The sequence below is a fragment of the Adiantum capillus-veneris genome, chromosome 21 (assembly GCF_014529385.1).
Source record: "Adiantum capillus-veneris isolate H3 chromosome 21, ASM1452938v2, whole genome shotgun sequence".
NCBI lineage: Eukaryota > Viridiplantae > Streptophyta > Polypodiopsida > Polypodiales > Pteridaceae > Adiantum > Adiantum capillus-veneris.
In genome coordinates, this window is record NC_140951.1 from 136,050,091 (window position 1) to 136,194,269 (window position 144,179).

Below are 144,179 nucleotides of genomic sequence, written 5' to 3' on the forward strand. Positions count from 1 at the left end.
TTTTTCTTTCAAGAAAACTTGATCAGAGCAGTTTCCCACTGATGCTCAATGTCATTGATCACTTTTCACCAAAAATGGTCTCTAGGGTACATGAATCGCGATCCATGTTTCTCCACATAATCTTGCAAGACTTTCCAGATTGCTTCTAAAAAGTCTGCTAATGCCCTTGATCCACAAATTTTTGAATTTGGATCACTTTTGAGGTCTCTACCATCAAATTCTCAAAATTTTAGAGTTATCATCATTTGGGCCAAAATATGGTATTTCACCCTTTTTTCCCTTAATCTTTTAGCCCAAATTTGATGGTGCTAGTTTCTACTTACCCTTCTCCTAAGTACTGAAATGATACATGAAACAAAAACAAACAAAATAGTACAAAATAAAGTCGAAACGGAAAACGGTACAACACTCTGAAAGCATAGAGAAAATCGGAGAATGAAATGCTTTTGGCTATCTCACTCACAACACTTTACTTCTCAAGAATAGATCTAGCAAGTCCTCGACTTCTAGACTCTACCAATGTAAGGTTTCCAGTTTCTGAAGCCTTAGAAATTGTACAAAACCAATCAAATTAACTTGGTTGTTGAGAAAACACTGTAGAATGATCCAATTATGGCAAATATTGGTATTTTTGGAACCGTAACCAGCGCTTTACTTGGGTTAGAATTTTTCAGACCCGAATTTCGATAAAATCGGAAAAGTTACGGGCTCTGAAAGGTTACACTATGAATTTAATTAATTAAGTAAAATTGAATGGTTTCAGTATTAGTGCTAAAGACTTTTTATCCTAAGGTTCTAGAAATTGCAGATATTTCCAAGTTTAATCATTAAAAGTCTACTAATCATTAAAAGTTTAATCATTAAAAGTCTAAAATTATCTCCTAATTCAAAATTTCTACTGATTAATGAGATTAACCTTATGGACATTAAGCTAATTAATTATTATATTATATTAGGGTTGAAATTACTCATTTTAACATAAATTAATGATAATTATACTAATTAAATTTATTTTAAGATGAGATAATTATCAGAGCTGTGTGAGACTGTCATTATGCTAGGAAAATTTCCTTCTAATTATTTGAGTAATTTTTATAATAAATTAAGAAAAATTACACTGTTTTTAAGAGAAAAGTAAAGGGGAAAATGATCAAATTAATCCAAAATTCTTTGAGATAATTTTCAAAGATAAATCACATCTTATGAAACCCATATAATTATCTTAACCTCAGATAATTAGTTTAACTAATTATCTCATCTGAATTACACTATATTTAGGAGAAAATGAAAGGGGGAATGTAGCAAACTAATCCAAAATGTTTTGAGATAATTATCAAACAAAAACTCATCCTATGGAACTTGTGATGATTATCTTCATCTCAAATAATTAACTTAACTAATTTTCTCATCAAAGAAACACTATTTTTAAGGGAAAATATAAGGGGAAAAATAGCAAACTAATCTAAAAATCTTTGAAGTAATTAGCAGAGTAGAAAAACATCTTTTGAAACCCATGATAATTATCTTAACCTCAAATAGTTAGTTTAACTAATTATCTCAATAAAATTACACTGATTTTAAGAAAAAATAAAACGGGAAAAATAGAAAACTAATCCAAAAATCTTTGAGGTAATTATTAGAGGAAAAATACATCTTATGAAAATGGTGATAATTATCTTAACCTCAAATAATTAGCTTAGCTAATTATCTCAGTAGAAAAACACTATTTTTAAGGAACAGTTAAAGGGGGAAAATAGCAGATTAACCTAAAAGGCTTTGAGATAATTATTAGAGATAAAATACATCTTAAGAAACCCAAAATAATTATCTTAACCATAGATAATTAGTTTACGTAATTATCTCAAGAGGAAAACACTATTTTAATCAATAATAAAATGAGAAAAATAGAAAACTAAACTAAAAAGCTTTCAGATAATTTTCACAAGAAAAATACATCTTAGGAAACCCGTGATAATTATCTTAACCAGAGATAATTAGTTTGGCTAATTATCTTAGTAGAAAAACACTGTTTTTAGGATAAATTAAAGGAGAAAATTAGTAAATCATGTGATATGATTACATGCTATTTATCAGAGGGATTAAAGGATAAAGAGGCCGTGATAATTATGTCAAGGTTGGAAAGGTAGTATAGATATTTATCCAAGTCAAATTATACTAATTCTAGGTGAGATCTAAAGGGGGAAATTAGTAACATGTGATATGATTACATGCTATTTATCAGAGTTAGATTACATGATAAGAAGGTCGTGATAATTATGTCAAGGTTGGAAAAATAGTATAGATATTTTATCCAAGTCAAATTATAATAGTTCTAGCTGAGATCTAAAGGGGGAAATTAGTAAAACATGTGATATGATTACACGCTATTTATTAGTGTTAGATTACATGATAATAAGGCCGTGATAATTATGTCAAGGTTAGAAAAGTGGTATAGATATTTATCCAAGTCATATTATACTAATTCTAGCTGAAAAATAAAGGGGGAAATTAGTAAATCATGTGATATGATTATGTGCTATTTATATGAGCTATATTACATGATAAAAAGGCCTTGATAATTATTTCAAGGTTAGAAAAGTAGTATAGATATTTATCTAAGTCAAATTATACTAATTTTAGCTAAAAATTAAAGATGGAAATTGGATAATTGAGTTAGAAAATTAGGAGATAATTACCAGAGGTCAAAAATATCCTTATCTACTTTTGATAATTATAGCATAGTTAATTTGTGATTTTAAGAAATTATTATTGACCAAAAGTCCTATTTTTAGTAAAAGATTAATTAAAATAAATAGACTTTGCGGTCAAAAGTTTTTTTAAAAATTAGAGTAAGTATAAACTTATGTTATAAAGTTGAAAAAATTAAATATTTAAGATAAAATAAATAGAATAAATATTAAGCTCAAAATAAGCAAATTCGAAGCTTAAAATTCAATGGGATATAGAAAATTAAAGGAAAATTAGGAGAGCTTAGAAAATCCTTAGGGAAGCTGTGGAAAAATTTATCATACCTATATAGGCAAATAAGAAATTACTAGGTCAAGAATTTACCAATTAAAACTATGAATTTAACCTAGATTATGGTAAAATCAAATACAAAGGTTAAGTCTAGTTTTCGGATAATTTACCTAATGATTAGACGTTCTTTTAATAAGGAATAAGAAGTTATGGCACTTAAAAGGACCCGAGCCAATCCTACATTTGATGATGAGGACAGAGCTCAAAAATTACTAGAGCGTCGTACGACGATGAAGTTGGGCCTAGTAGTACGCCTATGGAGGAGAGTCTTCAGCTGTCGCCAACGCAGTAGCAGATGGCCGATCATACCCATGTGGGTTTTCCATTATTCAATTAAGTCTTTAAATAGTTTAAGTTATTTTATAAGTTAGCATTGCATACGTACGGAGTGAGAGAACCAGGAAAGGAATAATTGACCAAAACCAGAAGGTAAATTCCAATATGCATTTGTTTATAATGTAGGAAAGAATTGTTTGGGTTAAAATTGGTTGAATTAGGAAAGATATGATTGATCATCCTTAAGACAACTTGTCTCAAGACGTCTCAAGACACCGCCGACTCCTTGGTATATTTTGATGATAATGATGGCTTTCCAGCCACCACGGATAAGTCGGTTATCCCCGTGAATGTTGAGTTTCTACTCCGTGTTAGGTCTTGATGTTTCTACATAAATTAGGATACCATTTTTTTAATCCTAGGGGAGCCGCCCAATTGTATGGGCAACTGGTGTTTGGTGTGTGGGCACCCGGAACCTTGGGTGGGAATTTATCCACTCCGGATTATGAATAAGGAATGGGTGCCGTTTTTTCACCCTTAGGTGGTCTTGAGACAAGAAGAGTACTAGTCATGGTTATTATGGACAATATTTTGATTGATAGTACCTTGTCTTAAGTTTAAAGATGTTTGTTTGTAAAAAGAATGTTTTCAATACTGTTTTCAAGAGTTGTTTTAATGAAATCTGGTTATGAAGGATAAAAGATAAGAACGTGGTAGTAATTAAATAATAAATTAATCATGTATGAGTGCAGATCAGTCCAGAAGTGTCTCCCTATGGTCTAAGAACACTCTCCTATGGTCAAAACGACTATACACAGCGATTTAGGCACTCAAATCTGCAATGAAGGCTCACAGACACGTAGTCCTGAACCACAACAAAACTGACAATGCTTACACTAAAATGAAAGAGCAAAGAAAGAGGAACACAATGTAAGTTTTGGAATTGAAAACTAATTACCCATTCATTAACTGCGATGATTACAAGTTGGAGCAGCTCGTAGCTTGAGCGTACGTATTTTGAAACCTAATGTCAATACTCAGGAAGTGAACCTTAACAAGCACACAACAACTCTACAAGCAAACCAACACTCACCGATCAAGGAAATCTGCCTATGTCCTTTCTCACAACTCTAGTCATCACGCCATTTTGGCACTCGAACGGACTCAAAATGCAATGAAACTTTAGGAGGAGGTCTAGGATACCTATGGGCACAATCCTACCAAGTTTTCTTGCAATCCGACAAGGTATCAAAATCACGATCCATCATGAAAAAGGTCGTGAAAACTGCAACAGATCAGTCTAGAAGTGTCGCCCTATGGTCTAAGAACACTCTCATATGGTCAAAATGACTATACACAGTGATTTAAGCACTCAAATCTGCAATGAAGGCTCACAGACACGTAGTCGTGAACCACAACAAAACTGACAATGCTTACACTAAAATGAAAGAGCAAAGAAAGAGGAACACAATGTAAGTTTTGGAATTGAAAATTAATTACCCATTCATTAACTGCGATGATTACAAGTTGGAGCAGCTTGTAGCTTGAGCGTACGTATTTTGAGCTCCCTTCTTCTCTAAAAGATAAGCCTCCTTTCACATTAAGGTTATTGACATTTATACCTAGGGCATTCTAAACGGCTAGTGGCCGACTCACATGTACCTTTACAATTGTCATTGACAGAATTACAACTCAAGGAATTGATTGCTACTTTGGAATCAGGATTACAGAGAGTATTACTACACTAGCTTGAAAAACTAGTAGAGTACAAATGTGGTGTCCGGCTACGTGTCCGGCCAGGTGGACGCCCGTTTGATCTGTCCTGAAACAAAGATTTATAAGTGTGATATATCTTGTGCAACCGAATATCAAAACCACAAACATAGACATAATAAATATCAACCATACATAGTTCTTGTAGAACTCTCATCACTTTTATCTTGCTCAAGATTTGTGACACTTTACATAGTGAAATGCTTAAGCGTCCACAATTGTCATACCACCCGTCTGTGTACAAATACACCCAATGATGCCACCAACACCATGCCCCATTTTCTTGACAAATGTACTCCTCTTTAATTTTTAAATAAATAAGCATCTTCATATGTATTGGGAGAATAGCCAATACATCATGACCCATGTTAACCTACAGTAGAAATTAGCAAAGTTCACTCTCTCTCTCTCTCTCTCTCTCTCTCTCTCTCTCTCTCTTTTCACACACACACACACGTGTGTGTGTGTGTGTGTGTGTGTAGTAGATAAAAACACACTTCAATAAACCAACAGGGATACCAAATAGTTGCAAGAAAAGCATATGGTTCTTAGAATGCAAAGACAATGTGTCCATTTTTTTGATCGTCTAGAGAAGTTTAGCCTACGACACACTCTACTTTGGACTCTTAAGATCCAAGATCCAACACATCACTCCGACCAAGGAGTCGAAGTGTGTCACCCAAAGAATAGATTTTAAAAATCCAAAAATTTCCATATGGACCATATCTAAGTTGCAATTTAAAGGCTGTTGCATGCATAACTCTTATACAGACCCACACATCATCTATATCAAGCTCTATGTGATAATAAACCTACGATACTTCTAAAATATCGTGCTTCATATAATACCATAGTAGAATGACTAAAGTAGTACTGAAGCCTGCAATGAATATAACAATTTACTAAGTGTCATGTGGATTCAAGTTTAAGCTATACGCACCAAAGGACCTCAAAATCCTCGATAACATAAAGTTCAAACTATATCCTCAGCACGTGTGGGACCCCTCCACAATGGAGGATCTAGAAGAAATGTTACACGTGTAAATACAAAGAATAAAGACCTAGACTTCTCATTGAGTTTAAAGTAAATGATTTTTCATACCTCTAATATAAGAAGGTGCATCATTGAGAGGTCTTCAAAGCTCCCAACCGTCATCCAAGGCACAAGGGGTGGTGTCCCTCGTGCAATAAGTGCTCCAAAGCACTAAGGGTCATCCCTATAAGGTCATTCTTCCACTGAGCTGCAACAAATCCAATTTAAGCAATGTTTTTTGAAGCCAAATCTTTGAGCAGGATCATTGAATTTCAAGCAGAGGCTTTTCAAAGCACTTCACATTGAGCATTTAAAAAAAAGCTCCAAGGGTATTCAAAGTTGAACTTCAAGGCTTCATCAAGCAATAAAGAGGCATTCAAGAAATTTCAAAGCTTTGAGAGTGCTTCCAAAACTTAAAAACACTTCACATCGAGCATTTTAAAAGAAGTTTTCTCTCACTAAATTATTGTAATTCAAAGTTTAAATATCTGCAATCGAGCACAAAGTTTAAATTTTTGCAACCGAGCAATGTATGCATCCACATCCATCATCAAGGATATCATCATGTGCATTTGTATGGAGTTTAGACACTGGCATTGGGATAACTCCCGATTGCAACAATCGCTTTAAAGCACTATGAGAACAAGGAGAAAGCCAACTTCAAGGGGAGGAGCATGATCACCACCCATCAAATTACACTGCATTTAGATTTCCATTTCTAAGTATTGTACTTAGTTTTTCATCCAATAAAACTGTTAAGAACTGTTACGAGCTCGGACATTTCAAGGATTGCTAGAGGTTTAAAGCACATTGCAGCAACATTGTAGAAGAAATGGATATGAAGCCAGTGGCCTGTGACTTGGGAGTGACAGTGGCAACCTACTTCTAGTCTGTGTGAATAGAATATATGTGAGTACCCCATTATGTGTGACTATCCTAGTCTGTGTGACTACCAAGTTTTTGTGACTACTAGCCTATGTGGCATTGAGTCGGTTACTTGTCTAGCCCAAAGTCCAAGGGGAGGTTTGTTGGGTTTATGGACTTTGGCCTAACACCGACAACTGGTGTGAGAACCATCTCATGTACAATAAGGAGTTCAGTAAGCAAACAAGCATGTGAGGGCACATGGCTTAGCACTTGTGGAAAATGAGTTGCACGAGAGTCCAAATGACCATACTTGATTGTGTCTTGAATCACTATATCTGGCTACAAAATATGGCATCCAACCAGTTACACTCAAACTAAATTTGAGTTGTTGCCTTATGGGAGTTTTACCTTATGATTTACATAATAATTACTGCTATCTTTTGGTATGGAGAACACTATGGCTAAGACAAGCTATCTACTATGCTGTTTTGGTAGCATGGTACCTCTAAAAACCTAACCCTATGGGAATAGACCCTTGTGGAAATAACCCTACTCTATATGGTTTCTGTATGGCGTCTCCCAGCTTAAACCACTGGGATGAATCCTATGCAGTATCTGTCGCCACCGATCCTCTTCCCCTTCTAATGCTGATTGGCGACCCAATGAAGCTTGTAGCTCTGCTTTTTCATAAAATATCCTCCTCTTTAGGACCCACTCACGATCTCGATGAAGATTGCACGCTACGAAGGGCTTTCAGGGTGTGGCCTTACTTGGATTTTTGTGACAACTACCGTCATAATTCTCTGACCCCTATAATAAGGTGAGGGGCTCTTCCCTTCACTTAGACTTTGTCTCCCTTGGCTTGTTGGAGAAAATTTAGGGATTACTCCTGCTCACAACTTAATAATTTTGAAACTCAAAAGCTCAAATGCTTAATTCCTTGCTCTGTTGGGTGATTACAACAAGTTTTTTAACCTTACGATAACCTTGTTACCGATATTTGCACATCAATAGAGGCTTTTTGCTTCTTGGCTGGTACTGATTACATACATACACACTCTAGTTTTTTCTGCTTTACTAAAAACTAGTTACAATTATAACACATGTATGGTCATTGATCGGGTTGTTCTATTACATTAATGTGTTATATTATGGTAATATGGGGAAACTGTTCTGACTGTGCTGATCACTGGTTGTTATTTTGGGACGTTATGTGATGGTTCATATTCTTTCAGTAAGTATTCTGATGGGTTATGTGGTGGTTCATTACATGCTACACACACACACACACACACACACACACACACACACACACACACACACACACACACACACACACACACACACACACACACACACACACACACACACACACACACACACACTTTGTTACTTGCCTTTATGTTTTTAGCATACTAGAAAAGCTATACTAGCCCCGAAATGTTGTCATTTTGGCTATATATCCACTATAGCCCTACACTTTTCCTAGTTACACTGAGTCGATATCCACCGTGGGGTAGAACCCTTAAAGGGTCATAATGGTTGCAAGACCCTAGCTGGAAACGAAATAATGTGGTTAAAATTTTTTCTTGGGACTCACCTACCCTGCCGTGAGGCACAGTGATGGCTCTGCTCTACTGTGCTGGACCGCATCAAAGGCGGCTACTCGTTTTCGATTCCCCACGAGGAGCATGCTCTACTTAATTCTCTATGCGTGCTACGCTCCAGGAGTGATGGTGGTCTTTCCTCTTCTATTTAAACAGGTGAGGGTGCATTCTGCCTTTCACTTAGCCTTGTGTGTGTTCTACTTGCATAAAGAGTTAGGACTGTGTGTTTGTTTATTCTCTACTACACCAAACATGGAGCTTGCAACTGGACCGACACAGGTTGCCCACTAAGCTTGTTATTAAGGTTTTCTTTTCTTTTTTTCTTTTCTTAGGATAATGTAAACAATCGGCTATGGTAATCACTGTCGCTAAAATCTTGGTAAGGCTCAATGTATGGGTTGGCTATCTGCCTAACAATACATTAAATGGTTTTAATACACATGTGGAAAACTAATGATCCCACTACTGGGTTTCGCTTCTGAGTAACCCTGCGTAATACAACTCAATGGTTTAGGATACTCCTTAAATAATTAGGATGTGGCTTAAGGATTGTTGAGCGCTTGACTTAGAAAAACTCTAATTTTTGGCTACTCTACGTTAATGTAAGGTCCCCAACCCTATCGACACCAAAAACGGGATGGTACCATTGAAAGGTCTGTAGGCCTACTAAGTTAGAGTCCTTCAACGAGAAAAATTCCAGGGAATTGACAATGGTTTAGGTTTATAGCCCTAGAAAGAGACCTAGTCTTGTCTCGCAGTGGAAACGGGACCATTAAAAAATTCCGGCCCTATAACTTCATCATTTTGATTTTGGCTTCCTTAGCCAACGCTTTTTCCCCCCTAACATATGTGAGGGCACAGCCGTTGGTGGATTCCTCTTCTAAGTGAAGAAGTTTCTAGACGTTTTAGTGCGTGGGAATGGATAGTTACCTGACTAATCAGGTCCACCCGTCCATGATTGACAACCTTAATCAATCCCCACTTACCACCCCGCACTCACACATGATTTCTGTGTTGTTTAATTACTACCACATTCTTTTCACAATTAAAACAATGATTCTCTTTAACTTTCACAATGCATTTCATTAAGACAGTCTTTGAAAACAGTATTGAAGACATTCTTTCAGCAAACAAACATCTTTAGACTTAAGACAAGGTACTGTCATTATGAAGTATCTCTGACCAGTACTGACTTGTCTCAAGACCACCTATACAGAGGTGAAAAACGGCACCCATTCCTTATTTATAAAAAATGGGGTGGAAAAAGCCATCACCCAAAATTCGAGCGCCCATACGCCAGAACCAGTTGTCCATACAACCGGGTGGTTCCTCTAGGATATACTTGAAAGTACTATCCATAAACACAAACCAGCACCGGGTAAAGACTCCACACGTGCCGAGAAAACCGACTCTTCCATGATGGTATCTCCATCATTACTCATTACCTAGAGTAAAATATTTCCAAGGAATCAGAGGTGTTTTGAGACAAGCTGTCTTAAGGATGGTCAAAAATTTCTTTCCTAAGTCAATCAGTCATAACCCAATCATTTCTTTCCTAATTACAATAATTGCTCGTTGGGTTCGTGGAAGTTACCTTCCATTTACAGCCAGTTTATCCTTCCTAACCTTACGTATGCAATGCTTAACTTAAAATGAACTTTAAAAGCTCTTAGTGAACAAAATAGAAATCCACCTGGGACTGCTCGCCCATGTATTGTGGGGCGGGTGCCCGTAGACTCTCCTCGGTTGGCATATGGCTAGGCCCAGCTTCATGGTCATTGGTGGCATTGTTTCGCTTGTTGCTAACATCCTCTTCCTCAGTAAGAGGATTTCCCTTGGTTCTCTTGGGAGTCATGTCGGAAACCTTATAAAAATACTTAATCCATTAGAATCTTAATTGAATAATCTTATTTTTCCTTGTTTACCCAAAAATAAGGATTTTTGGAGTAAGTAGGTATCTTTAATAGTCAATTTGATGAGATATTTTTCCTATAACTTATTTATGCTATAATTAATTTTTCCCACCCTTCAATAAGGATTTTGGACCTCGGGTATTTATTTGGTAATTAGATAATTCATTTAGTAATTTCCCTTGTCTATTTTATACAAAAAATTGGTTATTTTTATTGAAGATACATACCTAAACTATTTATCTAAGGTTGGGATATTTATCATGGATTACTCAAGGTGTGTTCTACCTTGGATATTTATATCAAGGGTTTTTAGGTTAATTTACTATATTCCTCTTTTATTTTTCCCTAAAAATAATGTAATTTTATTAGGATATTTAGGTAAAATAATTATCTGATGGTAACATAATTATCATGGGTTTCCCAAGGTATAATTAAAATCTAATAAATAACTCATATCCATTTGAGCTCATTTGCTAATTTCCCTTATTTAATTTGTCCAAAAAACATGGTATTTCTACTAAAGTAATTAAAGAAATTAATTATCTGAGCTTGACCTAATTATCACGGGTTTTCTAATATTTAGTTAACCTATGATAAATAACTCAATTCAATTTGAATTTATTTGCTAATTTCTCTATTTAATTTGTCCTAAAAATAGAGTATTTTTGCTAAAGTAATTAGGTAGATTAATCATTTGAGCTTGTTTTAATTATCATGAGTTTTTTAACATATAATTAATCTTTTATAAGTAGCTTAACTCAATTTGAATCTATTTGCTAATTTCCCTTATTTAATTTGTTCTAAAAACAGAGTATTTTTGCTAAAGTAATTAGGTAGATTAATTGTTTGAGCTTGTACTAATTATCACGAGTTTCCTACCATATAATTAACCTCTGATAAATAGCTCAATTTGATTTGAATCTATTTGCTAATTTCACCTATTTAATTTGTCCTAAAAATAAAGTATTTTTGCTAAAGTAATTTGGTAGATTAATAATTTGAGCTTGTCCTAATTATCACAGGTTATCTAACATCTAATTAACCTTTGATAAATAGATCAATTCAATTTGAATCTATTTTCTAATTTCCCCTATTTAATTTATCCTAAAAACAGAGTATTTTTGCTAAAGTAATTAGGTAGATTAAACATTTGAGTTTGTCCTAATTATCACTGGTTTCCTAACATCTAGTTAACCTCTAATAAATAGTTGAATTCAATTTGAATTTATTCGCTAATTTCTCTTATTTCATTTGTCCTAAAAACAAAGTATAAAATAATAATATGAGCTTGTTGTAATTATCATGGGTTTCTAACATCTAATTAACCTCTCATAAATATCTCAAAGCATTTAAGATCAATTTACTAATTTCCACTATTTAATTTGTCTTAAAAACAAAGTATTTCTTCTAAAGTAATTAGATAAACTAATAATTCGAGCTTGTCATAATTATCACGGGTTACCTAACATCTAATTAACCACTGATAAATAACTCAAGACATTTGGAACCAATTTGATTAGTTTTCCCTTTAATTTTCTCTTTAAAAAAATTCTAATTCAGCCTAATTAATTATAAAATTACTCAAAAAATTATGAGATAATTTTCCTAGCTTAATGACTGTCCAATGTAGCTCTGATAATTACCTCAACTTAATCCAAGCTTAATTACTAAATTTCTCATTAATTTGTGGTTAATTTGACGAATTTCAATCCTAATATGATAGGATAATTAATTAGCTTAATATTTCGAAGATTAATTACAAAAATCAGCAGAGAATATTTAGTTAAGAGAGGATTTATGAGTATACATAGGCCTAATATTTAATTTATTAACAAAATAGATTAGTCTAGCCTTGCTAATTAAGAAGGATTAGGCTAATTACCGTTTAGGTTAATCAACTAGAGATTAATCTCTAGTGATTTCTGCGTAGCATTCTCTCTAGATGAGAGAGAGAGTGTCAAGGCTCCGAGTCTAAAAAATTAAGAAGAGAAGGGGATCCTTTTATAGCTTTTATGGGCACCGGCCAGCTTTTGGCAGGTTTCTACACTCCAAGCAATCCCCCAGCTTGCAAATGGCGCCACCTATTGCTATATCTGTCCCTGGCAGGTTCCCCCCAGCTCCACACAGCCCCCATACCTTCCAGAATTTACTTTGGTTGATTTTTGCTGATTCTAATGATGAAAATTGGATTACCAGTTAATTCTAGAACCTTAGGGTAAAAAGTCCTTGTTAATAATTATTACTGAAAACCATCCAATTTTTATTAATTACTTGAATTCCTATTGTAATCTTCCAGGGTCTGTAACTTTTCCAGTTTTTATCGGATTCAGATTCTTAAAATTACTCAACATAGTGAAGCTCTGCTTATGATTCCAAAAATACCAATATTAGCCGTGTTTGAATCCTTCAACATTGGTTTTCCATTTAATTTTACAAGCTTTGTACAATTTTTAAGGTTTTGGAAACTGGAAACCTTACAGTTAACTATTCATTTGGTTTAAAAATATTGGGGTATGTTTTAAATAACTGTTGCCACTTGGCTTGGTAATGTAGGGCTCTGTTGTTGATGGCATGACTTACTGATGGTGCATAGAAATATGTGGGATGGGGGGGTATATCCCGCGTGTTTACTGGTTTTGTGACTTGTTACTGATAGAGATTGCAAGTCGTGCAAAATTACTAGCCAAATTGAGTAGTGGGGTTTTGACCGGCTACGTATTGTTATTGGATTTTTTATATTTGGGTTTTTTTTGGAGATTGCCCCGGCTGCATATTAATGCTAAACTTGTTCAAAATAAATCTTTTGGGATGGGGGTATACCCCAAGTGTTTACTGGTTTTAGACTTGTTACTGGTAGTGGTTACAAATCGCGTAAAATACTGGCTAATTGTATATTGGGGGTTTGGCCCGACAGCATACGAATGTTGGATTGTTTATAGTTGGTTACTTGTTACTAGTAGTGGTTACAAATCGCGTAAAATACTGGCTAATTGTATATTGGGGGTTTGGCCCGACAGCATACGAATGTTGGATTGTTTATAGTTGGTTGGGTTTTTTTGGCGGTATGCCCGGGTTGCATACTAATACTGGACTTGTTTGTTCTATTGGTTGTTTTGATAAGATGTTACAATACTTTTGCATTCACATGGTCAGGTATAGTTGGAAAATAAACCCATAAAAGCATATATTCCTTTTACTTCATGGTCTGACATTCCGTCTAGCTGGATACCGCAAGGGTTCTCTGCCACTTGGTTTACTAAGAGTTGTATAATTAAAAGTAAGTGACATAAAAAGTGGGGAAGGGATTGGTTTCCATGAACCCTAATGGGCATAAAATTGTATCTATCCTAAATAAACAAAAACAAGCTTGATATTCTTGAATTATAAATGGATTTTTTAAGGCTTCTTTTATGGCTTCATGTGGTGGAGCTTCACTAATTTGGAGAAGTAAAAACTTAAAGAAACTGATAAAGATGTTGATGGGGGAGTAAGACACTTGCATTAGAAGGAGTTTTGGCCTTCTAATCAGAATAATATTTATGTTAAAATATAAAGTTTGGGCTTTAAAAAAAAAACATTTTTTGGAACACATAAATACTTTGGACTAATCTTGTAAGTTTAAAAAAAGTTGTAAGATGGACATGGATAACAACTGGTATAGTCCATTGATACCTGTAAAACACATCCAAGGCTAATGTATCTGTTGTCATGTTTGGATGGATGCAGGTAAGGAATCTATCTTATCTTGGAAAGTAAGGACTCTTGGAAGAGTTAAGATTATCACTAGCTTACTCAAGCCTTGTATTGATGAAGATGACTCCCCTTCATTGAAAAGACCCAATCCTCTTGCTGCTCCCAACTCTTTTACTTCTTTTCTGACACCTAGCTCTTCCTCTAATCGAGGGAAGTCTTGTAGCTACACTAGGGGAAGAGGAAAAAACACCCCAATCGGGAATTTTCTTGATTTATAATCATTGATGAGCATGCACGTTGCTGTGAGCCCATGTGGACAGAGGTTTCTCAACATAAAATCTCCAAGCCGCCAGGACTTTATTTACGTACACTGTCTCTTTTAGAATGAGCTTCTCGATTGGATACACCCTAAAACACTTTATTTTGAGTGCTTTGACCTACTTTTTGGGAACCACAAATTACTTGACAATGTACGTAATGGCTGGAAGTATCAACAACCTATTTTAAATTTGGCATAGAGTAATGCTTTCTTTGACATAACTCAATTTCGGAATGTATCTGCAATTAGTTTATCACATTTTGCAAAGACTTTCATACATATAGTATGCATGTTTGTACTTGTGATCTTAGAATCATTGAAAATATCAAAGTCCAAAAAATATTGGCTAATGGGCTTAATCACATACCTAACTTTCCCAAAAGCCCATATCTCGCTTTATCAGATTTTATTTAGCTGCAAAACTGACCTTTTCAGTGCTCTCCGATTGGAGAAGACAGACCTACTGGACTTAACCAAAGTGGTGGAAGAATGCTTTTCCCAAAAAATCTCACAAGTACCTAGAAAATGGTTATCTACAGATAACTCTTGGATAAAACCACAACTTGCTCATGAATTTCAAAGATTATCAAAAAATTGATTTATAGTCGGTCTGGATAAAATCTCTAATTGTCCCACTCTTATTTGCAAAAACTTATCTTGGAAAGAAGCACATTATTGGGTATCTGGGAAGGAATTCACAAAAATTAACACATCCCTACAAGAAGTTACCAATAACATATCGAGACACTTAGAAAATCTAGGTTATTCTCTTCAGGACACAAAACTACGAGTACTTTTTCACACCTATAAGATTCATTAACATAAATTTAGATGGGTATCTGATGCCTTGAATGGCATCTTTTCGGATGTCACCAAAGATATCACTCTTTGCCTTGACCTTATATTACCAGAGTTTGAACTAGTTTGTGCCTCTAAACAAAAAAATATGCCATAACTTTCTACAAGTAAAATACAAACAAAAAACTCTACAAAGGTTTATCTTAACCTCCCTAAATAGATTTTTCATCTCTTTACAACAGATATTACTCAGTGTTATGAGAATATTTCCATAGAAGGAGATCTTGGGCTTAAAGATGTACTATCACAGGTTATCAAACTAGCTTTTTTTAATGCTAGGAAGAAAGGTTTCTTCTACATATCTCTTTCCAAAAAACCTAGATGGATAAAAAAGATGCACTCATCCCACCCCTTACACTTCAATGAAGAGAAGCTATGTCTATACATATCATGGCTACTTGATAACTACACTATTCTCTCTAGAGGCACTGTTTTAACCAAAGCCTAGGCATCCCCATGGGCTTCTCCCGCTCCCCGCTTATGTGTAATATATACCTTGCCTACTTTGAGTACAAATGGTTTCTCAGAGCCATGGGAGATAAAAGTGATAAACTTTCATTGTTTAGACACACTTACAGGTATATGGATGACAACATCAACAATAGGTCTTTTTCAGAAGAGATCAGTCATATATATCCTAATTGTTTAAAAATTGAACCAACTTCTGTCCAAGGGTTCATACACCCAATGGATTTTTCTGCACTTCAGTACAATTCCTTAACTTTTCTATTTCTCTTCATATACCTTGTGTTGGAGAGTATGACATAAAATTTGTATGGAAAAGAGATCTCCTAAACCTTCCACCTTTTGATTTCATAAAAAGGAATAGTAATAGACCCTGCAAAGTGGCTCTTAGAACTTGTATCAGTCTACTTTACTTAATTATCTACTCCTCCTCCAACTACCTCCTTGCTGGGGAAGACATTAAGTTACTTATAAAAAAGTATTGCCTTAATGGCTTCAATAGATGTGACATAATTGATAAAATTCTACTATGACTTACTCAACATGATTGGCCCGTGTTACACTTAAACCATGATATTCTCATCTCTCTTTATAAGGTAGTAGGTCAGGCCCATTCACAATGGGCCTACTATCGACCCATTGTGTTTGGTGCCTGGGACAAGGTGGGTACACACACACACACACACACACACACACACACACACACACACACACACACACACACACACACACACACACACACACACACACACATTGTTATTTTCCTTTATGTTTTCAGCATGTAAGAAAAGCTATACTAACCCTAAATGTTGTCATTTTGGCTATATATATCCACTATAGCCTTACACTTTTCCTAGTTACATTGAGTCGGTATCCATCGTGGGATAGAACCCTTAAAGGGGGCATAATGGTTGGAAGACCCTAGCTGGCAGCTAAACTATGTGGTTAATTTCTTTTTTGGACCTCACCTACCCTGCGGTGAGGTGCAATGATGGCTCTGTTCTATTGTGCCGGACCGCATCAAAGGCTGCTACTCGTTTTTGGTTCCCCAGGAGGAGCGTGCTCTACTCAGTGCTCTCTGCGCACTACACGCCATGAGTGATGGTCGTCTTCCTTCTTCTATTTAAAGAGCTGAGGGTGTATTATGACCCTCACTTAGCCTTGTGTGTGTTCTACTTGCATAAAGAGATACGAATGTGTGTTTGTTTATTCTCTGTTGCACCAAACATGGAGCTTGCAACTCAACCAACACAGGTTGGCTAGTAAGCTTGCTATCAAGGTTTTCTTTTCTTTTTTGCTTGTCTTAGGATAATGTAAATAACCGGCCACAATAATCACTCTCGCTCAAAGCCTGGTAAGGCCCAATGTATGGGTTGGCTATACCTAATAGTACATTGGATGGTCCAATAAACATGTGGCAAACTAATGATCCCGCTAGTGGGTTTTGGTTCTGAGTAACCCGCGTAATACAGTTCAGTGGTTTAAGATACTCCTTAAATAACCGAGATATGGCTTCAGGATTGTTGACCGCTTGACTTGGCAAAAATCTGATTTCCAGCTACTCTGTGTTAACTGTTCATTTGGTTTAAAAATATTGGAGTATGTTGTAAATAACTACTACTGCTTGGCTTGGCAATGTAGGGCTCTGTTGTTGATGGCATACGTACTGACGATGCATAAAAATCTGTGGGATGGGGGGTATACCCCGCATGTTTACTAATTTTTTGACTGGTGACTGATAGAGGTTGCAGGTAGCGCAAAATTACTAGCCAACTTGAGTAGTGGGGTTTTGGCCCGGCTACGTACTGTTATTGGATTTTTTATACACAATGGTGGGGGTATATCCCGCGTGTTTATTGATTTTTTTGGTTATTGACAGAGGTTGCAGGTCACACAAAATTACAAAAGCCAACTTGAGTAGTGGGGTTTTGGGCTGCATACTGTTCTTGGATGTTTTATACACAATGGTGTATCTGTCCTAAATAAACAAAAACAAGCTTGATATTCTTGAACAATAAATGGAATTTTTTAGGCTTCTTTTATGGCTTCATGTGGTGGAGCTTCACTATTCTGGAGAAGTAAAAACTCAAAAAAATTGATAAAGGTGTTGATGGGGGAACAAGACACTGCATTAGAAGTGGTTATGTTCTTATAATCAGAATAATATTTATGCTAAAATATAAACTTTGGGTTTTTTTTTTGTGGAACACATAAATACTTTGGACTAAGCTTGTAAGTTTAAAAAAATTTGTAAGATGGACATGGATAACAACTGGTATAGTCCATTGATACCTGTAAAAAACATCCAAGGCTAACGTATCTGTTGTCTTGTTTGGATGGATGCAGGTAAGGACTCTATCTTATCTTGGAAGGTTTTTTTTGGCTTAAAGCAGTTGTCCACACATGATTACACATACACCTACTACAGGGAAGTAATTATGATGTATGTATAGTGGAATGAGGCTCTATTCTTATAAAAATTGTACAAAGATAATTCTAAAACTGAGTTGTTTTTTTACTTATCATTTCCCTTTATTTGGAGCTAGGTGTCTTTTGAATGTAAAAGTTCAATTATGAATTATTATTTATGTTAAAGCAGCTACACACACACACACAAGCTTTGTCCTTGCTGCAAAAGACCAAAGAATGGGCTAAAATCTTTGAGGAATTAATCAATATGAAGTTCAATTGTGGATTGTGATGCTTGCGAGCTCGACAAAGAGAGCTCAGAGAGCATCTTTTCTACACTTGATCAATTTGATGATTTTGAAGCTTATGTAGAGAATAATTAGGGGAACAAAACACGGAGTCAACACTAAATGCAAGTAATCCTAATTAGTGATTCTCAATCAAAGATGTTATTAGAGGAAATTAGAGATGGAAGCACACTAAGTGAATACAATCATACATTAATCATGCCAGAATTTGATGGATTAGGCAAATATCAGAGTACAAGTTAGAGATGTGTAATTAGGAGAAAACGGTTATGATAGAAATAGTAGAGTTAAGGTGTATTTATATATATATATATATATATATAGATAGATAGATAGATAGATAGATAGAGAGAGAGAGAGAGAGAGAGAGAGAGAGAGAGAGAGAGAGAGTAGACTCAAAATGATAACTTGATTAGAAATGCAGTAACTTATTAGTGTGTACAAATGAGCTACTTAAGTAGGAGCAAAACATGGCTAGGTGCACCTCTCAAGGGTCACAAAGCACTTCTCCCAAGGGTCGAGGGAAAACTCTCCAAAGGTCAAGAGTGGCTCCATAGAATGAGGAAAATCTATGTTAATTGGGATGGGATTTGGAATCTTGTGCAACTCACTTGCCATGTGTGCTAGGCCATGTTCCCTCACATGCTCACAAGGTGACTAAACTGCTCACTATACAAGAGGTCATGCCCATAGAATTAGAGAGCTATAGGCCAAAGGCCATAAACACAACACTCAAGGGCTCCCAATGTTTGATTGAGGTGTGTTCGTCAAGGAAAAATTATGTTTTGTGTGTTTGTGTGTGTGTGTGTGTGTGTGTGTGTGTGAGAGAGAGAGAGAGAGAGAGAGAGAAGAGAGAGAATAATAACACTTTGAATCTATCTTAATATCTCAGATTTTGATCATTTAATGAGATATTGGTTTGAAGTTTGACTGTGAGAATGGGATCCTCATGGCATGTCCGAGCCTTTTCATCAAGAGGTCATGTAAATGCATTTTCTCACATAGGCTCAAAAAAGAAAAAAATAGTTCACTTCTTGAAAGCATCACTGCAACGTTTCACATTGTCAACATATATTTTAAACTAGTTTTGTTGTCTTCCGACTTGTTTTTTCCAAGCTCCTTCTTAGGTAGAATTGCAAATGTATATCCTTATGTCACTAAGGGTACTACTCTCTCAACATTGTTTTCTTCTTCTTCTATCTCATTGCTAAGCAAAGATTAGCAAGAATTTTCAAACAATCAACTTTTGCTTAATGTAGACATCAATGCCATTCCACTAGCTTTGCTAGCTCCACCATCTCCTTCGACTATCGATGCATCCACCATGTCGACTGGCTGTTGGTGCAACATTTGACTACCCTCATTTTTCGATATGTGTAGGCTATTGTTGTAGCATTGAACTCTGCTAGGTACACTAGCTCTACCACATGGGGCTTCAGATATGTTGGTGTGCCTTCTGCTCTTCTCGTACAGTCTCTACACTTGTTGTTGCAATTTTTCTCCGACTAACTATAGCAGGCCTGCCTCACCAAAACATCTACATGGGTCCTCGAAAGGAAAACAAGTGACCCTTTTAGGAGAGGGGTCATTGGCATGCCTTTGTTTGAGAGGTAATTTCATACATACATTCTTTTATTTCTAGTCTTCATTGTCCTTAAAAAAATTACCATTTTGTACAATTTTGTTGAGAATATTAAGTATAGAGGATAAGGATGAGAGCTTGTTATCTAAAAGAAGGACAATGTGCCCTTTTTGGGCAGCAGATGGGAATCCTTAGATATATATGTGTAAAGGACTATGTGAGCCGGTCACTAGCCATTTAGAAAGCCCTAGGTACAAGAGTCAATAAGTTTAATGTGAAAGAAGGGCTTATCCTCGTCACTATATGGCACGGCTCTAGCTCAGAGGGGATCTAGGGCCCAAATTTGGGGGTGCAAGGCGGCTTTAATCTCAACCACCATCGGATCACGCAGTGAACTAGGGGTGAACTAAGGGTGAACTAGGGGCGGGTAAACTAAGGGTGGATGAACTGGGGGTGGGGGTGAACTAAGGGTGAACTAGGGGCACCTAAACTAGGGTATGATCATGGGCCATGCCAAAATGGACATCGATGCGTGCTAGCGTGGTGGTAGGGCATTTGTGTGGCAATCGAGACGTCCCGATGCGTGCTAGCATGGTGGTAGGGCATTTGTGTGGCAATTCAAAAAACTCTCTCTCTCTCTCTCTCTCACACTCTCTCTATGAAAATTTTCCTTACAATGCTTGTTATTAAAAGTCAACTCTCTCTCTCTCTCTCTCTCTCTCTCTCTCTCTCTCTCTCTCTCTCAAGGCGTGACCCCACACTCACACACACCCCCCCCTCTCCTTCTTTTACTAATGTTGCTGTGCTGAGAGAACGTGGACTGTGTGTGTGTGTGCACCCCTACTACTGCACATGCACGAGGGCCCACCTCTTTTATTTCTCTCTCTCACTCTCTTTATCTCCCTCTTGAGCGCCGATAGGCCCATAATGTCATCTCTCTCTCTCTCTCTCTCTCTCTTATTTCTCTCTCTCTCTACCCTTTTGCGAGAGTTCTCTCTCTCTCTCTCTCTCTCTCTCTCTCAAAAAACGCAGCCGTTTTTTTGACCTAGTAGACAGCAGTCCACTCTTTTGATCATAACTTCTTCATCCGAACTCCGATTTGGGTGATCTATAGCCTCAATCGAAGAGCACGAAGTCCTCTACGCATTTATGTAAAGATAGAAATTTTCAGAGTTATGGAAGGCGTTTCTGTAGCAGCATTTCCGAAGTGAACAGGTTCAACAAAATTGATTCTCATCTCCTATTTTACATACAATGTCTTCCGGCACTCGCAAGGGCTCTTCTTCTTCAACAAGGTCCACAACCATTGTGGAAAATGATCCAAAATCTCCTAAGTGTGGAGATAGCAACACAACCACCCAACCAACGACATCGCAAACCATGATCATGGCGTACTTGGTATCATTGCAAGAGACCGTAAACAAACAAGGCGAAGACTTACGAGCACTTGCAATGGAGAATGGCACACTAAGGGTACTTGTGGTTGAGAATGAGAATCTCAAGAGGACACTTGAGATGCAAACAACACGTTTGATGCAACTTGAAGAGGAAGTCAAGGAATGTAAACGCTCTCTTGTGGACTTGAATGCTTTGAAGGAGCGGATGAGCAAAGTAGAGCATGACCATGTATTGAAAGAGGAGAAATTTGACACTATGAGCCGGGATGTATGCGACATGAAAAATGTATGCACAAACAAGTCTTGGGCTGATGTATGTGGTAGTAATGTGGTTTCTAATTCCTCACTTATGCAAGCTATGGTTCAAACAAAGAATGTTGAAAATGTGGATGTGGAGGAGTTGAAGGAACGGGAGCGACGTTCCAAGAACATTGTTATTCGTGGAATTCCCGAAGAGAAGTTAGAGACACCTCCTTCTCTTGCCATTGTTATTGAAGATTTCTTCAAAACCCACTTTGGCATGTCCGGAGTTATGGTCTATGGAGCACATAGAGTGGGGAAGCAAGGAGCTCCTCGCTCGGGAGAACGGCCAATTATATGCACCATGCCGGATGAGACCAAGCGAAAGATTATCCTTGATAATAGTTGGATCTATTTGAGGGATACAAAATGTTTTGTATGTGAAGATCGCACTATTAAGCAACAAAATATGCGTCGCAAGGCATATGAGGAAAGGAATAATAAAAACAAGGAGATCTCTCATGAAGAAAATGTGCCCAAGGAGGAGGCAAGTCTCTCAAGCAAATAGGGATGCGTGACCTATGAGACCGAGTTACAATTGAAAATACGCTTTTGGAATTGTAATGGATACCCATGGAATGTGGGGGTTGGCATTGATGAACTAACAAGCAAAGCCGATGTTGTACTTCTTGTTGAAACTTGGGAGCATGATACACAAAGGATTAACGGCTTGGAGGATTACAATGTACATTCATTGATGTGGTCAAAGAATCTCAAGCAACGAAGAGGACAAGGAGGGTTAGCATGTATGGTTAAGAAAGGATTGGAAGATTTTGTATCAATTATGAAAGATGACAAGTACAAACGTTATGTATGGCTGAAAATTATGACACCAAAAAGAGCACCCATTTTTGTAGCCAGTTGCTACATTCCTCATCATGATTCTCCCTTTTATGCTTGCATGGATAGAGATCAACCATTTTCTGATTTGGAAGAGGACATTGCTTATTTCAAAGGTGAAGGTGATGTTATTGTATTTGGGGATATGAATGCTCGCAAAAAAACATTGCAACATGATACTCAACAATTTGATATGCCATACATTTCAAGGGAGTTGGAGGAAGTTCACTTGTATGATCGTACTTCAATGGATGACAAAGAGCCGGATCACTATGGAAAGTTACTTTTACACATGTGTAATAGCACGGGTATGCTCATTGCCAATGGTGTATCTTTGTGGAGTGGAACCAATGGATTTACATGTAGGAGACATAATGGGGATAGTGTGATTGACTATATGCTACTCTCTGAAGCCATCATGTATCGCATAAAGAGTTTTATGTTTGGTCAATGGACCCCAGAATCCGACCATCGCACCTTATGCATTGACCTTTCATGTGGAGAAGCAACTAAGCATGATAATCTTAGCCAAAGGAAAGAGAAGTTATCACTATGTATGGATTTCAAACGGGCACCAATGTACATTGAAATGGTTGAGCAAAAATTATGGATGACAAAGCTTCAATGTGATGCACCATTGGAAACTAAATGGGAAGCTTTCAAGAAAGCTATTTGTTCTTGTGCGGAAGAATGCTTTGCCATAAAGCATCTCCATGGTATCAACAAAGATAGATCACGCAAAAGGTGGTTTGATAAAGAATGTCAAGATGCTCGAAAGTCCTTGATAAAGCTTGATGCAACTATGGAAAAAGACAACTATCAAAGTCATTTGCATACATACAAGGCATTGATTCAAAAGAAGAGAAGAAGATGGGAAGTAAAGCAACAAGAATTTCAAGTCCAAGAAAAGGCACATGCATGTGGAAGATTTTGGAGAAACTTGAGAGGCAAGCGGGTTGAGAATTTTGGTAACTTGATTCTAGTGGATATGTACACACATTGTAGGCAATTATATGAGCAAGAAAATACTGAAAAAATGCCATTTTATGGTTCACTCCCATGTATGCCGTCTTTTTTTACTATTGAGGATGTATGCGGTGGGCTTGAAAAGTTGGCCACTCGCAAAGCGGGAGATCTTCAAGGTATCAAGCCGGAGATGATCAAATGGACAGGAGATTTTACCCATGAGTGGATGTGTGATATGTTCAACCTTGCACTTCAACATGGTATGCCTTATGATTGGAGTACTAATTGGGTTAAGCCTTTGCATAAAGGAGGGGATGTAAAGAATGTAAGCAACTACCGGACTATAATGATTGGGTCTCTTATGGCAAAGTTGTTTGGGTGCATAATGGAGATGAAATTGAGTGATTGGGTTGAAGAGAATGACAAGCGTGCAAAGGGACAAGCGGGTTTTCGTCGATGCCATAGCACCATTGATCATCTTGTCACTCTTCGTGTTCTCATGGAGGAAAGTCGGTTGAAAGGCAAGCGATTGTATTGTTGTTTTGTGGACTTTAAGAAAGCCTTTGATATGATTCCACGTAACAATTTGTGGAGAAGGATGGAAGAACTCCAAGTGCCAAGTGAGTTAATGCTTGCGGTTTCTCGAATCTATGAGAAGGTGCTTTGTCAATTGCGCATGGGAAGAGAAATTTCAGAAATTTTTGTAAGCACTATTGGGGTTAAACAAGGATGTCCATTGTCACCAACTCTCTTTGTTCTATGCATTGATCAGTTGGAACAAATGGTACTTGACTTTATGTAAGAAGAAGGCATTGAAGAGGTCACTATTTGCAATGCGGTAATCATGTTTTTGCTGTATGCGGATGATGTAGTGCTTCTAGCACACACTTTAGAAGATGCACAAAAGATTATGGTTGTCCTTGAGAACTTTTGCTTGCATAGTGGACTGATTGTAAATGAATCCAAAACAAAGGTTATGCTTGTGAAAACCAACCATAATGAGAAGCCATGCATTGTGTACAACAACGAGACACTTGAAGTTGTTGAGAGCTTTAAGTACCTTGGCCTTGAGGTTCCATCCAATCACAAGTGGCATAAATGTGCTATGGGTCGTTTGAAAGCGGGAAAGAGAGCATATTATGCATTTGAGAACATGTGTAATGCGGGAAACATCAAGTGTTGGGTTCTCAAGAAGTATCTTTTTGATGCATTGGTGACACCGGTTCTTCTTTATGGAGTGGAAGTGTGGGGCGGGAGAATCTCAAAGTCTACTTGGAAAGAGTTTGAGAATGTCCAAAAGAGTTTTCTTACAAACTTTCTCCAAGTTAAGACACAAACACCATATATGCTCCTACTTCTTGAGTCGGGATCTCTTCCAATTGAGGTTATGGGCATGGAAAGGGTTATGGAGTACATGATAAAGATGTGTCAAAACCCCTCACATCGACTTCCTACAATTGCATGGGAAGCAAGCAAAAAAGTTCAAAAGACGCATAAAAGCAAGATCTTGAGCACGGGATGGATGCAAGACATAAAGAAGTGGTTTGGGAGATGGGATGCATTACACTTGCTACATGATGCTTCAATTGACTCTCAAGTGAATGAAGCTTTTCTACAACGCCAATGTATTACGGCTTGGGAGAAATCCGGTGGGTCACGCTTCATACATTACACCACCTATATTGCCCCCAACTACAAAACCATGTTCTTCGCTGAGAGAGGAAACCGTACTCACACTTACATGCTTGAGCCTATTCCCTTGTCCGCGATACGCACTATCGCAGCAATTCGGCTTAGCTCCCATTTCCTTCGATGCGAGATAGGGCATTGGGGCAATGGAGAAGAGTCAAATCGATTGTGCACATTATGCTCACTGCAAGTTCGAGAGTCTGGGTACCACACACTACTAGAGTGCTCAGCTTTTGATCACATCCGAACTTGCTTCTCTCACATTTTCAGCCATAACTTAGACCTACACACTTTCCTCTCCCAGCCAAAGTGTGGGCTCTCCATTGCGACTCTCATCACTACAATTTTGGAGCATCGAGAGTCACTCATCAGCCATACACATAGTACATCACATGTAACTTTGGTCCCATAGGTCATATTTGACCTCTGAGGACGATAATAAAATCTCTCTCTCTCTCTCTCTCTCTCTCTCTCTCTCTCTCTCTCTCTCTCCTTTGTAAGAGTTAGGCCAAAGGCCTCGCCATCATTCTCTCTCTCTCTCTCTCTCTCTCTCTCTCTCTCTCTCTCTCTCTCTCCCCTTGTCACTTCCCCTTTGTGCACCATCTGCTTTGTCGCCAGCCAGTTGTAGCCACCATCGCCAATAAAGGTAAGCAAGTAAGGATTTTTTGTTTGTTGATTTAAGTATCTTTATTTTTATTATATTTTGTGTTTATTTAGTTTTTTTAAAACAAGACAATAAAAAGGATTAAAAAACCATAATGTACCCAATATTTTTCAATAAAAGGACTTTATTTACTTTGCAAATGTTCAAGGTTCGTATTTTGTTAAGTGTATTTTGCTAAGTTATAAAGGTTCCAATGGAATGATCGGATCAAAAATCGGACTTTGGAACTTTTATTTACGGCCTTTATTCAACTATAGGTTGATATGGAAAACTTAAGCCTCAAGTCTATTTCTAAAGAGAAGAGTTGACCCTCAAGAAAGAAGAAGTATTTTTAGGAAAGAGAGAGGAAAGGTAAGAAGTGCACCACAAGATTGGCATCATCCGATCTGCAGTGAAGGTGAGCTGAGGTGCTGCTTCGACTACCTTCACTACCAACCCAACTCTATCCCTTGTTTGCTTCGTTGTCGTCACTCTCCAACCCTACTGTGTCCCTCCCTGCCCACAAACGTGAGAACTTTGTTGTTCAAAGCTCTCTGCTGAGAGCGACTTTAGCAGAATCTTTCTTGCGAAGAAAGTATTCTCTTTGCTGGAATTGCGATTATCATCCGATAATAATCGCTTTTTCTTTCTCATTTTGGTCTTCACTACACCAGACTTAATAATCGCGATTATCATCCGATAATAATCGTTTTTGCTTTCTCGTTTTGGTCTTCACTACACTAGACTTAAGCGATGTTTTCTCCTACCCTCTAGATACCTTACCTTGAAAATTAACCCTTTTTGGAACTTTTGCCTTAGCATTCCTAAACGATTATTAACTTTTTGTGTAAAAAAAAGAGGAGGTCACTACTTGGTTGATAGAGCCTTTGGCCTTCAAGATCCTTAACTTAACCAAGTGGTGTGAATCCGCGACACTTGCTAATGGAACTCGACATTCTGGCCGCAAGTGAGGACATTGTCAAATTTTCTCAGATGTTAGTGGCGGGGAAAAGGTCCAAAATGGAGCTAGCTATGCCAATGGATGTAGGCGGTGGCTCGGTCTTGAGACCAATGCATGACACGGAAATGTCAGGCCCCAGCTCGCCAAAGGTTTCAACCATGAAAGAGGTCAAAATTTTCCCGACTGAAAAAGTTCCCTCTGAGGAGACATGAGAGGAAATGGGCTCAGCGCAAGGGTTCAAATTCGAGGTAATAACCATCAAAGAAGGGGTTCCTCAAGGTCCCATCTATGCGAATGTAAATAAAGCGTAAAGTGCATTGGCTACTTGCATGCCAGGTATATTGTTTGCTAGCATACTCAAGGGGCCTAACTCTAGGGATTATGGAAAAGGCTCAGCAGAAGGGATGTCAAGTGAAGAAGATATAAAAAACCTGCAGAATGCAAAAGCTAGACTGCAACAAGAGCTCTTGGAAGTCAACAAAATGATTGAGGCTGACCCTCAAAACAACAAAAGAACTTGCTCCCATTCAGAATTCAGTGGGCTGGTAGAAGACGGGTTGGCAGATTGAGCCTTCGCTGCTTTAAAAAAGTCTTTGCCATAGCAGGTGGAGGTTGTCGAGGCTATTACTATAGCGATTCCACTAGCACTTATAAAAAAATATCTAGCCAGACAAGCTAAGTTGACGCTTGTATTTGGGTTCAGTGGAAGAATCCCGATTAGGTTTGAGATGATCCAATGCCTTCGGGGCCCTCAAATTCTTGGTCATGGAGGAGCAGTTGAAAGTACTTCCTACCTAGCTAAGGGTTTTTGCTCAGTGAGATTCAAAGAGGCCTCCGATGTGGAAAATATCCTTGACAAAGGGCCCCTAGTATTTAATAGGACTACGGTTTGTGTGGTGCCTTGGGAGCCAGTGTTCGACTCAGCTAAATCTTTGCAAGAGTTTCATCCGGTCTAGGTTGAGTTTGTGGGACTGCCTAGCTGGCTGTGGGATAATCTCAGGATGCTTGCTATCCAACTGGGCACTCCTTTATTTATACCTAGCAAGAGAGGGTTTGGCAAAACCTCAAACAGGGTTTGTATAGGTTGGGATGCGTCTAAAACGCCACCTAAAAGCATGGTTATCAATGTCGGAGCTGGGCTTGTTACCATTCCGTTAAACTTTGGAACATACTTTGGGGCATGTTTTAAATGCAACAACTTTGGTCACTTCGTGAAGGATTGCCCCTTGAATTCTAATGGTACTGCAGCTCCGACAACACTGGCCCCCAATAAAATGGAATCCCCGATGGGAGGGCTGGAGAAGCAGGGAGACAATAACGAAGGGACAAATACAGGGAAGGACGAAGGAGAGATGGTATGTGAGAAAATGGATACGAAGATGTAGGAAAAGATTGTGGAGGAATTGATTCCCATACAACGAGCTTTTGAAGGTACAAGCAATAATAATAGGATCATTACTCTCACTGCTACCCCCAAATTTATGATAGTGACAACGATGACGGTTGTCCAAGTCCCTGGTCTGAAAAGAGCCAAAAGAGTGAAGGTAGTGGCAAGAGACTTCAAAGAGCTGCAAGTCATCAGAACACTGGAGGTGAAAAGATCTAATTCATCCTCCACCCCTTTGAAAGGAGGGGGGTTCATTGTCCCTCTGCACAATCCATTTGCAGCACTGCAAGAAAAGAAATCCTCTAACTTGGAACCCCGGATTCTCCTGAGACCAAGAAAAAGGGGGGGGAGGGGAATGATTTGGATGCTGAAGAATTTGTTCCTCTATCCCAATGAACCCTGTATTAAGGATGGAGTCCCTCACTATCCAATCTTGGAACGTAAAGGGGTTGAAAACCCGTAAGAAGAGTACCCTATTCTAGGAGGAAATAAAAAAGGAGAGGAAAGTCAACTTTTGGGCCATCCAGGAACACCACCTGGATGCCCATAGAAAGAGAAAGCATGTGTCGGGAAAGAAATTGGTATTCTATGGAGAAGGAAATAACGGCTTCAGTGGCATCCTTAGCATTGTGGACAGAGAATTGGAGCCGAAGTTGGTTCTTAACCACCCATCCAAGAGAATCTTGGGGATTAGAATCAGAAGGGAAGGGCATCCCATCACCATTGTGAATGTGTATGGCCCTTCCGATGCAAAACATAGAGCTAAATTATGGATGCATCTCAGAGATACCCCTATTGAAGGGGAGTGGTTGTTGGTTGGCAATTTTAATATGGTAGAAAAGAGCAGGGATAGAATAGGATCCTCCAGTGTGTTGGCTGGCTCAGAAAGGTCTAAATGGCAAAGTTTGTGCGAAAATTGGGCAATGATCGACTTATGGGAAGTTGGCCCATGGAACAGCATGCTTGGGTTCACCTACACAAGCCTCCAGTACGTCTGCACTGCCTCCAAACTGGACAGATGCTATTGCTTGCACCAAGCTGACTGGATACCGACGTTGATGGAAATGAACGTAGTCCCAAAAGCAATCCTCTCGGATCACATTCCTCTTCACATACATTTTAAGAAGAATAAAGAGGAGGAGAAGGCCCCAAGAGGTGATAAAAAGCTGTTGGTAATAGGGGTGCACCTATTCAAAGACCCTCTTTTGAGGAATCTAACCAAGAAAGCACTGGGTAAGCTAAGAAAAGATTTCTACCTCAACAAACACTATGCATGGGACCTCTTTGCTTGGAGCATCCAGAAAGCAATCAAAACCTCGGATCCCTGAATCAAGAAATCTAGGGAGGATCACCTTTTGCATCTTACAACGGAGGTACAATTGCTTACCTCTATAAAAGACAATGGGCATGCTACTAATATCGAACACAAACGATGGCTTGAAGCCAAATTGAACCTTGCTAATGAGCAGCTAGAAGATATCAAAAAGGCCAGACTTCTCTCTAGGGAAACTTTTCTGCAACCGAAAGCCTCCAATCAAGCTTAGTTTTTAGGGCTTTAAAAATCAAGAAGAGCCGGGGCCACGTCCGCTCGCTCGATGATGAGAAAGGGACAGCAATTCATAACCAAGATCATTGGACCGCCGGAGACCCATTCCCAGGAGGTGGAAGAAGCCAGAGGGACCTTACTTCAGAGTGTCAAGAATGAAATTCCCCACTTAGAAGCTAATAACTTGGAATGGGCATTTTTCGAAGACGAATGTTCACTAGGATTGCAAGCCCTTGGCAAGGAAAAGTCTCCTGGTTGGGATGGGATGATGGTGGAATTCTATAGAGAATTTTAATATGATCTCAAGGCCCCAATCATAAGTTTGGCCAATAAAGCCATGGTCGAAGGGTCGTTGGAGACAAGTGTGAAGAGAGGGCTTATCAAGCCCATCCCAAAACAAATTTTCTATTCTAAACTGAAACATTGGCGCCCTATAATGATGATGTCGGTGGCCTACAAAATTGTAGCTAAAGCAGTGGCCCTCAGACTAGCCCCCTTACTAACCAAGATCATCTCCCCCCATCAACATGGTTTCATAATAGGAAGGTCCATTTACGATAAGATCTTGGTAGCAATGGTGGGCATAGAATACACAACTGTCACAAAGCAGGAGTGCATTTTGTTGAGATTGGACCTAGACAAGGCCTATGACAGAATAACATGGACATATATAGAAGTTGTCATAGAATCTCTAGGCTTTGGGCTGCACCTCTGTCGGTTGGTTCGTGTAATGGGGGATGGAAGACAGTCAGAGCTCCTATTCAACGATAGAATTGTGGGCTCTTTTGAGGTCAAAAGATCTATTAAGCAGGGATGCCCTCTGGCCCCCCTACTTTTTGCCATAGGATCACATCCTCTAATCATGACGCTCGAAGCTAGTGCTGAACGAGGGGAGGTGCAAGGCCTTGTTTTACCAGGAAATAGCCAACTCCTGGAAAAACTTCTTGAAGGCGTGCCCCCAGGTCATTAGAAAATCTCTGGATATTGTACAAATGTTCTCAGTAGCTTCGGGGTCCCAGTGTAATATAGAGAAGTCAAGGATGATTTCCCTATCGGGTGAAAGCATGTTAACCTCTCGCGCTTTTTGTGCTAGTTAGCAGTTTCAAGTTAGCACATCTTCAAAAAGTTGGGCGTCCGGTAAAATTTTTACAAATAATATCAAAATTTGTCAGAGGTTGTGCATTTGGATTCCTTGTTTCAAGTGCTTTCTATTGATATATCATATGTCATAGATCTTGGAGATGTAGCTCAAGTTATTGTACTAGTTAGCATATGTCAAAATTGTGCTAGTTAGCATTGTCCGGGACATAAAAAAGCATGACAGGTTAACATGCTTTCACCCTATCGAAAAATGACTCATTTGACCCTTCTGTCTGGGTCAGGGGAGATTGTCACAAAAGGGAATATCTTTAGACATCTGGGAGCCCCTTTGGGGGTGGATGCAATTCACAAGCAAAGATTTGAGTGGGTGTTGGAAAAAATCAAAACAAAAATGAGTAGGTGGGAGTATTCTCTTCTCCCATTCCCAAGTCGGATAAAGGTGATGAATGCCTTTATGATTCCTTATATTGCCTTCACTTTCCCGCTTCTCAAGATGGCTAAGTGTCACTGGAAAGAGTTCTTAAAACCAATAAAAATAATTTTATGGAAAAATAACACGAAACTCTCCAGACCATGGCAATGGGCCAGTTGGGAATCAGTTGCTCGGCTGGGGAATCAAGGAGGCCTCGGAATTTTCAACCCTATGGCCCATCAGAAGCTTGTTGCACCAAATTTGTTGTTTCCTTGGCTAAACGGGATCATGTTTGGGCTGTCATTATCAGAGATATGATAGAAGCAGCTAACCTTGGCTCGAAGAGTGGAAAGTGGAGAGAGGTGGAGGTTCATGACAAACTGTTAGCCTCGGCGTGGTCTACCTTAAGACTGGGGGGCAGCTCAGGAGAATTGGTAAGAAAATGCAATAGAGCAGCAGGAGTCTTAAAGTGGGGGGGAAGAAGCCAGATACTTCAAGAACTCCATCCTGCATTGGTGCCCCTGGCTCTCCAAAGTTGTAGATCCACCACAAACTCCCTATTGGATTGAGACAGCCAGAAAGCTGAATAATAAGGGTCTGAACCGACTTGAGCTCTTCTGGGACAGTGTCAACAAGAGTTGGAAAACCATTGACCTTATGGTTGCCCAGTACCAACTTAATAGCTTGGAGGTCTTGCTTGTCCACAAAGTGATGAAAGAGCTTGACAATCTAATGAGGCCAATCTGTGATTCGGAGTTGGACTGGAATGCCTGGAAATGGCCCGGAAGTAGTCTCTTGTGGAAACCCCATACTAAAATCATTTATCAGACAATGATGCAAAATAAGAATTGGTCTATCCCCCTTAACAAGCTATGGAAAAAGAAATGGCCGGAGGAAAGGTGGGAGCATGTAATGGAGAACATATGGAAGCCAAAGGTTCCACAATACATGAAGGTTTTCTTATGGAAGGTTATTTGGGGTCCTCTATCGACGGGGGTGAAGATTTAGGAGAGAGGAATTGGGTCAGATCGATGCTTGGGGTGCAGGTTAGCTAGTGAAGATCTGGCCCACCTATTCATAGACTGTCCAGCTATAAAAGGCCTCGCAGGGAAAGTATGCAAGTGGGTCCAGAGAACATGGAAAATTAGTTTTTTCAAGACTGACCTATGCCTTGGAGGTAAAAATTCAGGTAGTCCTGCACTCCTCGTCATCACTCAAATCATCAGGTACTTCTTCTTTCATAATGTATGGCATACAAGGAACCACCGTGTTTTTGAAGGAGGATTTGAGGTGGCAAGCTTCGTAGAAATTATTCAAGAAAGCAAAGTGCTAATATGGGTACTCGGGTGCAAGCATCACTCGGAGGATTGGTCTAGGACTACTTGTGCCTTGTTGGCAGCAAATGGAATGCCTAGGATGGGGGAAAATCTTGGCCATCGGTAAATAAAAGATCTGAGAATGACAAGAGTATGGACCTTGTGTATCAAGGATGTGGAGGCGGGGTGGTAGGGATGGCTGCCCTGATAGCCATTGTAAGTATGATCCCTGGATGTTGTCATGGCTTAACATGAGCATGACAAAACCTTGTAATTTTTTGGGCTGCTCAATATAACCCACTCACAATTGTGAGTTTTTCTTTTTTTTTAAAAAGAGAGAGAGGAAAGGAAGAGTATTTTTAGAAGATAAAGAGTAGAAGGACTCTTTTTAGGAAAGGAGGAGTATTTTTAGAAAAGAAAGAAGAAGGAGACTCCTTCTTCTTTCTTTTCTAAAAATACTCCTCCTTTCCTAAAAAGAGTCCTTCTACTCTTTATCTTCTAAAAATACTCTTCCTTTCCTCTTTTTTTCCTAAAAATACTCCTTCTTTCTTGAGGGTCAACTCTTATCCTTAGAAATAGACTTGAGGTTTAAGTTATTGGGTACATTACAAAAAATAAAAAAATAATTTAAAATTTCTAAAAAAAGAGAGAGTAATTCAAAAACTCAATTTAAAAAAAAACATTAAAAAATAAAAAACGAGAAGAAAATCATAGAAAAAAAATCAAGTAGAAATTCTTTAAAAATGAAAATTACACAAAAATCCAAAAAACTAAAAAAAGAAAAAAATTCATTAAAATCATAAAAAAAAACAATAACAGGCTAAAACATTCATAAAAATCAAAATAAAGGCTTTGAAATTGAAAAAAAATTCAATTAGGATAGATTTCATGAGCGAAATTTGCGAATCGGGATTGAGATTAGCAAGTTTTGGTGAAAATTGGTCAAATTTTGTGTTGTAAATCTTACCAAAAGCCTAGAATTTGACCTGGAAATTCAAAAAACCTTCCAATTGGGTTTTCAACCCTTTGGATAGGAAACCTCCTGATTCTAATACAGTTCTAGAAAGAGCACCACAATTCAATCAAAGAACGCAGAAGCCATTGTGCAAGCCATAAATTGGCAAGTGCAAGCAATTGCATTACAAATTGGGCCTATGATCGGACACTCGGGGACACAAATCACATTGCATTGCAAATTAGGCTATTATGAGCACAAATTTTCATCATTTCAAAAGCTACAGCCAAGCCTAATGCATTCAAGCTAGAGTATACCCAGCTCTTGTGAGATTGAAGAGCAGAAATTCTGATGAGCAACAATAGAATCTGCTAAAGGGTAACTTTATAGACCAAGCTAGAATGGACTCAAGTCTAGCCGATAACTCAATTGAACCAAAGCTAGTGTCAGTAGCAGTAGCAACACATGCACAAATGCAGCAGAGAAAATCTTATAGCTCTACGGCTACAATAGAGATAAAGTCTTATATGTAGATTTGGAAGGCCATCCATTATGAGCAACAAAAGCAGCACAGGATCCTAGATCCGATTGTAAAGTGTGGGTTTTGTCCTAAATTCTAAGTGAAGGAGGGAAGAGGGGGAATTATCCGACATAAAATGGAGTCAAGCTGTAGAGCTACTTAAAGCTCACTTCATGAATAAACAACAAAGTTCAAGTTTGCACTACATGCTTGTCTATGGTGAGCCTGTGCTAAGCTAAGTTAATACTCAAGATTGTGTTTATGAGTCCAAGCTAATCTATACTCGCAGACTTCACCAAGGCGGTAAGCTGGATTGAAGGACGAATTTGCATCCGTGAACAGACTCTAGCCACCAACTAGCCACCTGCATGAGTGAAACGCCGTCCGACGGCCCCTGTGAGCGCTACCCCCTGCCTGGAGCCCCTACCCCCACCTGGCTCGTGGCATTGCTTGCGCTACCTGACTTAACTAATGCCAGTGTCCCGCGGCCATTGGCCCGACCCTTGATCTTTTAAATCTCCAAGGCCCCTAAGGGCATGCTCCCACTCAGAAGCACTCAAAGGCATTCAAAGAAGCTTCAAGTAGAGAGATCATATTCAAAGATATAAGGATCCAAAAAGAGAGAAAAATAAGCATTCAGAAAGGGATCATCAGCTTATCCAAAGCTTTGGACTCCATGTTGGCTTGGCTAAACATCAAAGAAAAGTAGAGGAGCATTACTTATTTGTGAAGAGGGGCTTCACCCTGGTGAAGAGGAGCTTCACAAAGGAATAAATTTCTCTCTCTCTCTCTCTCTCTCTCTCTCTCTCTCTCTCTCTCTCTCTCTCTCTCTCTCTCTCTCTCAACTTGCAATAAAATGAATCCAACCAAGCACAATAACTTCAAATAAATTTCAAATTTTTGTGCTTGTGTAAAGAGGCAGACTTTGGATAGGAGAGTCTCCTAAGCTAAGACCCCTCTATTAGCACAATGGGGAAAAGGGGAATAGGAAAGTACAATGGGGAGGGGTTTCACACCTGGCAAACAAAGTTAAGGGGTTACCTAATGAAAAAATGTTTATGGTCTGTCATCAGCACTGTCTTAGAACAACAAGCCGACACCGATGGAGTGCACACTAGGGCATCTACACTCAGCAAGTGCACACAATTTGGCCAAGGAAGAACAAGCATTAGGAATTATCATCAACTCCTTGCATGACAACTATGTGCGTTTCATAGATGATGTAAGCATGCACATGAAGCTTCGCATGTGTCCTAGAAAGTAATTTTGGAGCCATGGCTAAAATAAGTAAGGTTAGTCTCAAAAGACAACTTTACAAGCTCGCTATGACTGAAGGGGAGGACATTGCTAGCCTAGTAAATAGGCTTAAGAGCATTGCCATGCAACTCACTTACAACTAGTGCAAAGTACCTGAAGATGACAAGGTGGTTGTGCTTTTAAGTGCACTTGCACCCTCGTATGACCACTTAGTCACCATTCTTGAAGAAAAAGAGCTGGCCCCACCTTTCCAAGAAGTCATCAACTCAATTCAAGCAAAAGAAAGAAAGAAAAAAGACTCATTAACATCACTAGGAGGGGCTTTTGTCACGACATCTTCAAGGGAAAGATGTTCACCATATACATCATCAATTGGGAGAAAATGATTGTAAAGTGTGGGTTTTGTCCTAAGGTCTGAGTGAAGGAGGGAAGAGGGAGAATTATCCCACATGTAATGCAGTCGAGCTGTAGAGCTTCTTAAAGATCACTTTCATGAATAAACAACACAATTCAAGTTTGCACTACATGCTTGTCTATTGTGAGCCTGTGCTAAGATAAGTCAATACTCAAGATTGTGTTTATGAGTCCAAGATAATATATCTTGGAACCTGATTAACTTGAGTGATAATATTTCTTACACACACTCACACACTTGCAGTATGTTTCTCTTTCATCCACCCTATCTAGCACCATCCCATTTCCATGATTTATTAACCAGAGTAGAGACAGATCCAAAAAACTGTCATATGTTTACAAATTTTAGTGGAGCTAGGTATTGCAAACTCAAAGATGAGGTGTAGATAGAAGTTAAAATAATTGATCTAAGTGGTTATCTAGAAATTTTCACAAGTCTGCAAACCATACAGTTGGTGCATATGAAATCAATATCATTGTACATGGATTACAGTGGTTGGATCTACAGTCAAGAGCCACAAATTGAAGGTCCAATAGATCAACCAATAGAAGCAATTTTATTTGAAGATCCAGTACAAAGGTCAAGATGGATCAGTCTACAGCTTGATGCTAAGTGTTCTAAAGGAAGATGTTGACAACATAGCCAACACAAAAGCAGAAACTTCTTAGTAAGAGCTTGAGATGGGCGAGCCAATTGAAATACCATCAGTCATGGTGTGCTACTAAGATTGTGGAGATTTTTGATGCAATCAAATGCTCCAACCTTACCATTAGAAGCACCAGTAAAATCACTACAAAGTCAGAACCTGCATGAAGATGCACAAGCACCTGAAAAGCTTAAATGGAACCATTCAATAAAAAATTCATACGTGAATTTAGTCAGAGTGTCCAACTACCAAAGCTCAAAAAGAGTGTTAGGTTTGGAAATGATTCTGCATCCACTGCCACTAGTGTGCAATCATTCACAAGTCTAAGGGACACATCAAAGAGAATATTGTTAGAATTGTATGGCAATTTGTATGCACACATGTAGACCGACAAGGGAAACTGTACAAAAAGAGTTGACCAGTGTTTGAAAGGCCTACATACCAGCTTATAGAATTACGCCCAATGATAGATCCGGAAGGATGATTCATTTCAAAGGAAAGAATTATTATAGCACATCCTCTCTAGAGATGAATGAAATTACTAGAGTGAACCCAAAAATCTGTTCAAAGCCAAACTCTCATCCATCAGAAGTGAAGCTTCAATGTTGTGACCACACCAGCATATACTTTTATCAAAATGAAATAGATATAGACGATAGTCTAAAATCTATGATGCCTTGAGTCTTGAATCCACAAAAATTCATGTCATAGGAGACCCACGGGATAGACAATATTAGGGCAAAGATAATGATGTCTACAACTTGACTTGGGGAATCATTTGTCATGTTTCACGGAGGTACATAGGAAACTATACAGAGGGTTTGAAGATGCGAAACATTGACAATGCAATTCAGATTATATCTTTGCAGTCCCAAAAGTTGAGATCAAACCACAGCCAAGCAATTTTGAGTGCTCATAAGGGAGAAATCTTTAGTGAGCACCCTAGGAAAGGGGGGGCCTCAAATCCATCAAACTCAGATCTTGTACCAAGAATTGCACCATCAGCCACAAGCTCTACAACTTCTAGCCAAACCCCTTCAAATGAGAAACAATTGAAAGATCATATGGTTGTTGCAAGTTACCAATTGACCCAGATTCCCTCATAATTTGATGAGAAGTGCCAATATGAAGATCATCAAGGATAAATGTTTTAGTTGACTTCCATAGGTCAAAGTCAAAAACCGACAAATCCCAAAATGTTCAAGCAATTGCATGTGACCAAGCTCACATATGCATATCAAGATGCAGATGGAAACAAATATTAGCAAGTTCATGACTTTGTACAAACCCTAGATGGCCAAACTGAAGTCCAAGATTATCTCAAGATTGTACAAAGACTCAAGCTGCCAGAATAGGTGATACATAGGTAAAAATCAACGAAAGCTAAAGCTCAAAAAGCTACACAAAGGTGACCACCAAAATCTCCTCCAAAGAGACAAATTTTGTCAAAAAGTATAGTGGATATTTTAAGATCAAAAGTTACCTACATGCAGACATACAATGCTCAACAATTGCAAACAAAAGGTGCAATATGACAAACCAAATGAGCCCATATCAGCAACTGAAGAAGGTGAACAAATCAAAGAAAAAAATGTTCAATCCAAGAACACAACCACGACAAAATCAAAAAAACTTGAGAAGATCAAGTGCAACATTACTGGTTAACATGAAGAAAAGTTGTCAAGCAAAGTAAAGATAGATTTTCAGCTAGACAAGAACCTCATGTCTTTTTGCACTTGGAAAAAATGTGGCCAACCACAGCTAGAAGATGCTCTTGAATTCATTAGCATATCTAGAAACATACAAGAAGAATGATTGGGAGTCGTTTCCACCACCATTCAAATAGGTTCAAAGACCCTCATAGCTCAATTTCATGTGATGACAGTAAAAGACATCCAGATAATATTATATTGGGACTGCCACTGGCCCAAAAGGTTTTAGAGATAGAGAGTGCAAACAAGATGCAGTCTTCAAAGACAACCAAGGAAGGCAACATAAGTACAATTAAAATGGAGACTGATGCCAAAGCAAAGCTTATTGAAGATGTTTCATCTCTAACTAAGAATACCTCAGAAGAGCTTAAAGTAGATCAAACAATAGCCAATGCTATTCAAACAGAGCAAACAACAACCATCAAAGCTATTGAGTAGAAAATGCCATCAAAGTTAGAATTTAAGAAGATTGACAATCAAGAAACAATTGGAAGTGCAAAGGTCAGTCGATCATTGCCAACAGAGTCAATAGATAGAAGGCATAATGGAACTCAAAGTCTCAAGTCACCTTCCATAGAGACTAAGCTAGATCAGGACCAGACTATGGCAAAAGAAGGACAAGGATCTTCAATAGAACCACCAATGAGAATAGCTATATTCCTCAATAGTACAAACGGACCAAGTGTCAGATGCAAAGCTCTATTGGATAAATAAGTCAATTGCAATATGCTTTCAGAGAACATCCAAAGAATACTCAAGATTACTCCATGCAAGTAGGATAGAAAAGTAATGCGAGGTATGGATACAAGTCACGAAGAAATGGTTACTACTAAGCATCCATAAACATGAAGAGCAAGTAAAGTTTTAGTTGAAGCCTCCAAAAAATTTCTTGCAAATGTCATCTTTGGGCATCAATGGTTAGATCAACACAAGGCCCACAGAGAAGATACAATGCTATTACTCTACTCTCCAAGAGGTAGCCACCAGTAGTTACAAGTATCACTAATGATGGATTCAACATTGCAAAAGTCACAAGAATCAACAATAAATCTTGTAGACAAAGGTAAAGCTAAAGTGGACCTACAATTGACGAAAACGAAAGATGTAGCATCATAAGGCTCTACATAAAGAACCCTCATGGATCAACTTCTTCAAGCAAGTCTGGTTTCAGAAACTTCAAGTCAATTCTGAACCAAAGAAAACCTCTAGGGAGCCACCCAAAAGAGCAAAGGTATATCAGCCCAAGTACTCAAGAAATCAAAAGAAAGTCAAGCAAGTGCTTGTTCTAAGCAGTCTAGTAAAAGTCAATGAACTAGTGTGGATTGAATATGGAAGGTCAATACAAAAAGACAAACACATGGCATGGATAGCATCGTAGTGCAATTTAAAAGAACAGAAGTACTATAGAGGTAATAAACAAGTATGGATACCAAAATCGAAGCTCAAGGCATATGAAGTGCAATCAAGAAACTTTGAGAGTAGAAGGCCAAGTGGGTATCAACCTTGAAAATATCCTAGGATACCTAAGAAGCGGGTATATAAAAGGACCACATTGAATGCTAAGGTCTACCACAACTCTCAAGAGGATACAAAATAGAGATGAATTTCAAGGAATCTTCCTCTTGCACAAAAGTTCTATACATGCTATACAAATATTTGGCTACCAATGAACCACAAATCAATGGCACTTACAAATAAGTTGCATGAAAATATCAAAAGCTCAACAAGATATGATCCCAGACAAAGTCATTATCAGAAAGGCTACAAAGATAATCAAGAGATTTGGATTCTTAAGTCTTCCAGTGCTCCACATCAAAGGACAAATACCAACATTCAACAAAGGCCTACATCAACATCAAAGGGCTCCTTTCAACAGGCCTAATTTGAAAATCAAATGAACAATGGAATCTTCACCATTAAAGAAGGACAATTTACCAACAAAGCTGTAGATTCAAAGTTGATAAAACAGCTATGGGAAGAGGAACCTTCAATGCCAACTTGGTCCTTCAATAATCTTCTTTTTGAGGATTCAAGATTAATATTACGAGAAGAAATGTTTGTAGTAAGCACAAGAATGTAAAAAACCAAGTTGCCAGGGTGTGAAAAACAGTCTTTGGCATAGTCAAAGTGAAGCTGCTGAGCCAAAAATTGAGCAAAGCGTTAGTCCCAAAGCTTCAAGTCATAATAAAATATGTGCTAAGAGTCGTAGTTATTAGGCTTATGCTCAAGTTGGAAGAGTTGAACATATTTAAGTTGTGTCACTTATGCTAGATGAGATGCTCATAAGAGTCGGAGTCTATTAACTCAATCATGGTGGAGTGAAGTAGACTCCAACACTCACGCACAATGCACAATAAGATGAGAGTTCATATCCTCAACAACAAAAACACTTCTTAAAGGGGTGCCAGCTTGTAAAGCCATGACATATGATTTTATGCCTACACCTTCTTTCTGAAGAACCCCTCAAAAATATTTATTGCACAAAATATTGTTTTCCATGCATTTCTCTGTATGCATATATAGGATGTCCCATCATTGGACATATGCATTAGAGACTCTTTTTTTCTTCCACCTACTCACCTTGAGCGGACTACAGTAGGAAAACCACCTTTCCATCTTGCTACCCTCATATTTTCTACTCTTTTATTTCTATATCCACCAGCAAATAATTTCTTCAGTACAATAATATCTCCATGCTAATAAGTACTCCAATAATGCGCATATCCGAAAGGCACTTTTTTTCCACTGGGTTTTTTTTCTTTGGTCATTCAGGTATTAAACCCTAATCTAGAACCTCACTATTCTACTTCCCTTGTACATACTCATCATGAATAAATAAACCAATTATGTTGCTACAACAGACAAATGTGACATCATCTCTCACATCAGGGACAAATTCAAAACAATCAAGATGCTACAACAAAATGAGACTCATCAACAAAGTCATTCATGACAAATGAAGACAAGGTAGTCCATCGATAACCAACCAAAAACCTTCCACACCCTCCATGAACACTTCTCAATAGTGATCGAGGGTGGGCAATAAAATCAAAAGGGGGTTAATAAGGGCGACGTCAATTATTAACAAAAGCTGCTAAAGGCCCAAGCCTTGTGAGGGTACATCAAAGATAGATACACAGAAATAGAGATATAGATTCCAAAATGGTCATGTATTATAATTCCCAATTTATTTCAAGCCAGTGTAATATTTGTAATGTGTTACGGGCTCAACGAAAGTTCCCAGCTATAAAGAACATGTCAATTAGAGTGCCTAGGTTGCTAATTCAGTATGTTGTGGAGCCCTAAAGGCCTTGGGCATGTGGACGTTGCATGATTTTACCCTAGGTATATAAGGCAATGTGTAAATGGAATTAGGGTTCTCAACCTCATTTGTTGAGACCACTCTTTGGTGAGATCTCATGAGGTGTGTGGCTATGGAATCCTTGAGCTTCTCCTTGCTCATGTGACTTGATTAACACTAATCAATGATTAATTATCTTTCACCGTGTCTCTCTTATACTTTCTATGATTGTGAATGATGCTTTGCTTAGCTAGATTGTAACTAATTAGTGGTTAATCTTGCTCTAATCTTGTGTGATTGCCCTCTATTCTTTGTGTGTGCATGTAGGTTTGATTGGAATGCATATGCTCAATAGATCTACTTGTGTGCGCTTGTGATTAGTGTGTTGCATGATGGAATTAGTGATGTGTGCATCTTTGCAATTGTTAATGTGTGTGATTGGATTGATTTGAGGTGAAGAGAAGTGTATGTGGAGATTTCTAGACATCGTGGCTCAGCTCCTCCATAGGCCAAGAAGCTCCTCTTGTAGAGTCGTCGTTCGTGTTGCCATGATTTGGCTCACTAAAAGTGTGAGTGTCTCCATGCCCTAGCTGGGTATCTCATCACTTTGGAGTGACAATTATTGCTTGTCATTGGAGCTATGCTATGATGGTACCCCCAACAGTGGCCACTTTTGGCAATGAAGATGGCTATTGGTGTTGCCTATCTTTTTGGGAATTTAGCCCATTTGGGTAGTTGACTTTATGATGGATCTTGCCCTTGGGTTCCACTATGATGTGAGTCCTAGACTACCATATTTCACAAATTTGAAGCACTGTGTGAGCTTCTTATGATTGTTGTTGATAGCTCTCTAGCTCAATTTGTCATTGCTTGTCAATTTTTTTTGTATTCCATTCTTTGACTTGCCATTGTTTAATGGAACTTTGTTGTTGTCCTTGAAGATGAGAGTTGCTCTTGACAAGCATAGCTGAGACGTATATGTGTTGATTTGATTCTTTGATGATTGATATGGGTAGCAATTTCCTTATTTACTAGTACTTAATGCAGAAGGAATATATACAAGAGGATAGTGAATAGTTTTTTAGATTAAGATCTAAAACTTGGATGAAAAAAGGGACAAACTTGTTGGAGAAAAAGTACCTTTGGTTTACGCAATTTATTATAGTTAAGTAGTGGACTTTAAGTACCTATTCATTCAAGCTTGAGAGAAACAAAGGAAGAGTGCCTAATGTAAATGTCAATTATGGGACATTCTATATGCATATGAGAAATTTGTCAAAAAAAGCATGCAATGTGTGAAAGATGGAGTTGATGGGTGCTTTAAGGAACAAATGTAGCACATGTGATATAAAAATATGTCTCAATAGCTTTCATGTTTCAAAGAAGGGTTCTCTATGTAGAAGCTTCTTCATTCATACCTCAGACTCTTGTACTCACCTATACCAGCATGAGTGACACAACGTAAATATGCTCAACTCATCCACCAGCTTGAGTAGTATCTAGAATAGCTAAGACTCTTAGACCACATAGAATATTACTTGAAGCTTTGGGACTAACACCTCGCTCATTTGGTGGCTTAGCTACCCGACTGTGACTCTTGTGCCATGTATTTTCAATGGCGACTTTGACGTATCTGTTCAAGGCCAAAAACCTGATTCCATAGGTTCTTGAGATTAAAGCCTCTTTCATTGTTTTGGTCTTTGAATACCATCATTTTATCCAGTAGTTTGGCATACTTCTACTTCTGTTGATTTGTTTATCATATATCAATAGTGCTTTGTGAAACAGGTTCTATAGTTGTAGTAGGTATTGATGGAGCCTTTTCTTTATCTCCCATGGGAAGAAGTTTTAGATGTTTATGGGTTTTTTGTGATTGAGTTTTTGGTCTTTGTGTGATTGTCTTTTCCATTTGACCTCTTTGTTGTATGACTTGATGGAAACTAGGCTTCGGTATTCATATTTGATTATTATTGTTGTAAAAGTCTTGCTTTTGCAGTAGAAGATGAGGTGTCCATCTGGAGGTTGTATAACCCTTGGTTGTGATTGCTTGTCTTTGGGTGGAGCCTTGTGCTACATGACTAATCTTAGTTGTTATAGGTTGAACTACTACTTTTGGTAACCATACTTGAGAGTTACCTTCATAAAATCCTTGTGCTTCAAGTAGCTTGACTGAAATCATCTCTTGCTTCACATGTATTTGTTGGATATCTTGGTAGATATCTAACTTTGGTACCCATATTTGTTGCATTGCTTGTTTCTTTGAAGGTATTTTCTTTTGCCTTTTGTGGTTGTTATTTAATATGATTGAGATGTGTGTCTTCCATTGATAGCTTGGCTTTCTCTTGTAGAACTTTTTTTGTGAGGTGGGTAGGTCTAGGATATTACCTTAGGCTTTTTGGCCCAAACATTAGTGTTTCCTTGAAAGTAGCCTTGATTAGTGATTGAATCATTTGATACTACCCACCCTATTACCTTGGATTGTTGAGGCTAAGCTTGTGATTGGTGTATCCAAACTGGATCTTTGATTTTGATGTGCTCTTTGGATACTAACACTTGGTCGATTCTTTTTGGCTCTTTTTTGGAGGCTTTGTTGTGAGATGGAAGCTTTGGTTGATAAATTTTTGCTTAGGTTTCCATTGCATTGTTGATGGCTCGGCTTTTGATGTAGAGACTAAGTAGGAAATTTGATGGACACTTGTTGAAGGTAAAGTTGACTTGCAAGGCTGATATGCTTGAGTGTTTGCTTTACTTTACCTTTTTTTGTATGGATTGTTGTTTATTTTTTGCATGGATTTGAGGTGCTTTTGGACTATCATGATTATTGTTGTTGAAGATTTTGATTGTTGTCAAAAGAAGATGTTAATCCAGCTTTTTATCAGTCTACCATTCTCTTTTCGACATGATGGGAGTTGATTATGTAGAAAGTATCATTGAAATCTCCATTACTCAACTTGAGTACGGCTTTTGCCATGCCAAAGCTGAGAATTGGCATTTCACAACATGTGTATACTCTTTCTTCTAGATCTTTGATTGGCAACTTTCCCATCATTATCCAAGTGCAATAAGACATTAGATTCTTTGTAGCATAAGGATCTATCATAGTTGAATATGTACTTTTGAGTCTTGTCTCTCCACATAAGCTGACTTTGATCACTATAGGAGACAATCAATATTTTGCGTTATCCTCATTTCTCTGTTGATCTTGAGTTTGTTGAACATTTGATGTAGAACTTGGAAACACTACTTCTTCATCTGCTTTGAGTTGTGCACTTTTTGGACTCAACTTATTTGAAATAACTATTGTTGATTCTTCAAGTATGTCAATGATGACGTATTCTTGTGTAGCTTTTCTTCATTTGTTTGTGCTCTTGCATCATGATTCATGACATAGTTGTTTGTCTCACCTTTTCTTCTTTCATACTTACAATTTCATTAGCTTCCTTCAACATCTTTATCATAAAATAGGGAACTATGAGATAGCCTTCCTCATCATAAAACTTTGTAGGCCTTATCTCATTTGTGCACACATCTAGAATAGCCAATATTTGGTTCCATCTAAACGGCTCCAATAAATCCTCAGGAAATGTTTTACGGATGTAATCTTTGTCTTCTATTGGTCTCTCTAAGATGAAATCTTCTCTCACCAAACTCTCATACTTGGAAGCTCCACACATCCAAAGATGTGATTTAGTCTACAACCATGCACGTACCTCTGGGTCATTGACTGTTTTCGAGTCATATTCCTCCAACAAGAGTTTGACTACCATCTTTGTAGCTATGGTCTTTCACACTGATCCTTGTTATCACCTCTTTGTGCCTTAAGTAGATTTTGTCATAGCCCCAACCTTGTATCATTTTAAGTTTTCTCACAAATGGATGTCCCAAAATGATATCAAAATTGTTGTCTATTCCAAAATCTACTCTTGCAAATGTATGTTCATATTAAATCCCACAAGATGTTACAACTATTTGTTCGAGCATAGCCATAGGTCTCTCTACATGACCACCTATGAGTTGCAAATTCATTTTGGTTTTCCTAAGAGCCATTTGTTGGAGCCCCATCGGTCCAACTGTTGTAATGAGCCCATTTGTAAAGCATATCAAATTCCATTTTTTATGTCAGAGACATCTTATCAGTTTGATCCATTCGTCTGGATTATGTAAATATTAGTTAGTTAGTCAGGACTCAGATTTATTCCCACTTAGTAATCATGAGCAAAAGAACCCCATGTACATTTTTGAGCTAAGGTGACTAAAGTATAAAATTCGCCTTAGAACCATTTTTGAAAACAACATTTGAATTAATCCTGTGTCGTACAAGTCAGAGAGAGAGAGAGAGAGTGTGTGTGTGTATTATCCTCTTTGCTACGCGCTTCTCCCTCACCGGATTCACGATGCGACCACACCACCACGATAGTCTCTCCGAGAGCTACGCGCCCACGCCACGCATTCGCCGTTTCGAGTTGATCGCGATTGATTCTTCCACGAGCTTGTTTTGCTTGTAAGTAGCACAAACGGTGTCTGTTTTCAATAATCAAGTGCTTCATGGAATGAGAAAGAGATTAGCTACACATAGATACTGATAAACTTAAGTTTCGCCCACTTTTGGATTATGACCTGTTGGTCTATCGCGAAAGCATTCGAGATAGCTAGGGTTCAAATCTGGTGAGATTAGACTTATAGGTAAGTATGTCCTAGTGAGAGGATGATGCCTAGTAAGTTTGATGCGATTCCGAGTTCATTGGATGTGTAAACTGTGTTGTAAGCGTTAAGGGATAGAGTGGGTTGCATTTTATGAGGGTTAATGAGTGATGCATCATAAAAGTGCATATGTGTAGATTGGTCTCAGCCTGACAAGCTAACGAGATTGCCTACGTGCACCTAGGGGTTAGTCGTGTCATCGGATGATAAGTATGTTGTCTGTGTCGTACTCGTGAGTATGAACAGGGGAGTAGTTTTTCCCTAAAACATTGGTGCCGTTGCCGGGGACACAAGACCTTAAGTAGGGAGATCTACGTCACTCGTGTGATGGTTAGCTTACTTTAGTTTTGACTAGAGAGAGCTTAAACTTTTAGAACAAGATCCAGGATAGAGTATCCTGAGGTCTAGTGGATAGCCAAGAAGCCTGTGTCTTGCTGAGGGTCTGCGACTATTTAGATTTAGTTAAATAGGATAATGAGGAGTTATGGTTTTTGGTTTTGAGTGCTTGTTATACTCGTGAAGAAATAGAGTAGAAAAACGCTGTAAAACCACAAAAAACAAACAAAAAGAAGAAACAATAAGGCTATTTGCTTGCCTTGAAAGCAAAACCCACCTCATATACCCTTGAAAAGGGTGAAAAGAGCCGACATTGAAATTTATGATTCAACACTCGAGAAAACATAAAAACTGTGACCAAAACCAACAAAAGGAAAAAAGAAACAGATGATTGTCATAAGGAAACACTAAAGTGAACCTAAAAGAGGCCAAGATGAGATATAACCATTAGCCAAGGGTAAACTGACTATGTCATGAGGAATGACTGAAGTGCACAAGTTTAAGATGCAGTGTCATCAAATTTGCATCACTTTAAGTGCAATGGAGTTGTGAATAGTCAAAGAAAAGTGAAATGTTTGAAGTGCTTAAGTTTTGAGGTCAAAAAAAGTCCAAACTTCACAAAAATTGAGGGATAGACTTGTATGGGCACAGGGAACAAGACTATGCAAAAACAGACAAAAACTTAAGTCCCCATTGCTCACTGCCTGGTCTATCGCGATAGACTGGTGAAAGTGGTGTTTGTCTAGCAACAAGCAGAAAACCCTGATACCACAAGCTTAACACATCAATACAAGGGTACTCACAAAAATTGAGTGAATTTGAACACCAAATTTTGACCCCAAAACTTCAAAACTGGTGTTGGGAGTCTGAATTCAGAGACAAGGGCAAGAAATCTTTGACCCAATGTCCAAACAGTTCCAAAATTGGTCAATGCACTACACAAGGGGAGACTAAACTAACTGTGGGGAAAACTTTGGAAAAAAGCTGAAAATGAATAAAGTGCTCAGTTTATCGCGATAGACCAAGGAAATTTTTGCTGGGGAACTTTTCTTTCAAATTTTCCCTAAGGAGAGCTTTATCAGGGCCTAAATAGCATGCACACCAAAATTCAAGGCATTTAGATCACTGAAGGTCAAGTTGAGGGTCAGATAGAGAATCAAGCTCTAGTTGAAATACTAAAAGGGGACCAAAACCCAACCCGTGTCCAAACTTCACAAAACTGGAGGGATAGGATATAGAGGGTAACTAGAACCCAAGGGTAAAGTCACAATTTTGAATTGACTTGTGATGAGCAAACTATCAGTCTATCGCGATAGACTAAGGAAGTAGTGAGTTAGACATTTTTTGTAATTTGTGACTATAATGTTAGAACATACTCTCTATATAGATCCCAGCCATCATTTCAGAATTGAAATTGGACCACCAGAAGACTGACTAAGTGGTTACTATATATACTTGAGAGATTTTTTGGTAATTCAGGGAAAACACTTGTGAATAGACTAACCATCTTTGTGTAGATCCCAAAAGGAGGTCATCACAAAGCTATACAGGAAGAAGGAGTCCAGGTAAGCTTTAAGTTTGCAACAAAACTTTCATTCATATGTATTTGAGGTCAGGAGCCTTTGTTAAGTCGGGAGCTAAAAGTGTCAAAATTCAAATTAGCACCACATCAACAGAAGAGAGTGTAACTCAGACCAGACTAGACCCATTGGCACCAATCATTGAAGAGGGTAGTGATACTGACACTTCGTCGGAAAAGTCCTTCTTCATGATGGGGAGTCAACAGCCAGTAGGGTTCAACGGTGAAGGATCAATGCCAGGGGGGAGCACCTCCCTACATCCTTTAAACGAAACCTAGTTCACTATGATCTTCTTGGAAGGAACTAACTCGAGGGGAGCCCTAGTCTATTCTGACTATCGGGGACGCAAGTGTATCTGTATTGAAGAAAGACCGGCTCAGAGACTAGAGATAATTCGAGTCTACGATGATGGAGACAGATTCAGAGACAAAAAGGGAAACCACTATCTGATAGTGAGTAACCCTGAGGATTACAATAGATATGGGGATAACGTGGCCAAAGGGAAAATGGTTTCAGAAACCCAAGAACCGCCTCCTAACATTGATCTACCTGGAGCACTTTTTATGTATGATAAGAAACAACCACAGTCCCAACCTATAATGAGAATGTAGGGATTTACAAGCATGAAAGCGAAGGAATAGTCTCTTACTTTCAATGCAAGGAACCCTACCCGAATGAATTAAGCAAAGACAAGGTTCTTTACTTATTTTCATATGAAACTGCTATGGGGAAGGATATTGTTTTTGTTGACAGATACGGGCGAGAATACAAACGTATTCTCCCAGAAGAGGTTGAAAAGGCAATAGTTCCGGGAGCATCGACCTATGGCCCCGACGAGGTACCAAGAGCCACCTACTCCCCTAGCAAGTCGACTAATCCCTTTTCAGAAGAGTATGATGCTACCTCACATTCTACCCGATCACCGACGTCCAACTACCTGGACCAACCAGCTACTCAGCCATCACTGTAGGCATGGCTTCCACAGAGTGCTACCTTAGAACAAGACCGAACCCGAGAGGGTTATCAAACCGCACGAGGGTTAAGGGATTTACAAGAACCACCGCTTTATGCACAGTATCAAGGAGAGAGTAAGCCAAAGACTCAGGGGTCAACTGAGCTTGGAAGAACACCCCGAGAACGAGTTCGGAGAGATGAACCATCTCTCCCGAGAGCTGTTAGAAATTATGGATTAGGAGCACCATTGGGAGAAGAACTTGGCCACTACAGAAGACCAGAGGAGGTATATCGACTAGGAAGGGGAGATCCCATGATGAGATTTGGAGACCATCGTAGAATTAGACCTTCTCAAGTGCAAAAATGGGTAAACAAGAAATATACGGGAAGAAAGGATCCAAGAGATCATGTAGCAGCCTTTGTGTGTGTAATTAGAGCTGAAGAGGTGCTAGACTTTCCTACCCAATTTGTAGGATTTGGTTTAACCTTAGAGGATGATGCGGCTACATGGTTTGACTCGGTGGAGCGAAGAGACTTTGAGTCTATGGAGGAAGTGTTTGACGAGTTTATCGAGGAATTCTCACAAAGGGGGATAGCTCATAATACCGTCTTGCAAATCCATAAATTCAAACAGAAATATGGAGAGTTCGTGCGAAAGGCCGCCCTCCGATTAAAAAGATATGTTAAGTTCTGTCCCGTGGAAGAACTGACAACTCAGTCCAGACTCATGCTTATATTTATACAAGGACTAAGGAATGCAGATCTTCAAAAGGACTTACATATGAAAAGGAGCACTACGTTGAATGATTTGACCAAAGAAGCACTATACCTTGTGGACAATTGTGCGGTCTACAAAGAGGGTGAGTTCAAGGATCTTGACGATGATTCTTCCTCACAACAAAGCGGGAGCAAGTCTACTAAGACAACACTGAAGGGGGAAGTAGCGGTAAGCCAAGAGCATCTTGTAGAGGAAGTGCTTAAAAAGATTAACTTGTATTCCAAACCACAAGCTAAACAACCAAAATGGTGTGCGATTGAACAAAAATGGACAAACCATGGAACTGAGGAGTGTTATTATAACAAGGGATATGTGAGAGAACGACCCTATGCTCCACAAGCTCAGGCGACATCTCCTCAAGTCCAACCGATGCCTAGATATCAGACTGGCAACTTATCAGGACCTGTAGGTGCAAAAAGACCACAACCAGTGTTGGGGCAACAACCACCCCTACCAGGATTACGACCAGTCGGCATAAGATACACACCCACAATAACCAAGTCGGACGAGAAGGCTTTGGTACCTATGCATGCATACTACGACGAGCCCAATGGATATGCAGCGAACTCTGTCTATTATCCACAAGACGAACCCTCTACACCAGAACCATGGAGCATAATAGGAAATACAGGACCACCAACTGTTGCACAGGCAGCGGGGAAGGACGATATAGCCTGGATGAAAGAACACTGTTGTTCATAGCCAACGGAGGCATGAGCGGGCAAAGGAGTGCACACCAACAAAGAGGAGATCCAGGAGCACCTCAACAGTCTAAAGGACCATGCTACAAGTGTGGAGGAGACCATTGGCTAAGGGATTTCCCTCATGACGAAATCATTAGGGTCAACGCATATTACACGGAGTGTGAAATTACTCACTTGATCCCTGATTGCACTAAAAATCCGAGCAAAGGAGCAAAAACAACCTTGAATATGCTAGGAGCGCTACCGTCTAGTGGAGGGTCAGAAAACGAAACTCCGATTTCGGTTAAGGTCTTGACTAGAGCCCAAGCAAGGAAAAATGACAATCAGCCCAAGAGTAACGATGAAAATCAAGAAGAAATCAAGACTGACAAGTCTAGTGTCAGTCGTGATAATCCATGGAAAGAACGAAGAGCGAAAATGAAAGCTAGATGTGAGCGAAAAAAAAAAGATGTAGAAGCTGAGCTAACGATAGCTCGAGAACAACTTAAACACCAAAGAGAGTCCGACTCTCTAAAATCAACGGAAGGACCAAGAAGTGCAAGCTCAGGAGGGTCGGTATTGGTAGATAAGATCAATGAACCCTTAGATGCAATCTTGCAAGCATATGAAGCAAGATTGAAGAACAGACAGACTCTAGAGCAAAGGTGGATGACATATCCATATCTAGAGATAGAAAAACAGAGACTAGAGATGTGTAAAGAGCTGATTGAAACTGCACAAGCTTTACTGGATCCTCCACCTATGGAAGCAGGAGATAGAATAATCAAACCACCAAACAATGAAACACCTCACAAAACCAAACAAAGGATACCTGACAAGATAGAAAACATTAAGTACTTGCCGGATATAGAGGATGCAAAAGACGTACCTAATAGCACCGATGAATCAATGAAAGATTTTCCACCATATTCTCCTATTGTGGAAGAAAAGTGGCATGAATAGCTATGGGCAACGGTGCGAAAAGCTCAAGAAAAATATGAGACAAAAATAGTCGAGTCAGCACCTTTCTCGGAGCTGAACTTGAATAAGACTCCATGTGACTTGGACGTTAAATCATTTCAAGGGGATAATGGTTCAGTTGCATCCGAAGATAGTAGACCCCAATCTCTCCGAACTTTGCCATCATATATGAGGGACTATGAGGCAAGGTCAGAAATTCGAAGAGTACCTTCTCAGAGAATAGGCGGTTCAAATCAATTGGACTGTGAGGTCCCCACCCCGTCGTATCAAACAACGGATCTGATGGTAAACCTGGTGGCCACTAGATCTATAGCAGAAGCAAACAAAATGGTTCAGGGTTCAACTAGCGGACGATCTCTCATCACAAAGTGAGTTGAGTTCGAGCCTACTAGCAACGAGATCTAGCTCCACCTCACAGGGGAAGCGTACTTAACTATCTAGCGATCCTAAGACCCACCTTCCAAGAGGAGAGAAACCCCGAGTGCCTTTTTCCCCATGTTTCAGAGGCACGTACTCTCGAGAATTCCCCGCTCTAGGGGCAATGAGCATTACTAATATCGAGTAAGCACTATGGGGACAGAGAGTTCCCGACCAATCGGGACCACCCATCTCGTAGGCATTGGCAACCCGAGCCAAGCCCCCACTTTCCACCCCCACACTCACACTTCATCGTGTGACCTAATTACTACCACAAAGGTTGTTCAACATAAATATTCCGTGTTTAATTCCGAATCACATGGTTCGTTAAAACAGCCCTTCAACCAGTATTGCAAACAACACCAAGACAGAATTCTAGCAAAAATTCTACTCCAACTTATTCATAAAAATTCCAATGTTCTGGAGGTACAACATCCCCCCTCCAGCGAGAGTTTACTCCTCCCGTTGTCACCTAGCTGCCCATACAACTAGGTATGTCCACCGCATAGAAAGCACGTCATGGACATTCCCACCGCTTAACCAGCAGACGTGGGTATCCACCGCTTAACCAGCAGTCGTGGACTCAAGAGCCCTTAACCAGGAACTCTGCCCCTGTGATCAGGAGGGGGTTCATGACTAATTCAACATTGGAAATAGAATGAACATGCCGAGCTAAATTTTCCCTAGCAGACATTCTTTCCTATTGCAAACAGCATTCCCATCAATCAGTTCCTTCCTACTTTAGAACTTAATGTACAATGCTTTCAATGCCGAGGTTTCCGTCGGATTTCTCCAACATGTTTGGGGATATGAGCATTCCTAACTAGCGTATGCAATGTTAGTTTAAACAACTTGAATAAAAATATGATCTACCTCTTCCCCTTCTTCATCGATAGCCCGTGAGATGGCCGGTATTTGTTCCTCCATGGGAGCCTTCCCCTTCCCGTTGACATTGCTCGTTCCTGCCTCGCGATCGTGGGCACCACCGAAGCGAGTCCTCTTAACCGGGGCCATTTCTCACTACTTTAAATGATTAGCTTGGAGAAAGAGCTAAGGTTCGCAAGAATCATAACAGTCCAATGGGTAGATTAGTGACATTAATTAATCCCTCTTATATGATAGATCTAGATTTTTCATAAAGCAATCATTAAGGATGACACATAATCCTATGGGAACCGGCTCTAAAGTTAATTACTTGGCTTACATGATTAAGAATAATAGGATTTCACTAATGGAATTATCAGAGAGATGAATTAAGTATGATTAATCTCTTTCCTAGCAATTAGAGGGTGTAGAGTCACCGCATGCATAGGTGTGAGAAAAACCATCTCTTAGAGACTTAATGACAGATTAATCTTACCTTAATTATATCTTAATGCATAACAGAGATGAATCTAAATCAGCTACAATATTAATGTGTGATAGAAAGAGTGGTTCTCATCAATCTACACAATTACTAGCTTACCGATTAATTACTATACTGCCTAGAGAGAGAAAATTCTGGTAATTATTCTCTAATCATTAATTGAGAGTGATGAATGGCTGATAATTCAGCTATGGGATGATGATTACACAATAGAATATGGTTAATGAGAATTTAGAGAGTAATTATAGAGAATTACGACTAGGAATAAGCATAATAGACGAGAAATTTAGGCGGTAATGAAAAGGATTTGCAGAAAGCATTAATTAAACCGTGGTTACCGTGATTAAGGGCTGATAATCCTTTCGATTCTCTGATCTAATCGAGCTTCTTAAGGCGAGAATTCGACAGCACCTCCCTCCTTGCTTCTCCTTCAAAAGCTGTATGTTCCGACAGCACCTTCCCAGAGTGTGTGTAGGTGTGTATGTGTGCACTGTGTGTGTGAGCATATGTGTGTGTGTGTGTGTGTGTGTGTGTGCAGGTCTTTAAATAGGCCTCCTCAAGCTGAAAATCGATCTGGGTTGCTAAATGCATCTGGGAGCTTCTCCAGTTAAGCATGGCAAGTCCAGTTCCCTGCCCACCAAGTGTCAAGTTGGCTTAGTTAACTGGTTCCGAGACTGAGTTGCACGCTTGGCAGCTTTCCCAAGACTCCCACAAAGCAAGAGGGCGCCCCCTAGCTGCTAAAGTTGATCTGGAGTGGCCTGGGACCTGTTCCCACACAGTCCCGGGCCCCCGGTACCTCCCCGGATAATTTTTAGGAAAATTGGTTCTACGCTAAAACGGGTCATACGAGTCGGATTTTGATGCCGAAAATTGCTATACGAAGCTCTAACTACGGCGTACTGGCCCGAGTACCTGCCATATTTAGCAGCCCCCGGGGTCGGAAAATGCATTTTTTTCAAATTCGGGGTACAGGTGCAGATTTTCGAGACGGTCAAAACTAGACGGGTCGGGTGACCAAAAACTTACTATATTTGGAAAATTTTCACAAAAATTATTTTAATTCACATTTCAAAGCTTTATGACATTTTGAACATCATGGCACTGACAGAATTCGGAAAACTGCTAAAAATAGTAACTTTTTTCCACTATGATCATTTCATGGTACAAGGGTGCTCTTTTTGGTTGGGGTCAGAGACCTTACAACCTCCCCAACGTGAAAAATTTGAGATGTCGTCATCTCAAGAATACATCTGGATAAGCTCTATGCTAACTACTTAGGTACATATATCCTTTGTCTAAAGTAAAGATATCCTTTGATAATAGAGTAGTCTTTAGCTTTATGCGTCTTATTCTGCTGAACTTTGATGAGATTCTGGTGCTTGATTTATTGCTCACTAGGATTAGCAGTTGCATCATACATTGCTGCTCTCTCATCAGCTTCATCACCCACAGTTGGTTGTCTCACTGCGGCATTAGCAAAAGCTCTACTTCCTTGTCCTATGTTTCCTCTTCCTCGGCCTCCTCTTCCGTTTGGTTGACCTCGCCCGTTGGCGTTCAGAGGTACATTATTAGCACCGGATGTTTGGGAAATCCTTTTTGGACATCGACTTTTGTAATGTCCATACTCCTGGCACTCAAAGCATCTTATATTGGGAAACTCGGTAGCTGTCGTGGTAGCTACTACCGGACGATGGTTGTATGCAGGGTTGATTGGTCTGTTACTCCAGTTGTCTGTCTTGTCCCTCTTTGACAAATAGTATTCACTATCTTGGGTAGTCCTCTGAATCTCTTTAGCTAACGGTTTGGCCCTTAGCAAGGCATCTTGTAAAGTTACTGGCCTGAGAGCTTCTAGTCGGTTGTTTAGGGGGTCGATGAGTCCTTGGCAGAACCGTGCTACCTGTTGTTCCAATGTCATCTTAGGAGCATATCTCCGAAGAGTGACAAACTTTGAATAATATTCTTCGACAGATGAAGTCAGCTGCCGAAGGGAAAAGAACTCGTTCATCTTCAAGGTTTTATAGGCGGGTGGTAAGTAACGTTCCATCACAACAGCCTTGATGTCTTCCCATGACTGGGAAGATCCCTTGATATCCAAGTCCCTGCAATGTTTCTTCCACCATATCTTGGCATCGCCAGTCAAGCGGAACATCGCAAGCATGGTCTGATTTACGGGTTGGGTTCCCGCAGCTTCAAAGTAATCGTCCATGGCTTCCATCCATACTTCCGCATCTCTCTCCACATTTGCCCCCTCGCCCTTAAAGATCGGAGGTTGGGCTTGTTTGAGGAGAAGCTTCTTCTCTTGCGCTGCCGAGTACACAGCAACAGGCGGTACCTACATGGGTTATACGAAATTCTTGCTACCATTACTTGAATTTCAAGAGACACGAGACTTTAATAAAATTCAAAATTCCACTTTATCAAGAGACAGAGATTCAGAGACAAAAATAACTTTATTGATGGAAATTTATTACAATCGAAACTCCTCAAGGTTTAGAATGACTTGTGACCGCTTATTACAAGGCTTTATGGATTTGCGTATAACATACGCCTAGGAAATGGTATTGACATGATGCACTACTTCATTCGTGTAATAGTTTTTATACACATTCTTGAGGGGATAATAAACTAAGATATCGGGCTGGAGTTCCGCTTTCAGTAATCCAAAGGTTTTGACTCGGTTTGCTGGGATCACATTGGTGACCTTCTCCAAGAGCCAATCATTGATGGTTTGGTTGGAGTTGCCCGAAACAGTCTGATCCAATCGTGTGGGCACCAAGTAGAATATCTCTATCACTCTCAACTCTTCTCCCCAACGTATCTTCTTCAAGTCGGTAGCCAGGCACCCTAGCTTCCGAGCATTGATGTAGTAAACCCCTCCTGGAAATGTCCAATCAAGTTTCCATCCTTTGTCAATGCGAGTGGAGTGTGGCGTATAAGCCTTCAACAGTATCTCCATGACATCTCGCCTGAACTGGTAAACAGGGGATCTTCGAGCTTGCTCATAAATAAGATCAAACACTTGGAACTTCCGATATTCGAGCACGGGGTCTTCCTGCAACACCAATGCAAGGAATTCAGATCAACTACCTATATACTTTCAGTTCCTTTTAAATGTTCAAACAATACGACTTTATTTTCCCAGCCTAACCTAGGCTCTGATACCAGGTGTGAGGTCCCCACCCCGTCGTATCAAACAACGGATCTGATGGTAAACTTGGTGGCCACTAGATCTATAGCGGAAGCAAACAAAATGGTTCAGGGTTCAACTAGCGGACGATCTCTCATCACAAAGTGAGTCGAGTTCGAGCCTACTAGCAACGAGATCTAGCTTCACCTCGCAGGGGAAGCGTACTTAGCTATCTAGCGATCCTAAGACCCACCTTCCAAGAGGAGAGAAACCCCGAGTGCCTTTTTCCCCATGTTTCAGAGGCACGTACTCTCGAGAATTCCCCGCTCTAGGGGCAATGAGCATTACTAATATCGAGTAAGCACTATGGGGACAGAGAGTTCCTGACCAATCGGGACCACCCATCTCGTAGGCATTGGCAACCCGAGCCAAGCCCCCACTTTCCACCCCCACACTCACACTTCATCGTGTGACCTAATTACTACCACAAAGGTTGTTCAACATAAATATTCCTTGTTTAATTCCGAATCACATGGTTCGTTAAAACAGCCCTTCAACCAGTATTGCAAACAACACCAAGACAGAATTCTAGCAAAAATTCTACTCCAACTTATTCATAAAAATTCCAATGTTCTGGAGGTACAACATCCCCCCTCCAGCGAGAGTTTACTCCTCCCGTTGTCACCTAGATGCCCATACAACTAGGTATGTCCACCGCATAGAAAGCACGTCATGGACATTCCCACCGCTTAACCAGCAGACGTGGGTATCCACCGCTTAACCAGCAGTCGTGGACTCAAGAGCCCTTAACCAGGAACTCTGCCCCTGTGATCAGGAGGGGGTTCATGACTAATTCAACATTGGAAATAGAATGAACATGCCGAGCTAAATTTTCCCTAGCAGACATTCTTTCCTATTGCAAACAGCATTCCCATCAATCAGTTCCTTCCTACTTTAGAACTTAATGTACAATGCTTTCAATGCCGAGGTTTCCGTCGGATTTCTCCAACATGTTTGGGGATATGAGCATTCCTAACTAGCGTATGCAATGTTAGTTTAAACAACTTGAATAAAAATATGATCTACCTCTTCCCCTTCTTCATCGATAGCCCGTGAGATGGCCGGTATTTGTTCCTCCATGGGAGCCTTCCCCTTCCCGTTGACATTGCTCGTTCCTGCCTCGCGATCGTGGGCACCACCGAAGCGAGTCCTCTTAACCGGGGCCATTTCTCACTACTTTAAATGATTAGCTTGGAGAAAGAGCTAAGGTTCGCAAGAATCATAACAGTCCAATGGGTAGATTAGTGACATTAATTAATCCCTCCTATATGATAGATCTAGATTTTTCATAAAGCAATCATTAAGGATGGCACATAATCCTATGGGAACCGGCTCTAAAGTTAATTACTCGGCTTACATGATTAAGAATAATAGGATTTCACTAATGGAATTATCAGAGAGATGAATTAAGTATGATTAATCTCTTTCCTAGCAATTAGAGGGTGCAGAGTCACCGCATGCATAGGTGTGAGAAAAACCATCTCTTAGAGACTTAATGACAGATTAATCTTACCTTAATTATATCTTAATGCATAACAGAGATGAATCTAAATCAGCTACAATATTAATGCGTGATAGAAAGAGTGGTTCTCATCAATCTACACAATTACTAGCTTACCGATTAATTACTATACTGCCTAGAGAGAGAAAATTCTGGTAATTATTCTCTGATCATTAATTGAGAGTGATGAATGGCTGATAATTCAGCTATGGGATGATGATTACACAATAGAATATGGTTAATGAGAATTTAGAGAGTAATTATAGAGAATTACGACTAGGAATAAGCATAATAGACGAGAAATTTAGGCGGTAATGAAAAGGATTTGCAGAAAGCATTAATTAAACCGTGGTTACCGTGATTAAGGGCTGATAATCCTCTCGATTCTCTGATCTAATCGAGCTTCTTGAGGCGAGAATTCAACAGCACCTCCCTCCTTGCTTCTCTTTCAAAAGGTGTATGTTCCGGCAGCACCTTCCCAGAGTGTGTGTAGGTGGGTATGTGTGCACTGTGTGTGTGAGCACATGTGTGTGTGTGTGTGTGTGTGTGTGTGTGCAGGTCTTTAAATAGGCCTCCTCAAGCTGAAAATCGATCTGGGTTGCTAAATGCATCTGGGAGCTTCTCCAGTTAAGCATGGCAAGTCCAGTTCCCTGCCCACCAAGTGTCAGGTTGGCTTGGTTAACTATTTCTGAGACTGAGTTGCAGGCTTGGCAGCTTTCCCAAGACTCCCACAAAGCAAGAGGGCGCCCCCTAGCTGCTAAAGCTGATTTGGAGTGTCCTGGGACCTGTTCCCACACAGTCCCGGGCCCCTGGTACCTCCCCGGACAATTTTTAGGAAAATTGGTTCTATGCTAAAACGGGTCATACGAGTCGGATTTTGATCCTGAAAATTGCTATACGAAGCTCTAACTAAGGCATACTGTCCCGAGTACCTGCCATATTTAGCAGCCCCGGGGGTCGGAAAATGCATTTTTTTCAAATTCGGGGTACAGGTGCAGATTATCGAGACGGTCAAAACTAGACGGGTCGGGTGACCAAAAACTTACTATATTTGGAAAATTTTCACAAAAATTATTTTAATTCACATTTCGAAGTTTTATGACATTTTAAACATCATGGCACTGACAGAATTCGGAAAACTGCTAAAAATAGTAACTTTTTTCCATTATGATCATTTCATGGTACAAGGGTGCTCTTTTTGGTTTGGGTCAGAGACCTTACATGGACACTAAAATGCTGACAGACTTGTTGACCACTCCGGTCAAGTGTACAATCAAATTGGCAGAATTGTTAAAAATTAGGCCAAGCATGTGGATGAAAGTGGGAAAATGTCTTGAAAAATTTGGCATAAGGACGCCTCTTAAGTTCTTTGAAACCGAGCTTAATGACACAGAACCGAAGAAATTCAACACTAGACCAGTGCCACTCAACAAAGTAGGAGAGTATTGTGAGGGGGAAGACGGCAACACGACCCTACAGTTGAGTATAATGGCATAGAGACTAAGGCAATACTTGATAGTGGAGCTGGCATTGCCATTGCGACCAAATTGCTATGGGAAAAATGGGGAAAACCAGCAATACAAACAACTAGAATGAAATTGTAACTGGCGGGCGGGCACATAGAAAGGCCTATAGGATTGCTTGAGGCAATCGTGGTATCTTCCTGTGGCATAGAGTACGAACATACCTTTGCCATAGTAGATTTAGGCAAGAAGAATAACTATGAAATTATCCTTGGTAGGCCGTTCATGAGGCAACTCAAAATGGTGCAGGACTGGGGGTATGATTATTTGTATCTAAGACATGCTGAAACTACTACACGCGTAAACATGAAAAACTATAGCTACCATGATGTCACGAGAACCCCGGGGGAAGAATTTGACTCAACCACCATTAGTGGATCAGAAGTCCTAGCGTGGCTTTGTAAGAAAAAGGAGATATGGATGTGTGGGGCATCTCAATGTAGTGAATTTGACCACGATGAAAGGACACTAGAGAGGGTCTTGGAAGAGGACGCCTATATACGAGAACCTTTTCTTGAAGAGAAGCTCGAACCCCTAGAATGGTCTCAAATTTTGGCTACCTTGGATGTATGCGTCAATGAAGTCACTCCCACCAAATTTTGTGATGAGAATGGCTACGATATCATACCATACTACATGTTGAGCAAAATTGTGGAGGAGGACGAGGACGAGGTAGATGCTGAGAATACGAGGATCCATAAAACAGAAATGAAACTTGAGATTAAAATAGTGGGCTATGTGGACATACCCACTAAAGAAATCAAGCAGGAAGGAGAACCATTTTATGATTCTTCTGATCAAGGTGAAAATAGGCATAACGCGGATGACGAGAAGTCGGAAAATACAGAAGGAGACGACAATCAAGATCAAGACAATGACGTCTTCTACAATTTCCCAAACCAAAGCGCGAGACGCCAAAAAAGATACAAGAGTAAACGACACCACATCAGTACACCAACCAGGTTGAGACCTATGCCGGAGTTTGAAGGTAAGACACATTTCCTTATGAACATTCACGCTATTGATTGTGCTAAGGATAAAGTGTCAGGAAGATTTATTAAGGTTGCTGAAGACTCAGGATTTAAGTCCAGACTGTTGAAACCTAAGAAAACCAGCAAACCAAACAAAAGAGTCGCAACAAAAAAACTGAATGTGTGTGGTAGTCCAATTATGACGAAAATTGAACGAAAAACGAGATACAATGAGTGGAAGCAAAAAATTAAAAATGTGTGGACAACTGAAATGGAAAGTAGTGATGGAGCGAACGCTAGTGATGGGAGTAAAAAGATAGATGTACCTCCTCACTATTGTAAGTACACCATTCAGGAAAGAAGATTGGTGGTTCAGCAACCAATGAGGGAGCCTAAATCAAACGAGTCCTACGATGGGCCAAAGAACGCCAAGAAAATAGACTTAGTAGAGCTAGGAGAAAATCCTCGACTTGATTACATTGCCACAGATCTAGGTCGAGAAGAAGAGGACTTACGGATCAAAACACTTAAAGAATTTCGAGATGTATTTGCCTGGTCGTACAAAGATTTGAAGGGAGTGGATCCTAACATTTGTGAACACTCAATCCCTCTGAAGTCTGATGCAAAGCCAAGCAAACAACGTCCATACACGTATAATGAGACATTCACCAAAAGGATAAAAGAGGAGATAGACAAACTTATGGAGGCTGACTTTATTTATGAGATAGAACACACGGACTGGGTGTCCCCGATAGTGGTGGTACCCAAGAAAAATGGGAAATTATGAGTGTGTGTAAATCTCAAGAAGGTAAACACAGCAACAATAAGAGACAACTACCCTCTTCCTATCACTGAACACGTCCTAGAACGAGTGGCAGGCAAGCAAGCCTATAGATTTATGGACAGGTTCTATGGTTATAACCAATTGGGGGTTAAACTAGAAGATCAATACAAAACAGCATTTGCAACAAAATGGGGCATATATGCGTTTAGGGTAATGCCATTTGGCTTGACCAATGCTCCAGCCACATTTCATAGATTAATGACACACGCGTTTAAAGAATACTTGCAAAAATTCTTGGATATTTACATGGACGACTTGTGTGTCAATTCTCTATTGAGAGAAGACCATATAGATCATCTGAGAAAGATATTCGAAAAATGCAGAACGTATAGGATTTGCCTCAACCCAGAAAAATGCGTATTCATGGTACGGCAAGGTAAAATCTTAGGCCACATAGTGTCGGCTAATGGAATTACCACTGATGAAGACAAGGTTAAGGTGATCATAGAATTGCCAAGACCAAACACTGTACGAGAGGTACAATCATTTATGGGACATTGTGGATACTACCGACGTTTTATCTACATGTACGCTGTAATAGCAAAACCCTTCTATAGTCTAATCATGCTCTTCATTTGGACAAATGAATGTGAGGAGTCATTCTAGAAATTAAAAGATGCATTGGTATCTGCACCAATTCTAAAAGCACCAGATTGGTCAAAGATCTTCCATGTACATGTAGATGCTTCGGCATTTGCAATAGGCTGTATACTAGCACAACCAGAGGAGGGAAAGACAGATTTTCCAATCAGTTATGCTAGTAGGCAACTCAACAGTGCAGATAAGAATTATACTACCACTGAAAGAGAAGGATTGGGTATGATATATGCTGTAAAGAAATTTCGGCATTACTTACTCACGAACAAATTCACATTCTTTGTGGATCATCAGGCACTCTTGTCCTTGGTAAACAAACCTTGCAACACGGGACGAATTGTAAGATGGTTCATCGTGTTGCTAGATTTTGATTTTACAGTAGTAGTTAAGAAAGGAAAAACTCATCAAAGAGCACACCACCTTTCTCGATTACTACATGGCGAAAAAGCTACAGGAGTGGATGATGATCTCCCAGACGCATACCTGTTTAATATAGAGATGGCATCGAAATGGTCAGAGAAAATTATTCCGTTGCTGACATATGGAATGAATCTTGACCACAAACACACGGTGAAAGACATTAGACAAGCACGAAATTACACAATGCTTGCGGGAAGAATGTACCATCATGGAAATGATGGGATTGTAAGATTTTGTATAGGCCCAGAGGAGTATGAAGCGTAGGCTAGAGGAGTCCCACACACCAATAGGGGGATTCCATAGAGGAAATCAAATGATGTATGCACAATTAAGAAGACTTGGAGTGTATTGGCCAGGAATGGTAGGCGTTGTAGCAAATTACATCAAGAAATGCGACTTTTGCACATCCAATACCACTGTGGATTATGCCACATTATACCAAGTGACAGTAGCACCCTCATGGAGTCATGCTATTGCGGATTATTTGACTAATAAGGAGCTGCCAGGAGATTGGTCTAAAGCCAGACAAGAGGCTTTACAAATCGAAGCGAATAGGTATACCATCATTAGTGACCAATTGTATAAAAGAGGAATTGATGACCAGCTGAGGTTAGTTCCACATGAAAACGACTACTTTCCATTATTGGAACAGACTCATGCAGGCATAGCAGGTGGTCATTTTTCAGCAGAGAGAACCGTGAAAATCATTATGGTTGCATGTATATGGTGGCCGACCATGATTCAGGACGCAACAGAATTCGTGAAAAGGTTTGATGAATGTCAACGCACTAAGGTACCAGTTAAAAGAGACGAAATGCCCTTAAGACCAATGATGAGTGCTCGAGCATTCGCTAAATGGGGATTGAATTTTGTTGGTCCCATCACTCCACTAGCATATCGTTCACACGCACAATATATCATAGTGGCCACGGACTACATGACCAAATGGGTGGAATCAAAAGCCACAACGAAAGCATACGCGAGAACCATGACACAATTCTTATATGAATATGTGTTTACATGTTATGGCCTTCCAATCGAGCTAGTGAGTGATAGAGGGACACACTTTGTAAATGAAGTTATCCAACATCTCTTAAATGAGTTTATGGTAATTCATCGCAAGTCTGCACCCTATCATCCTCAAGCCAATGGCCAAGCGAAAGCGACCAACAAAATATTGTGCACGGTTCTTACGAAACTGGTTAGTGAAACATGAATAGATTGGGATCGGATGCTCTATTCGGCATTGTGGGCTTATCGAGTTGCATACAAAACAACACTCAATGCTACACCATTTAATATGGTATATGGGTTAAATGCAATATTTCCTATTGACTTTTTGATCCCCACACTAAGGGTAGCAAAACAATTGGACTGGACGGGGCATGAACTTTCAGAACGGTTAGAGGACTTTGAAAAATTAGATGAGTTACGACTCAATGCTGTAGCGGAAATCTATGCAAAAAAAAGACAACAGAAAGAGTTTTTTGACAAACATGTCAAGAAAAAGGACTTTAAAACGGGCGACTATGTCTTAGTATACACCCTTAAACAGCACGCCAAAAAACTAAAGAAAAGGGGCATGGGGCCTTATGTGATCCAAGAAATATCATCCAGTGGAGCAGTAAAACTGTCGACACTAGATGGAAAAGAAATGCCGAACTGGATTAATGGGTGTCGTTTAAAAAAATATCATCTACCTTTAACACCAGAAATGTTGTTTCAACTCCATTATGGAAAAACCTATAGACAGGAACAACAACGAATTCAAGACCAGGCACAACAAGAAGCAAAGGAACGGATTGCTAAACGAAAGCAGTTTCTCAGAACAATAAACATGGTCACCCCAATGATGACTGACGAATATCCTCTTTCAACAGCCCATACAATCAAAGCGGATATACAAAGCGATGAATTAGAAAAGACCATGACAGACCTTAGAGCTCAGGACGATAACATCATCAACGACTTGGAAGATACATGGTGTAGTCCTTACATAAAAGCTTATGCAGGCACAAAACAAGTTGAAATCTATGCATTGCTTGATACTGGAGCAAAAATGAGTGTCATCAGCTTTGAGCTCTTTCAGAAACTTGGACCAATGAAGAAGATTCCAGAAACACACAGGTTGAAAGTAGCTTCGGGTGATGAGGTGACCACGATGTGTTCTATTATAATACCAATCACAATGCAGGCACACACGTACACTACAAAATTCCATGTACTACCACCAAGCAAATCAGCAATTCCGTGTATCTTAGCAGTGTCCTGGATGAAAGCTAACAGGGTATTCATTGATTTGGATACGAATGAGGCATTGTTCAGAAAGGAAAACTTTTCAGAACCCTTCTTATTATATAACCAATTCATGTCAAGGGGGAAACAAAAGTCAATACAACCGCAAAGATCTGAGCAACAACAAACAAAGTTTACAAGTCCAACAACATCTTATAAAAAATCAGCAACCATGAAGGGAACCAGGCAAGTTTGGGTACGGCGTACAAATCTGACGGAGGCACAATTACATCAAAAGCGGCAATACAAAGTGTGGATACGGCGCGACAGCCTAATCCCTATAAAAAAGGAGTTTGAAGAACATAAAAAACACCGAAAGCCAGTGGAACTTCAAAGAAACATAGTCAATCTGTCAAATACTCAACGGACTATATTGATATGGCGACCAAAAGTGCGAATTCAAAATGATCCAACAACACAAGAAGGGCAGACCAAGATGACAATCGTATAGATATCTACAACTGTCAAGGTCAAGCAACATCATACAAAGAGCACGAGAAAACAAACAGAATCAACAAAAAAAACTACAATGTCTAAGACCCGAGTCATCAAGGTAGAAGGAGAGAATGTTCCACCAGATACGACAATATCGACTTCAAAGGAACCACATACGTCAATTCAAAATCAGTGGAAAACAGTCAAACAACGAGAGGCGGAGTTACAACTACTACTTGCAAAGGAAATATGCCATCCAATTCAAGATACCACAGGAAACCTCAATGGCAAATGCCAATAAGAGAATCGCTTATACCTTCCTCTTGCACTGCATAAATTCTTTCTACATGCATTGACCGTACATGCATATAGGGCTATATTACAAGGCCTGCATTAGCATGAGTTCAAACCCATGCACAACACATACCCTTGACAATACCCTATCGTCCAGGAGGACTCCGACTAGGAGGGGGGGAGGCATTCCAAATGCGGACTCATCATGTCATATATTAGAGGGCAATGTTTGCGAGCAATTTTTCAACCATTTTTGCGTTTTATTGTGTGATTTTGGGAAAAAGAATATTCCCTCGTAATTAATCAGAATCGGGGACCAAATCATCATTCATGAGCCCCTAGGGATGTGTATAGACTATAAAGAGAGTCAACTCTGGCCAAAAACTGTCTAAAAACAACAAAAAATAGGCCAAGGTTGACGATAGTGAGCGAGATTGTACATGGACGAGAGAAAAGTGAGCTACAAAGTGTTTAGCTTCTCATTGGTATTTTTCTAGGTTGGAATTGCTATTTTCGGGTTATTTTGGGATTTATTTGCTTTATTTTAGCCATTTTCTAGCAAAAATTATAGAAAAAAATCCGTAATCCAGATGGAAACACAAAAAAAGAGATGCCTGATCAGAGCAAGGTAAAGAAGAAACAGAAAAAATAAGGACTGCAAAGGTGACAGAGCAAAATGACCACCGCCATGAAGGGACCTCCAACAGGGGAAATCTACAAAACTGGTAAAACTGGAGCAACCGAAGTCCAAATCAGGAAATTTGCGAGCCTAAACCGCATCTCGCAAAAAGTTATGACCACAGGTAAAAGATGGGAAAATTTGGTGTCGGAGTCTCGATTACATATAGAGAGGCTAGGCCAGAAATCCCTCATTTGAGTCATTTTCCATAGTGAGAGAGAGAGCTCCCTACAGCAATTGAGACTTCCAGGAGCTCATCCATCGCGCACGGTCGCCAGATCGACATCAGATATGAGAGGTATGCTCGTCAACACTGACTCTAAGTGTTGTTTACTTCAGTTAGTCGCAAAACCTCGCCGGCATCACAATCACAACCTGTGCACACATACGATAGAATGATTGTTAGGGAGACCCAGAGGCCACCGAATGGGACCAAAAGTGAAAGGCACAATGCCTATAGCTTAAGGATCGAGCCTATGACCTCGGTAATCGTGAAAAAAGCCGCTCAGAAAACCCTAATTTAGCAGGACCTGCAAAGGGGCGACAAAACCAAGGTGATCGGAAATGAGCCAAAATTCATGGAAAGCAAGCCAATGACCTCGACAAACCGACTAAAAGATTAGATTATGAAAAAGTTCGTCAAAACGAAGCCTAAAGTCTCTATCTGACAAAAATCACACAAAGCGTCACGATACTCTAACGGGCCGACCAAGTGACAACATTACACCAAATTCAACAAGGAACATCCAAAGGAGATCAACTACGAGATGGAATGTCTCCACTCAGGAAAAAAGTTCTGCCACTAGGGATTATGCCGGCAACAGGCCAGAAAGACATCCAAATGGTCGTTCTTGGTGTTTCAAACACCAAAACAACAACCGACTGCTTGGATGGAAGGTCAAAAGGAAGTAAAAGACAACTGGAATCATACAAAGACCAAAAGGAACCGCGACTATCACCTAAGTGGTCTACTTCGACTTCAGGACCAGCTAAGTGCTGCAAATAGGGAGTACATTCTGCTAAATTGATTAAAAATTGATGTGTGTGTCTAGGAGGGCCTATTAAAACCATGATTGTCAACTAACATCAAAAAACTGGAAAAAATGACAAACTGCCCAGTCTATCGCGATAGACTAGGACTTACATTTAGACAAGGAAATCTTTGACTTTGGCTTCATGGAAAATACTAACAAGGGAGGTTAACCACCAATATCAAGTCAAAGTGCAGGAAAAATCTATTTTGGCCAAAAAAACCAGTCTATCGCGATAGACTTGCTACAACAATTAAGGGGGAGAAGGCTTTTCAAATTTTTACAAGCTAGACTTGGGAGAGCAAATGAAGGCAGTACACCAAATTTGGTGCCAAGAGGGACTCATATGGCAAGCTGAGAAAGACATGCAGACAACTCAGAGTCAGAACAGGACATCTCATGGGCAGACAGGTAAAATTTACATGTGAAGGGTCAAGAAACCTTGCATCAACTGGGAGAAGACAGACAGATGGTCACAAAACCAAAAAACAATGACACTTGCACCAAACCTCAGTCTATCGCGATAGACCAAGCAGATGGATACTGGACCACCTTTTCAAAAATTTGAATTAGCAGTTGTCTTCCAACATGAGTCAAGGTAACCACCCACTAAGTTTGAGCCCAAAACAACGCAAAATGAAGGAGATAGACCAACATCTCCTTGAAGGGAATCTGGAAAAATGGGAGTTGATCCAAACAAGGGTCACTTGACATTCATTTGAGGTAAAATTGGGGTCAGACCATGTGCAAGGTATGGGAAACCCATTGGTGGAGTCACAACTACAAAAAAGGGGCAAGATCAAAAAATGCCAGTCTATCGCGATAGACTAAGAAAAAGTAGCAAAATGACAAATTTTGAGCTTTGGCCTATAGAGTGACCTTACATGCCATGAGAGCATACACCACACAAAATTTCAAGGCATTTGGACTTATTATCCTTCACCAACAACATCAATTTGAAGCCGCCAAAGTCGCACAATGGAAGAGCTTGTCTATCTGCTAACATTTTATATTAACTAATCTTGGGATTAAAAATGCTAATCTAGATGCATGATTAAGTGGTAATCAATTTAGGAGAGTAGTACTATGTTTGTGCATTAACTACTAATTGTGATGACAGGATCTATGGAGGCTTCTCCGGGAAAAAGAAAAGGCAAGAATCTGGAAATGGAAGGTGCAGTACCCTATGCACTTCTACCGAATTCTTTAAAGCCAACAGCCACATGGATACCTGCAGATGTGAAACAGGCAGCGGCCTTTCAGATATATCAAGGGTCATATGTGGATGACAAAAGAAACTTAGTGGATACGGTGATGATTCCCAAGGAGGCAGAGAATTACTTGAAAAGATCACCGCAAAGGTCATGGCTCAAAAAAGTCGGTTTGTGGAACTTTGTGTCACTACCACCAGTAGGGATAGATTTCAAGAGGGTACATCATCTAATAGAGACTATCCAAGAAGATGGTACTTGTAGAGTGGCAGGCATGGATAATGAAGTGATGGAGATCCAGATCACCAAAGAGATCATCAAAGAAGCATTGAAACTGTCAGATCAAGGGGCAAACATGAGAGAAAGAAGGAAAAACCTCACAGTTTACTTGCAAAAGTCCAAGCTACCTTCTTTAGAACTCATAGCAAACCCAAAAGTAAGAGAACTGACACAGATCTATAGTTAGTGTTTGTTGAGCTACAACAAAAGGCCGCCAAGATACACTACACCGCATGGGAGCATCTCAACCACATTGACATGGGCTATGGGAATGACCCATGAATTCTACATAGATCACGCGTCATATCTGTTTGAAGAAATGACAAAGCTAAGGCAGGACAAACCCAATTACATAGAAGCGGCAGATCAGTTGCCACCTGCCCTTCATCAGAACGACTGGCTAGTATTAAGGGAAAATAGCAAAGACAGATCACAAAGGAAAGTACCGGCATCTATTAATACCATTGGAGGATGCGATCTGGAAAGAGTGACAAGAAGTACACAAGAAAAAGATGGAAAGAATGCTAGAAGGGTTTGCCCTAGAAAGATCTCTACGAGGCGATGTAGGCGCCACTTGGAAACCTTCTAGTAGCACTTTCACACTGAGAACGAAGAATAGAAACAACCTAGCCTTTGAGCTGGACTGGTTCGAGAAATACATACAAGAAAGAAATGCGAGGGATGAGCCAGAACTGCTACTAGAAGAGGAGGATCTCCAAATTTTGCGAGATCAGCTGAGGCCGACTTCACGTGATCAGGAGACATCGCTGCCATCTCCAAGGCCAAATACAAGTGAGAGACACTCTAGCCCACTTGCTGAATCTACTTCGCATTCAGAAAGCTCACGTCGAGATGACAGAGTTCACACACCGCCCAGTGAACAGGAAGAAGAGGAAGAAGAAGAAGAAGGAATACATAGACGCCAAAACACTGGACCCATATCACAAAGTGATAAAGGCAAGCAAAAGGTGGTGGATCAGTCTAAAGATAAAGCTTCCTCCTCTCAGGAAATTGAGCTGGAAGCTACTATAGATGAAGATTTACAGTCAACGGCGACAATACTAAGCCGAACAAGACTGCACAGTCAATGGTTAGCTGATCAAAACCGATCCAACAAAATGAAGCTACAAAAAACTGATGAAGAAGTCCTGAGACTGCAAGAGCAAAGGGAGGACACTTTAAAGCTGATCAGCATCAGAGATGCTGAAATATTGGGACTCAAAGGCACAATAGATCTTCTTAGGGACAATTTACAGGAATCGGAAGACTTCAATGCCATATGTGAAGATACAGTAAACGTGTTCCTTGAGGATGTCAGTGAAAGAGATGAACACATCCAACAGTTGGAAAAGGAAAAGCAAGATGTGCTGGAGGCCTTCACAAGTTTGCAAGTCGTCATCGATGACTTACAACTTGAAGTCAAAGACTTGAGAGCAGTAACAGATATCCAAGCAAGAGAAATCGAACGCGCTAAAAAGCAAAAAACGTCGCTACCAACAACATCAGTAGTCCATCCAAAAGAAGAAGTGGCTGCACTAAAGAGGGAGCTGGAGTTAGAGAGAAAACAACGTTTAATGATTGCTGAAAGTGCGCTTAGAGAAGAAGGTGAACTACAAAGACAAATTTCAGATTTGCAAAGTGAACAACAGCAAGGACTAGCTCCTGACAGTGAAATGGAAAGTATTGTTTCCAAATCACTCAAGGAAGAAAATGAAAACCTACACATCAAGATAAAACAGTTAGAGGAGTCGGTTGATAAAAAAGACATGGAATTTCAAGCTCTACAAATCAATAGTAGAACAATGGCCGCACAAATCGCAAGTCTACAAAGTGCAGGGTAGCACCAGGGACAGGTACGAGTGCACATGGAGCCAGCCACAACAAATTTGGCTGGACTCGCCAAAGTATATGGGGGTCAAGATGAGTACGGGGATGATTCAGATGAACAGGAGGCACCGGATACGCAGACGGATCAACCCGACTCCAAAGACCAAGAGACAGAAGAATATTCAGTCACGAAGATGGAAGAGCAGAGGCTAGCTGAGCAGATGGAAAAGCAAACATAAATGATATGGTACAAGGCTATGCAACTCGAGAAGGAGTTGCTATGAGGACTTTCTAGATCGGGAAAAACCGCAGCGGAGCTACGAAAGGAATGGAATGCACCCATGCTGCCCTATGCTCTGCTGAAGTACGAAACTGTAACACATCAACGGCAGCTCGAAAAAGAATAACAAGTGCCGGTGTTTGAAGGAGAAGTACAAGATAGGGAACAACAAAATAGAATAGTGGACAGCCAGCCAAAGTGGAGGCATCAATGGCTATTGGATCATCCTCATAACCTGATCCACTTAGTCAACGCACCACCTGAGCTGAGGAATGACAGAACGTTTTGCCCAACTCCACGAACATACACCTACAGCCAACATAAAGCACTACAGAGCAGAAATCCAACATGGCTGTATTATCTAGTAATGCCAGGGCCATCAGAGGGAGAGAGAATATCCGGTTCTTACATGGTGAAACCCTGCAGGGAGCCATAACAGAATTCGGAGGCTCTCTTGACCTATCCTGCAAGATGCTATGTAAAATAGCTCGCACATTTTTGGCCTGTCTCACAGCCTTCTCGGAAAGCTGGACATCAGAGTATATGAATACTGAAAGAAGCATCTCAAAATTGTCATACGATCTAAGCGGGCCACCCACAGAGCCAATATTGTATGCTTATTTCAAACGGCTGATGTTTCTGTCAAGCTACCATCTCCAGACATTTGAAGAAGCATTTTACACGGGCTTCTTCATGTATAAGTCAAAAAATTTTGGCCCATTAATGGCAAGTGACTCCATGCGCTATGATGCGTTTCTACAGCAAATCACTCAAGAAAGACGACAACGACAATAAAGACAAAGACGATCATGTCGTGGTAGACATGAACTAGGAGGGGGGGAGTGTTGGAGCCCCATTGGTCCAATTGTTGTAATGAGCCCATTTGTAAAGCATATCAAATTCCATTTTTTATGTCAAAGACGTCTTATCAGTTTGATCCATTCGTCTGGATTATGTAAATATTAGTCAGTTAGTCAGGACTCAGATTTATTCCCACTTTGTAATCATGAGCAAGAGAACCCCATGTACATTTTTGAGCTAAGGTGACTAAAGTATAAAAGTCACCTTAGAACCATTTTTGAAAACAACATTTGAATTAATCCTGTGTCGTACGAGTCGGAGAGAGAAAGAGAGAGAGAGAGAGTGTGTCTTATCCTCTTCGCTACGCGCTTCTCCCTCACCGGATTCACGATGCAACCACACCACCGTGATAGTCTCTCCGAGAGCTACGCGCCCACGCCACGCCATTGCCGTTTCGAGTTGATCGCGATAGATTCTTCCACGAGCTTGTTTTGCTTGTAAGTAGCACAAACGGTGTCTGTTTTCAATAATCAAGTGCTTCATGGAATGAGAAAGAGATTAGCTATAAATAGATACTCATAAACTTAAGTTTTGCCCACTTTTGGATTATGACCTGTTGGTCTATCGCGACAGCATTTGAGATAGCTAGGGTTCAAATCTGGTGAGATTAGACTTATAGGTAAGTATGTCCTAGTGAGAGGATGATGCCTAGTAAGTTTGATGCGATTCCGAGTTCATTGGACGTGTAAATTGTGTTGTAAGTATTAAGGGATAGAGTGGATTGCATTTTATCAGGGTTAATGAGTGATGCATCATAAAAGTGCGTATGTGTAGATTGGTCTCAGCCTGACAAGCTAACGAGATTGCCTACGTGCACCTACGGGTTAGTCGTGTCATCGGATGATAAGTATGTTGTCTATGTCGTACTCGTGAGTATGAACAGGGGAGTAGTTTTTCCCTAAAACACCATTTTTTTCCATTTTGCCCAAATCTCTTTGATGACTATGGCTATAGCCTCTAGCCTCTAGCCCCACTATCAAGTAAGCCCATTGTTTTGACTCCTTTGTGTTCCACTAGTAAGGTGTCGTTTCCTTCTTCTCCTTCAAAGTAATCTCCCACCTTGTTTACAGATACCAGTTTTACCTTGGGTTTGTTTTGTGTCATTTTACCCATTTTTCATTTCTTTAGATTTGTGCTCATTTCTCCCCATAGATGTTGTCTGATTTTCAACAATTGTGAGAGAGTAATCATGCATTGTATAGGAGTTGACATCAATTCATGCAAGCTTTTAGTATCCATCATTTTTGGCATGGCTTTTCACTTAGATGATACAACTTTAACCTCAAATTTGGATTCATTCTCTCTTGTATATGATGGTAGAGTCCATAGAGAGTGTGGTTTGCTCTCTTTAGATGCTATAGACCCAACATCACTGTATAGAGTCTGTATGTCTTCTGGGTAAAACTCGTGATTCATGTTGATCTCTGTGATAGGTGTAGACTTGAAAGTTGCACTACCATCCTTCTTCTTCCTTATCGTTTCTCATTAAGCTTGTAGCCATGGTTCTTCCACTTCAAGAATTGTGACTTTTAGTCATCTATGGTATAAGCCACTACCCTATTTTTCAATGGTGTTTCTATCTCTGGTCTCATGTGATGATTTGTTTTGTTTTGTTTGTACTCAATATCCTCATTCCTTTCACGGATTAATACTTCTTTTCTAGGGATGTTTTGTTTCTCTGGCTCCATTAGAGATTGAGTTGACTCTATGGGCCATTTGCATATTTGAAATCTTTGTTTCTTGATTTCAGGATGCAGATATGACAACCATCTTTGTTCCAGTGTCTGATTGGTTTTCAGCTTAGCCTCATAAGCTTGTAACATAGTATCTAGTGGCTCTAGGACTTTCTCTACCAACACTAATCCTCTAAATGACATCTTAGATGATTTTTCTTTCTCCATTTTTCCCTGTTTTTCTTTTTTTGTTTTAGCAGCTCTTTAGTTTATTGTAGCTTGGTTTCTAAGGCGATTTTCTCTTTCAGCTTTTTTGCTTTCATTTTATCTCATTTAGCATTCTAAGATTTTCTTTGATTCCTCACTCATAAGCTCTCAATTCTTGTTTGAATAGCCAGTTTATGTTCCTCCTTGACAGGTTTGTCTTTGGTAGCTTCTTGGACTTGAGCTCTAGTCACCCTTAGATCCACTTGAAGAAGGTAGCTCTCCTACAACATTCATTACTACTTTCCCCTTGTTGTTTGGGTGCTTTGGACAATTAGGAATGACATGTGTATCACCACATTCTAGAAAATATCCAAATACTACGTTATTTGCTTGATAAGGGACATTTCTCATCCAATGATTGCCTCCTCACTCATAGCATGGTCCTACTTGTTGCATAGCTAGTGCTACAACCAATGGTTGTTCTTGCATGGTAAGAATGGTCTTTGATGCGTATTCTTGATTGGCTATGTACATTAAGGTGTTCTTGTCCATGGAATAATGATTTCTCATGGGTTGTGGAACATACAATGGTTGTGCAAAAATTATAAACTTTGTCCCAAAGGATATGTATCTCTAGCATAAGAGCACTTTATGGCATCACTCTGTAGGTATCTCTAGGCTTGTTGTAATATGAAGAAGTTATCACCAATACTTGTCTCACAAATGGTTCAATTGGTTGAGTGTAGTTGACTACTACTCTACTATCATTCATAAGAGGTGGAGTTTCCTTAGCATACGTTGCGGTCTCGGATGAGTATTACACCATGGGGTGGGATGATCCCCTCCACAAGTGTCACATATTCTCATCTGTTGCTATCCTACATTCGAGTTATGTCTATAGCCTTGGTTCATTCTCCTTACCACTTCTTTGGCCAAGTGATCAACATTAGAAATGGTAGAATCTGGAATATTCCACTTTGTTAAGTATGGAGCCTGATTTACCCTTGTAATTTTTTGTGGTAAAAACGCACATTTGTAAGGCCCCCATTATGAGGAGAAGCCAACGTGCGTGAAGGAAAATCACTCGCCGGAAACCAAAATTTTCACGGCCAAAAATCAGGGGTAAGTTTAGGGGCCTCGAGGGCGGAAGCCCTCAATACTTTTTTTTTCCTCGCCGAAATATTCCTTTTTGTCGGAATATTATGGCAGGACGGCGGCCGAAAATTGGTCGGAAAACAACCGATAGTCAATGGCCGGTGGCCGGTGGTCGGAAATCAATGGCTGGTGGCTGAATTCAAAAGCGGACTTGTCTTCTCAAGGGCGGCCACACATGGGCGGATTGACGGGTCCGATTTGGACTTATCTACACAAGGGTGGCTACACATGGCTCTCTCTCATGAGAGAGGGCAGTCCTTTTGGCCTATAAAAGGAGGCCATTTCTACACACATTTCATAGTGTGTAAAGTTGATGCAACAAGGTGAGTGTGAGGTGGTGAGAGTGAAGCAAGGCGGGAGCTCCATTAAGGGTATAATCTCTTTGTAAACAACTTCTTGTTTTGAAGTACTAAAGCCATTGAGTGGCTGCTTTCCCGTGGATGTAGCCCACATTGGGTGAACCACGTATATCATGTGTACTCTCTCTCTCTCTCTCTTTACTCTATAATCTCGTGTATGTAAATTTGTCTCTCTCCATTAAGTAATCTACTCAATTATCTATTTAGCTACGTCTTATTTCCTAACACACTTCATTGTGGATTCACTTGTCATATAAGAGGCCCCAGTAGTCACATTCTCTATATCTTTCATTGCCTCCCCGTATGCCTGACAATTGTCAACTAGATATAAAGCTTCTCTAGTGACTTGCTCAAAGGTGGTACATCCTTTTAAGTAGTTTTTTTTTAGAGTTTCATTTTTGTAGGCCCTCTATAAAGAGAACTGCCAATCTTTCATCCTAGAATAACTCTCATGCGGGACATCTCTCAAGGTATTGTTTAAATTGAAGAAATGCTTCCTTCACCTTTTCATTGTTCTTTTGCTTGAAAGCATAGATATGTGACACTGTGTTGTGCTTGATCCCCCTTTTAGAGAACTTTGCAAATTCTTGCAAGAGTTGTTCAATGTTCAAAAAAGCCTCTATGTTCAATGGCTAAAACCAAGTCAATGCTATCTCTTCTAAGGGTAAGTGGAAGCCCTCATATTGTGTATGGAAATCAGATACTTGTTCATCCCTTAACAATAGCAGGTGTGCACACAGACCTCCTAATACTTTGTACTTTGTCTTCACCCATTTGGCCACTTGAGATGGTCTCATTTGTCGTGGTTCAATCACAAATCTAACCAATTCAGAGTCTCTTACAAAGACTTCTCTCACTCTCTCTTCTTGTCTTGGGAAAATCTTGGTGAGATCCTCTCTGATAAATGCTTTGGCATTGTTTTTTGAAAATCTATGTCCAAATTGTGGTCCTATTGACTCCATAGCTTTAGTCTCTAAAACATGAGTATATTCAAGAGACTCATTGAATCTTGTTCTTCCCATACATTGAGTCTCAAGTCCTTGTATTTTGGTCTCTAAGATCATTGGTGCACTCACACTCAGCAGAAAGTATGTAGAGATTGGATTAGCCTTGTATGTATATCTTTCTACAACTGGATCAACAAGTTTGTTCTCTCGTACATACTACTTGCACTCCTTGGGCATCTATATACGTGAATGCATAGAGGTTCTTATGGTCTATCAGCTCTCTAGCATTGGGTTATCTACACTTGTAGAAGCTATCTTAATCCCCATTTATGAACCTATACAAGTCCTCATGAGCATAATTTGTTAGAGCTCTCATGGCTTTGTTGATTTTGATGAATCTCACATTGGGTTTTTTGACCAGTGGATGCTTCTCCTCTAGGTGTTCATCAAATTTTTCTCTCATATTTTTAGGAAAAAATATTTAGTTTGAGGTGTATAATGGCTGGTGTGGTTCGTAATGAGGTGTATGATCACTTTTTAAAGATCCATGAGGTGTTGTATGTTTGATACACTATCAAAGGTGTTGATTTCTTTTTTTTGCAATTTTCATATCTCTAAGTCGAGTGGAAAATGTGGTGGTGGATGATTTGTCTCAGTCAATACTCTCAAGATAGTCTTTGACAAGCCCACCTTGGCTTAATGCAACTTATCCCTTTTGATCCCTAGTCAAGTCTCTCAAAAGTTAGGTCTTTGTGACCCTTTGTTGGTCTATGAAAATTGGTTTTTGGTACCCTAAAAGTTTGAAACTAGGAAACCTATCAAAACTTGGCTCTAAAATAAAAACCAAATGTTAGTGTCTCCTATTGCTCACAAGCTCTTATCTTGGCTTTAAATGACTCAATTTGGAGTTGTGTAGCAAAAGTTAGAGAATTTTTGGTAAGTTGCACTTGAAACAACAGTCAAAAAAATCTCAAGGCCAAGACACATGAATTTTTGCTTGTATTTTGGTTTCTAGATGCTAATTTTAGCTCCACTTAAGATATAAAATATTCTCAAGTATATCTAGAGGCTCATCAAGTCAGATACCCCTACTATGAAGAGGTACATGGATCATGATCCATGACCTCTTGTCAAATTTTGACGTTAAATTTTGACAATAGCTAGAAAAGGTCATCTATAGGCTCTATACCAATTTTCATCCATTTTTGAGGTTGGGGGATATGGATCGTGATCCATGTTCCACCACATCTAGACTTGATCTCTAGAGAGCTTGCTACACTCTATGTCTACAAGCTATATCTCAAATCTCTTTGAGTTTGGAAATTATTTGATAGGTTAAATGCAACCCCTTTATGCTGTATAGTTTTGAGTTTGTCTTGTGTTTTGATGTCTTTTCACCCAAATTTTCTCCTTTTGTTCCAAACTTGGACTTGGGGGTATTTTTCTTTATATATGTACTACAATTTGGAAAATGTTTAGGTCAAGTTGTCACCATAGGGACATGGATCGCGATCCATGTTTGGAAGCCAAATTGAGTTTTCTTGGTACCATTAGGATCAACATGATTACTAGATGCTATGGTATCAACCTTTTTGTGTTTGGACCTTTGGATTGGACATGAGGTCAATTTTTGCACTTTCTCACAATACTTGGAGGACAATTTTGGGATTTCGACTGGGGTTTTGATATCCAAATGAGATGAAACTTTGAGATTAGACTTTAAATAGCAAAAATATTTGCTAAAAAATTTGGAAAATGTACATGGATCACGATCCATGTTTGGAGAGCTTTTGATCCCAAAATTGAACCACCTGTAGACGAAGGTACTTTTACGCTATATCCAAAATCTTTTTGGATTTGGACAAGTTTTGGTCAGCCAAAAGTGAAATACTAGGTCTATTTTGTGGTTTTTGTCTATCTTCTATTTCACGCCCTTTTGGTCACATTTTTAAACTTTTTTTTTACAAATTTGACTTTAAGAATATGTTTCTATATATCTTTGCTACCCACTATTCAATTTTTATCCAAAATATCAAATGAAGTACATGGATCGTGATCCATGTTCCACCTCCTTTTGACATGAGACTTTGTCAACTTGTAGTCTTCGCTATCTGGAAGCTATTCCCAGAATCTTTTTTGATATGGATAAGAAAAAGTTGAAATATCCCAAACTATGGTTAGATAGACTAACTTTAAATGCTTTTCTCCCACTTTTCTTTTCTTGACGATATTTTTTACCACAATTTGATTCCCAACTTTGGTTTCAGTCAAATGAAGTCACTACCTATCAATTGGTCTCTGTTATACTGAGTTTTATCTTGTGGGTATATGGATCATGATCCATGTTCCATCACAACTGAATCTGCAATTTTCATAGTTACTAAATATTGATTTTCTCTACTTGTTCCACTTAATATTTTCTGATTTGGATCTCAAAATCTGAAGATGTAACTAAGTTGGTGTTTGAAACCCTTGTTTCTAGGGTTTTTCCCCTATCAACCAATTTTGATATGATTTTTGAAATTTTCTTACAATAAAACTTTCTTAGAGTAATGTTCTACCGATACAGAGTATCACTAACAAATTTTCTACAAAAATCACCTTTGGGGATTGCGATCCATGTTCCACCACAAAATCTATTGGAACTTATCAGCTTACACTTGATGAGTTTTTTGAGACCCTTGAGCACCAACTTTTTGAGTTTGAATTCGCTTTTAGGTCTCTTTCATCAAAGTTTCAAAATTTTAAAGTTATTTTTTTTGCTAAAATATGATTTTTAGTCCTTTTTGCCATGCTAATTTCAACTCAATTTGATGGCGATTGTTTCTACTTACCCTACTTGCCATGCTTGTTTCAAGAAACAAGCAGCAAAAAAAACAACAAAACAATGCAAATAAAAGTCGTAAAAAAAAATATGACTAAGCCACTCACCATCTAAGGATCATTCAAAAGCAATGGCAGTAGTGTTAACGAGTCACCATGATAGACATCTATAGCATAGCTATCTGACACTAACATACTCATGTCATAGATGGAACATGTAGACTCTTTGAGGGTGTTTCCTTAAGAAGTGAACCTAACAAGTAAACACATCAATTCAAAAAAAAAGTTGCCAACTCCTAGATGAAAAAATCTACCTATGTATTATCTCACTGCTCTAAGTCATCACGCCATTTCAATAAGTAAACGGACTTGGATAGCCATGAAACTGGGAACCTATATTAGGTCTAATGAGACATGTCTACAAAGTCTAATTACAATCTAACAAGGTATCAAAATCCTAATCTATTATTTATTAGGTCACCCAAATTGTAACAAAACAATCCCAATAGGTTGCCCTAAGGTCTAAAAACACTCTCTTTGGTCAAAAAGTCAAAAAACATTGATTTATTATTGTAATGAAACACTGATTTTCCATGTCATGAAGCCCTAATTATAATACAAACTTTTGTAAATATGTATCTCAATCCTTGTATACATATTTTGATGAATACAAAAAAATGTTGAGTCTTTGAATTGGCTCACCACATTTTCTTTTTAATCTCACATTAAAGTTTTCCGTCTGTGATGGACGGGTAGCCCTAAGTGTCTAAACCTGTATCCTCATCATCGTCAAGAAAAACAAAGTCATCATCCGTGAGACCATATGTTCCATTCGTGTAATCATGTAAATCTTCCTCATCATTAGAGGCACAAATGTACACTAAGAATGTCACTAGACGTCTATAGTCATCTTGGTCAAGAGGGTAAGCTTGGGCACTTGGAGAGACGTCCTCTACTAAGTAGGGAGCAGTCGTGGTTAAGAGACATATCAACCATTCTAAGCCCTCAGAGATATTCTCACGCAGTAGCGTATCTACCAAATCCCATTCACAGGCAAGCACTATGTAGACTATGTGAAACACTTGTGAACAATAAAGAGTGTACCTCTCACACAAGGTAGGAGTGGATGACTCTAGCATACTAGCCATATTTGTACACACAGATAGATGATGGTCAGTGTGCAAATATTATAAGGGTCATGTCAAAAGGTCGTGTCCTTGTGCATAATGTGTTTTTATGATTTATGGGTCTTGTACTAGAATTTGTAGGTTTCCAGATTTTTGTTTGGTGGCTCTTGCTCTTTTACTTTTTTATTTTTTATTTCTTGTGTATAGGGATACATATATACATTCCCTAATATTGGGAGATTGAGAGGTCAGGGAGGATGGTTAAGAGGTGAGCAAGTGAATGATGGATTTCAACAAACACTCCTCCGTTGCTTGGGTAGATCATACCTTTTGGAATGATGTCGTCACCTTTTGAAATGAATTGTTCCAAGTTGTTATGGGTGAAGACTTTGACCCATAGATTTTGAACTCCCTAGGCGTTTCATCTAGTTTCAAGGGTGGTAAGGTACTCTCCCATGATTTGACTTGCAACATTGTTCTAGGTGGTGAACTTACAACGGGAGGTGCAAATTCTTTCTTGTTTGTATGGATATTTATAATGGTAAGTGGAGGTTGTGTTGAAGCTTGTATTTTTGTATATGAACTACATGAAGAGCACGAAACTTCATTTGTTTTTTCTATGTTTGAGCTGAGCGAAACAAGCCTTTCTCATTTGGATACCCAAACTAGCTATGGATGAGGTGTATAGTGTTCTATGATCTTTCCCTTCCCACGATCTTCAATTGGCTTTATCTTTACAGAATTTGACTCACATGGGTCTACAGGTGATAGGTAAGAACACAATTTACGTTGTTTAGACACCCAAATTTGATCATTCCCTTCATAGTAGCCTTGGGATTCCAATAGTTGTTTAGGAATCCAATGCAACGTTTTCTTACATTTCTTGGAGCGAGTGGGACGTCTCTTACAAGGCTCTTGTTTTTTAGCATAAAAAACATGGTCGCTAAAGAATCTTTAGGGACCCACTATTTTTTCTTTTGTTATATTACACCCAGTCTTGTGTGTCTCATGTTTTGTTTCAGCAATAGATGTTGAATCTCTAGAGGATTGGGATATTGTTACAAATGGTTCAACCTCTTGGACATGCACTGTTTTGGGTTGTATTTTCTTGAGAGGTGATATCTCAGGGACTATCACTTGAGTGGTAGGTCTAAGAGTTGGTTTCGATGTTGTGACACTCCCAGTACCCCAATCAATATTGCATTTGGTCGCTATCTTCCACGTGCGTCCTAGGTTTATATTAACTTACCATAGTTCCAGCAGGCATGACTAAAACGTCTTTAGCTACAACCCCATTGTGATAATTGAGAGAAGCCTGCCAGATTCCAAAAACCGTAGTTTTTTTTTCATTGACACCCTTGACTTGGATAGTACTCTCATACAGAGATGGATTTACACTCCATATGATAGCATATTATATTTAGCACCCGTGTCCAATAAGACATTATATAGCACTTTCCTATAGATGCTTTTTAGCTCAATAGGGGCATGTCAGAGTCCAACCAATCATCCTCTATTTCAACATGAAATGCATGTGTAACTCCAAGGTTGGCCTCTTGGTGGCGTCTTATACGTTGTTGTTGCTCCTTAGCCTCAACTTGAGCTTGTATCTTCTTCAATTCTGCTTGTGTCTTGGTTGCCTTTTTTTGATAGCTGGCATGTAGCTCCTCTTGGCTTAAAGGATCATAATATCTTTTAAATTTTTTCCCATTGAGGAATCCAATGGTTTCAACTCCATCAATAGTTTCCACACAAATGGTACCTTGTGGGGTGATTCTGCATACTTTATATGGTCCTTTTCCGGCATATTTCAACTTTTTCTTCTCGTTACGCACTCCATACATAAGGAATTTATCCCCAACCTTGATATCCTTGTTTTTTAAATGTTGGTCAAACCATTTCTTTCGCTTATCTTTCTCCACAAGTGCGGTTTTCACAGCTAATTATCTTTCTTCATCTAGCCTCTCAAGGATTGCTAGCAGCAACAAGCTTACTCGGATAACTTGGATAACATTTTTGGGAGCTTTTATTGTAAAAACACTTATTATTTTGATGGTTCGGGAATGTTGTAACTCCTATTTTCCAGATAAAAAATTTAATTAAGGAGTCAGGGATACAAGCTTCCAGATTGTATCAACCTATCTGTAGTTAGAACTCCTAGATATTAGTTTTGACCACAAAAATCTTGGATAAGGTTTAAAAGCCAATTTTTGTAAGTATTTCATAAGTTTTGGATAATAGAAACACAGTGTGAGCTAACGGTGCTCACTTCTCTCCTTCTCACGCTTCCTACTCCCTTCCCAATTGTCACATTGCACTGCCGTCTATTGCATTGTAGGCGCAGGTAAGAGCTCTATGAATTGACGTAAGCATTTCATGGTAATCCATAGCTTTTGGTGTCGCCGACTCGTGACCTAATTTCATCATATGTAACATTTAATGGCCTAGTAACTTGTGTGTAGTGGAAAATAGCATAAACATAGTGAGTATTTCATTAGAATAGATTCCTAATGAGCATAGCAAGAGTGCTTGGATGGAGAGAGCAACAAAAAGCATAACACCTAACTAGATAGGCATGAACAATACTTCAAAAGAGAGATAAATTAAGCTATTGACAACAGTTGAGGACCGGATTTACATGGAGCCGGTCCCCCCAAAGACTTTGTATTATAGGTTTCCCCCCATCAAGGGAGACATTCTACAATACAATTCTTTGTGTTCCTTCAATAACTAGCTAGTGCAATGAAGATGGAAGCTTCAAGCACTAAGTAAACACTTTAAAACACAACATCAATTCCTCGTTGATCTCAGACCCAAGACCTCACACACCTTCGAAGATGGTGAGAGCTAGCGGGGTATGAGAGTAGATTGAGAGAAAGAAGGAGTATACTTACAAGAAAGAAGTATATCTCCTCACATAATCACTGATAAAATATTAGCATAGCTTAGTAACTGTCATGGTAGAGGAGATGAGCATGCATTGAAGCTTGTCTCTTTGTTGGATTTGCATCACAAGGCAAGAGTGTGTCGATGTATGCCTTCCTTCTCACAAGCTTGGAGTAGATGAAGAGCTTTCCATTAAAGCTTGAGAAGGAGATAGACTTTCCTTGCTTCACACATAAGCTAGTGTGCGTGTGTGTAATAATGCCTCACAAATCTGTCCCCCTCTCTCCTCTTGGTCGCCCCTCTTGCTAATTCCTCTTGTTGGCTTCCCATTGGACCTCTCCAAGCTTAGCCAATAGAGATTAAGTGGTCAAATGAAGAGCCTTGTGACATGTGTCCCTCTTTCCCCTTTAGTGAGAACTTAATTAATTAGATTAATTATATTAAATACCCATTGGACCTTTTCCCATTCTGGCCAATACGAATTAAGCAAGCCATTGGGTTGCTTAATTCCTATTGGACCCCTTGGCAAGCTGTCCAATCCCGGAGACTGTTATAAGCTGGACACACCCCACGGAGACTAACTACTCGGAGGATTATCATTTTTTTGTAATTATTCATTTATTGAGGAAACCTAATTTTTCACCTTGTAAATATTGGGACTTCCAGAAGTTTCCAGATTGTATCCCAGTTTTGATACATAGTTGGAGTAGTTGGTTGATTGTGGAACTTTAGGGTTTAAGAATTGTAAGGTATATATACCACGTTTTGACCTTAATGAAAAACCTTTTGTCATTTAAAAAAAACAATTTCTGAAGTCTGTGAGTGAGCGTACTGTGTACGAGAGAGAGTGTGAGCTTCATCTTGATGCTACGTGTGCACCGATGGTCGGAATCGAGTGCGGAGAAGTGCAACGTGTTGCCCCCGACGAGAGCTACGCGTCGATACCTACATTGTGCGCGTACGGTCCGGTTTTGCGAGCTCCTTTTACGAGCTTCATCTGGTGATAGGGTGAGCATACATTGTCCGATTTTGCATTGCAGCATATCCATGCGTTCACATTGAGTAGAAATACACATTAGGCACTTTAGATTTTGGAAACAAAGACCTGCAAATTTCGGCCAGACATCCTACGTGATTTTGCACCGGGTGTTTTGGGTTGGGATTTTGGTTCATAGACCTTAGGGAGAGCAACCTATTGGTGTTAGTAGGGTCTCCTTCAAGTTCTATGGTGTTTCGAGATTGTTTGATGGGTGTTTGGCTCTAGACAGCGTTGTAGGAAGTTTCCTCTTATGCACTCTTGAAGGCTGTGACTTAGACAATTGGTAGAGACCTCTGTAGGAATTAGTTAGGAGTCGGTCGATTGTAGGTTGACACCTTATGCTTGCTTCCACATGCCTGCGGGTCGAGCTTCATCCTTAGCTGACATTATATGTTAGGTGAGATCTCGCTGTGCTGACGTCTGTCGCGGCGTATCCGTCCAACATTGGCACCGTTGCCGAGGACCAAAACCTTAGGTAGGTGACCGAGACTAATCCTTGAGGATTGGGATTTTTGGCTTGCCAAGAGTCTCATTTTACATTTAGATAGGATCAGAGGGTGGAGGACTCTCTAGGTCTTAGAGGGAGTCTAGGAAGCGTGTGTCTGGCCTAGATCCTTCGACTTAGGTAGACTAGGTAGACCAAGATAGTTTTAGGTAGTAGTTGAGTTCTTAAGTAGGAATTGGAGTGGTAGAAGCGGTGAGAGGAGAGCTTGAGAGTTAGGAGAGGCCATAAAGCAACCAAAACACCATTATCACCATTTCACATGATGAGTAGGAGTAGAGTAAGTAGGACATCATGATTCAGGATCTAGAGCATTTCACGTATGTATACTTGCTTGGTAAAGTCATCACAAGTTTGTAAAAGACGCAAAAAGATGCAAAAGTGTGTTTGAAAGCCTAAGAGAAGTCTAAAAGTTACTGTGAGTGTTTCTGATAGATCTACAGAGCATCAGGAGCATTTTTGTCAAAAAAAAAATTAATTTCTAGCCAAGAGACATCCTACATGTAGGATGTCTACATGCTAATCTGGTGGGAGTTTTGGGATTTTGAGTTGACCAATGTGTTCAGAAGGTGGGGTTTACCCTAATTTCAACTGGAAAGTGAAAATTTGACCATATCTTGACAGGATAAGGCCAGATAGACTGAAATTGCCAGACATCCTACCCAAATTGTGCCAAAACATTATTTTGAGACCAAAACTATAAGATGGCTGCATGAGCATGTCTTGCATGATATATTGAGTGACTGAAAGGGGTTTCATCTCATTTGGGTGATAAAATTGGGTTCAAAGCAGACTTTAGCACTTTTGACTGAAAAAGGAAAGAACAGCTAAAATTGGGGACTTTTGAAATCCAAACCAAAATCTAAGCATACCACTGGGTTGCTGACATCAAGGGGAAGCTGTGGGTCAAGTCTGGGGTCAAACAGGCCAAAAAGACATCCTATGCGTAGGATGTCTTCTGTGTGATTTGGGACTCCAAACCAAATTTTGAGTATACCAAAGTGATCAGCAACTCAAGGGGAGCCTGTGCTTTGAGTTTAAAGCCATTCTGATGAAAAATACATCCTACGCGTAGGATGTCTAAAACAAGAAATTGAAGCCAGATATTGACTGTGAGCATAGCAAGGTGTTGTATAGCCTAAGGCAAGCCTCCTGGTCAATTTTGGTCCAAATTGGAGTTGATTAGACTGATCAAGATCAGCAACAGGCTGTCAGAACAGATTTCTAACTCATTGACCAGCTAATAGGTGTCCAAATCAAAAAGTAAAAACAGTTGTAGACTCAAAACATCAAGGAGAAACCATAGTGCAAAAATCCAGGCAAAACAAAGCACGAGACATCGTACGCATAGGATGTCTATCTAGGCTTACTGAAGAGGAAATTTGACTGAGCTTAGACAGTGAGACTCCATTTGGCTTAAGGGTTCCAGAACTTCTTTCAGAAGTGAATTCGGACCTTGTTTGTCCAATTGATGGAGCAAAGAATGAATTCAGACTTTTTCGCGTGAATTGACCAACGTGCGAGGGAAGTCCAGTTCCAGAATAGCAGACCTAATCCAGAACATCAGCATTGTATAAAATACAGTAGTGGTTGAGATTAACTCTCCAGTTATACCAATCATTACTAAGATAACCTCTAGCAGATAAATGCTTTGATTCGATTTCCGAAATTAAACGCTTGTGTACAGGTATATTCAACAACAAAGCAAGAAGTTGTGCAGAGACTGATCCTTTGTCAGGTGAGTGGTTGGGTTTGTGATAAATTTCATTGATAAGTTTGATGAATTATGAAGATACATTATTAGAGCCCAGAATGTGGCAGGTGACCAAGGTAGCTTAGTGTCCACCGAGGAGAGTGTAACTCAGGCAAGGCTAGATCCGCTAGCATCGATTATTGACGAAGGTAGTGATACTGACACTTTGTCAGAAAAATATTACTTCATGATGGGTAGTAAACAGCCAGGAGGTTTCACCTATGATGGACCAATGCCATGAGGAAGCACCTCCCTAAATACTTTGAATGATTCCAAGCTCACTGTGATCTTCTTAGAGGGAACAAACTCGAGGGGAGCCATAGTCTATTCTGACTATCGAGGACGCAAGTGCATTTGTATTGAAGAGAAGCCAGTGAGAGGCGGAAGTGAAAAAATAGACCCGGTGGCCTCTACACCAAGACTATGCACAATGGCCTCATCATGGGGAATACACAATAGGGGCACCAACTAGCAAGATATGCGGCTAGGACGCATACATATACACAATGAAGCATGCATGGAAAACAATTTCAAGATCCACGCCCAAATGTGGAATGGGGTGGTCGGAGAATAAGGTGAGAGGAGTGGTGAGTGAGTGAGAATGGGCTCGCTACGCGTGCATGTAGTAAGGAAGATAACGAGGTCAGGGATACATGCAAGTATGCTCACTTCTCATAAAAAAGGTGGCGAATCCGCACACCTTAAGATGGAAGTAGCAAGATGATAGGAATATGAGAGGGAGAGAGAGTGTGTGTGTGTGGTGGCGAATCCGCACACCTTAACATAAGCAGAAAAAAAATGGCAAGGAACAAGCATATACCATACTCACAATGAGATGTATCCAAAGCGACACAAAGTATGGCACCAAGATGGAGTGTGTTGATTGCTTGCAAAAGATGAATACAATAGGTAGCGTATGGCAAGAAAATGAGAAGGGGACAAGATCGTAGGAGGCATAATGGAGAGATGGGAGTTGATGGCGAGGAATATCATGAGTGTGTCCACCCTTCTTCTTCTTGAAATTGTGCCTTCAACCCTTAATTACAAGTGGTGTGGAGGTGTGGTGCTCATCTTTTGTGCATGGTGATGGTGATGATGATGGTGTTGTGATTATGTGATTAGGGTTCATGCTACAAGCATGTAGCACAAGAGTGTGTATGGATAGGTGTGTGTGTGTGTGTGTGTGTGTTCTCTCCCCCCAAGTGAGCTCTCATGGCCTCCTTATATAGGGAAGGAGGGAAGGATTTAGCAATATTTCTATTTGAGGTGAGTGTCCCACTTTGGTGACTAGGAAAATGGGGTGCATGTGACTGTGGCTCCCATCTTGTCTCCTCATTATTTAAAATACCAGAGTCAATAGAGAGAGAATGTGGGTAGGATGTAGAGGATAGGAAATATTTACAATAGTCTAGCTTTGGATAGACATAAGCTTATTAGGGAGAGAAGAGAGAGGTAAGAAAATTATAAGAGAGGTTGTCGAAGGTGGATATTTGTTGATGAGGATGGATCCTCCAAAAATGGTGATAGAATTACTCTAGACTAGCCAAGACCTCATTAAAAGAGCCTTGTCTCTTATAATCATGCTTGAAGACTTGTAGAACCATAGCCATTCTAGAAGGAAGAAAAGTGGGGATGGCCTGTGTCACCATTACACGAGAAAACTGGGGTCCACTACAAAAATCATATCTCCGTGTTCATAACTCCAAAAATTCTGAAAAAAATAGAGCTAAAAGTTGAGATCACGAGCTACATCTTTCATGTTGAACGCTCCTTCAGATTCGGGGTTATTCTTTACTTAAAAAATTCAGCCAAATAATGTATTATTTGTGGCTGCAAAAGTCTTTTGGTGGTCCCCTTTGAGTGGACTTCTCTCTTGCCTTCAAGTGTAAGCTCCTTCATGTGTATGAAAACATGACCTAGAGTGTTGAAAAGATTGGCAATCATCTAGATGGAGGTATTATTGAAATTTGAAAGTGCGGTTGAGGTTTGAAAATGAAAACTAGTGAATAAAATATTTGGTAGAGTGGAATAATATACATACATGAAAAAAATATATTAGAAAATACTAGAATATATATATTTAATATTTTTAAGGTCAAAAGAGAGATCAACAAAGAAAGCTTACTTATTATGCTACATCGTGATTGATTAGCATAAGTATTATTTATTTAATAAAGGCTAAAACGTTTATGAAAAAGGAAGAAAAAATCAAAAGTAACTTATATAATGGGAAATATTTTGATAAAAGGGAAAAAATATATGGGGGGGTTCCCATGCATGGAAAAGCTTTCCTCATTAGCCCTCCCCCTAAGGCTAGAGGTATTCATGCCTCTAGCGTTGTACCTGATTCTTGTTCAATTCAGGTGGAGGAGTCTCCCTCCTCGGGGATTTCCATCATAGGTGTTTGATCAAATCTCAAAAAGTACTGCTTCAACCTCCATCCATTGACATGTGTTTTGTGGAGCCTACCATCTGCATCCATCAATCGATAACTGCCATTGGCATAGCGCTTTCTAATGACAAATGGCCCTTCCCATCTGGGTGAAAACTTTTTATCCTTCCTAGTGTCAAACCTGTTATCATACCGTAGGACCAACATACCTTTCTTGAGACCTTTTGCCCTAAGTCCCTTGTTGAAGGTAAGTCGACGTTGCTCTGCCTGTGCTGCATAATAGTTGATAGCATCTTCTCTGTCTAGTTGAAGCCTCTCTAGATCAAGAATGTGGTTGTGGAGATGAGCATTAGGACGTTCCACCTGCCCAGCTAGCACCCTGAGACTAGCCAATTGTACTTCAATGGGTAAAATGGCTTCCTTACCAAACACCAAGTGATTTGGTGTGAACCCAAGGGATATGCGAAATGAAGTGCGATAAGCCCAAAGTGCAGCCATAAGATGCTTGTCCCAATCACTTTTGTGATTGTTTACATGCTTAGTGATGATCTTGCAGATCATACCATTTACCTTTTCCACCAAACATTGCATTGTGGGTAGTAGGGAGTTGAGTGTCGTCGTGAGATACCTAACTTCTCCATTAGCTCTCCTACAAGGTCTCCTCTAAAACCTGGTCCCTTGTCAGAAATTATTTCAAGAGGAGTGTCAAAACAGCAACAAATGTTTTCAAATACGAACTTAGCCACTTCCTTAGCTGTAATCCGGGTGGTGGCAACTGCTTCAGCCCACCTGGTCATGTAGTCCACACCCATGATGATATAAAATTTACCTGATTGGCTCCTTGGCAAAGGCCCAATAGCATCAATTCCCCATTTCTCAAATGGTCCATATGAGATTATAGGAGTCTGTGGCTCATATGTGAGCCTCCTATCCCCTGCCTTTTGACATTCCTTGCATGTTTTACAGCAATGATGCACATCCCTATGTAGACTAGGCCATACAAACCCGGCTTGTAGAATCTTTCTACTAGTGATGTCAAGTGCAAAGTGTCCTCCGCAAACACCATCATGGCAACTTGAAATGATTTCAGTGATCTCTCTAGAGAGAGGTACACGCCTAAGAATTTGATCCTTACCCTTGCAGTAGAGGTCGTCATTGATAAGGCGGTATTTTGTTTCCTTGCGCACAAGCCACTGCTTTTGGCCCTTAGTAAGATCCTTAGGACACTCTCCTGTGTCCAAGAAACTCATGATGTCAGGCATAGCATTGCTACCTTGGAAGAGAGGCAACTTCAACTTGATAGCACCCACCACTGAAACATCTTGCAAATTCTCTCTAGCTAGAGCATCTGCTTCTTGATTTTCTGCTCGAGGGACATGATATAATTGTTCAACTTGAAATTTCCCTAAAAGTTCCTTGACTTTGCGCAAATGGACTAGCAAGATATGATTTTTACAATCCCAAGTTCCTTGTATTTGTTTTATTAAAAGCATGGCATCACCAAATACATTTAACCGTTGAATGCCCTGTGTCACACACCACTCTAACCCAAGAGTTAAAGCTGCATATTCTGCCTCATTGTTAGAGTGAGAATCCAAGAGATTCCCAATGGATAAAACCTTGTCCCCTTGCTCGTTGAAGATGACAATGCCTGCTGCAGCTTTGTCCACTTTCCTCTTGTAGGCTCCATCAAAGAAAAGAGAGTGAGCCTCCTCTACCTTAGGGACTTCCAGCACAGGTGTAATATCTTGATCATTTGGATTTATCTTTAGCTTCTTTTCATAGTGGCGATGAGTGAGAATACCTCCTAGACTAGCCCTTGTGGAGTTCTCCACTTGCATTGTGTAGTCAAACTCTTGTAGCCTTGTGAGCCATTTGGAAATCCTAGAAGAAACATCCATGTGCTGCATTACATAAAACACCATATTGGAGATTTTGAGACTTTAGGAACAATTTGGGAATCACCAATGTCTTCAAGATTTGGCCATATGGACAAATCTCAAATTGTTTTTTAAGGCCAAAGGCTTCCACAAGGTAGTACTTGAAAAACCCTTTCCAACCATGCTCTCAAAACTTTGGCTAAGATTTGGCCATGTGGTCAAATTTTAATCTTGTTTTGAAAGTGGGAATTGAGAAATTCCCAAACTCTCTAATATGGTGTTATTATTAAGGAAATACTTCTTCCATTGTTAAGATTATGAATGGTCTAGACAATAAATAAGAGAGAAATTTGGTGGTAGCAAACATTAATGCAAGCATCATGTGCTCCACTGCCATGTATCCCTTTTCTGATGGGGTCATCATTCGACTAGAGAAGTAGATAGGACGCATGAAAGAAGTTTGAGGATCCTTTTGCATCAATACAGCCCCAAGTGTGTCATTGCCAACACTAGGGTTTACATAAAATGGCTCGTCCCACTTTGGAGGTGCTATGGTGGGAAGTGAAGCTAGAATTTGTTTTACCTCATTGAATTGTTGTTCATTTTCTTCACTCCAAGTGAAGATCTCTTGATGGGTAACTTGTTGTAAAGGGAGAACCACTTGGGAGAGCAAGTGAATGAACCTACTCAAATACCTCACCTTTTGAAGGAAAGAGACCAATTGCTCTGTTGTGGTGGGAGAGGTCAAAGCCACCAAGGCTTGAACCTTGCTTGGGTCAGCTTCAATGCCGTTGGCCGAGATCACATGGCCAAGAAGAGTAACCTTGCTTTCACCAATGTGGCATTTCTCCACATTGAGTTGGCCACCCAAAGCTTGTAGCCTAGCTAGACCTTCATAAACTTTCTCCAAATGAAGAGAGCGAGAGCTATAGATACAAAAGTCATCAATAAAAACACGGATTGATTTTCCAAAGAATGGCTAAAAAACAAATGTCACATATCGCTGAAAAGTGGCTGGAGCATTAGTGAGACCAAAAGGCATAACTCTGTAAGCAAAACATCCCCATGGTGTGATGAAGGTTGTCTTCTTTTGATCTTCTTCAGCGATGCTAATTTGGAAGTAGCCTGAGTAGCCATCACATACCGTGTAGCGCTCATGTCCTGCTACCTCATTGAGTATTTCGTCTTGAAAAGGAAGAGGAAAATGGTCCCTCTTTGTGGCTGCATTAAGAGGCTTGTAATCAACACAAACCCTCCACTTACCATTCTTCTTTGGTGTTACTACCACTGGAGAAACCCACTCTGAGTCTTCAGCAGGATAGATAAAACCGGCTTCTAGCAATTTCCTCACCTCTTTGAGTAGGGCGTCTTGTTGAATTACTCCTAGCCACCTGAGATTCTGCACTACAGGTTTACTTCCCTCCTTGAGCTTAATGTGATGTTGAACTATTGTGATGCCAGTGATTTTATCATATTCATCAATGAACAATGTGGTAAAATTACTTAGCATCAAAATATAATCTTCACGCTCCTTCCCACACAACTCACTAGAGAGCATTTGATGTAGCTTACTTGCTTCTACCAGAGGTTGTATACCTGGTGTCTCCCCTTGGCTTGATGATGAGGCATCAGGTTGCTCCATCTTCTTAGGGTCCTTGAGAATGATCCCCATCACCTCAATGCTACTGTCACTTTCTTCACTCACTGTTGACTCCTCCTCTGAAGTGGTTGAAGAGTCACCACTAGAAAACTCATCCTCGGAGGTTTCTAGATCCATGTCGCGTTGTTGACCTATCTTCATGTCGTAAAGTATTGGCCTTCCTTTTGCATCCTTCATCTGGATTATGCCGGTGTCCCAGTCCTGCTTAGCTCTCATAGCCATAAGCCAAGGCCTCCCTAGAATGATAGGATAGACCTCCCCTTTGTGTGGCATGACAAAGATATCCACATCTACCTCGGTGTTGAATGCCTTTATCCTAACTGCATTTATGACACCAACACATTGAACTTTTGAATTATTTGCCATTTTGGCTCGGCATGGTGCCAGCCGACTCACCTCTAAACCCAAACGGTGCATCATTTTTTCACTCATGACGCATATTTGTGCGCCACCATCGATGTAGATATTGGAGATGTGTTGCCCTTTGATGTAAGCATCCATCACTGGTAGTATGTCGTCTAGATTCCTCCCGAAGATATCCCCAGCTATCTTTGGCTTTGGTCGCCTCGTGTTAACCATCTTTGTCCATTGTCTCCTCACCCTAGGTGCTAGGTGGAGTAACTGGGGCCAGGTGATTTTTGGGCCCTGCACAGAAACATCTTGAACCAAATCATATGGTTTAGAACATTCACCCAAAGAGAAATCTACAATGTCAATTTTACGTCGTGACTTGGACGGCTTTTTTCTAGAGTCCCCTTTATTCTTCATCTTTTCTTCCTTTTGAGAAGATTCACCATGCCTAGCGCGTTTTACCCCAATGGCATCTACTCCTTTAAACTTGGTCTTATCCTCCTCCACTTTCTCCTTTCCCTTACCTTCAAGACTGATGACGCTTACTGTTTGATTGCCAACTGGTGGTGGGGGTAAGGGTGGAATGAGAAGTTGTGGTGGTGGTTGTGGTTGAATCGGTGGTTGTAAGATTTGCACGGGTGGTGCTTGTCGTGGTGCCCTCGGTGGCGGTGGTCTTGCTCTTGGTGGTGAAACCTGGTTTTGTCTGGCTCTGATAGCGGGAAAAAGAGCAGTGCAATCGGGTGGCCTCTGTACTCGTGCACACTCCACGCCTCATGCAAACAAGCAAAGAACAAAACAAAGGGGGCACCACCCTAAATTAAGAGGTTTAGGGACCTCACACATAGTGCACATAGGCAAGTGAGACTTCTGGCATTATGATGGCATCAAAACATATGGCAAAACACATAGAAACGAAGCTTAGGGACCTTATGTAGCATATATATACACAAGAAATCAGCTTAACAATACAACGGCATCTGATCATACATAACAAGGATATAGAGAAGCAAGCCAAGGATGGCATAATCCCTTGTCAAAAACAATCAACCCAGCAAGTAGGTAGGATCCTACTAGCAACACATCAATACCTTAGAGAATGATGGCGAGGATGGTGGCCATGGAGCATGAGAGAAGACTCCTTATTTAGGTTTTAGGGCTAGTAATGTAGCATACTAGAGGGAGAGAGAGAGAGGGAGAGAGAGTAGAGCTCCATCCATAGCTCCTCGTTGTGAGCAATGTCGTCATAGCTTCATTGCTTGGTGAAGGGGGTGAAGTGTTCATTTTGAGTGAGAGAAGGCCTCCTTATATAGGTTTCTGAGAGGGTTTAGGATTAGGGATAAACATGCTTAAATCCGCTGATTGGGGTTACTTTTTTCTTAGGGTGGTCAACGGATTGAGGTCACCTGATATGTCACCATCAAGATATTCTCTAGAGTGATGTGAGAGGGGAGGGTGAATGCTGATTTTTTTGATTGTGACACATGGGGATAAGGCCTTGACCAGCATTTAAGAGCAGGTTAGGTGGCTGTTGAAACTGGAGGTTCTGCACATGTCAGGGGGGGACCTGCTAGGTCCTCCTGAATATCAAATTCTCAAAAAATCCTCAACCATGGCTTCTTTTGACATGTGGTGTTTGAAAAAATCAGCATGTCTCTTTTCAACTCAAAAGTCTTTATCCCTGTTGACTCACCTTTACCATAAGATTTTCCCTTTTTCTCCTCCTATAACTGCATTGTTGATGCCCAATCACTGCTTCTAGTAACAGTGAATTGTTACCTACCAAATACTTATGGTGCAGTAAAAAATATTTACCATGGGTAAAAAAAGTTACTGTAGGTAAAAAGTGATTTGTATTTACCATGTAGGTGAAAAATATTTACTGTAGGTAAAAAATATTTACTGTCGGTAAAAAAGTGAAAACGGAGTATGCTGTGCTGTGAGTCCACACGAAAATCCTCATGTAAATTTCACTAGAAATTCACACCTAGAATGGGCTATTCTGTAAGATATAGGTTGTAGGCATGCATAAGAGCTCGTTCCCACGTATCTTCTGTCCATGGCACTTTTTACTCTTTGGTGCTTGTGAAGTAGATTTTTCTTCTCTTTCGAGATCCCTTGGACTAGAGTATCCTCATCTCCCCAACAACTGACTGTGCCTTTATTGCATCTTCAGAAGGGGTCCTAAAAACCATGCATCAGGCTCCTCTGTTGAAATTTTGCCTCCTTGGTTGTGGACAGTAGTACATGCCATGACCATCCTCCCCACAATTGTAGCAGTGGTATTCTTGGTTTTGCCTTCGTTGTCCTCTCCCTTGCTCTTGGTTGCGATTGTGTGCATGCCCTTGTTGTATCAAATGGACTGAGAGATTCTCAAGGTGATTGGTGATTCGGTTGAGCAGGTCTTGCTGATCTTCAATTGGTTTTTGTGGTTGAATCCTCTGGGCGACTGTTGTAGGTGGTGCTAGAGGTGGTGGGGTCCTAACGGCTTCCTCTCCATCGATATTCCTGGCTTGTAGGCACAACTTCTTGTCTTTAAGGCGGGCCACTTCAACTGCTAGCTCATACGTAGCAGGAAACCTTCCCTTCACCTTCTCTTTAAGAGTTGGCCATAACCCAGCCACAAACCGATCCTTCTTTAGGAAATCAGGTGCCCCCTCATCCTCTCTTAGCGATGCAACCCATCGCCCCCATAAATCTACAAACTTTGACTCATATGATGCGTATTCCAGCATACTGCCCTGCTTCAACTCTGTCAACAATTGCCATAGCTTCTTTGATGTTGTGCCCTCTCCAAAACGCTTGACAAAGGCTGCCCTTAATAAGTCCCACCGTTCCTTGGTTTCTTGTGCCAAGGCATTGTACCATGATCTTGCCTCCACCTTCATTAGAAGTGGGAAGATGCGCAAGCGTGAAGCATCATCATCTCTCGCAGAGATGACACATGCTATTTCCAAGTTGTCTAGAAAGTCTGCAGCATCCTCGCCCACCTTACCAGTAAAGGTTGGAAATGCTACACTTGCCATGATTACTGAGAGAGAGCTAGAAAGACACACTTCTTAACTTGCAAAATTTTTTCTTCTTTACAAGGAGGCGTGTATACCCTATTATACTAGGACATAGATTAAAACTTCAAACGGTACATTGCCTTGTACCAAAGGTAAAACAAATGTCTGATCTGATGCCAGAACCTCAAAAAACCGCTCCCCACCCGGCATGGTGTCAATGACGTGCTGGTAGTGAATCTTCAAGTCCAATATTACCTTGATTGAGCGTACACGTGTTGGTATGTGTGATCTATCTTGAGGTAGGTTGTACTGATTCATGTGAATCTTAGAGGTGCTTAGTCACTGTCCAAGCTTGTAGGAGAGGGTGGTGTTCTTTCCTGAAACAAAGTTAGTAGATCCCTAGTTTCTCTAGTGAGAGTGTGAGCCAATGCTTCTGTTATCTGTGCTGCAGCATCAGGTGCGACTTAAAAACTGACTATGATAATTACCTCGGTGACTTGAGTTACCCGATTCTCAAAGTAGAATAGTGTTGATTCTCTATTGTGCAGAGCTCCTTCCATTTTGTTGTTGTTGGTTGGTTGTAGGTTGCGGACATGGTTTCCACCTTCTCCTTCTTCTCCTTGGCACTTGGCCTATGTATATCCACTGGGTTTGGCGCGTTGGTTGACTCTCCCACTTCAAATCGATGACCGTTACGCCTGGCACTCGAGCTTCGATGGAGATGCGGAGTTCGTCTAGTTGTGCTTGGAGCTCTTCTTCTTCTATCGTCCAGTTAGAAAATCCTTCATACTCATTCATCCATTCACAATAGTTTAGGGTTTTTAGTCTTGTAAACTGAAGGGTTTCAAGAGCCCTCCTCAGTGGGGGCACCAAATGAGAGGCGGAAGTGAAAAAATAGATCGGGTGGCCTCTACACCAAGACTATGCACAATGGCCTCATCATGGGGAATACACAATAGGGGCACCAACTAGCAAGATATGCGGCTAGGACGCATACATATACACAATGAAGCATGCATGGAAAACAATTTCAAGATCCACGCCCAAATGTGGAATGGGGTGGTTGGAGAATAAGGTGAGAGGAGTGGTGAGTGAGTGAGAATGGGCTCGCTGCGCGTGCATGTAGTAAGGAAGATAACGAGGTCAGGGATACATGCAAGTATGCTCACTTCTCATAAAAAAGGTGGCGAATCCGCACACCTTAAGATGGAAGTAGCAAGATGATAGGAATATGAGAGGGAGAGAGAGTGTGTGTGTGTGGTGGCGAATCCGCACACCTTAACATAAGCAGAAAAAAAATGGCAAGGAACAAGCATATACCATACTCACAATGAGATGTATCCAAAGCGACACAAAGTATGGCACCAAGATGGAGTGTGTTGATTGCTTGCAAAAGATGAATACAATAGGTAGCGTATGGCAAGAAAATGAGAAGGGGACAAGATCGTAGGAGGCATAATGGAGAGATGGGAGTTGATGGCGAGGAATATCATGAGTGTGTCCACCCTTCTTCTTCTTGAAATTGTGCCTTCAACCCTTAATTACAAGTGGTGTGGAGGTGTGGTGCTCATCTTTTGTGCATGGTGATGGTGATGATGATGGTATTGTGATTATGTGATTAGGGTTCATGCTACAAGCATGTAGCACAAGAGTGTGTATGGATAGGTGTGTGTGTGTGTGTGTGTGTGTGTTCTCTCCCCCCAAGTGAGCTCTCATGGCCTCCTTATATAGGGAAGGAGGGAAGGATTTAGCAACATTTCTATTTGAGGTGAGTGTCCCACTTTGGTGACTAGGAAAATGGGGTGCATGTGACTGTGGCTCCCATCTTGTCTCCTCATTATTTAAAATACCAGAGTCAATAGAGAGAGAATGTGGGTAGGATGTAGAGGATAGGAAATATTTACAATAGTCTAGCTTTGGATAGACATAAGCTTATTAGGGAGAGAAGAGAGAGGTAAGAAAATTATAAGAGAGGTTGTCGAAGGTGGATATTTGTTGATGAGGATGGATCCTCCAAAAATGGTGATAGAATTACTCTAGACTAGCCAAGACCTCATTAAAAGAGCCTTGTCTCTTATAATCATGCTTGAAGACTTGTAGAACCATAGCCATTCTAGAAGGAAGAAAAGTGGGGATGGCCTGTGTCACCATTACACGAGAAAACTGGGGTCCACTACAAAAATCATATCTCCGTGTTCATAACTCCAAAAATTCTGAAAAAAATAGAGCTAAAAGTTGAGATCACGAGCTACATCTTTCATGTTGAACGCTCCTTCAGATTCGGGGTTCTTCTTTACTTAAAAAATTCAGCCAAATAATGTATTATTTGTGGCTGCAAAAGTCTTTTGGTGGTCCCCTTTGAGTGGACTTCTCTCTTGCCTTCAAGTGTAAGCTCCTTCATGTGTATGAAAACATGACCTAGAGTGTTGAAAAGATTGGCAATCATCTAGATGGAGGTATTATTGAAATTTGAAAGTGCGGTTGAGGTTTGAAAATGAAAACTAGTGAATAAAATATTTGGTAGAGTGGAATAATATACATACATGAAAAAAATATATTAGAAAATACTAGAATATATATATTTAATATTTTTAAGGTCAAAAGAGAGATCAACAAAGAAAGCTTACTTATTATGCTACATCGTGATTGATTAGCATAAGTATTATTTATTTAATAAAGGCTAAAACGTTTATGAAAAAGGAAGAAAAAATCAAAAGTAACTTATATAATGGGAAATATTTTGATAAAAGGGAAAAAATATATGGGGGGGTTCCCATGCATGGAAAAGCTTTCCTCACCAGCAAAGAGATTGGAGATAATCCGAGTCTATGATGATGGGGATAGATTCCGAGACGAAAAGGGGAACCACTATCTGATAGTTAGTAACCCTGAAGATTACAACAGATATGGAGATAATGTGGCGAAAGGGAAAATGGTTTCAGAAGCTCAAGAACTGCCACCAAACATTGATCGGCCCGGAGCTATTTTTATATATGATAAGAAAACAACCAGGGTTCCAACTTATAACGAGAACGTGGGAATCTACAAGCATGAGAGTGAGGGTATAGTCGCTTACTTTCGTAGCAAAGAACCATACATAAATGAATTAAGAAAAAACAAGGTTCTTTACTTATTTTCTTTTGAAACTGCTATGGGGAAGGGTATAGTCTTTGTTGATAGAGACGGGCGAGAATACCAACGTATTCTCCCAGAGGAGGTAGAAAGGGCAACAGGTCCAAGAGCATCAGCATATGCCCCTGAAGAAGTGCCAAGAGCCACCTACACCCCAAGTAAGTCGACAAATACCTTTTTTGATGAGTATGACGCTACCTCACATTCCACCCAACTGCAGGCATTCGACAACCAAAACCAACCAGCAAACCAGCCATCATTGCAGGCATGGATTCGACAAAGTGAAACATTGGAACAAGACCGAAACCGAGATGGTTATCAGGCTGCACGAGGGCTAAGGGATTTGCAAGAACCACCACCCTATTCAAGGTATCAAGGAGAGAGTAAGCCAAAGACTCAAGGGTCAACAGAGCTTGGAGGGCCACCCATAGAATGAGTTCGAAGAGATGAACCATCTCTGGCAAGAACTGTTAGAAATTATGACTTAGGAGCACCACTCGGAGAGGAACCAACCTATTACAGAAGACCTGAGGAGGTATATCGATTAGGACGTGGAGCTCCAATGATGAGGTTTGTAGACCATCGGAGAATTATACATTCTCAAGTGCAAAAATGGGTAAACAAGAAATACATAGGAAGCAGAGACCCAAGAGATCATGTAGCAGCCTTTGTGCGTGTAATTAGAGTCGAAGAGGTGTTAGACTTCCCTACCCAATTTGCAGGGTTTGGACTAACCCTAGAGGATGATGCTGCCACTTGGTTTGACTCTGTACAACATAGAGACTTTGAGTCTATGGAGGAAGTGTTTGACGAATTTATCGAGGAATTTTCACAAAGGGGGGATAGCTCATAATACCGTCTCACAAATCCATAAATTCAAGCACAAAGATGGGGAATCTGTACGAAAGGCAGCCCTAAGACTAAAAAGATATGTTAAGTTCTGTCCGGTGGAAGAACTGCCAACTCAGTCCAGACTCATGCTAATATTTATCCAAGGACTAAGGAATGTGGATCTCCAGAAAGACTTACATATGAAGAGAATCATGAAGTTGAATGAGTTGACCAAGGAGGCTCTTTACCTCGTGGACAATTGTGTGGTCTACAAAGAAGGGGAGTTCAAGGACCTTGATGACGATTCATCTTCTCAACAAAGTGGAAGCAAGTCTTCTAAGGCAGCACCGAAAGGAGAAGTAGCTGTAAACCAAGAGCAGCTTGTAGATGAAGTGCTAAAGAAGATTAACTTGTACGCCAAACCCCAGGTTAAACAGCCCAAGTGGTGTGCTATTGAACAAAAATGGACAAACCATGGGACCGAGGAATGTTATTATAACAAGGGATATGTGAGAAAGAGACCTTACGCTCCCCAAGCTCAGGTAGCTTCTCCTCAAGCTCCACCGATGCCTAGGTATCAAGCAGGCAACTTACCAGGACCTGTAGGTGTAGAAAGACCACAACCGGTGTTGGGGCAACAACCACCCCTACCTGGATTACGACCAGTCGGTATAAGATACACACCAACCGTAAACGAGTCATAAGATAAGGCTTTGGTGCCTATGCATGCATATTATGAAGATCCCAATGGATATGCGGAAAACTCTGTCTATTATCCACTAGAAGAACCCTCGACACCAGAACCATGGAGCATGATAGGAAGTAGAGGACCACCAATAGCTGCACAGGCAGTAGGAGAAGGAAGATATAGCTTAGATGAACGAACATTGTTGTTCATAGCCAACGGAGGCATGGGCGGATAGAGACATGCATACCAACAAAGAGGAGCTCAAGGAGCACCTCAACAACCCAAGGGACCCTGCTACAAGTGTGGTGGAGACCATTGGCTGAGAGGCTGTCCTCATGATGAAATCATTAGAGTCAACGCGTATTGCACTCAGTGTGGAGTTACTCATTTGATTCCTGATTTCCCTAAAAACTCGAGCAAAGGAGAAAAAACCACCTTGAACATGCTAAAAACAGTACCTTCCAGCGGAGGGTCGGAAAATGAAACAGTCATACCTATTCAGGCAGTAACACGAGCCCAAGCTCAAAGAATGACGAATAAACCCATAGTTGAAGAGCCAAAAACCGATGTCCAAAGTTCAAAAACGAAAGATCAGTGAAGCACTTGGAAAGCTAGAAAGGCGCCTATGAAAGCCAGGAAGTAATGAGAGAAAACAGCTCTATCCGAGGAGTTGAAACATACAAAGGATAGATTAGAGTGATTAGAGGATCTAGCTAGATATGTACTGGCAGAGAAGGTAAATGAGCAGTTGGATGCGCTTCTAAAGGCTTATGAAGCCAGACTCAAAAAGAACCAAACCCAGGAGCAAAGGTGGATGACTTATCCATATGCGGAAATAGAAAAACAAAGGTTGGAAATGTGTAAAAAGATGATCAAAATAGCTCAATCATTGATGGAAGACCCGCTGGGTAAACTTGCAAATTGGCATGAGGCACCAGCTCCAACCCCTATCCAACCAACTTTAGAGAAACATGTAGAAACAAAGGAAAGACTCACTAATGCCTATGAGTCCAGAGTAGAGCCTATCGTAGTGCCAAATACCACAGATGAGGCAAGTGACGGGTTCCAGCCTAAAACATTGACAGAAATGGGTAAGGACTGTAATGTTCTAGACGATATGTGGAAGCAAATCTATGAGGCCAACGAGGCTAATAGGATGAGTAACCACATGAATAGCAAGAGAAAAGAAAAGAATGTAACCTTACCTCCTATTGAAGAATTGGAGGCAAGGTCACAAATGAACTTTGAGATACATTCACAAGGGGGAGACCAAGGATCAATTAGTTCGGGGCACAGCTAACCAGACTCGCTGAGAACTTACCCTCTTGCCTAGGAGAGTATGAAGCCAAGTCGGAAGTGAGAGCAATCCCATCTCAAAGACTTTCTTCTAACAAAGTGATGGATTCACAAGGATTGATTGAGTTATTGTCCACCCCGGTGGCATGCACAATCACATTAGCAGAACTGCTAAGGTTACGACCAAACATGTGGACCACAGTAGGTAAATTCCTAGAAAAATTTGGAGTGAAAGACCCTGCCTTGAAGCTACAGGAAGGGATCAGGGAGCTGGACAAAACTCAACTAAACACTAGGCCAATACCATTAAACAAGGTTGGAGAGTATTGTGAGGGAGAAGATGGAAACACCACGCTACCATTAGAATTCCAAGGAGTAGTTTCCAAATCTATTCTTGACAGTGGAGCTGGAGTTGCTATCGCCACCAAGAAAATCTAGAAAAAATGGAAAAAACCATCTTTAAGGGCTACCATAATGAAATTGCAATTGGCAGATGGGTTCATGGAGAAGCCTCTAGGACTCTTAGAAAAAGTGATTGTCACTTCTTGCGGGATCGAGTATGAGCATATATTTGCAATAGTTGATTTCGATAAGAAGAACAATTATGAGACATCTTGGGAAGACCATTCATGCAACAATTGAAGATGGTCCAAGACTGGGGCTACGACCACATATACCTCAGACATGGTGAGACAACAACTAAAATACACCTGAAAGACCATAGTTACAAAGATGTGAACCAAACATCTGTGGAAGAGTTTGATTCAGCTACAGTAGCAGGATCGAAACTCCCAGCATGGTTAGGGCAACAAAAAGAGCTATGGACGTGCGGAGCTTCACATTGTGGAAGCTTAAGAAGAGAGGAATGTATCTTAGAAAGAGAAATTGAGGACAAGGAGTATATTCCGGAACCTTTCCCTGAAGATGCCTTGGAACCTCTAGAATGGGAACACATACTAGCAACATTGGATGCCTGTACCATTACAGATAGTCCAACAACAAAATTTTGCGATAAGGATGGCTATGATGTGCTACCCTACTACATGGTAAACATTATACCAGGAGAAGATGAGACGATAGAACCACCAGAACAAGAAGAGTTTTATAACTCCTCTGAAAATCTGGAAGTAAATGATGATGCAGATAATGAGTGTTCAGACACCTCAAGTAAGCGTGGAAGGGAAGCCGAAAATATCAAGTTTTATGATTTTGCTAATCAACATCCTAGATGCCAGGAACGCTATAGGAGGAAACAAGCAGGAAACAAAGTGAGAGAGAACCTCATGACCAGGATAAAAGGTAAAACTCACTATTTGATGCTTGTAAAAGCAGAGGATTGTGTAAAAGATCAAATATCAAGAAGATTCTCAAAAGATTGAAGGGAAAGAACGCGAGAGGAAATTAAATAGGAACGAAAAGCTAAAACAAAAACAAAATCATAAAAATCTCAAAAATAAAAAAAAGAAACAACAAAAGACCAAGAGTGGACCAAATTGGAGCGTAAACAGAATTCCAAGGACTGAAACGGTCTTTACGTGAGATATGGACTACTGAAGAAGATAGTGATGGTAAAGGGGATTCCAAAAAGGGAAACATGAATGTACCATCACACTATCGAAAATTTACCATCCAGGACAGAAAAATCATCATGACACCACTAATCAGGGAAAGAACCAACCAAGAATCTTACGATGGGCCAGAAAATGCAAAAAGGATAGACCTTGCAGAACCAGGTGAAAAGCCTCAGCCGGTCTATATAGCAAACGATTTAGAGCCTGAAGAAGAAGAACGGCTAACACTACTTCTCAAGAAGTATAAAGATGTGTTTGCATGGTCCTATAGGGACCTCAAAGGAGTTGATCTATTGATATGCCAACATACAATTCGTTTGAAATCAGATGCAAAACCTAGCAAACAACGTCCTCATACATATAATGACACATTTGCTAAACGAATCAAAGAAGAGATTGATAAACTGATGGAATCTGAATTCATCTATGAAATCGAACATACAGATTGGGTGTCACCATTGTGGTAGTTCCCAAAAAGAACGAAAAAGTGAGAGTGTGTGTAAACCTCGAAAAGGTAAATGCAGCCACCCTAAGGGATAATTATCCCTTGCTAATCACAAAACATGTACTTGAGCGGGTGGCCGGGAAACGGGCTTATTCCTTTCTGGATGGGTTTTTAGGATACAACCAACTGGCAATAGCAAGGGAGGATCAACACAAAACATCGTTTACCACAAAATGGAGAATTTATGCGTATCGAGTTATGCCGTTTGGCTTAACTAATGCCCCAACTACCTTCCAAAGGTTAATGACGCACGCGTTCAAAGAATACCTAAGAATATTCTTAGAAATTTACATGGATGATCTTTCTGTATACTCTCTACTACGAGAGGAACATATTGACCATTTGCAAAAGGTCTTGAAAAATTCAGGACATATCGAATCTGTCTTAACCCGAAAAAGTGTATATTCATGGTTAAACAAGGCCGCATCTTAGGACACATTGTCTTAAGAAATGGCATAACCACTGACCTAGACAAAGTCAAAGTCATAGTGGACCTACCCAGGCCTACTAATGCGAAACAAGTGCAATCCTTCATGGGACACTGCGGATATTATCAAAGATTCATATACATGTATGCGGTTATCGCACAACCTCTGTATCGTTTTCTAGTCAATTTCGATTGGACCGAGGAGTGTGAAACTTCATTCCAAAAGCTGAAGGAAAACCTTATATCAGCACCTGTACTGAAGAAACCATATTGGGAAAAGATATTCCATGTTCACATTGATGCTTCTGCATATGCAATCGGGAGTATTCTGGCTCAACCTTGAGACAAAACAATGGATTTTCCAGTTTTTAATGCAAGCCGATAGTTAAACAATGCGGAAAAGAACTACACAACCACCGAACGAGAAGGGTTAGGAATGATTTATGCTGTAAAGAAATTTCGGCATTATTTGCTCGCAAACAAATTTGTGTTCTTCACAGATCATCAAGCTCTTTTGTATCTGGTAAATAAACCATGCAATACAGGGAGAATTGTATGCTGGTTTACTATATTGCTAGAGTTTGATTTCACAGTGGTAGTCAAAAAGGGTAAAACTCATCTACGAGCGGATCATCTTTCAAGGATACACAACGGGGAAGCTCCTGAAGGAGTAGATGATGACATACCAGATGCTTATCTTTTCAATGTTGAGATGGTACCCAAATGGTCTCAGGAAATTGTTAGCATTCTGTCCTTTGGAAGTAAATTTGATAATACGGAATACAGATCCAAACAACAAACAATTCGACAAACAAAAAACTTACAGTTGATAGCAGGACGACTGTATCATCTAGGATGGGACCAAATCCTACGATTATGTATAAATCCGGAAGAACTTGAGTGCTACCTTGAAGAAGCACATGTCCAGGATTGTGCATTTCATTGTTCAACAGTGAAAACATACCAGAGACTGAAAAAATTAGAGGTTTATTGGCCAACTATGTATGCGGACACACATTCTTATGTTACCAATTGTACTATATGCAGTGCCAAACGACCAATGGATCACGCAACATTGTTTCAAGTAAACATTGCACCTTCATGGAGTCAATAAATCATTGATTTCTTGACCACCAGGACATTCCCTGAGAACATCACAAGAGCATGGAAAAAAGCTATAGAGCTGGAAGCTCGTGACTTTCAGTTGATTGGGAACCAAATCTATAAACGAGGAAAGGAAAATCAACTTAGAATCTGTGCAAGTGAAAGCGAATACCTGCTGATTCTAGAACATGCACATAGCGGAATAAGTGGAGGCCATTTTTCGGGCGATAAGACGACAAAAATAGTCTTAACCGCAGGTATATGGTGGCCTACATTGAACATGGATGCTGGCGAGTTTGTAAAGCTTTGTGACGCATGTCAGCGCACCAAGGTGCCGATAAAGAGAGATGAGATGCCACTACGGCCAATGATGGGAGAAAGAGCATTTACAAAATGGGGCATTGATTTTGTGGGACCTATCTCACCCCCTGCATATCGCACTCATACCCAATATATCATTGTGGCTACGGACTATCTCACAAAATGGGTCGAAGCAAAGGCAACACAAAAAGTAGATGCACGCACCACTGCCCAATTTTTGGATGAGAATGTTTTTGTACGGTACGGGTTACCTATAGAAATTGTCAGTGATCGTAAGACACATTTTCTTAATGAAGTCATTGAATATCTGCTAGAGGAATTCATGGTCATACATAGGAAATCTACTCCATACCATCCACAGGCAAATGGACAAGCTGAGGCAACAAATAAAACACTATGCACGGTTCTCACTAAAATAGTGTCAGAGTCAAGAACAGATTGGGATCAACAGCTACATTCAACACTATGGGCATACAAGGTAGCTTACAAAACATCGATAGGAACAACACCGTACAACATGGTGTTTGGCCTAAATGCTATACTACCCATAGAGTTTTTAATTCCAACTCTACGAGTAGAAATGCTTAGAATGGACAGGGCAAGAGCTCTCTTCAAGAATAGATGATCTTCAAGAATAGCCAATAATTGCAGTCAAAGTGGACAGCAATCAAGTTGAATCGACGGCATTGCTTGATTCTGGAGCTCAAGAAAATTTGATCTCTTACGGATTATACCAACAACTCAAATCCATAGGTCAACTTCATCCTACTCCTCAAGTGCTGGAAAGTAGTACATCACACTTGTTAAAAACATTCGGATGGACTATATTTCATGTACAAGTACATCAATATATTTACCCACATAAATTCTATGTGGTGGAGGATGACAGCACATAACACCCAATGATGTTGGGACAACCTTGGCAAAAAGAGTACAATGTGCTGATAGATTAGAATGCAAAGGCAGTCAAAATTCAGCATGCACATGAACAATAGGTGATAGCATTTGCTCAGTAATACCGAAATAATCAGCTGCAAGCCATGCAATCACTGGAAAAAGAGCCAAACAACATGATACCCGAGACCAAGAGACTGGTAAAAGCCAACCATGCTAATTACAGACATACAAAGTCGCAGACCGCAATGCAAAGACCTCGATTACCAAAACAACAGAAACAAGTATGGATGCAGAAGGATAGAAATGACATGGCAGACAAACAACAATGCAACAAAAGAATTCAACCGAAGCAGATAGTTCAACCAAAAACCAAGGGCATAAAACAGATATGGATCCCAAAGAAAATGCTCAACCATCATAACCCAAATGTCACTCGCATTTGGATACCAAAACAAAAGCAAAAGGAACGCCCTTCAGTACAAGCAAGAACAGAAGGCAAACAATTGAATTTGAAAAAAGGCAACCAACTTACGTGGATGCCAATCAGCAACAAATCAGTGGAAACAAAGGAATTAGCAAAACATCTACAAAAATCGGCAAAAACAAAATACCAATGGAAAGCAAAGGAAATATGGTCCACGGAAATTCCGACCAAGCCAATCCTCTCCATAGAAACAGCTACGGCTATACCAACAGTAATGGCAAAGCAATTTGGATAGTTAAAACTCAGTTTCTCAGCTAATATGGAAAAAACGCTAACTTCGGACGTGCAATAGGATCTATGGCAGCCGCGAAGTCACCGGCAAAGAAGAAAAGAATGACCATCAAGGATTACCTAGAAGAAGTGGAACCCTTCGTCATACCAGAAGGAACACTAAAGCCCACCAGCACATGGATCCAAGAAGATCAGTTAGAGTCCAATGACCTAAAGATCTACCAAGGAGTATTCAAAGACACCGAAGGGAATGTGATCGAGCTACCAATGCTACCGTGAGAACTGAATGAGTTCGTAAGGAGCAAGATGGCCGGGTACTTTGAGAAGATTGATCTCCACAACTACTTTGAAGCAATACCGACAGGGGTGGACATAAAGAGAGTCTGGGAGTTTGTGACAACCATCAAAGAAGATGGAGTGGCCAAAGTAACAGATCTACAAGGCAGGCCAGAAACAGAAATAATCATCACTGAGCAGGTTGTAGCAGATGCACTAGACCTCTCCAACAAGGGGGATAGTGTAACTAAAAGAAGGGATGAGGTCAAGGTGTACAATGAGAAGAAAGGAAACTACACCTTTGAAGATATTTCAAACCCAAGAGTAGCAATCATGAGCAAGTTGTACAACCAATACTTCCATATGTGCACGAAGCGGACACAAAAGTACAGAATGCCGCCAGGTGCAATTGCCACGACATTCACTTGGGCAATGACAAAGGGCACCCCAAAGATAATCAATTATGCAGTGTATATACATGAAAAACAAGTAAATATGGGTAACAAGAAGCCAACATATATTGTTCCAGGAGAACTAATCACTAAGGTGATTTATGGGGCACTGCACGCAAAAGGAAGATGGCCTGACCCCCCTTCTCAGAACGACTGGCTGAGGGTAAAAGAAGACAAAGAGGACGAGCCACAAAGAGCACCAAGGGTTGCCACAAGACTGAAAACATGGCTAGATCCAGTCCTAGAAGAGCAACCCCAACAGAAGAAGGGGAAGAAAGAGTTTGTCCAAGTGCCAGTGAAAGAAACAAAGTCACAAAAAGCGGCAAGATTAGAGAGGCTGATGGAGAGCTTGAGAGCAGAGAGAGCCCTTAAAGGTGATTTGAGTGAATTCTGGAATCCTTCTCTAGAAGCTATGTTGGGATCATCCGGAAGAGTGCAAAGGGACAGATTCGAGGATTATATAAAGAATTTTGAGATTCTTGATGCCGCATAAGAGAATATACCGCATGTACCGTTCACAGAGGAGGAAGTGGAGCAAATACGACAAAAAATGATAGATGAGCAAGAGAGCCAAGAGAGAGAAAGAAAAACTAAAGCATAGAGAGATTTAAAGGGAAAGCCTACATCTCTACCGGCCAACCCTAAACCCAGCCCACCGCCATCACCACCTCCTCACAGCCCTCCACAAGAAGATAAAGAGGCTGAAGACAAACCAGAAGAACGGGAAGAGGCTAAGCAAGATCCGAGCCAGGAGTTGAAGCCAAAGGAAGAGGCTAAGCCTCGAAGTGAGCAACAAGATTCGGATGATTTGTATCACACATTTCTGGACCTGCTAGCAGCAGGGTACACAAAGAGAAGAAGCTACCACAGTCGCATTCGACTTTGCAAGCACAGGGACTAAAGAACAAATGCAAGGCATCAGGCTAGTGGAACTAAAAGAAATTGCCACAGATACAGTGGATCTACACCACCCTCCAATGACTAGGATGTGGTGATGACGAAGCTAACCGGGTTGAGAACGCAGTCCATGGATTCAAAAAGTGAGATGGCAGCTCTCAAGGCCACTGAAGTGAAGATTAAGATGGAAGTAGACACTTTGCAAGGACAAAGCCAAAGACAGAAAGAGAGAGAAGCTGAGCTACAGGCCAGCCTAGCAAGGGCATTGCAAAGATGCCAGGAAATGGAGGAAGAAAATCAAGCAGCAACACAAAGAATGCAAGGAGTTGAAGAGGAATGTCAGCAGCTCAGCAAATCACTGATAGATGCCGAGAGGGAAAGGGATAACCTGACCCTACAGCTGGCTGAGGAATCTAAAGAAGTTGAAGCCATGAGAAACGCCAAAGAAAAGGCGGAGATAGATCTAGAAGCCAGCTAGGATGAGGTCCTTGAGCTCAAGGACCAGCTCAAAGTGAAAGATCAGACCATCCAGAGGCTGCGAGCATCCCCTACCAGAGTCAGAGCTACTAGCTCGACTCACATCACTACGGAGAGTCAACTTTATGAAGAACAGATGCAAGAACTTCAGAAGGAGCTAACTCTAGAGAAAAAGCAAAGATTGATGATGGTAGAAGGGTCTATTGTCATGCAAACAAGAATGGAAGAAGAAAAAAAAGCCCTACAAGAAGAATTAGAAAGTATCAAAAGAAAGCTCGAGGAGGCAGAGAGGATAAAAGTCAAATTAAATAACCTCCTCGTGAATATGGGAGAAGAAGCTGAATTAGAAAAATAGAAACTACTAAAGAAGATATAGGAGATGAGAGGACACCAAGCAGGATAGCAAGAGGGCACAAGGCCAGCAGCCAATGAAGGCATTGATTTAGAGAATGTGGCAGATCCGTTGGACACACCTATGCAAGAGGAAATCCTAGAAGGATCCTCTCAAGAGCCACAAGATCTAACACAGGAAGAGGAAGAGAAGCTAAGGAAGGCAATAGAGGTGGAGATCAGAGAGACAACAAAGGAAGCCTTGGAGTGGGAGAAGAGGGTTTTCAAGTCCATGACCATCCAGAAGATCGACGCCAGCAACCTCAGGCGCGAATGTCTTCAACCCTCTCTCCCATATCCATTGCTGAAATATGAAGTAGCCACCATCAATAAGCGGATAAGAGAAGAGCCGACTGTACCACTTTACAATGCAGATACCTCCCAACCAGAAGGGTTCAAGCTAATAGTTGACTCTCAGCCCAAATGGAGGAAGTCTTGGCTCACAAAGTACCCACAATACCTAATACACTTGGTAGAGGCACCGAAAAACATCAGAGACAACCTCAACTTTTGTCCTCTACCAAGGATCAGGACGTGGAAAGCCCGGGAGATCTTGCAAAGGAGCCAACCCACTTGGCTGAATTACCCTAAGCTGCTGGGCTTGAAGGCAGATGAGAGAATAAGTTTCCAATACATGGTGAAAACCCTAACGGGCGCCATCAAATTGTTCACTAGCTCACCTGACCTTACGTGCATCATGATGAAGAGAATCTGCAAAACACTTTTGTCAGTATTTGAGACTTTCAAGCCATGCCAGTAGTGACAAACAATATCTTCTTCTTCCAAGATACTTACAGATGCACTTATGATCTGTCTGGTCAGCCTTCCAAGGAGGTGATACATGCGTTGTATCAAAGGATAATGTTTCTACCATCCTATCACCTCCAGTCCTTTGAAGAAGCGTTTTACACAGGCTTCTTCACCATAAACACTGATATTTTTGGCCCAACAATGATGAACCTGCATGCAAGATACGAATCACTGATCAAGATGCGTGAAACCATACGATGAAGAAGCGGATCAACAGCCATGTCGGGGACGACATGGGCAAGGAGGGGGGGAGTGTTAGAAGCTGGACACACCCGGCGGAGACTAGCTACTCGGAGGATTATCATTTTTTTTGTAATTACTCATTTATTGAGGAAACCTGATTTTTCACCTTGTAAATATTGGGACTTACAGAAGTTTCCAGATTGTATCCCAGTTTTGATAGATAGATGGAGTAGTTGGTTGATTTTGGAACTTTAGGGTTTGAGAATTGTAAGGTATATATACCACTTTTTGACCTTAATGAAAACCCTTTTGTCATTTAAAAAAAACAAGTTTTGAAGTTGTGAGTGAGTGTACTGTGTACGAGAGAGAGTGTGAGCTTCATCTTGACGCTACGTGTGCACCGGTGGTCGGAATCGAGTGGGGAGAAGTGAAGCGTGTTGCCCCCGACGAGAGCTACGCGTCGATACCTACATTGTGCGCGTACGGTCCGGTTTTGCGAGATCGTTCTACGAGCTTCATCTGGTGATTGGGTGAGCATACGTTGTCCGATTTTGCATTGCAGCATATCCACACATTCACATTGAGTAGAACTACACATTAGGCACTTTAGATTTCGGAAACAAAGACCTGCAAATTTCGGCCAGACATCCTACGTGATTTTGCACCGGGTGTTTTGGGTTGGGATTTTGGTTCATAGACCTTAGGGAGAGCGACCTATTGGGGTTAGTAGGGTCTCCTTCAAGTTCTATGGTGTTTCAAGATTGTTTGATGGGTGTTCGGCTCTAGACAGCGTTGTAAGAAGTTTCCTCTTATGCACTCTTGAAGGCTGTGACTTAGAAAATTGGTAGAGACCTCTGTAGGAATTAGTTAGGAGTCGGTTGAGTGTAGGTTGACACCTTATGCTTGCTTCCACGCGCCTGCGGGTTGAGCTTAGTCCTTATCTGACATTATATGTTAGGTGAGTTCTCGCTGTGCGGACGTCCGTCGCAGCGTATGCGTCCAACAGAGACTTAATTTTCATTGGTTCTTTTTATAAAGTTTATAAATTAATTAGGCTAAATTTACTCTAGCCTAATTCTCATTGGTCCACCTCTATGGTCATCCAATAGGATTTGAATACTCTTTGGGGGCAACTGGGCTAGGAACTTGACATGTGTCCACTATGCCCTTTGTGTAAAGGGGAGTCTTTGAGTGTGTGTGCGTGTTATCTCACCTCTTTCTCTCTCTTCTCCTACCTTTAGGGCTCGCCCTTTTCCATCTAGGGATCGAGGAAGAATTTGTGTACATGTACAAAGCATCCAATCTCCTTAAGATTGATCATTTGGACTCGCCCTTCGAAATTTGGAACCTTAGCATTTTGGAAGTCTTAATGGGCTGAACCTTAGGTCTTTGAAGCCCATTGCTTACAGATTTCTCTTCTGTAGATGGTTCCCCTTTGGATCCCTATTTTTCCTCCTTTGGGTCCCTACTATGACCAGTTCGCTAGCCTTACCAATAATCTAGCTTTTTCTCCCCTTGCACTTTCCCATATTAAATGATCAGTTTAACATGAGAAAATCATTTAGGAGAATTAGATATTAGTTATTATGACATTACCAATCATAGTCATCCTTGACTATGAGGTAGAGATGATAAAGCATAGTCATTAGTCCTTTTCCTAGCGGGTAGAGTATCCCTATTTTATACTACGACATACTTCTAGAATGGATGACTAATCCATTTGGTGCTTGAGAGCCTAAGCTGCCGCAAGCATGTCTGTGCATTAGTCCTATCAATATTCCATAGTAGAGTGACAAGCTCTACTTGGTGTTTGGAAGACATCATCTCCACAAACTTGATCCTAAGCATGCATAAAGAAAAAGAGAGTCTTATAAGACAAAAACTTTGTTCATTTTAAACATTTGTACATTCGCTTACTCTAGGGAAGCATTGTAAGCATTGACAATGTTTAGTTTATCCTTTAATTGTATGCCTTGAATCCATCTAGCATCTTCAAAATGATAGTTCTTAAACTTAATAAGATACCATCGGATAATCTTACCACCTCTCAATACCTTGTCTTCATGTCGGAGAATGGACTCGGGCTTCAGCACCTCTTCTTGGTCCTCAATCTCTGGTAGGTATTCAATAGTTGGCTCTTCAGGTGGCTCTCCTTTGTAAGGCTTTAGTAGGCTCACATGAAATCATTGTGTATAAGCCAATGATTGGACAACTTGAGTTGATAGGCCATCTCATTGATTGGTTTAAGAATCTAGAAGGGACCATAGTACCTTTTTGCTAACTTAGGATAGTACTTTTGGTGTCCCGTAGGATTTTTGCCCGTCGTGTTCCTTAATCGAGTCTTGGGAAATTTAAGCAAGACTCAATCATTTTTAAAAAAGGCTTGGGCTCTTTTGTGCTTATCAGTAGCATCCTTTTGCCTTTGCTATGAGATAGAGATAGTATCCTTAATCTTTTGGAAAGATTCTTGTTGGTCTCGGCTATACTCATCTGTAGCGAAAATCTTTCCGTGTACTTTAAGTAGCAGGGGACTTTTGGATCTTCCCTCAATCACCTCAAAAGATGCCTTTCCCATGGAGGTACATACAGTATTATTGTAGGCATACTCCACTAAGGGTAAGTACTTATGCCATTGGGACCTTTGATCTACTTCCGTTACATAGGCTTTTAGTAGATCAATAATTGTTAGGTTAGCTATTTCACTTTGGCCATCTATTTGCGGATGATAGGCCAAAGAGAAGTTTAGCCTTGTCCCTAAATTCTCAAAGAGACCCTTCCCGAAATTACTGGTCATTCTAGGATCTCTATCTAACACCATGGACATAGGCAAGCCATGGTACTTGAAGATTTGTGATATGAAGAGGGTTGCCATTTGATGGGCTTTGATAGTCTTTCTGATAGGTACACAATGAGCTTGTTTGCTAAACCTGTCTAATATTGTACATATTCCTGTATTCCATGGATAGAATTGGGAAATCCATGGATATGCTCTCCCATGGTGAATTAGGATTGGCAAAGGTTGAAGCAAACCAGGGTTGCTTCCCTCTATCAAACTTCGTCTTTTGGCATACCACACAGTTAGAAACATACTCTTATATGTTTGCTTTCATGGTAGGCCAATAGAAATATGTTTCAATCCCTTTTAGGGTAGACTGAATCCCTCTATGTCTTGCATAAGGAGGAGCGTGAGATTCATACATTACTTTCTCACGTAGGGAGTCAGTAGCACATAGTCTATTGTCATAGAGAAGATAACCATCTTGTAAGGTAAATGGTTCCTCTTTCTTCCATAGTGCAAGGGCTGAAATCCTCTAAAATTGGGATCAATAGCGTACTCATCTATCATAGAAGATAGACCAGTGTGAGTTGCTATGGAAACCGCATTCACTCTCGGCCGTCTTGAGAGTGCATCAGCTACTTGATTATGCTTGCCAGCAATGTGAGCATACGAAAATGAAATTGCAAAAGGAAACTTTCCCACATCATTTGTTTGTCGAAGAGCTTGTTCTGCGTCATGAAGTACTTAAGGCTTTGGTGATCCGTCCGCAGAATGAAAGGAGTCCCCAATAAATAGTGCTTCCACGAGTCTAAGGCGTGTAGAACTACGAGGAGTTTCTTTTCATATATGCCTAGTGCTTGCTCAACAGGGTCGAGTCTTCAACTTTCATAGGCTATGGCGTGCCCTTCTTGGAGCAAAACAACTCCAAGCGTCACATTGGACCTCAAATGACTTTGAGAGATCTGGCAGTGTAAGCACATGTTGAGAGAAAAGCTTTTCTTTAACCTTTTCAAAAGAATTGTTCTCCTTGGAAGACCATGTATACCTAACATTTTTCTTTGTTAGGTCATGTAATGGTCCCGCGATTTGTGAACTTTTTTATGAAGCGTCTATAGTATGCACACATACATATAAAGCTTCTTAGTTCATGAAGATTGCTTGGATTAGACCATCCTTTTATTACCTCTAGCTTTGATGGATCCATTTGGATGCCAGCTTGAGAGACAATGTGAACTAAATATTGAATCCCTTGTAAAAAAACTCACTTTTCTTTCGATTAATATAAAGTTTATTCTCTTGTAAGACTTGAAATATTACTTGGAGGTGTTTCTTGTGTTCGTCTAATGAGTTATAGTAGATGATGATATCATTGAAGAACACTTCAGTAAAGGTTCGGTGAGGCCTGAATAGATTCTCCATCAAGCGGTTGAATGTGTCTTGTGCATTGGTCAAGCCAAAAGGCATGATAATGTATTCGTAAAGACGAAATGTAGTATGAAATGCGGTCTTTACAATGTCTTGATCAACTATCCTTATTTGATGGTAGCCACTTTTTATGTTAATCCTACTGAAGTAGGTCGACCGTTGCAACTTATCAAATAGGTCTTCTACCCGTGGAACAGGAAACCTATTTTTTATAGTGATCCTATTTAATGGTCTATAGTTGACACACATACGATATGTATGGTCTTTCTTTTGCACTAATAGCACGGGTGAACAAAATGGAGATGAGCTAGGCCTAACCATGCCCTTCTCAACTAGCTCATGCAATTGCCACATAATCTCCTCTTGGTGAGCTTGAGAAACTCTATAAGGAGATTTATTAGGCGGTGAACTTCCTGGAAGAAGTTCAATTGCATGGTCATCATTGCCTCATTTAGGAGGTATTTCACAAGGGATGTCGTCAATAAAAACATCTTGAAATCCCTTGAGAAAATTGGATAACTCTAATTCCTTGTGATTGTTTATATTTTCTTTTGCTAGATCATTAGGTTCATTTTGAGAATCTTTAACAAAATTCATGTACACAAAAATAGAGCTCTTTATTGACTTATTGAAATCTTGCATATGTACTGAGGCGGTTTGGGGCGGGCAACAAGAAGAGCAGCCTCTAAACACCCTCCGAGGCTCCCGTGCTGCTCAATTGGGGATGGGGCAAGCACAATTAGAGACAACAACAACCCACAACCAAAAACCAAACAAGAAAAGGGGCACCACCTAGTTTTAAATGCGAACTAGGACGCACGTGATATCTCCTTATATTCAAACGCACAAAGAGAAGGGAATGCAAGATAGCCACACACACCAAACACAAACATTCAAAACGCCACAGAGAGGTAAAGAGCACAAATCAACTTGAGCAACTCAATCTTAGCCTCAAAGACTAGATGCACACAAAGCTTGATGAGAAATAGAGAGACAACACAAAACATGACCTTATTGCCAATACACAAATTGTCTTAGGGTCACGGGAGCCCTCTCACCGAGCACCCTCTTACAATTGACTTTTTAGACAAACAATTCAACAAGCCCTCAAACCATGAAGCATGAAATAGCACAACAAACTTCAAGGACAATATACCTTCAGCCACCTGATGAGCCAACTTATCAAGTCAATTTGGAGAGAAGAGTCGTAGTTGCAGCATACAATTGCACCCAAAACTATGAATCTTATTTATGGACAAGAGTAGGCTACAAGTGTGATGCAAAGTATGGTAATCACTCCACTCCTCTAGATAGCATAACTAACTTCAAGCTTCTCCATGCACCTATGTGTAGTGATGGAATAGAGCACTCACAATGCACACACTCTACATAACTAGGCTTGAAGAGTGGTGTGTTATGTGTTGAGAATGGTGTGGTGTAGTGTGATCATGTGATGATTTACAAGGGAGATAAGGGCTCTATTTATAGGTTTTAGAAGCCCCGATTAGGATTAGACCTAATCAAATTTATTTGAAGGAATCAAAGATTATGCATGTTTTTATTTTTTTAAATGAGGGTGGGTCTCTATTGTTCTTTGAGTCACATGGATGTGGGATCAAGGGAAAAGAATTATTGAGGATGAAAGGAGAGAGGGATTGAGTGAATAATTTGGGAGTGCCTACTCTAGTAGGGGGTGCATTTTACAATAAGGTTAGTGGTTAGTAGTTAGTAATTATCACTATAAAATATTTACAAAATCATTCACCAAATGGTGAGATATATGATGAGAAAAGTTAAATAAGGGATGAGCTTGTAAAGAGAGGTGAAGATCTGGAGAAGTTGACATTCACCTCTTTACAGCACCGGAAGAAGAAGCGGTCAGCATGGCGAAGTAGCGCGTGTCGATGAAGCTATGTGATCCTCAAACCTTGGATAATTCATGATAAAAGCCTTCATTTGCAGAGGTTAACCTTGGAATTTTTTTGATTTTTTGAAGTTCTTTACAAAGCTTAAGAGAGTATGTTAATATGGACATATATGTAGAGAGAAAGGGGAGCACCTAGGGGTGTAGAAATGGAGGATGAAGGCTATGGAGGTGTGAGAGAAGTGGCAATGGTGAAGAGGGTGAATTAGGACATGGGATTTGCAGGTTTGGGAGTGGGAAGGAGAGGGAGGAGTGTGTGTGTGTGTGTAGAAGTGTGGAAAGAGGTAAGAGAAGACTAAGGGCTACTTGTGAGAAAAGTGGGTAGACTGGGATCCACTCAAAAAATCATAGCTCACCGGTGGTTGCTCCAAAAATCACCAAAATGTTTGAGGTGATTATTAAGCTTTTTTTCCACGTTTTCTCTATTGACCACCGCTCCAAATTCGGAGTGGAAATGGATGCCAAAAATCTCACCAAAAAGCCTGTTTTTGATGCCTGCAAAAGTCTTTTAGTGGCTTCCTCCTTTGTTGAATTTGTACAATGCATCCAAAAGTGAGCCCCTCCTTTGTCATATCATAATACAAAGCATCCAAGTTGCCCTTTACACATGCATGGAGGAGGATTATTGGTGAATAAAGCAATATATACATGGTGGGACTAGTGTATGGACTATTCATGGATTTTAGCTAAATGAGCACATGGTGTTAGAATAATGAGTATAAATAATAAAAAAATATGAAGAAATTATGGATATGAAAAGATATTGGAATCATATGATATGGTCCGTCTTTGTATTATTTTGGGTGAAAGAGGAAAAGGTATGCAAATAAATAATATAATAAACGTGACTAAGAGAGTAGAAATCAATTTTTGTTTTCACGAGGGTGAGGGTGAAAATGTGGGGGTGATTTGTATAAAAGAAAAAATATGAGGTTAGAGTATGTACACATTGGCAAAATACTTATGGTGTAAGAGAATGAAAGAAGGCATATACAGGTTTAATAAAACACACACCTAAGTATAAATATTTAAATAAAATACCAAAATAATTATAAAAAATCCCTATATTTAGGCCATATATACAATGCAATATTTACACACAAGTGGTCCCTAATATATTTCATATTTTATTTTATTTATTTTATTTGGCTTAACTAGCCCAGTGACTAGCTAGCTGAGGTTTTTTAAGAAAATATGGGAAAAGTCCCCTAACTCACACACGCCTATGTACAGCGAAATGGTAGGGATAGCCACAGTGTTTGGGTGATTTTGGTAGGGTGAGGTAGCTTACTATGGAAATTATGGAAAGTCGAAAAATGGCTATCATTAGCCCCCCTCTTAGATAATGGTACATTCATGTACCATTTATCTAATCATACACCATGTAGATTGTGTAACATTTGTCTTTGTTTGCTCTCATCTTTGAAGAACCTTTGTTGTATGATTAAAAACCCTTGTGTGATATGAATGGTTCTCAGAGCCCATAGCAAGATATAATGAAGTGACTGAGTAAACCTCGTCCATTGAGAAAGTTTCCATAAGCACCCCCCACGATCAAAGATCTTGAAATATCTTTCCCAAAGAGAGATGTATGGTATGGAATCACTTACTGATTTCGGTTGAAGAAACTTGTAGATTTTACTGTTGTCCATCATTGCATCTATCACTATGAATGTGATATAAAAGATTGGTTGCTCTTCCTCCTCTCTAAAGTTGATGTATCTACTACGATCTTCAAGAGCTTGTATGAGAAAATTCCTGAACTGTAGCTCATAAAATTCATTCAACCTGGGTAGGCTCACCAAGTCAAAAATTATATGGCATTTATGATTTAGGAAAGCTTGATTCATGCTTCCAGCTGCTATTGGAAGATATTGCAAATAGTTTATCACATAAGTAGATAATAGACGAAGGTTTCTATTGCTTCCAACACATTGGAAGATAATAGATTTTGGTACTGATTGAAGAAATATCCACATGTATCAATCAACAAGTTTTTCATCTATGATGAAGACCAGAAGCATCACAATGTGCGACCTCCATACACCAAAGAACCAAATGAAGAAGTTTTGGAAACATCCGTTCATCACCAAGTATTCATGTCCTCTTCCACTTAAGAAGGTATGGTGCCCCTGATGAAAGGTATATGTGAAGAAAGGAGAAGTTGACTTTGAAGAGGTGAAACCCAATGTGAAGATGATTGGGGCTTCAAAAGATTGGATTTTCTTTCTAAGAGATTGTCCCATGAATGAAGAGCCACCCACTAAAACACCATTGGAGAGAATGATACCCTTCTGATAGTTTCCTTTTATGATTTTATCTTTTACTACTCTCCCATGTTCTTCATCCCCTTCTAAGCCCCCACTTTGGCAAGGTTGTAACTCCTCACATTGTACCACCTCAAAGGTTGACGGAATACTGCTTGATTTTGTGAAAAATTTGGCTTCTTGCATGATAGGTTTTTCCATGCTTATCATACATGGGTCATGCCAATGCTTTTCAACATCCTCAAACACTTCTTGAAGATTATCCTTACATGGATTCAACTCACACTCTTCTACTTTGTTTTGGAGTTGGCATTCCATGTACACAATCATCTCTTTATGATCAATGTGGTCTATGATCTCCCCACCTATGATTTCATCTTCTTCTTCACTCTCTTCTTTTAGACAAGATACACTCTCAGAACATTCCATAAGATCAAGGTTACCTTCAAGGTCTTCATTCTCCATAGAGTCATGTTGCACAAAAGCTTCTTCTTATCGGACTAGAAATTGATCCTCCACCAAAAGGTTGGATGTATCCGTTATTGAATCATCAATGCCATTTGAGATATCTTGTGTTGATTTTTGCATGCTTGTGATAAAGGTAGAAGAAAGAGATTCCACTTTTGAATCTTGGCCACACACTTTAGCACTTGAATAATCAGTTGGCATGTAAGTAACTTCTTCAACATTTGTCGGAGTAGAAGGAGACAAGTATGGCAAAGGAGATGAATCCTTGATAGAAACACTTTCATGATGGTTGGTTCTTTCAGCATGATGGAAACCATTTTTGATGTAGAAGTACTTGTGAAACTTCCTTCGGGCAATAGTGACCACTTCTTCAAAGGTAGAGGGTCCACTACAAGTAACCTTAGTCTTTAGGAAAGGAGACAAACCCGAAATAAATTGCTCCATTTTTACATAATCTGGAAATGTAGAACTAAACCCACATCCTCCCCATTGACGAGAAAAAATATCCTCACAAGCATAGTATTCTTCACCATGTTGTTGAAGTCTCCCTAATGAAGCCCATGCTTTCTCCGTTGTTGGAAATTTAGAGAATCTCGTCTTCAAATCTTTGAAAATTTGGGTATATCCATCTTCAATCTGAGAAGACATACTCCAAAACCATTGCTCAGCGTTGTCTCTAAGGCATAGCAATAGAAAATCCCCTTTTTCAATGTCATCCCTTTTACCAAGGATATGACAAACCATTCTAAAATCAGCAAGAAAATCATCAACATCTTCTTCTAGATTTCTGAAGAAGATTGGGATATCATCAAAGGTATAGCATGTCATAGTCTCTCAATGCTAGAACCACACAAAGATTAGTTCCAAACAATCATTTTCTCTCATGACATCAACTAACTACACAAAGTTTTGAAAGGTCTTTCAAAATGACTTCTAGACTCTTATGTGAAAATGTTTTTTTCCTTTCTTATGTTATGCTAATCCAAACCATATTCTAGACCAATTTTTGTTGCCTTGAAATTAAACTCGGTCATACAAGTTTTCATGATTCATATAATCTACTTGATTATGCTAAAATTCAAGCATTCATACAATACAACAACAATAAGCACAAAGTCATTCCTAAGTGGGGGCACCAATTTGAGGCGGTCCGGGGCGGGCAACAAGAAGAGCAGCCTCTAAACACCCTCCGAGGCTCCCGTGCTCCTCAATTGGGGCTGGGGCAAGCACAATTAGAGAGAACAACAACCCACAACCAAAAACCAAACAAGAAAAGGGGCACCACCTAGTTGTAGATGCGAACTAGGACGCACGCGATATCTCCTTATATTCAAACGCACAAACAGAAGGGAATGCAAGATAGCCACACACACCAAACAAAAACATTCACCAAGCCAGAGAGAGGTAAAGAGCACAAATCAACTTGAGCAACTCAATTTTAGCCTCAAAGACTAGATGCACACAAAGCTCGATGAGAAATAGAGAGACAACACAAAACTTGACCTTGTTGCCAATACACAAATTGTCTTAGGGTCACGGGAGCCCTCTCACCAAGAACCCTCTTACAATTGACTTTCTAGACAAACAATTCAACAAGCCCTCAAACCATGAAGCATGAAATAGCACAACAAACTTCAAGGACAATATACCTTCAACCACCTGATGAGCCAACTTATCAAGTCACTTTGGAGAGAAGAGTTGTAGTTGTAGCATACAATTGCACCCAAAACTATGAATCTTATTTATGGACAAGAGTAGGCTACAAGTGTGATGCAAAGTATGGTATCACTCCACTCCTCTAGATAGCATAACTAACTTCAAGATTCTCCATGCACCTATGTGTAGTGATGGAATAGAGCACTCACAATGCACACACTCTACACAACTAGGCTTGAAGAGTGGTGTGTTTTGTGTTGAGAATGGTGTGGTGTAGTGTGATCATGTGATGATTTACAAGGGAGATAAGGGATCTATTTATAGGTTTTAGAAGCCCCGATTAGGATTAGACCTAATCAAATTTATTTGAAGAAATCAAAGATTATGCATATTTTTATTTTTTTAAATGAGGGTGGGTCTCTCTTGTTCTTTGAGTCACATGGATGTGGGATCAAGGGAAAAGAATTATTGAGGATGAAAGGAGAGAGGGATTGAGTGAATAATTTGGGAGTGCCTACTCTAGTAGGGGGTGCATTTTACAATAAGGTTAGTGGTTAGTAGTTAGTAAATATCACTATAAAATATTTACAAAATCATTCACCAAATGGTGAGATATATGATGAGAAAAGTTAGAGAAGGGATGAGCTTGTAAAGAGAGGTGAAGCTTTGGAGAAGTTGACATTCACCTCTTTACAGCACTGGAAGAAGAAGCGGTCAGCATGGCGAAGTAGCGCGTGTCGATGAAGCTATGGGATCCTCAAACCTTGGAAAATTCATGATAAAAGCCTTCATTTGCAGAGGTTAACCTTGGAGTTTTTCTGATTTTCTGAAGTTCTTTACAAAGCTGAAGAGAGTATGGTAATATGGACATATATGTAGAGAGAAAGGGGAGCACCTAGGGGTGTAGAAATGGAGGACTAAGGCTATGGAGGTGTGAGAGAAGTGGCAATGGTGAAGAGGGTGAATTAGGACATGGGATTTGCAGGTTTGGGAGTGGGAAGGAGAGGGAGGAGTGTGTGTGTGTGTGTAGAAGTGTGGAAAGAGGTAAGAGAAGACTAAGGGCTACTTGTGAGAAAAGTGGGTAGACTGGGATCCACTCAAAAAATCATAGCTCACCGGTGGTTGCTCCAAAAATCACCAAAATGTTTGAGGTGATTATTAAGCTTTTTTTCCACGTTTTCTCTATTGACCACCGCTCCAAATTCGGAGTGGAAATGGATGCCAAAAATCTCACCAAAAAGCTTGTTTTTGATGCCTGCAAAAGTCTTTTAGTGGCCCCCTCGTTTGTTGAATTTGTACAATGCATCCAAGAGTGAGCCCCTCCTTTGTCATATCATAATACAAAGCATCCAAGTTGCCCTTTACACATGCATGGAGGAGGATTATTGGTGAATAAAGCAATATATACATGGTGGGACTAGTGTATGGACTATTCATGGATTTTAGCTAAATGAGCACATGGTGTTAGAATAATGAGTATAAATAATAAAAAAATATGGAGAAATTATGGATATGAAAAGATATTGGAATCATATGATATGGTCCCTCTTTGTATTATTTTGGGTGAAAGAGGAAAAGGTATGCAAATAAATAATATAATAAATGTGACTAAGAGAGTAGAAATCAATTTTTGTTTTCACGAGGGTGAGGGTGAAAATGTGGGGGTGATTTGTATAAAAGAAAAAATATGAGGTTAGAGTATGTACACATTGGCAAAATACTTATGGTGTAAGAGAATGAAAGAAGGCATATACAGGTTTAATAAAACACACACCTAAGTATAAATATTTAAATAAAATACCAAAATAATTATAAAAAATCCCTATATTTAGGCCATATATACAATGCAATATTTACACACAAGTGGTCCCTAATATATTTCATATTTTATTTTATTTATTTTATTTGGCTCAACTAGCCCAGTGACCATTTAGCTGAGGGTTTTTAAGAAAATATGGGGAAAGTCCCCTAACTCACACACGCCTATGTACAGTGAAATGGTAGGGATAGCCACAGTGTTTGGGTGATTTTGGTAGGGTGAGGTAGCTTACTATGGCAATTATGGAAAGCCAAAAATGGCTATCACTACAATGGGTATAATGTTACCCAACTCGTTAGCATTTATGTACATATCTTTTTCCTTGAACCTAAAGTAGATTTTCCTTTCATGGAATTTAACATTGGCAACCATGCGATCAAACCATGGTTCCCCTAGGATTATGTCCTCGTTCTTGAGAGGAGAGATAAAAAATTCCTCTTTGTCCACATAGCTTTGGACATGGAGCCTCAATTTCCCAATTAAGGGAGTGATTGAAGCTTATTGCCCCTTGAAAGCACCATCGACAGGTAGGACATCTCCCATCTAATAGGCTTGGAGGCCTAGCTTGGTGGCCAACTCTGTGGATATGAAATTGTGAGTAGAACTAGGGTCAAAGAGAATAAAAGCATCATGTTCTCTCACCTTTCCCCAAGAATGACATAGAGGAGACCCTTTGTGGTGAGCTTCTCTTCTTGGATTTGGACCAAGGTAGCTCTAAGAGGCTTGTTTCATGTATTCTTGTGGGGCCAAGCATGATAAGCATGCCCTTGCTCCCCGCACTTGAAACAACGGTTATCTTTACGATAATGCTCAAGATCTTCAAGAGAGAGTTTATTTTAGCCTTTATAAACTCCCTTCTCCTTAGCTTTGTTGTTGTTAGCGTTGCCTTTACGAGACTTTTGGACATTGTCCTTCCCCTTAGACTCATTGTTACGGTCCTTGTTCTCTGTGGGCTTAAGATTCATCTTAGCCCCTGTTTGAAAATTGGTTCATGAAGCCACCATGGTATGGTGTATGACCGCAGATATGGTGTGTAGCCTTTGGGAGTTGACATACTCCACCATATTTTCAGTTAAGCCCGCACAAAACTGTTGTTTTTGCTCTCCAAAATCCATCTTTTTGAAGACAGTGGCTTTGAGATGTAAGTCCCAAAATTTGTATACATATTTGTGAATGGATTTGTAGTAGGGAGAGAGCTTCAAGCTTCGCGATTCAGTGAGTACTTTATCTTTGGCATCGGTGGCCAAAAACTACTTCATGATGGAAGCTCTTAAATTTTTCCATGTTTATGGAGCTTCACCATTTGCCCGTAGGCTAGACCACAATTGCCTGGTGGAATTTTGAAAATGCATAGCTACATGGCATAGCTTAGAGGACTCCATGAAGCCCTCATCTCCAAACGCCGCATCAAATTGTTTGATGAAGGCCAAGACTTTGTTTGTAGCATCAAATGTGCCATTGTAGGTAAGGAAAGAGATGTTCTTTCATCCCTCTTTGAAGTTCTTGAGCTTGGACGATCTCTTCCATGTGGCATAGGATTTCCTATGGCCTCTTCTTTTTGGTGGTTTGAAAGTTGCACCATTACTTTCTTTAGAGGAGGAAGAATTTGAGGAGGATGGAGAAGAGGGTGACCTCTTTCTTTCCTTTTTCTTCCCTTGGTCTTCCTTGTCTGCACCATCACTTTCTTCATAAGAGGAAGAGGATGAAGAAGATGGAGAAGAGGGTGACCTCTTTCTCACCTTTTTGTTCTCTTGTTTTTTGTCATCCCTCTTTGAATTATGGTGTGGTGAAGTGTGCAATGGTCTTCTCCGTTTAGGGAGTGTTGGAGAGCGTTTTGCCCGCCGTCTTCGTGGAGCCATCTCCATCGAGGTGGCAGGAGACTCACTTTTTTCTTCTTCTTTTGGTGGCCTTTGGGAAGGAGATGTGTCCTCAAGTAGTAGATTTTTGAGCCCTGTGTATAGATCCTCTTCTTCTTCATGAATCGGAGAGAGGCCTCTTTTGGAAGTCTCAGAAGAAGGCTGCCTAGGTACTCTCTCTTCTTGGTTGGGAGTTTGGATAATCCCATGAGCACAAAGCTGCTGCCGTTGCATTTTAGTTTGGAGGGATGGATTGCCCATGGCTTGTTGAAGTCTAAAAACAAGGTAGTTAACAAGCATAGGGGCATCATTAGTAGCCTGCTCATTAGCAAAATCAAAGCTATCAACATTAATTTCACTCTCTTTACTATTGTCAGTCATTCTAAGAACTTTTAGGTGTAAACTTTTTTAGATGTACTTTGGCACTTCAAGACCTAGTTGCTACTCCTCTTTACCCCTTTAGACAAGCAATGAATCTCCTTTACCCATGGATCAAATATCATTAAATGCAAGGAATAGAAGAGAGGGCCTTTCAACACCAAAGTAGTACCGGCTCCTGTCAAGATTCTAATAGCTCAACAGTGGTTAAGCCGTGCTCTCGACGGTGATGCCCCATTATCTGCACAGAACAGGAATATTGCAAGGCTGAAAAATCCCTATTCTACTTACTCAATTGCAATTAATAACGCGAACCATTTATAGCTAGCTTGAGAACCTCTCTTCTTAAGCAAGAAAAGAGAAACCTTGTGCTCTGATACCAATGTAACATTTAATGGCCTAGTAACTTGTGTGTAGCGGAAAATAGCATAAACATAGTAAGCATTTCATTGGAATAGATTCCTAATGAGCATAGCAAGAGTGCTTGGATGGAGAGAGAAACAAAAAGCATAACACCTAGTTAGATAGGCATGAACAATACTTCAAAAGAGAGAGAAATTGATCTATTGACAACAATTGAGGATCAAATTTACATGGAGCCAGCCACCCCTCCAAAAAACTTTGTATTATAAGTTTCCCCCATCAAAGAAGACATTTTACAATACAATTCTTTGCGTTCCTTCAATAACTAGCTAGTGCAATGAAGATGGAAGCTTCAAGCACTAAGAAAACACTTTAAAACACAACATCAATTCCTTGTTGGTCTCAGACCCAAGACCTCACACACCTTCGAAGATGGTGAGAGCTAGCGGGGTATGAGAGTAGATTGAGAGGAAGGAGTATTCTTACGAGAAATAAGTATATCTCCTCACATAATCACTCATAAAATCTTAGCATAGCTTAGTAATTAGCATGGTGGAGGAGATGAGCATGCATTGAAGCTTGTCTCTTGGTTGGATTTTCATCAGAAGGCAAGAGTGTGTCGATGTAGGCCTCCCTTCTCACAAGCTTGGAGTAGATGAAGAGCTTTCCATTAAAGCTTGAGAAGGAGATAGAATTTCCTTGCTTCACACATGAGCTAGTGTGAGTGTGTGTGGAATAATGCCTCACAAATCAGTCCCCCTCTCTCCTCTTGGTCGACCCCTCTTGGTAATTCCTCTTGATGGCTTCCCATTGGACCTCTCCACCAAAAGGGATTAAGTGGTCAAATGAAGAGCCAGGTGACATGTGTCCCTCTTTCCCCTTTAGTGAGAGCTTAATTAATTAGATTAATTCTATTAAATCCCCATTGGAACTTTTCCCATTTTGGCCAATAGGAATTAAGCAAGCCATTGGGCTGCTTAATTCCGATTGGACTCCTTGGCAGTCTATCCAATAATCATCCAAGAGACTTAATTTTCATTGGTTTGTTTTATAAGGTAAATTAATTAGAATAAATTTAATCTAGCCTAATTCTCATTGGTCCACCTCTATAGTCATCCAATAGGATTTGAATACTCTTTGGGGGCATTTGGGCTAGGAACCTGACATGTGTCCACTATGCCCTTTGCGTAAAGGGGAGCCTTTGAGTGTGTGTGTGTGTGTGTGTGTGTGTGTTATCTCACCTCTTTCTCCCTCTTCTCCTACCTTTAGGGCTCGCCCCCTCCCATGTAGGGATCTAGGAAGACTTTCTGTACACTTACAAAGCATCCAATTTCCTTACCTTAGGTCTTTGAAGCCGATTGCTTTCACATTGCTCTTCTGCATATGGTCCGCCTTTGGATCCCTAATGTAACCAGTCAGCTAGCCTTACCAATAACCTAGTTTTTTCTCCCTTGGCACTTTCCCATATTAAATGATCAATTTAACATGAGAAAATCATTTAAGAGAATTAGATATTAGTTATTATGACATCATAAGTAGAAATTCAAGCTTCAAAATCATAAAATAAGTATAGGTAGGGTATTGGGGCATCATTACTAAGCATTTAGATGCATTCTGGGTCGAAAATGACTAGGTCAAAAACTGAGTGCTGTTAATAATCGTGATTTTTGCACTTGACCTAGAGTGATATTTGAGACCATAAGCATGTGTGCTTAGGTCTTATAAAAATTTCCTAGAAGTTTCATAACATTTGGATGGCATTTGATGCTGTAACGGTTGTGATTTGTTCGCTGATGAGTGACTAGCTTTTGGTGATTTCTGTCATTTGAGTGTAGCTTGAGATAGATGCGAGTTGTTTGTTGTTTTTCAAGAGATTGAAAAACTCTGGTAGCCTCTATGCACTAGTCAAGTCAGATTCGTCCCATGGATTGAAAATTATATTTGGTTCTCGTTATGTCTACAATAAGATAGGAGTGAGGTTAGACACCCGTCCCACATTTGGCGTCGTTGCCGGGGATCAAAGAGACCTAAACTAGGGAAAAACATGAGCGTCTTGTGAAGTTATCCTTTAACTTTCTCTAGGATCAGCTAGAGTCAAAATTTTCTTTTTAAAACCGCATAGCTTAAGATTGTTGTCTTTTGCTGTGTAGAAGTAGCTTGGAAGTAGGTTGTACTTGCTAAGTACCTTTTAGGACTCTAGGATTGTAGGATTAGATTAGGATTTTAAGAATGATTGATGGACAAGACAAGTCTTAAGATAAAGGATCAAAAAAATATAAAAAACAAGAAAATGAGTGTTTGTGGACACTTTCCACAACCCCATTGCAGAAGAACCTAGGAGTAGGGTAAGTAGAATCCGAGGTGGGATCTCCTAACGTTACTCTATCAAAAAGAATCAATTGTGAGTTGTTTGTGTGAAGTTGCAGAATTTCAGGTCTACGTCTAGAAATAGCACCAAAAGACTGTCCACCATTGAATCCGACTAGAGATTATGCTTTAAAAGTTGTATGAACCAGTGGGTAAGATTAAGGACGTTGGTATAGCCAAAGTGTGTTGACCATAGGAGATGGCATGGGTAGATATGTGCAGGCTAGCAAAAGCATGGCAAAGGGTTGAAGAAACTAGAAAGATCATGGGCTGACAGGTAGCAGCGGAGATGTATGACTGATGCAGTTTATAGCGCAAGAAAGTCTCCAGAAGGGGCTAATTTGGGGAGCAGATGAAGGAGGTGAAAAATACAGATTTTGGCTCCAACATTATAGAGATTGAAGTGCTAAAGAAGCAGGTCAAGACGGATCATCAAACCAACCTTTGGAGCCCAAGCTATTGGAGTTTGAAGATGCAGTGCGTTGTAGATTCTTGTCGGACAGGGCAGCTGGGGACAGGTGGCCCAAGTGGGTGATAGGGTATAGGCGCGTAGTGCTCAATTTATGGGGCCTACTCATCTTTTCAGATTGCAGATTAGAGCTATGGTTTGAAGTTTATGGCCAGTTGAAGTTTTGTCGAGGGCTAGTTTGGTGCCCAACTGACCACATGGGAAGTCGTGCCATCTAGCATTTTTTGGACCGCGACAAGGTTCAAGAAGGTGTTGTGTGATGTATGGATTCAACAAGAGTTGACTGCTCGTCAAACGAAGCCCAAAGCAGCAAGTTATAGGAGCCGGAAAGTTGGGTGTATTTTCCTGGAATTGGTCACAGATGGATCTTCACAGTTTTTGCGGCCTTGGTTCGGGGTCTCGTGGAGTCTTAAAGTGCGATAAAGCTGGAGGAGTGCGGAGATAATCATGTGCTTTTTTGCCCGGGCTTTACGGCTCGGAGGTTGGATCACTAGGCAACGAACGGTAGACCACACAAAAGGCTTAGAAAAAAAAGGCACTTGAACTTTTTAAAGCCTTAGGAGGCTTGGGCCATGTGGTGCTGCCAAGTGGTGGAAAGCAGTCCCACATGCGCAAATGGGGAAGGAAGGGCCTTTGTATATGCACCAAGGTGTGGGTACCTCATTAGCATCACCTAAAGGGGATGCAAGCTTGTTGAGTACGTGGCGATGTCGGTCATGCACGATGGCGTTGTGATGGCTCTGCGCGGTGGCGCTCGGGGGCTGAAGCCCGATTATTTTGGCCACGCCGATGTGGAGCGCTAGTGGCATTTGGTGGTTTTGGCTTGCGCCCGCTGGGCGACGTTGTTCACGTCGGTGGTGATGTGGTAGACCATTAGGCGCCCGTGCTCACACCCATTGGGCCCAATCTTTTGAAGTTTAAAATCGACCCCCCCAATAGCGATGTCACTGTTGCTCAACAAGGGGAGGATCCCGCGGCAGATGACAGAAGAGAGGGAGAGGGAGTCCCAAGGCCGGCCAAGGGGGGGAATCCCACCACATGTAGTGTAGTGAGAGAGAGAAAGGGAGAGGGATTCCCAAAGCCGACCAAGGAGGGGTCCCGCAACATGAGTGAGAGAGAGAGTTCTAAGGTGTGAAAGGGGAAAATCAAAGGGCATATCCCGCCTGCCGCAAAGGCAAGAGGTGAAGAAAGAGAGAGAAAAGGGTGTTCCCAAAGTGCCAATTCAAAGGGGGCCGTCTCATGGTGAAGCAAGAGAAAAAGAAAGAGGCCGAATAGAGCAAGTCGAGCCAGGCGGCCGAGTCCGGCGGACAAAGGACAGATGTGTGAACCATGCAAGAGTGACCAAAGATGAAGTGTGCCAAGTGGAAGCAATGCAAAGCTAATTCTAAAAGGAGCTCAAAGAGAAGTGCACGAGATGAGAGCTCACCCATTTTTTCTTTTTTAAGTCTCTTAGACACACCCTTGTAAAAGGATGTACTTGTTCATTTTTTGGGGCTTTTGGCCATTATGCTTTTTTTTCCATTGGGGTCTTTTGGCCACTGGAGGTTTTTTGCTTGGGAAGACTTTTGAGCCATTGTCTTGCTGCCAAGGGTTGTTCCGGCAGAGGGTTGGTTGTACATGGTTGTATATGCAAGAAGGCTATTAATTGTTGTCTCTTGGAGTCATTCCCCCTTCCCCTTCTCTTCTATGCTTGTGTGCGCGTGTTTCCGGTCGTGTGTTGGCGTGTGTGCCCCCCTGAAGTTTTTCATGCAAAAAGAGATAGAGAGAAGCTGTGCGAGTATGGAAGGCTGTGAATTGAGTAAAGGGGAGTGATTTGGTCTATCTAGTGCATTGCAAGGCGTGTATGCGTATAGTTGTGTGCAAGCAGTGGTTTGCTTGTGGGTAGTGTCGAGTTTTGAAGGTGAACTCTAGTGGATTGGGTGATGTGCATACCCTAGGCCATAGTGAGGCATTGTGTTGTGTGTTGGGTGTGTTTCCCTTTTCCCCTCTCCATCTTTTGGTGCCCCCACTGAGGAGCTGTTTGATGCTCCGATTTCAAATTTGAAGCGGTGTTTTTTAGCCAACAAGCGGTTGGCTGATGGTCAACGTGTTTGATGGTTGAGTTTGAAGCTGGCAGAGATGGTGGAGCTAGGATTTGACCCCATATTTATGGGAGTTGAAGATCTCGAGAAATGGTTAGCAGATTTTGAGTTACCATTGTTGTCAATGTGTATGTTGAGGATGCAAAAAAGCTGAAGACGGTGCCGCTGTTGATGCAAGGACGAGCCAAGGTGTGGTTTGATGGTCTAAAGAGAAGTGATCAAGAATCATGGCAAAGATTGCAAAGTCAGTTGTTGGAGCGGTTTCAAGAGGTGATTACATCATAAGAAGCTGGTGCAAAGCTGAATGAGGTACACTAGGATGTAAGTAAGGATTTCTCTATTTTCATTGAGAAGTTTGAAGCCTATTGGAAACAGTTAGAGGTTGCTACTTGGGTCAAAAGCAACCAGTATTTGATGTTGTTGAAGCTGCTAGAATGCTTGCATCCGAGGATTAGAGAAAAGGTGGAAGACGGTGCGGATACATACAAAGACATGGTCTATCTGGCAAAAATAAAGAGCAGAAAGGTGAAGCAAAAGTTGGAGCTGGGCATGTTGAAGCCAACAGAGTATATGCCTGTTGTGGAGGTAGCAAAGTGCTCTTTGGTCCAACCAAAGGTGATTCCAAATTTTTGAGGTGCAAAACCTGTTGAGGTAAGGCCTACTATTGGCTTTGTCCCTTGCAGATTCCAAGTTTGTGATGTGCATCTTCCAAGGGTGGACGAGCTTGTCAACGAAGAGAAGCTCCATGAAGAGGTGAACCAAGGTGTAAAAGAGGTAGAAGATGTTGAGGTTCCGGTGCGGGTTGAAGAGGTAATGCCTGCTCTTGTGGAAAGTTTGCATGAAAAGGTAGCAGAATGCAATCGGATTGCAAATACCGAGGGTTCAAAAGCTGATGAAGAAAGTGTGCAAAGCCATGAAGATGGTCAAGCTCTTATGGAGCAGCAAGCGGATGAAGATGAAAATATGAAGTCGCTATATGATGCCGATGATGATGAGGATACAAGCTCATGTAGCTTGGAGGCATGCAAGGAGAATAGAGCATATGAGTCCACATCCTATGACAAGGAGACGGAGTTTGAAAAACCGGAGCTAGTAAAGGTAGAGCTACCTTCTTATGTGTTTGATGATATGGTAGTAGCCCATGTGCAAGAAGAGCAGGAAACAAAGCAAGCCCATGTGCATGATGAAGACCAAGTGGAGCGGTCTAGGCCAATAGATGATGATCTGCAGGTAAAGGTGGTATGTGGGGCCATGCTAATGGCTGTGCTGACTAAAGTGGCGGTGGAATGTGCCATGGTGGTGCAACAAGTGCAGCATTTTGCCAGGAGAGATAGAGCGGCCATGTCTATAGAGGAAGTCAAGGTGGATGTAGTAGAGAATGAGTTTATCTCTTCCCTGGAGGAGCATGATGCAATGATAGAAGAGGTGAGTGAAGAGCAGGTGACTGAAGCTGAAGAGAAGATGGTATTGATCGAACTTGAAGGGCCGGTAGACGAGGAAGGGCTCGATGATGTTGGAATTGAGTGTGTGGAGAAAGAGGAGGTTGTGATGCCAAAGACGGACGAGATTTTTATGCGACAAACATGTCCAATGGTGGAGAAAGGAGAATACCAAACAGTGGCTTTGCTTCCATTGAAGGTATGTAAGCTATGGTTGATGAAAATGATGGTAGATACAACTACGAGGTGGATGGTTCACCAGGTACAGGGGTCTATGGTTGAGACCTCCACTTTATTTGGTTGGGAGGGAGGGTGAGACATGTGTTGGATCTTGGTGTCAAGTACATGTTTTTCTGATGGTATGTTTGGTGTTGCTTGGTATAGAGTAAAAAGTTTGCAGAGGGATGCATAGAGTGTTGAAGGTAGGCTATGGGTAGCCTACACACATGATGTTCTATGTGATGGGGTACGACACTATGGCAAGGTGTTACAGATGGGTGGAAGATACCAAAGGCAGGTGTTTGATCCAGGCGGAAAATAGTGATGCAGGGGGTGGGGCAACCCACTTGAAGGGTTGGCAGAAGGATGCAGTTAATCTATGTACATATGGTTTTAGTTTTCTCATAGTGTGTGCCAGGTTTTGCAGTTAGAAGTGGAATGAAGCTCTTATGTGGTTGAGCATAAATGCTCAACTCGGGGTGGGCAATGATGGTATAGCCAAAGTGTGTCGACCATAGGAGATGGCATGGGTAGATATGTGTAGGCTAATAGAAGCATGGCAAAGGGCTGGAGCAGCTAGAAAGATCAAGGGCTGATAGGTAGCAGCAGAGATGCATGACTGATGCGGTTTATAGGCCAAGAAAGGCTCCAGAAGAGGCTAATTTGGGGACCAAGTGAAGGATGTGCAAGATGCACCTTCTGGGTCCAAGAATGTAGAGCTTGAAGTGTTGAAGGAGCAAGTCCAAATGGCTCATCAAAGCGAGCTTCAGAGCCCACGTTATTGGAGTTTGAAGGTGCACTACGTTGCAAATTCTTGCTGGATAGGGCAGCTGAGGACAGGTGGCCCAAGTGGGTGATAGGGTATAGGCACGTAGTGCTCAATTTATGGAGCCTACCCATCTTTTTAGATTGTAGATCGGAGCTACGGTTTGAAGTTTATGGACAGTTGAAGTTTTGCCAAGGGCTAGCTTGGTGCCCACCTCACCACATGGGAAGTCATGCCATCTGGCATTTTTTGGACCGCGACAGGGTTCAAGAAGGTGTTGTGCAATGTATGAGTCAACAAGAGTTGATTGTCATCAAACGGAGCCTCGAGCAGGAAGTTACAAAAGCCAAAAAGTTGGGTGTATTTTCTCGGAATTGGTCATAGATGGATCTTCACGGTTTTTATGGCCTTGGTTCGGGGTCTCAGGGAGTCTTAAAGTGCGGTACAGATGGAGGAGTGCGGAGCCAATCATGTGCTTTTTTTCCGAGGCTTTACGGCTCGGAGGTTGGATCACTAGTCACGAAGGGTAGACCACACAAAAAGCTTAGAAAAAAAAAGGCACTTGAACTTTTTAAAGCCTTAGGAGGCTTGGGCCCTGTGATGCTGCCACGTGGTAGAAAGCAGTCCCACATGTGCAGAAGGGGAAGGAAGGGACATTGTATATGAGCCAAGGTGTGGGTATCTCATTAGCATCACCTAAAGGGGACGCAGTGGGGATGGAGGTCATGCGCGGTGGTGCTCGGGGGTTGGAGCCGGTTGTTTTGGGCGCGCCGGTGGTGCGCTGGCGGCATTTGGTAGTTCTCGCTTGCGCCCGCCGCTTGGGTGACGCTGTTCACAAGGGTTCTGATATGGGAGCCCATTAGGCACCCGCGCCCGGTCGGCCCAATCTTTTGAAGTTTAAAATCGACCCCCCCAATAGAGACGTCGCTATTTGTCAACAAGGGGAGGGTCCCGCGACAGATGACAAAAGAGAGGGAGAGGGAGTCCCAAGGACGACCAAGGGAGGCAATCCCGCCACATGCAGTGTAGTGAGAGAGAGAAAGGGAGAGGGAGTCCCAAAGCCATCCAAGGAGGGGTCACACAACAGGAGTGAGAGAGAGTGTTCTAAGGTGTCAAAGGGGCAAATCAAGGGGCCTACCCTACCGGCTGCAAAGGCAAGAGGTGAAGAAAGAGAGAGAAAAGGGCGTTCCCGAAAGGGCCAATTCAAAGGGGACTATCCCATGGTGAAGCAAGAGAAAAAGAAAGAGGCCGGATAGAGCAAGTCGAGTCGGGCGGCCGAGTTGGACGGAGAAAAGACAGATGTGTGCACCATGCAAGAGTTACCAAAGGTGAAGTGTTCCAAGTGCAAGCAATGCAAAGCTAATTCTAAAAGGAGCTCAAAGAGAAGTGCACGAGATGAGAGCTCACCCATTTTTTCGTTTTTAGGTCTCTTAGACACACCCCTGTAAAAAGATGTACACGTTCATTTTTTGGGGCTTTTGGCCATTATGCTTTTTTGCCATTGGGGTCTTTTGTCCATTAAAGGTTTTTTGCTTGAGAAGGCTTTTGAGCCATTGTCTTGTTGTCGAGGGTTGTGCCGGTAGAGGGCTGGTTGTACATGGTTGTATATGCAAGAAGGCCATTCATTTTTGTCTCTTGGAGTCATTCCGCTTTCCCCCTTCTCTTCTCTACTTGTGTGCACGTGTTTCCGATTGTGTGTTGGGATGTGTTCCCCCCCGAAGTTTGTCGTGAAAAGAGAGATAGAGAGAGGCTGTGTGAGTATGGAAGGCTGTGAATTGAGCGGAGCGGAGTGATTGGGTCTATCTAGTGCATTGCAAGGTGTGTGTGAGTATGGTTGTTTGCAAGCGGTGGTTTGCTTGCGGGTAGTGTCAAGTTTTGAATGTGAACGCTAGTGGATTGGAGCGTTGTGTATACCCTGGGCTATAGCAAGGCATTGTGGTGTGTTTTGGGTGTGCTCGCCTTTCCCCGTCTTCAACACATTTCAGGTAAAATTTCAAGAGTTTGCAAAAACTCAAATTATTTATGTTTTCTTTACATTTTAGGCCAAATTAAGTTTTGACTTGACTCAGAGGTTTAAAATATTTCATAAAAAGACTGTCCAATGAAAAAGCTGAAAAAAGTGCTCATTTTAGGCCAAAAGTAAATAATTGCGATTATTTACTTTCAGCTCAAAAGTGACCAAGGTTGATACCAGAGACTCTATGCATGTGTACAAACATATTTTGTAAAGGCCCATAGAATTTGGATCACTATACTGACCAAAAATTTAGTAAAACTTAAATCTATACTGATTGTCAAGAACTTGAGTGTAAATTGGGAATTTCTTGTTCAAACTCAGTGAAACATGACTCATAGGCTTATATATTGAAGTCTTAAACAAGTGTACATACTCAGTTGACCAAAAGGATGCAAAAATTTGCCAGAAGTAAATAATCGCGATTATTTAATTTTGTCCCATTTTTCAACTTTTTTGACCAACCCAACATACCACTAGTTTTAGCATGATATATTAAGCCCACAAATCAAATTTGATAAGAATTGGATAATTGAAATGAAAATTGTGGCCAAATTTTTAAAGTTAGTCTGTAGACACAAAACTGTTGACCATTTGAACATGAATTATCCAAACTTGATGAAACTTGGCTAGGGAGCTTAAGTTGAGCTGTTTTAACCATTTTGTGTCAACATTGTGGTAAAAACTTACATAAAAATAGTAGAAGTAAATAATTACAATTATTTACATATGCTACAAAATTGGATATTTTTGCACATTTGAGTGTACGACAAGGTCAAGCATATCAAGTAGACCACATAAATCAAATTTGGTGAAATTTGGATCGCGAAAGTGAGACTTAAGCTAGATTCTTGAAAACTAGGTCTGCGGACACGAAACAGTTGATAACTTGGACAAGTTTTGTTCAAACTTAAGGAAACTTGTCCAGAGACCTTAACAAGTTGAGTACTTGGCAAAACAAGCCAAAAAGGGTAAAAATTTGAGAAAAGTAAATTGAGATTATTTACTTCTGATACACAGAGACACCATTTTGGAATTTTGAGCTTGTACAGTGTTAGACCAACATAATACAAGGCCACCGGTCAATTTTGGTTTCAATTGGATCCAAATTGACACATGTTCACTCAGTTTCCAGGTTGCAAATTAGTTCTTTGGTTTTTTGCAAAAGTAGAATCTGAAAGTCTCAATTGTTGACTCACTTAGCTCAATTTGAAGTGATACACATAGACCAGTCACAGTAGTTAGCAGAAAGTGTATAGTCTTTGTGAAAGAATAGCTAACTTGATTAAAACTGATACAGGAATCAGGTTGCAAACAAGGAATTGAAAGCTTGACAGAAGTTGCAATCAAGTCAAGTGGAAGAAGTTGACAACAAGTCAATCCGACGATAAGTACTCTATCCAAGGCTTCAAAAGTCTATATGAACCTTAGATCTTGGTCGGATACTAGCAAACCAAGGCATATTTGGAGAGACCGCTAGTAGTGAATCAAGGAAATCATTTGGACACTATCTTTGAAGAAGTCTCAGACACTTTGTCAGAATCAACATATGAAATGTCTTCCTATTCGACTCATTTAAAAACCGGAATGATAGTGCGTTATAAGCACATACTCACCTTTTATAAAACTAATCGCCATGGAGCTCAGGTTTACCTGGATCCTAATGAAGAGTATGCTATACGCATTGATGACCATGACATAGAGTTTGAAGAGGAAATCACGGCAAACAAACAAGGAAAAATGTACATGGATAAAAACGGAACTCATTATTTATAAGTTGAAAACCCTGATGTGATAGACAAATGGGGGTTATAAGTAAATACCATAATTCTAGATATGGCAACAAAAGAAGGACCACTGACTTTAGAATTTGAGGGATACGATCAAGTTGATTATAAACCCTTGAAACGGCTTAGCACAGATAATCCTAGGATCGGAGTCTATTGTTGGGAGGATAGAAACATCAAAGATCTTCTATGGACTTCTCATGCCAAATCAGGATAGTTAACGCCCAAGAAGATCATCTATATCTTCAAAATTAAAGAAAAGGGTTCAACAAATCTACCAACCTACCTATTTAGGGATTGTTATAACAATAAATTTGTTATGATGAGTCCTGAAGAGGTGGAACAAACCAAATACAAAGGGTACTCCATAAGGGATTGGATATTGGGCCAAGGACCCAAGGACCAGAAACTATTCCAAGAGACCAATTCCACCCGAGATCTTTTGAGAGCAATGTTAAAAAACCAGAAACTACCTTATCATGAAGAAAAGTGGGTGGCACTAAAGCCAATCCGGGGCTACATGAGTCACTATTTCCAACAGATTGGTTTGAAGGACTCGGAACAGAACCAACTACTAGGAGACCTGGAGTTGAACCAAACAAACATGTCAGGCCAGCTGATTTTCAAAAATGAGTCAAAAAATACAGTGGATTTGGGGATCCATATGACCACTTAGCAAGCTTTAAACACGTGCTAAGAAAAAAACGCATTGATTTCCATACTCAATTTGAGAGATTTGGAATGACATTAGAAGGAAAAGCACTGACATGGTTCCAAACCATTCCACCAAGGTCAATTATGGAATTAAATACATTAGCTCAAGGATTTGTAGCTGCATGTTCCAAAACGGGGATCAAACATAATACGATAGCTCAAATCTAAAGCTTCAAATAGAAACAAGGTGAGTCTGTTAGGGATTGTCCAACTAGAATGAATAAATACATTGCAAGATGCCTAGAACTAAAAATACTTGCACAGGAAAGGTTATCATTGTTTCTAGAGGGAGTGCTAAACAAAGAACCTCATGCTATATTGTATAGCAAGAAATATATGACCCTAGAAGAGTGTGTGTCAGATGCTATTGGCTTAGGAGACAATTGTGATATTTTCAATGAAGAAGACACCCCTAAGGATAATCAAAGTGGGAAAAATAGCATCCACCAAACTAGCACATGGGAATGGGTGATGCAGCACCGCTTACAGCCATAGAAGACATGCCCAAAAGGATAAATGAAATGATGAACAACATGCAAAAAGAACCTATGAGGGGACAAGGGCAAGGGATACCTCAATAGGGACAACCAATTAGGCCGCAGACATGGTGTGAAATTGAGGTTAAATGGACCAACCATGAGACCAATGAGTGCTATTATTGACCAAAGTATGATGGGAATGTTCAATACGTGCCTATGAGGCCACAAGGACAACCCATGTACAAATATTAGCCTAATATGGCCCCAGCTCAAAGACCACCGATGGGTATGGAAAGACCTCAACCAGTGTTGGGTCAACAACCTCCATATCCTGGACATAATATAGTACCTGTAAAGTACATGCATTCAAAGGGAGTCATAGATGAACAAGCACTAGTGCCTGTTACACCCTATGTTGAGCCTAGTCCATCTACCATAATGGTAGAAGGAGATTGGTATAATGCACATCCACCACCAATGGAAGAACCTATGACTTATACTACACTAGAACTTGCACCGATGTACTATGTAGTTAATCAAGGTATTAAACCTCCGATGGTAAGACCCATGATTAAGCCAAGAACTGGGAACTGTCATAATCGTGGTGCAGATGATCACTGGAAAAATGAATGCCCAAAGCCTAACAAGAACATTAAGCCAGTTGAAGCCTTTTGTATACAATGTTGCAAAAAGGAAGGACACTTTCCTGAAGATTGTCCAAAAAATCCTTTAAACAAGGGCAAAGCAGTAGTGAACGTAGTCCAAGTGATACCTAGTAGCTCATAAAAAAGTGAATATTGTTCCAATCAAGGTAATCACCAGCAGGCTAAGAAAAAGAAACATAAATCCTCTGATGGTTCAAAGAATACTAAAGTTTCCTCTTAAAAGACCAAGAGAAGTAGAAGCAAAAGGTATGAGGTGAGAAAACAGAAACAAAGGGCTGAACTTGAGGAGAAAGCAAAGAAACTATTCCAGGAAAAAGTGAAAGAAACTGGAAGTGAAATCAAGGAAACCACAGTGAAATCTGGAGGATCAATTTTGGTAGACAAATTTTTGAGCCAATCAATGTAGCCTTGGAAGCTTACCAAACGAGACTTAAAGCAGGCCAAAACATGAAAAACAAATGGAAAAACTATCCTTCTCCAAATTTGGAATCAGCTAAGCTTGAAGATTATCAAAACCTGGTAAGAATTACTCAAGAGATGCTCGAAAAACAAAAACCAAAGCTCGAGAGTATGGCAAAACCTGAGGAGCTTGTGGTAGGAACTAATAAAGAGAAATCTGAAGTAGTGGTGGAACCCCACCTTGAAACTAAAGAGCTAGAACTCATAGTACCTGACAGTGAAGATTCCTTAGATAAAATTCCATTCATAGAAGAATACTGGCCAAGACACTTATGGGAAAAAGTTAGAGAGATTAATGATGGGAGCTTAACTTTGAAGTCAACTCCTATAGAGGAAGTTTGGCTAGACAATCTACATCCTGATATGGACATGGATGTACAATCCTTGTATGGGGATTGCGGCTCTGAAGCTTAAAGAATGTCTAAACCAATGACTCTAAAAATACTACTCTCTTACTTGGAAGATAACCAAGACGAATTCCTAGTGTGTAAAACCACTCAAATAAAGAGGGCGGAACATACCCTAGAGGTAGACAACATCCATTCAGTCATGTCTACACCCATTCAGTGCACTCTTACTTTAGGAGAACTGTTAAAAATCAGACCATATCTATGGAATGATCTACAAAAAACTCTAGAGAAGGTGGGGATAACAGGGCTAATTGTGAAAAATTTGGAAAAATTGAAACACCAATTGGATAACAAAGAGATTAGATCCATTCCAATGAACAAAGTCGAAGAATACTACGAAGGGAAAGAGAGAAACATAACTCTTCTAATGAGATACAATGATATAGTAACCATGGCAATACTGGATAGTGGGGCAAGCATAGCCATAGCCACAAAAGCAGTATGGGAATCATGGGGGCAACCAGCCATTAGACAGACTCAAATGAAATTAGAATTGGCTGATGGACACATTGAAAGACCCTTAGGAATGCTTGAAAAAGTGATACTTAGTTCATGTGGAATTGATTATCAACATACTTTTGCAATAGATGACGTTGGAAAGAAACTCAATTATAAATCATCTTGGGAATACCTTTCATGTGACAAGTACAACTTATCCAGGATTGGGGAAACAATTACCTGTACTTGAAGCAAGTGGAATCGATAACAAAGGTTAATCCAAAGGATCACACCCATACAATAATTTGACTCAGTCTCATCGGCTAAAATAAAGCTTCCATCTTGGTTGAACAAAGACACACCTATTTGGATGTGTGGAGCCTCAAAATACGGGAGCTTAAAACAAGAAGAATGTATCTTAGAAAGGGATTGCACAGATGAAGCCTATGTACCTCAACCCTTTTTGGATCATTTGTTTGAGCCATTTAAGTGGAGTCCAATTTTGGTAACAATGGATGTGTGTGTGTAGATACGTCTATGCCTACTCAATTTTGCAATGAGGACGGATATGACATAATTCCCATACAAATGATCTCAACCCTTCACATTGAAGACAAAATTCAAGAATCCAGGGACTTCATAAAATCTCAACAAGTCTTTTCAGACCTCTACTATGATGTAACAGATGAGTTAGAAGGAACATTCAGCTACCTCAAATAATTCAGGGTCAGAAAAAGAACATGTGAGAGCTAAACTACTCATGAAAGGAGGGGAGGAAAAGTTTTTTGACTTTCCAAACCAGAAACCACGAAGACAAAAATGGTATAGAAGAAAAAGAGACACAAGAAACTCAAAAGCTAGACCTATGCCATCAGTCTCTAGAAGAACATAGTTTTTGATGCAAATAGATGCACATGATTGTGTCAAAGACAAAATCACTAGAAGATATCCTTTAAACAAGAAGCAGGAAATATCAAAAACATTGAGAAAAACAAGAAAGGAAACTCAAACAACTCCTAAATACGAGGACAAGGATTCAACCATGACACGAGTTGAACGAAGAAACAAGTATCAATAATTGAAGAAAGCTCTAAAGGAGATATATACAATTGAAATGGAAACCACTGAGGAGTAAGGTAAAGATGTAATGAGTGCTCCATCCCATTACAAGAAATATACTCTCTAGGACCAAAAAATCATAGTCAAACAACCTGTCAGGGAACTACGAAAACAGGGCAAGTCCTACGAAGGACCTGAAAATGCAAAAAAGATATATCTGGCCAAACCAGGAGAAGAGCCTAGACTTGCCTATATTGCAAACGACCTGACTGAAGAATAAGAAGAGCTTTTGTTAAGCTTACTGAAAGAATACCGAGATATCTTTGCTTGGTCTTATAAGGATCTCAAGGGTGTTGATCCAGAAATCTGTCAACATACCATATCTATGGGAGATGATGCGAAACCAAGCAGACAAAGGCCATACACTTATAATGAGACATTTACCAGAAAGATCAAAGAGGAAATAGAAAAGCTAAAGGAAGACGAATTCATTTATGAAATTGAACACATAGATTGGGTGTCTCCAATTGTGGTAGTACCCAAGAAAAATGGAAAATTAAGGGTGTGTGTCAATCTCAAGAAAGTGAATGCAGCTACCATTACAGACAACTTTCCTCTTACAATCACTGAGCATGTGTTAGAATGAGTTGCAGAGAAAGAAGCTTATATATTTTTAGATGGAGTTTTGGGATACAATCAACTTTTGGCTTACCCCAAAGATCAGCATAAAACTGCCTTTGCAACTGAATGGGGTATTTTTGCCTATCGGGTTATGCCTGTTGGGTTAACTAATGCTCCTGCCACCTTTCAAATATTGATGAGCCATGCTCTTAGAGAATAGATTTGAAATTTCTTGGAAGTATATATGGATGCTCTATGTGTACATTCATCAATCTAGGCTAATAATTTTGAACACCTCAAAAAGGTATTCGAAAAATGTAGACATTGTAGGATTTTCTTAAATCCTGCAAAGTGCACATTTATGGGTAGACAAGGAAAAATTCTTGGACATATAGTGTCTAAAAATGGCATAGCTATTGATATGGATAAATTCATGTTATTGTTGAATTTCCTAGACTGACAATAGTCAAAGGGGTTACATGTAGATGCTTCCAATTTTGCCATTGGGTGGAACCTAGATCAACCAGGAGACAAGAAAATTGATTTTCCTATTTCTTATACTAGTAGACAGTTGAATATGGTAGAGAAAAACTATAAAACCACCAAAAGGGAATGATTAGGAATGATGTATGCCATAAAAAAGTATAGACATTATCTATTAGGTAACAAATTTGTGTTCTTTGTGGACCACCAAGTCTTGTTGTACTTGGTCAACAAGCCATGCAACACAGAAACAATAGTGAAATGGTTCATCATTCTTTTGGAATTTGATTTCATTGTAGTTGTAAAAAAGGGCACCACTCATCAAAGAGTAGATCATTTGTCAAGGATTATTTCAAGAGAACCACCAAAGGGAGTAGACGATGATCTACTAGATGCATATCTGTTCTCCATGGAAATGATACCTCAATGGTCAAAAAATATGGTATCATTGATGACCATAGTTCAAGTGGATTTGCAAATATCACCTTTTATTACAATGGGATTACTTGAGCCATTGTCTATGTATCAATTACTAGCTGGAAGGCTATACAAAAGAAATCAAAATGGAATATTGCTTTTGTGCATTGATCTTGAGGAGAAAACCCAATACCTAAGTCAAGCACATACTACCATAGTGGGACTTCACTTTGCGAAAGACCAAACTATGCGACGGATCTTGAGACTTGGAGTATTATGGCCAACTATGGGGAGTGATGTTCACTCATTTGTACAAAAATGTCCTCAATACCAGAAACAAGCACCCATGTTCTAGATATCAATTGTTCCTAAGTGGAGTAACTATCTAGTTACTTACTTATCAAACTGAGCATTTCCTGAGGATATGAGTAAACGCCGCCAAAGAGCAATTTGAAACTGAAGCAGAGACTATGCTCTTATTGGAAACCAATTATATCCAAGAGGAAAAGACCAACATCTGCGTCTTTGTGCAAATGAAGACGAATATATTCCCATTATAGAATAAGCACATGCTGGATTAGCTGGAGGTCACTTTTCTAGTGAAACACCACAAGAGAAATCTTCATGGTAGGCATATGGTGGCCAACACTTTTTGCAAATGACAAGGAATATGTTCAAAGGTGTGATGCATGTCAACGAGCTAAAATCCCAACCTGTGTAGATAGCATGCCTTTAAGACCAATGATGGGGGCTAGAGCTTCTGCAAAATGAGGTATAAACTTTGTTGGGCAAATACAGCCACCTGCTTATAGAACCCAAGCTCAATATATCATTGTAGCTATGGACTATTTGACCGAGTGGGCAGCTCTAGGCGAAATCAACCCAAAATAATGATGCCAGAACCACATTCATATTCTTGTATGAGAATGTATTCACAAGATATGGAATACCAATAGAAATTGTTAGTGATAGGGAAACTCATTTCCTCAATGAGGTAATTGAGTATCTACTTAATAAAATTATGGTCATCCATAACAAATTGGCTCCCTATCACCCCCAAGCAAGTGGACAAGCTGAGCATACGAATAAAATTCTTAGCTCGGTATTGAATAAAGTGGTTATTTCAGGACGGACAAATTGGGAAATGAATCTCCATACCACTCTATGGGCTTATAGAGTTTCATTCAAGACAGCTTTAAATGCTACACCCTTTAATCTTGTTTATGGTATGGATGCCATACTGCCGATATAATTTCTATTGGTGACACTAAGGGTAGCTAAGGATCTTGAGTGGACTAGACATGAATTGTCAAAGAGGCTTGAAGATTTGGAAAATCTTGATGAGCAATGGCTAACAATTGTAGCTTACATCTATGCAAAAAAGCAGAAACAAAAATAGTTTTTTGATTCCCATCTAGTCACAAAAATCTTCAAAAAAGGTGACTTTGATGCAAAGGTCCATTGTTCAAAGTACTCATTGTTCCAATTGCACCAAGCAAACAAGAATGGAAAGGAGGTTACCAGCAGAACAAACCACGAAGCAATTAATCTTCTACATCCTATCGACAAGCAAATGCTACAAGCAACATGCAAGGTGTCAGGCATATGTGGGTACCAAAGGCACGACTTAAGGACAAGCCAATTCAAATTTTGATGCCCAAAACATCATCTAATGTACCAAAGATAGTTTCGATGTTCAAAACATAAAGAAGAGCATCTTCGAGCAAGGAACCTAAAATAAATGGATTTCGAGGAAAAAGGAGCACTTATCTTCTCCACCAGCTGTAAAACCGATGAAACATTGGAGGGTTAAGTCTCAAAACACTCAACCACAACATTTCATTGAGGAAAAATCAAGATACTAGTGGTGGATAAAAGATCTACAACCATCATTATTGATGCCGACAACTCAGGAAATCGGTGTGCCAAAGCATCATGACGGCACAATAAAGCAAAGAGCACACAAGCGACAAGATTTTCTCTTTGGGAGACAACAAAATAAAACCTCGACCTTAGAAACCCTTGAGTTAATTACTCAAGACCCAGCTCTTGCACAGCATGATGGTTTGATTGCATTGATCTTCAAAGC